This window comes from Xenia sp. Carnegie-2017, unplaced genomic scaffold (genome assembly GCF_021976095.1).
Source record: "Xenia sp. Carnegie-2017 unplaced genomic scaffold, XeniaSp_v1 HiC_scaffold_16, whole genome shotgun sequence".
Taxonomy (NCBI): domain Eukaryota; kingdom Metazoa; phylum Cnidaria; class Anthozoa; order Malacalcyonacea; family Xeniidae; genus Xenia; species Xenia sp. Carnegie-2017.
The window spans coordinates 14,419,819-14,563,997 of NW_025813469.1; the positions used below are offsets into that span (position 1 = coordinate 14,419,819).

Consider the following 144,179-nt stretch of genomic DNA (forward strand, 5'->3'; position numbering starts at 1 on the left):
TTAGACTCATTAATAGAGATAGACAAGGAGTTTGTTAAAAAAAACTCAAAGATAGCTTTTATGTCACTGATCTAATGTCAGGTGAAAAGTCCAAGAAGAAAGTAATGAGGTTTTATGAGTCAACAAGTGAGTGATTGGCTGCGGGAGGATTTAGGCTTTGGGAGTGGCTAAGTAGTGATGAGAATGCCTTGAAAGAAACAGAAAAGAGGGAAAGAAGCATTTTAGAAGACAGAAAGGCAGAATTTAGTAATTCGAAAGTGGTTCATGAGCAAACTTATGCCAAAGCATCAGTTGGGGAAAAAAGTATCAGTGGAAGTTTTGAGAAAGTACTAGGATTGCGATGGGAATGTGTAAGTCAGATCACTTTGTATTTCGCCTCTGAAAATTGGCTGAAACAGCAAAGGCACTCATTCTAAGTAAACGAAATATACTAAGTATTCTTGCAGGATTATTCAATCCCTTAGGTATTATAAGTCCAGTTGTAGTTTGTGCCAAGTTATTGTTTCAGGAGCTGTGTATTGAGAAAGCTGAATGGGATAATGAGCTGGAAAGTGACAAGAAAGAACGTAGGAAGAGGTGAAAAGAAGTGGATGGAAGATTTAGAGAGTCAAGCGTAGGGTTAGATATTTAGCGAGGTTGAGAAAGCATTTTTGTTCCAGATTGGGGAAGGAATACTAAACAAGTTTAAGGGCGTGTCATAAGGTTAGCAAAGTAAAGGGTAGTTTGTGTTTGAAAGTGGGTTATGTAGTTCTTGTGTCTGAGGAAAGTTTGAAAAGAATCGAGAGATTGATCAAGGGAAAAGATAATATATTCAGAGGAGCGGAAGTCAAAGCTGTTAGCAAGGGAAGGCTAATGCACATAGGCGGGCCTCTTTAGAAACTGTACCCGCTGGAGATGGATGCAAGGGTAAGTAAAGACAGTTGTGCAGAAATAGAGAAACAAGAAAGTAGTGAGAGAGGAGAAGTTTCAGAAAAGGGTAGTAGTGTAGAAAGTCATAGGAGACCTAGAAGGGTGGCAGCTGTGGATGCATGTTGGCGAGCAAAAGTTTTGTTTGACCCTAAAGGCTCAAAGGGGGGAGTGTGTGTCGGAACTTATGTAAATAAGTAATGGATAATTATTCTTTAATAATAGGAACTTATGTTAATATTTTATTAGTTGTGACACGTTAAAAGTCAGGGCTCTTTTGTCGCTGTCTGTCAATGTAAAAGCTTGAAATGCTTAAGATTATACGTGATGTGAAATAGTTATATTGGAATAGTATTATTGAGTAAAATTATGAATTGTGTGTCGACTGCGCGTACAGTAGGAGACTATACAGTCCCAAAAACGAAACGGCAGAAGCCTAACTGCTTTGTGCTAACGCACAAAGGATAAATTTGCTACACACTTTTAGGGCATTTGCCTGTTGATAAGGGCATTAAACGTTTTCACGTATTATTTTTAACTGTTGGAAAAACCTTTACTATGATAATGACTCATAGAAACCAGTATTACAGCTCTTTGTACTTAAAATTTAAAATTAAGCAGCTTTAATTTATTTTGCTTGATGCTGCTCGCTGTGACTACCCCAAGATCCGCTACTACAACAAATAAAGAAAGTAAGGAGGTAAACCTTCAGAATTTTCAGCTTTAAACATTAGTTCTTTATGCTGCATAATTTATAAAATAAATTGAATATTTACTGTCTATATAAACTATGGATATACTCAAAGCTTCATTGACTTTGACCACAATGAGTTTCTATACAACATGTTTGATAATTAGAACAGCTGTTGAGAGAAAAACGTTCATGTTGACTTTATTGCTTTACGTTTACCGATAAAGAAATTTACAAAGAAGGCTCTAGCACAAAACCTTAACGCCATTAAACCATAAACATTAACCTACAGATAAAAAAAGCGTGTGACAAAAAAAGATTTCTTGAGGGAAAGTGGCGTGAACGAATATTCGCCGACAGTATCACAGTATAAAGAACATACAGTAGGGCCAGTCCATTTAATTTTTACGTGCCACGTATATCTTATTACGCATGTGATTATCAAATTGGCAGCCAGTAAAATGCATTGTGTGACCCATAGAATTGATGATACTGCAAACGGTAGCCAGTAAATTAAATAAATATACAGCAGCCAGTTGCACAGCGAAATAGCCCTACTGTATATTCCTATACTGTGACGGTATAAACGGTTAATATGGAGCTGACAATCAGGGACGCCGGAACGGCAAAAGGGCAGGAGGGGCAAGCCTTTGTGGAAGGGCACATTAGTGAAACATACTAGAAATAATCTAATAGTGATAAACAGCAAAGAGATGTGCTACATGCAATACACTGTACAGAAGCACATGTCTGCAGTGTTGGTCGATGAATATTAACGATAATATAACTATCAAACGATGTAACGTCACTAATTTACAATTTGTCATTTATTGTATTTTCCAAAATATTTAATTCTTCTTTCATTTCTCTGTGAAAACTCTTTGGCAATTACGTCTATTTCAACCATATCCATGTGTTGCTTCTGAATGTTGGAGAACATAATATCATTCAGATGATTTTCTTCAGTGTTTGACCGCAGCCATGTTTTGAGACGACGCATTACGCTGAATGTGCGTTCGCACGAGGCAGATGAGAGTGGCACTGTGTAGTATTGTATAATTAGTTTGTGGATCTCTGAGCACGTTTTTTTTGCTGACGGCATGGCATTGAATATCTCTTCTATTGTTGAAATACGCGTGACTTCTGTTATTTTTTTCTTCTGATCCGCGTTGTAAAGCCCAAGAATGGTAGGAAGATCATCAAGCTGCATTCTTAGAACATCTTTATCAATCAAAAAATTGCTTAATCCATCTAAAGATACTCCTCTTTCTTTCATAGAGTTAAGTAACAGTTCCTCGATAGATTTGATCTGGAAAAGATCGTCTTCTTCAAATCGCGATCCTAGACCTGAGATGATTGCATCAATGGCTTGGTAGTACGAGCTTTGCATTGGTGTTATATTCGCACTGTTGCAAACTGAGGCATCTGTGACGTGAAGGTTTTCTGTTATTAAAATTATTCATTATTCATCCATCTGGGAACTTTTCTTAGTCTAGTGCCAGAGCCAAAATTTTCACTAAATTCCAGTGGAAACGACATCATAACACGAAAAACTTTCTAAGCGTCATCAAGTGTACGCTCAAACTCTTCTTCGCTTCTCATCTCATGAAGACGTTGCAGGACATGTCTTATTGAAAATAGAGCGTACACAGCTGAAATATCAACCGCTTGGAGCTCTTTAGAAAGCTTCTCGAGTAAAGCCAATAGCTTTCTTGTCGCGTTTAAATTAAAGATGACGATTAAGGAAGATAGCTGTCGCCTTAATATTCCTCTAATCTTTGCTTTTGTGTCTGCCGAAATGCTAGGATCTTCCTGCAATTTTTCAAGGGTTGCATGTAGTTCAGCCGATTTCTCGAAGATGACGTCAGCAGCCTTTACTCTTGTTGTCCATCTCGTTGTAGAAAGACTTTGGAGTCGTAGAACTTTGTAATCGTTTGTTCCTGTTTCATTTCTAAAATCTGCCTGTATTTTTTCGAACAATAAAATACGTTTTGGATGGGCACCTACGCTTGCATACAGGGATTGGCATAAATCCAGTGACGTAGACAATTAGATTGCTTAGCTGCATCCTGTATAATAAGTTCATTGCAGTGACTGAAACAATGAACATAAATTGCGTTTGGTGCAACATCTTCCTTGAGCTTTCTTGCGAGGGATTTCATTGCTGAAGCCCCATCAAAGCCCATAGCTGCCATTTTGTGACCTTCCATACCACATCTGAGAAGGATATCTTTGGTGTAGTACAGTAATGCATCAGATGAAAGCCCTTGCAAACATTCATAAATTCCAACAAAATCTTCCGATACTTCGTAATTATCATCACAGGTCCTTACGGAGAAAGACAACTGTTCCTTCTTAGATACGTCTGATGATTCGTCAGCTAGAATTGAAAATGATTCTCTCACTAGAATTTTAACAATCAAATGTCTTCGAGCATTTAATACAATCATCTGTTTCTGCTCGTCCAGGATGTCGTGTGCAGTTACGTATCGGTTCTCGTCCAGTAAAAGTTTTAGTGCCTTGTCGTTGATAGCTTTATCAAGATTGAACTGATGAATATTAGATTCAAAATCCGTTCTACCTCTAATCGCTATACCTTGGCGTAAGAGTGTTTTTAATGTTTGAAGATGCGAAATTAACCCTTTCCGCCTTAACTGCTGCGTTTCAAGAGCAAGTGAACTGCAGGCTATGCTAATAGACAATTGCCCTTTGTCTGATGTGGCACAAGCTTCTTTATGAGCGTAACTGTTTTCATGTTCGTTGAATTTCTCACAGCCTTTTTTCCAGTTATCAAATCCAACTTCATAACTGCCAAACACTCCCTTTATCTTAAAGTGAGTAGAACAAATTTCGCAAAAAGCCTTATTTTTTTCTCGATTGTACACTAGCCACTCATAATTTCGTAACCACTGACCTTGGAAATATCGACCATGCTTCACACTACTTTCCTTGTCTTCGCTTGTAAAGTCTTTCTCATGTTTTACCCATGTCGTTTTCATGCATATCTTTTCTGTTTCACCAATCAGACTTTTCGGTTTGGACCATTTTTGTAACTCCCAGTCTGAGGCTTTTTCAGTATAGACAGTTATTACAGTGTCAATTCCGCTTGTTGAAGCAGAATCAAAATCATGGCCTGTGTTTCCTTTTGCAAACAGCGATGTTATTTTTGATTGACCCGGTTTAGCAGCTACTTTCGCTAATGCTTTTGCTGAATCTTTTTTATATCTTTCTGCTCTTGGCATTGCAGAAAAAGCGATAAGATGCAAAAAATATCCCTTTCAAAGTCATCAGTGTTTAGATGACTGAGCCATTTATGCCAGCAGATGTTTACCATTAAAAATATCTTTGCTATACGTCATGTTCCTGGTACTTTTTTGGATTTAATAAAAATGAAAGGAATTTACAAAGGTATTGTGATTTTTAGTTGTTTACATTTAAAAAATGACGTTTCACGGTTGTCGAGGAATTCGCTCCTCAGCTGGTTCACTAACACTCTTCGTTTTGAACCTTAAGTGAGTTCAAGCCAAACAATCTACAAGTACATCACTGGAGTATTCTTACGCTATCTATTAGAGTTAATTATTTACATGTTATTTATACTATCGGTAATTACATAAGTCGAGCTTTCCTTTACGTCATTAGCAGTACTCACTCTTTCATTCCGTTTCAAGTTCTCGCGCGTTGCAACAAAAAAGAAGAACTAACTAAACAAACAAAGAACTTACAAAACGTACTTAAAACAAAGAAAAGTTAAAGAAAAACTAACATAGTTACGACAATTTTATGGCTAAGCTAAAAAGAATGCAATATCCCACAACGGTTAAGTAGTCTTTATCTTGAATTAAAAACAATAAATTTTCAACCTGTAGGGCACTTTTGCCCCCCCTGCCCCTCTCCAGAAAAGGCAAGGGGGCCGTTGCCCCCCTTGCCCCCCAGTTCCGGCGTCCCTGCTGACAATATTCATAATAATACCTTATGTAAATAATTACAAAAGAATTTGACAGTATACAATATGTAATTTTACATAATATTATGATTTGACATCATAGTGTTTAAATAACTTGCTGAAGACCTTGAAACTAAGCGAGAGGTTATGATCAGTTGCGTATTTAGAACGTTGAACCTTGGAAGTTCTATGTTTGTAAATTCAGGCGTGCTCGACTGATTTATTTTGAAAGTGTATTTGCGGGGGAGGTACACTTCTAGGGAGTCCGCCTGTTGATAAGGACATTAAACGTTTTCACGTATTATTTTTAACTGTTGGAAAAAGTTAAAATCATTTCAGTGGATTTAAAGATCTGTTTTTCCGAATAAAAAGAAACTTGAATATCCAGTTTCATAAAAAATATTGAGTCCATAACTCGCATTTTTACTTTTTACAGAGCGATTGTATTTTTCATCGATTTTGATAGTGCTTGAAACTTGAAATACTAAATGGTTGTCATCTCGATATCAATAATTGAATATCCTTAAAGACTTTGATATGTTTTAAAGGAAAACCGCAGCGTAAGAGCAGATCGACTAAGTTGGCCTCATCTTGCTTCTCGATTTATCACTTGGATTCACTTTCTGTGAACCTTTTCATTCCAAAAATTTCGTTATTTTTATGCTCTGATCAAGATCCGAACTCTACCATTACCAAGGAACAAATGATTTAAAAAAATTAAAATGAACACGCGAGAGACTAGAGCCTGACGTGTGATGACGAATGATGACAACAAATATTTTTTTGGCTTCAATTTTTGGCTTCGGTTATCATTCCAGTTATTCAAATGTCGAGTTCACTGGAGTGGCAAGGAAATTTGCTTTGTCACCTTGGTGATGTGAGATCAGCATTGATGTTACTGTGGTAATGGCGGTAAATATCAATTGTAGTAATTTCACCGCTGACTTGAACAAACGCTTGCTGCTTTTGTCGTGACAGCCCATTCGTCTTATGAAACGTGGCTAATAGCCGGTAAAGTACGGGTACAAAACGTCGGCTGGTAGTCGTGGAAGATACATACGTTGTACTTTGGTCGTTTAACTTATGTTATTGTGTCATTGGTAATATCGATAATATTTTCTGATTTGTGATTTTCTTACTGGTAATTTTAAAAGATGCCAAGGTACACCAAATAACGGCCTTATAGCTGTTAGACTTTTCAACATTTATTATCATTTTATAAATTTTTATGATAATTTTTGTAGGACAAATAAAAGGTTTAAAGCAACTGTAGCTGTCACATATCATGATGAGGATGGCCATGTTGAGAGAGAGGAGGTGGATTTGTCAGAATTGGTTACTGAGGATCATAGAGGAAGCTGTTCTATTAACAGTCCTGATAATTGTGGTGCATTGGAAGGCCATGAACTGGGAATGGAACAAGATAACAGTGATCTTGAAAGTGATGTTCGCCATGATTGTGAAGAATCATATTACCAGAAAGTTGAAAGAAAACAAAAAGCATGGGAAAATTTGCGACATTCAGTTATAAAGAATACATTTCAGTTTGCTGGCAAAAATTGGAGCAATCGGAAGTGTATTCATTGTGATAATGAAGCAAAGTTTAGGTGCAGCGATTGTGGTCCAATGGCAAAGTATTGTGAGAACTGTATGTTAAAGATGCACACAACCGTAAATATTTGTCATCATGTTGAAATATTTAAGGTAACCTTTATGAGATAGATATTATAAAAGTCTTTACAGTTAACTCTCTCAACACTTGCAATAAAAAATGCAAAAATAAAATGAGAGTTTACATTGTGAAACATGCTACGAAGCACTAATCTAATATTTTTTATGAATGCAAGAAAGGGGATTGATTGCAATGAATTTCTACGAGGTTATTCATTGCTTTGTAGGATGGCATGTTTTGGCCATATAAACTCATGAACATGCTGGTGTATGATTGTTCATGCCAAACAGCTCGTCACAAAAGAAGTGTTTCTGTTGTTGATGTTAAAGGTATGTTATATGTAAAATGTGCTGTAAAAGTTTCTTCATTTTAGCTGGGATGGTTCAACACAATTATAATTTTGGATCTTTTTCAATTTTTAGGCACCTTTTGTACTGTTGAGGTACAGTTTTGCTCATGCTCTTCCGAGTTTGTTCAACTTCTGCAATTTGGCCTTTGGGGTGGAACACCTACAAAACCAAGAATTGCATTTGCAATTGAGTTTTTTGAATTGGTTCATTCTATGCAGATGGAATGCCAGGCATCAATAAAAAGCATTTGTCAGTCATTTGAAGAGTTTAATCATAACCACATATTTTCTTCTTATGCAACACCAAAAATGTATCCTGTCATTATAGATGCTTTTGAAGAATACAGGTAATTGCATGTAGGTCACTGATTTATTGCACTGCTGTACTACGTATGAATTGCTGGGAAAGTTGCAGTCAATTTTATAGCCTAAGAATCTCATCTTAAGAGATGTATTTAATTGGAGGAAATCAAAATGCTAAAGTTTATGATGGGAAAGGATTTTTCCTCAAGTATTACTGTATTGCACTGTATTTTGTTTATGTCATTTGTTTAAGAGTGCATAATTGCTTTCTTTGTGTCATTGTTTTTTTCAGAATTTACAGACATAAACTAAACATGTTGAGCTGTGTTATTCCTGAGCTTGATGAAGGAAATATCTGTCCTGCTTGTCCCAAAGTGAGTATATTCGTATTACTCGTTTAACAATGACAATTTAGTAAAAAGAACATTAGCAATGCTATCTTAAACACCTTTTTGACTGCATCATTTTCATCATTGAACTCAAATACATTGCATGATTTTATCCTTCACCATTTTATTGAAGACTGATGGTGTGATCTTTGAGTCTCTTGATGCTCTTTTATTGGACGAAGGAAAAAGCTGGGCAGAGTATTGGAAAACCTCTATTTGAACAGCTGATGTTCTATGATCAGACACATGTTGATCAATTTGTTGCCAATTATACCACACCTACATCAAACAAGGTCAATGTAGCTTTAATATACTTTGTTATTCTAATGAAAATTCAGGCATGGAAGTTACAGTGCTTTGAATATATTTGATTTTTTTACATTCTCTACCACATAGTATTTATTTTCAATAAATTTGTGCCGTGGGCTTTAGGAAATAAAGCTCTTGTATACTTTTTTGTTTGTTACATACTGATACTTATAGGAGTGTCATGGTTTTCTTGCTGGGAATGCTGTTCGATCAATGAATCGCTACAGAGCTCTTGATGAAACAGCAATCTTTGGGCGAGGCTGTCGACATGAGTTTCCTAAAAAATTCTTAAATTTGAAACATGGAGAGAGGTCTGTTACACACATTCTTCTCTATTTTTACCTAAATGTTCTTGGTTTGAATGAGGTGGTTAAGATGCTTGCATTTGATGGTGTAAATTTATTTTTTTCAGTTGGTTTGCTACTTTCATTGCTTTGTGCAAGTGCTGAAGCTTTTTCCATACATGTGGTTGCATTATTTAAAAAAATATTCTACATATTTTATAGATTGAGCTATGCAGTTTATGTTCTCCAAGAATTAGAGAAAGATAATGCTGATAAACCTGCACTCAAAATAAACATATTGTATGATGTTGCATGCATGTTGGTGAAACACTTACAGGTAATATTCAATTGACAATAGTTGCTTTGTTACCTGTTTCCTTTGTCAATAACTTTCCCTCAACACTTTTTTCTTTGAAAAGGTAGTCTTTCACATGTTTTTCTTTATTTTGTTTTTTACAAAAAGAATTTGGAGGATCCAATTATTGACATTTTTCAATTTTCAATTCCAATTTTTCACTGCTATGGCCATGTTGGACGATGCCAAGTTAGTTGTTATTGTTTTTATTTTTCATACGTATTAACAGATGGTGATACCTGGGTTTTTATGCTGTCATAACTAATGGTATTGTAGATGATAAAATTATAAAAAATCAATAATTTTTTGCTAAATCTTTCTTGTAAAAGGTTAAATTTAGTCCCCGTCGTAAAGAAGGATTTGGCCTAACTGACGGTGAGATGTTGGAGAGATTGTGGGCTTACATTCGCAAATTTAGCAGAATGACTAAAGAAATGCGTCCAAGTCACAGAGTTGATGTACTCAGTGATGCTCTTTTACATTATGGAAAGAAAACGAAGATTAATTTAGGTATAACTAGTTTTTGTTTCTTTGTTTGAACATATACATAGCTAACATGTCATCAGTAGTATAGTACATGGGGGTTCTAGCGCACGAAAAGTGCGCTATAATCCCCATATACTATATAACCGGTAAAACTATTTTTATAACAGCTTAAAATAAGACCATGGTTCAAAGACGTCCCTCTGGTAAAAAGGTCATGTAAAAAAGCTGTGTAAAAAATTGTTTGTTTCAATATAGTAGTAAAAACTTTCTTTATAACAGCATAAAATAAGACCATGGTTCAAAAGGCGTCCCTCAGTAAAAGGTCATGTAAGAAAGCTGTATGAAAAAAGTCATTGTTTCAAAGGGTAAAAATTTGAATCTATATGTTTTTAAAAACGGTCTTTACAAACAAATGTTAACAAGCATCGTTTCGGAGAGGGCTCGGCAGCGCAAATTTTAGCGTAGCTAAAATTGAGCAGGGGAATGGAGCCCTCGAGAATTCTAAGCGACGGTGGGGAAAATTTTCACGAAGTGAAAATTCGGAGCGTCCCCTTACATTCGAAGAATATTCGAAGAATATTCGAGAATAACAGAGGCTTAAGAAATGCTCTTCAAAAAACCGTCTTTAATAATCAAGTGTTAATAATCAAGTGTTAACAAGACCCTGTCAGGCGCGTGTCTTAGTGCATGTTTTCAACAATGGTTGTTTAATGTAATAGCACATTTCATCAGCGCATGTATAATAATCAAGTGTTAATAATCAAGTGTTAATAATCAAGTGTTAACAAGACCCTGTCAGGCGCGTGTCTTAGTGCATGTTTTCAACAATGGTTGTTTAATGTAATAGCACATTTCATCAGCGCATGTATAATAATCAAGTGTTAATAATCAAGTGTTAATAATCAAGTGTTAATAATCAAGTGTTAACAAGACCCTGTCAGGCGCGTGTCTTAGTGCATGTTTTCAACAATGGTTGTTTAATGTAATAGCACATTTCATCAGCGCATGTATAATAATCAAGTGTTAATAATCAAGTGTTAATAATCAAGTGTTAACAAGACCCTGTCAGGCGCGTGTCTTAGTGCATGTTTTTAACAATGGTTGTTTAATGTAAGCAGCACATTTCATCAGCGCATGTATAATAATACAATGTTGTACAAAATATGGAATCTATATGTTTTTTTAATTTGTCTGTCAAGCGAGTGTCATATAATTTTTGTTAAAAGTGTTTTTAATAATTGTTTCAGGATTTTGAATTCTTTTGTATATCGCTTTTTATAAACAGTTATGTGATATGTAGTCAAACATGAGGATTATTCTTCATCTTAAGTTTTAGCTTGATAGTTATTTTTAATAAATTTTTTTAATTTTTCGATTTCATCATTTACAAATTTTTTAGTTGATAGAATATTATTTTCTATATTAGCCCTAAAATTTTGTGAAAAACCATTATATGACATAGATAATGTAGATTGATGTTGTGAATAAATTTGAATTTTGGTTAATCCATTAAATGCTGCCAGCCATTTTCTTTTCCATTCGTCATAATCTAGTGAAACTGAAGATTTTGTTGGTTCAATAATTAATAAAATATTATTATCTTTATCATCAACACAGTATACGTGATATAAATCTAGTAATGCATTAACTATCTTTTTTTCATTATCATTTGTTACTTTAATGATAAATTTTTTTTTAATCTTATCTACCATCATATCTAATTTAATTGTTTTAGTGTTATCAGATGGATTTATTAATAAAAGTGTAAATTCAATAAATTTAACATTTTTAAAATAAATTCTGATAATATCTTGTCGGGTATTAAAATTTTTATAATTTAATTGATTGCTATGGTGTACTACTTTACCATTTACTCTGCTATCAATTTCATTCTTTGTATAATAGTTAGTTAAATTAGAAGTTAAAGCATACTTACCATCTGTTTCATTCTTTGTATAATAGTTATTTAAATTAGAAGTCAAAGCATACTTACCATCAGATTGTGTTTTATTATAATAGTTATTTAAATTAGAAATCAAAGCATACTTACCATCTGTTTCAATCTTTGTATAATATTTATTTAAATTAGAAGTCAAAGCATACTTACCATCAGATTGTGTTTTATTATAATAGTTATTTAAATTAGAAGTCAAAGCATACTTACCATCTGTTTCAGTCTTTGTGTAATATTTGTTTAAATTAGAACTTAAAGCATACTTACCATTTGTTTCATTCTTTGTATAATAGTTGGCTAATCTTGAAACAAAAACATATTTATTATCAGCTTGTATTTTAGTATAATATTTTAGTAAATTAGAAATCAAAGCATACTTGGAATCTGAGGCACTTTTGGTATAATAGTTATTATCACTTTGTGATTTGGTATAATAATGGTCATTAAATTTATTATCAACTTGAGATTTGTTATAGTGGTTATTAAATTTATTATTAATTTGTGTTTTAGTATAATAATTATCTGATAGATGTGTTTTATCTACAGACCCTTGTATATTTACATTAATATCTGTTTTATCATGCCCATAAAATAAGCTCATTTATATTATTCCTCAGATTTTATATCTGGTTTATTATTTTTATGTTCGTAAACATGTCTACCTATTATTATAAAACCACTTAAAAAACCTAAAAAAGGTAAGATTGGTGATATTTTTTCTACTAAACTGTACACATCTCGTTTTAAAAGGTCGTCTGATTTAAGCTGTTTTGTTAATTCTTTGGAGTCTTCAATAGCATCAAACCCTTTTAATATATCTGAAAATTTTGATATAACTAAATCAGTTAAAAACTCATTAGCTTTTTGTAATCGTTTTTTCTCGTATTCAGTGTATAATTTATCAATAATTTTTTGACTAGCTTTTTTAATGTAAGCAACTGACTTGTCTAAATCACCATCTTCAGCTAGTTTAAGTAGTTGATCTCTTTTATTAAAATTTTCTTGCGGTTTATCTTGTATATTATCATCACATACTGCATCTTTGATAGTATCATTTGCGGAATCAATCTCATTAATTATATCATCAATTGTTTCAGGCTCTTTACGCTTTGGCATATATATATTAACACATGTTTTATTGCGGAATAACAATTTTCCATTGGTATGGATATATTAGTTGAATAAATAGATGAGCAAATTTATTATTTTTCAATTTTTTTGTTATTTCTTCTATATCATCTTTATCAAAACCATAAAGATAATCATCAAATATTGTTTTCATATTATTGCGGTTTGTATTATAAAATGCAACTAAATAACTTATATTTTCACGATAAGGTTTGGCAATACTTGTCAATTGTTGTGTAACCACAATAGTAGAAAGTCCATAATGACGAGCACTGAATGCTAAACGAACTAATTCAGATGTCCTATTTTTAATGTCTAATCCACTTGCGCAATCATCAAGAATAATAAGACTATTTGTACCTTTATATACATCACTCACATATTTTAAAACAATATCTACCTGATCTTGGTCACATTCTACCTTAATTAAATCAGAATCATTTATATATTTCCATTCTTGATAGGTTTTATTATATGATAATGTGGGGCATACTAAAATAATATAATCAAAATGGTTACTAAAGTTTTTTTCTAGCATTCTTAAAAGAATGAATGATTTACCACAATTTGTCATACCTACAATAATCATATTAAAAGGTGTATTCATTTATATATTACTGGTTATTTAGTATTGAATACTTTGTAGATCATTATTAACAAATTGAACAAGAGCATCACTAATAACATATATGTAACAATTTAGATCTTTTGTATATGCTCTCTTTTTAATTTCAAGCAGAATGCCGTTTTGAGTATTAATAATTTTTTTACCGTTACCAGCAATATTTTTTTCTTGAAAGGTGCGTAGATCGATAACTAATGAAAATTTATCCATATAAAATTTTTCAATTGTCATGAAGCAATCTATTGGAATAGTTCTATCAAAAAATTTTCTTGCTTCTTCATAAAAATGTTTTTTATTCATACCTTGGGCGAAAATACAATTTGGCACACCCTCTATTGTCACAGAAATTTTATCGATTAATGGAAATAGAAATTTTTCACTATCACTAACTGAATCTTCTGTAAATAATAGTACAATGCCTTTCATACTTTTACGAGGGACATTTACGTTTATATTCTGTAATGTACTTGACTTATCCCATTTTTCCTTTTTTAAGAGGGTTATATGTTCATAAAATAGGCTTCTTCCTATAGAATATAAATTTGTCACCTCATTTGCAATTTCTTGGTTTTCAATAGTTTCATATTCAAGTTGAATATTTTCTAATTCATAATCACCTATATTTTGACCACTTTGGGGGATAAGGACTTGATCACTTGATGGTAATGTTATTATGTATTGAAAGTTATTATTCATATTGAAAGGGCAATACAGACCATGGTCTTTAAGAATATTATCAATATTAATTTTTTGTCTTATACCATAAATATCATACATTAATTTGTCTGATACTTTTCTGAACTTCCACTTGTTGCAGCACTATCATCTTTCGAAATGAGTTTTCGTAAATTTTCGCTACAAATACCATATTCAATAAGGCCTTGTCGATCACTTTTAGGTAACCACAAGTCTTTGTATACACTTATAACATTATGTTCACTACAATCGTAAAGGGTTTCCCAGCCACTTTAATTTGTAGTCTATGTTGTAAAATCTGACTGAGATTATTTATAAAGTGACTTTTTGTATTACTGATTTTAAGATCAAACGATAGATTAAGTGAACCAGGCACTAAGCAACTATTTGCTTTCAATTTCGGAATATTAATATAAACTTGTTCATTCGGTTTAAGACTATTAGGTTAAAGGTTATACTATAAAAGTACGGTTACCTTTAATTTTGTCATAGCAGTTTTTTATAACCAGGTAAAAGCTCTTCTTGTAATAATCTATTCATATATATTAAAACATATTTTATTTTCTTCTTTGTTTATACTGATCATATATTAACAAAGCAGCAGCAATAGCTAAAATCCATAGATTAGAAGCTAGCCATGCTAAACCTTTAGCTCCCCAAGATATAGCCTGAGCGATAATATTCAATAATGGTCCTAACACTGGCCATAATTTCTTACCTATATTTGCTAAAGCCTTAGAAAATTTACTAGTAGTTTGAGCACCTTGAAGGATTGCTTTTCTAGCTCCTATGACAATGGTTGTAATTATCCCAGCCACAGATATAGCTAAAGCTGATAATCCTGGTATATTTTCCTTAACCCATTCTTTAAATCGTTGTAATCTAGTAATGTCTTCTTCCTGTTCCTCTAGTACATCTTCTTTCTCTAATTGTTCTTCTTCTTCTCTAATTATAGTTTCTAATTCTGAAGCCCTTTCGTGCAAATTAGTTAATTCATCAATATTGTTGTCAATACCATTTTCATTTTCATTTTCTTCTATTTCATTTATTCTAAATTGAGTTTTGTTTAGCTCTTCAGTAAAGTGGTTTATTTGTGCTTCTATGAATTGTGGGCGTTCTTTTATCAATAGTTCCAGAGGGGTCATTACACCTTTATGTTCTCTAAGTTCTTGATTAGTTATTTGATTGAAATTTTCTGTATATTGAGTATTTAAATCAATCATAGGCATACTCTCTTCAGTTTTTAAAAATTCTTTTTGCAAATTAATAATTTTTGTAATTTCTTTTTTAAATTTTTAACAGCTTCTTTAGCACTTTTGATTTATTGTATTGTAATTTTCCATTATTATTACGTGTTAAAATAATTACATCTTTTTTGCTTCGTTTATTTCTTGTATTTAATGGTTTGTAAGTAATATTATTTATATCAGTTTTACCTAAATTGAATCTAAGTTTTATACCTTCATCATATGCCATACCTTTTAGTTGATTAAATCTAAACTCTTTCTATAATTTTTGTAATAAAATCTTCAACAGCAAAAGAAACTTCATTTTCAGGTCTAATAATATTTGTATAAATAGGAGTGGAAGTAGGAACATCAGGAAGAGTATTAGTTTTATTTGTCTTTTTTCTTATTGTTACACCAAAATTATCATCAGTAAATGATGTATCATAAATAAATTGAAAATTTTGCCAATCTTCATTATCATCGTTATTATCTTCATTATCATCGTTATCATCTTCTTGCTTCTTATCTTCTAATTCAATATAATCAAAACCTCCTTCTGCCATTATATAGATTACTCTATATTTTGTATTTCACTTTCAGGAATCCAACTGTTATGTTTATTATCATAACCTAACCATTTAACTAAAACCATCTTTTACCTTTAACCTTCTTACGTTTTAATATCTTTTCAACTCTATAAACATCATCTTTCTTATTAACAACTGATAGTTCCTCTTCATAAAATTTACCAATTATAGGCTCTCCTTCTAAATCTTCTATCTCATATAAATTCGGGTCTCCTCTAATAACTTTAGTCACTTTAAACAGCTCTTCTGTAAAATTTGCTTCATAGCCTTTCGTAAATATAGATTTATACTTTGATATTCTAACCATATCACCAATTTTAATCTTAGGTAATGGTAAATAAGCAACTTCATAACCGTATAATGTATTCCATACTTCATCTTCATTATTTTTATTAACATCTTTAGGCTTCATCAAAATTGTACTGTGTTTTGTATTGTTATAATTATATACTAAATCATCCAATATATCAACCCATTTATATGTTCCTTTACTGTAAAAATATTTCCACATAGATGTTTTAAGCGTTCTGTTAAATCGTTCGACAATCGCAGCTTTTTTATCATTTTTAGTAGAGAAGTACTTAATTTCATGTTTCTCTAATAATGATTTGACACCTACATTAAAAAATTCTCTACCATCATCAAATTGCGCTAGTTTCGGGTAATCATTAAATCTATCTTTAAATTGACTTAATAGTTTTGCAACAGCTTTTGTCATATTATTTGTGTCTTTCCTATAAACAGGGATAGCAAATGCATATCTACTTAATATTTCAACAGCTGTTAATATCCAATAATAACCATTGTTTTTATACTTATAAGAACCCATATCAACTAAATCCATTTGTATTTGTTCACCAAGATAGTTTACTCTTGTTTGCCTAAATTTATGTCTCCTAATAATAGGTTTATATCTAGTGTATGTATCTTGAGATATTAACCATTCTTTAACTTGTTTTCTACTAACATCTATACCTTCTTCTAATGCCTTCTGATACAGCCGTTCTGCTGATTGATATCCTGTTTTCGGATCATAATAAATATCTCTTAAACTTTGCTCAATTTTAATGTCTTCATCCATTTAAATTAACTTACTCAAGATAACATTCAAGTAGAATACTACCTACATTCAAAGGGGTTCCATACTGATCTAATATATTAAATATTAGCTCGTTAAAGGCTCCTTTTATAATTGTAATTTTACTTTCAATATCATTGTATTCGTATACAGTGCCAAATAACGACTGAATTGTTATTACTGGTAAAGTTAAAGCTATATTACTTTTTTTCCCTTCAGGGTTATAATTATAACTTGAATTTACAATATTAGAAGAAATTTGAATATAGTTTAATCCTCTGTTTATATCCACTTTAGAAACACCATTTTGTACGATACCTTTTTTCATAGTTTTTATGGTATCATTAAAACCTAACATTTTAATAATAGTATCAGACAATACTAATACCTCGTCATTATTATTAGTTATTTTACAAGTTCCGTTATTTTCTACCATCTCAAGCTTTACATTAACAGACTCAAAAAACGTTTTAAGCATTTTAAAAGTCCAGTAACCAGCATCTATATTATATTTTGTTGTGCCTATTGTAAAAGCTAAAGTATTATTTAATTTCACATTTTTATATTCCCAATACACATAAGCTTTTTTGATATATAAATATGAATAGTTAGATGTTACTATACTTTCTTGTAAGTCAATTTTTTTACGATCTCCGTCTATAAAAACAGTGAACTTCATATATAACATAGCTTATATTATATGTCAGATAAACAAATAAAAGAAAATGCTATAAAATTAGGTGATGATGATTCAAAAAATGTACAAGCATGGCCAAAAATATATTTAGAAACAACTAAAACGCCTTCATTTTCAAATCTCATAGCAGCAATAAATGGAGATGAAGGTCATTCTGAGGATTATTTCGATCATATGTTGCATCGCTGGAGTAGCAAATTTATTGTAAAACCTACATTTCAAAGGCCGGTAAATGTCGATATCTGTAACTTCAGATTATATGTAACTGAAAATGATTATTTTATGAGTAGTTTACCACCTATAACAGCTATATGGTCAAGTGAAATTAAAAGTAAAAAAGAACAACCTACTAGTATAAGATACAATATTAAAAGTCATTTAAATTATAAACAAGAAGCGTACTACGCTATGATTTGTGGAGCATATGTGGCTTCGTTTCTATCTGGTATTGGGCTTAATCATTTAAATTTTGATAAAAGCAGAATTATACAAAGCCTTGTTAAATACCATTTATATTATCAGATTAAAAAATTTATGAAGCATCCATCGTTATTAGACAAATATGACTTTACGGAATTGAAAAAGCATATACCTTATAAAGGTATTTTAAAATTTGATAAAAACAATGATGGTTATTATATTAATTTTCAATATTCGACTACTGATTATCGTAGCTTCATTGCATATCATTCGGAAGGTATTACATTAATTGGAAAAATTCTTTTGCAAGAGAGCATTGAAAGTTTTGTTTATACAGTTCTTGGAGCTCAAGCAAATACAAGATGGTCAATAGTTAATCATGGAGCTAAGAGCATGCAAACACAAAAAGTTTTTAGGAAATTATTAGAGGATACTATAGTACAGAATGATACAACTGTATTTATATCTAACATGAGGAAAGCTATAAAAGACACGAATGTTATTTTAAATATGGCAATCAGCCCTGGTATGATTTTAATACCCAGCCGTATGATAATATTAGATAAAAAGATTGATGGGTATAATAATATTTTAACATTAGCTAATAAAACTATGAAATTCGGTATTAATTCTAAAATAAATTATTATGGAGTTAAAAAGGAAGAACCTAAAAAAGTACATCAAGATAATACACCATCACAACACCTAGATACTCTAGATGAAGTTCATAAAAAACCAGTAGTACATAAACATACAAAAATGATAGTAAATAATCCTCATCAAACAGATATGATTGCTTTACTTGGTATATCAACGCTATCATCGTTCATATTAGTTAAATATGTTTTATAATATAATATGAAAAAAGTTCTAGATTTTAATCATATTTCGAGTAAGTTGAGTCAAGAGGAATTTGAAAAGCTAAAAAAGTTGTATTTGTACTATCATAAAATGTATACCTGTTATAAATGGAAGTATAATAAATTAAAGAAAATTAGACTATCATTAAACATGGGAAGTATTTTTCTAGTCTCAACTTGTGGTATTGTTGGTAGCGTAACCCTTAACCCGATAGTTATAGCCACACTGAGTGGCTTAGGTGCTTTAATTCAAGGTTATATGGTTAAGAGTAAGATTAATAATAACTTAGAAATTTGTAAATTTGCATATACATCATATGAAAAATACTTATGAATATAAGATCATATTTAAGGGATTACCTTATGATGAAGTGATATTTCTATCAGACATAAAAGTTATCGATGATATTATAATAGACAATTGCACTACTATAGATAGTATGGTGAGTAAATATAACAAAAAATATAAATAATCTATAAGATTATCTGTGAGTTATCTATAAGATTATCTATGAGTTATCTGTGAACAAAATCTACAGTATTATATAACATGTCTGAAGAAAACGTAAAGATAACTACAGTCAAGAGAGAAAAAGACCCTATTAGAGTTGAAGCTGGTAAACGCTTAGCTGCTATATCGAAAGTTGCTAAAGAACAAAAAATGAGAAATAAGATTGAATTAGAAAATAAAAAGAAAATTGAGGATAATAGTTGGAATATTAATTACGGATTTTTATTTGGAGCAGTTGGAGTAATAACCGCTATTGTTAGTCTCTATTATACAAGGAAAAATGATAAAAGGCAGGAAAAATTAACAAACGATAAAGCGAAAGAAGAAACAACTAGCGAAAAACATGTTTTGATACAAAAAAATAAACAATATAATTTAGACTCATTTGAATAAAATATTTCCTATTATATATGAATAAGAAACAATTTATGAATGAAGCTTTTGATGCAGTGCTTGTGACAACAACTGCTGTAGGTCTTTCTATGGTGTCTAAAAAACTACTAGGTCAAAAATTAACAGATACTGATAATATTAAAGATTTTACAAAATTAGCTATTGCTATTACAACATCAACAATGCTAGTTAAATATGCTCAGGATAAAAAATGGGTCCCTGAGAATCCGTTTAAATCTGTATAAATATATATGACAAGTTTTATTACTAGTGGATTTGGAACAGCTTTTGGGGCAGTTGTTAATGGATTAGGTTTTTCCCTAGCAGGCTGGCTATTTCATAAACTTGATAAAAACGGTTACGTTGAGGAAATGAAAAGATACCACGAGTCTTTAGAAAAACTACAAAGAGCTAAAGAGGCATTCTATGAAAATGAAGTAAAGCAAAGAGATAAAATACAACAGCTAAGACAAGAAATTGAGTATGCTGATGATGATATAGAATTGACAAACAAAGCTCTAGATACACTTAGAAAAGTACAAACAATACATTACAATGGGTTAACATTTCATAGAGAACCACAATTAAATGACTTTTACAAACCATCTAAGAATATGAAAAATTATCAATCTGGTACAATGGTTGTGATTGGTATTATATCTGGATATTTATTATATAAAATTACTTAAAAATAAAATATATAGTATTAGTATATGTATTGTAATAAATTATTCATAAAGAGTTAGAAGAGTTTTTGGTTATGTAAATTGTTGCTTTTGTGATAAAAGATATGTGATAGTTATATTAATAGATCTGTAAGACATACTTATGTTGCGAAAATCAAGAAATTATTTCAGATAACAATAAAATGGTTTGTAAAACTGTGGTTCTGTTCATTCATATAAGATTGTTAATGAATGGATACCAGATATTTGGAAATGTCAAAAATCAGTTCATTCAAGGAGAAAATGGTTTTATAATAAAATTAAATTGTGTGTAACTTTTGAATATGTTGAGATGATTACAAATGATTTTATAAAAGTTGTTAGTACTATGATTAAACATAAGTTGATACAGAAAAAGAATATTAGCATGTATAACTATTATATAATACGTTTAGCTAGTAGGATGGGTATACCATTAAAACACCCTATTAGAGATATGAAAAATAGTAAGACAAAAAGAGTTTTTGATGATAGATTATTCGGTGAAGTATATAAAATCCTTGAGTGGGATAAAAATATCGACTGTACTTATTATAAAATTGATAGAGTCAAAGAAATAAAAAATTTACTATTATATATGAATCTTAAAAATCTATTAAAAAAGATTAGAAATTTTATTCTATGTTGTAAAAAAACTAGTTCTAATATAGAAGTTGTTTTGAAGGATTTTGAAAAAACATTGTATAAATCAAAAGATAATTTAAACGCACCTTAAAAAAATAAAATATATAGTAATTATATAGAATGGTAAAAGTTATAAAAAACAAAGATGTATATAAATTTAAAGGACATGAAATTAATTTAGATTTATTAGATGAAATTATGAAAGATAAAAACATGTATATTAAATCATTAACGTACGAACTTTATTATAAAGACGATATTGATAGATATATAACTAAATATTATGAATTGAATACAAATGAGTGGTTATCTTTTCAAAATATATAATGTTGAAAATATAAAAAATATTACATGTGATGTGTAGTATGAATATTGATTATGAACCTGTTATATTGAATACATTTAAACCATCTAATATTTATACTTTAGTAGTGATTTTTATACCTAATATATATAATATTAGTAGTGATTTTATATACCACAGTTTACACATATCACTGAAGATTTGTTTAATAAAGATCATGGATGGGATGATTGTTATTTTAAGTATGAAATCAACAATATAGATACAGATGTTTATGTTATAAAATTTGATTTATATGAATATGGTCCTTATATAACTGCTTCTGGTATTATTAGAATCTATCTTAAACGCATTAAATAACTATTTAAAAATAAAATATATAGTATTAGTATATATATGTGTTCAAATAAACTAATAAGAGGAAGACCAAAAATTTATACTAAAGAACAAATCAAACAACATAGGACATTATATATGCTATCAAAACCATGGCATTGTGATTTATGTAATAAAACATATAGTTTAGCATATAAAACTTTACATCTTAAAACTAGAAAACATTTAAGAAATTCAAAAAATTAGGTGCGTTTAAAAATACTTAAAGAAATATATAGTAATTATATATGATAGAAAATAGAAAAAACTTAAAAGACTTAAAGACAAAAGATGATATTAATAACATTGAAATGAGTAATAATAAAATATCATTATGTCATTTCGGGCCTGGGTGGGTTTTTGACTTTTTAGACCATTATTTATTATCTAAATTTGATGTATATATATTAATTGATGGTTTACCAACAAAAATAAAACATTATGATTCTGATCAAGAAGGATATAAAAAATGTAAAGATTTTGAAACATTTAAACATACCTTAATATCTGAATTAATAGAATATGATTTTAAATTAGTTGAACATAATAAAAAATTAAAATTATTAAGATTTAAACCTGATAATCATAAACAAGAACTATTGTATTATTATGATACTACTGTACAAGAAAGTTTAGATGATCCTGTTATTCGTGCACAATTAAATCAGTGTATATGGTTACATATGAAAGGGTTCAATCCTTATTATGAATATGGTTTAATGCCAAATATGTTACCAAATTTATTACATAAAAATCTGAATTAAAAGAATATTTAAAAAAATAAAACTAAAAATGTTAAATAGATTAATTTAATTATTTTTATAAAAGTTTTAAATATAGATTTATTTCTATAATTAAAATTAGTGCGTTTAAAAAATAAAATAAAATATATAGTATATATATATGAATAGAGATTAAATCGAAAGATACTTAAAGACAAACCTATATTATATAATATGCATAAGATGAATAAAGATAAAACAAAACATAAAGTACTTAAAGACATGAGTATTTTATATAGTATGCCTAATATGAAAAAAGATGAACTTCAAAAGTTGACTAAAGACGATTTAATTAATTTAATATTAAATCAAAAGCCGTGGGTTGAAGGTAATAATACTTCAATTTCCAAACCAGTACAAAAAGTACTATCACAATCAAATATCAAACAAATGACTGTAACTCAGTTAAAAATATTGCTAAGGAAAAAAGGTTAAAGGTTATTATAAACTTAGAAAAACGAATTAATCAAAGTATTAACACCAGTCCCAAAACCAAGAACGAGTGTAAAAGAGATGGTTAAAGAGTATGAGAATAATACACAGATGCTATCAGATAAAAATAAAAAACCAATACCAACACCAAGAGTTAAAATAAGAGAAACAAACAATGCTATAAAAGGATACACTAAATCATATGAAATAAGCATTATTAACAATAAAGCACCATTAATACAAATGCAAAGCACAAGAAAGTATCTTACATATTATATTAAAGAAATATTAACAACAATGAAAGGATTAAAATTTGTTGAGACGCTTAAGGTAATATTTGAAAAATTTGAAATAAAAGATGGTGGTACAGCTGGTTTTTTAACAAAAGTTGCTTATTTTAACAGTCAAGCTTTAACAATTACAAATAATGAAAATATTACTGAATCACTACAAATTTCAAAACAAAATATATTAAACAAGATTGATAAATTTACACAAGAAGGTTCTGGATGGGTTATTCGCTCTATAGATAATCATTATCTTAATGTTGTTAAATACAAACCATTAGAAGGGTCTTCATACATTAATTTACCTCAAGAACTTAAAAACCCTAATAAAGGTTTGATAAATATCAAAAACCATGATAATGAATGTTTTAGGTGGTGCCATATTAGGCATATTAACCCACAAAATAAAGACCCACAAAGAATAAAAAAATCTGATAAGCAATATATTGAAAAGCTTAATTATGAAGGGGTTGATTTTCCTGTGACTGTTAAACATTATAATAAAATCGAAAAGCAAAACAGAATTAACATTAATGTCTTCGGTTATGAAGATAAACAACCATATCCATTATTCATATCAAAAGAACAATTTGAAGACCATATAGAACTACTATTGATAACTGATAATGAAAACAAACATTATATATTAATAAAAGATTTTAATAAATTTATGTACAATCAAACAAAGCATAAAGAAAGAAAACACTTTTGTATGCGCTGTCTTCAATGTTTTAGTTCTGAAAAAATATTAAACAACCATATAGAAAATTGTATATTAGTAAATGGTATACAAACAGTGAAAATGCCTGATAAAAATAATAACATATTGAAATTCAACAACTATCATAAGCAACAACCAGTACCATTTGTCATATATGCTGACTTTGAGGCTATTACAGAAAAGATATCTGGTTGTAATCAGAATAATGGTAAATCATATACAGAAGCCTATCAGAAACATACAGACTGTGGTTATGGATATAAAGTTGTTTGTTGTTATGATGATAAATTCACAAAACCAATACAACTGTATAGAGGTAAAAAGGCTGTTTACAAATTTATGGAAGCTATGTTAAAAGAAGTTAAATATTGTAAAAATATTATGAAAACCCACTTTAATAAACCATTAAAAATGACCTCTGATGATGAAAAAGAATTTGAAAAAGCTGATGAATGTCATATCTGTAACAAAAAATATACTAACAAAGATATTCGAGTTCGAGATCATTGTCATATCACTGGAAGATACAGAGGGTCGGCTCATCAAGATTGTAATTTAAAACTTAGAATAGACCCTGATAAATTAAAGATCCCAGTAATATTTCACAATCTACGTGGGTATGACAGCCATTTTATTATGCAAGAAATCGGAGCTATTGTTAATAAGCATACATACAAAAACAAAAAAGGTGAGGAAACGCAGATGAATATAAATTGTATACCTAATAACATGGAAAAATATATGGCTTTCATGTTAGGTAACCATTTAACATTTCTTGATAGTTTTCAATTTATGAGCTCTAGTCTTGATAAGCTTGTTAATAACCTACCTAAAGAATCATTTAAATATACCTCTAATCAGTTTAAAGATGAAAAACTTAATTTAATGACAAAAAAAGGTATATACCCATATGATTATATGGATAGCTTTGAAAAGTTTGATGAGGGGTTGCCTTCAAAAGAAGACTTTTATAGTATTCTTACTAATGAAAATATCTCAGATGATTCTTATAACCATGCACAAAAAGTGTGGAATACATTCAATCTCAAAAACATGGGTGATTATCACGACCTGTATCTAAAATCTGATGTTTTGTTATTATCTGATGTATTTGAAAACTTTAGGAAAACATGCTTAGAATACTATAATTTAGACCCATGCCACTATTTTACTAGTCCTGGTCTTTCATGGGATGCTATGTTGAAGATGACAGATATTAAATTAGAACTAATGACTGATATTGACATGTTTCAATTCATCGAAAAGGGTATGAGAGGAGGTGTTTCTTATATTTCTAACCGATATGGTAAGGCAAATAACAAGTATATGAAAACATTTGATAAGAATAAACCCTCAAAATATATAATGTATCTTGACGCTAATAATTTATATGGATGGGCTATGTCACAATACTTACCTACTGGTGGTTTCAAATGGTTAACTGAGAAACAGATTAACAACATAAACCTTGCTAAATATCAAGTAGATAATAAAAAAGGTTTAATTTTAGAAGTTGATTTAGAATACCCTGAAGAACTACATGATTTACATAACGATTATCCTGTTGCACCAGAAAAAGTTAAAGTAACTAGTGATATGTTGTCAAAATATTGTAAGACAATTGCTTCTAATTATAATATATCAATAGGATTAGTAAGCAAACTTATTCCCACTTTAGGAAATAAAGATAAGTATGTGCTACATTATAGAAATCTTCAATTATACTTAGATCTCGGGTTAAAGTTAACTAAAGTCCACCGAGTACTTGAATTTAATCAATCTCCATGGTTGAAAAAATACATAGACTTTAATACTCAAAAAAGAACTAATGCAAAAAATCCTTTTGAAAAAGACTTCTTCAAACTTATGAATAATTCAGTATTCGGTAAAACGATGGAGAACCTTCGTAAACGAGTAGATGTTAGACTAGTAACTAATAAAGATAAATTATTAAAATTAGCTTCAAAACCTACTTATGTAAGTAGTAAAATCTTCAATGAGAACCTTGTGGCTGTACATAAGATCAAAGAAACACTAACCCTTAACAGGCCGGCATATGTGGGAATGTGTATCTTAGATTTATCTAAAGTATTAATGTATGATTTTCATTACAATTATATCAAGAATAAATATGGTGATAAAGCTAAACTTCTTTTCACAGACACAGATAGTCTAACATATGAAATCGAAACTGAAGATGTCTATAAAGATTTTTGGGTTGATAAAGATAAATTTGATACTAGTGATTACCCAGAATACCATAAATATCATGATAAAACTAATAAAAAAGTTATTGGTAAAATGAAAGATGAAGCTGCTGGAATAGTAGTTAAAGAATTTGTTGGTTTAAGAAGTAAGATGTATAGTTATATTAAAGACAATAATAAAGGAGATAAAAAAGCTAAAGGAATTAAGAAAATTATTATTAAAAATAAAATAAAACATGAAGACTATAAACAAACACTATTTGAAAATAAACAAATACATCATACAATGAAAACTATTAGAAGTGTAAACCATCAACTTAGTAGTTATGAAATTAATAAAGTATCACTTAGCGCTTATGATGACAAACGATATATATTAGATGATGGTATAACTACTAGAGCTTATGGTCATTATTTAAATGATAATTAAAACTTATTTTAATATACAGTTATAATGTGTAGTAAGCATGTAGCGTGGGCCTCTGTTAGAGTAAAATCATACATACCTGCTCCTTATGTTTGACTACATATCACATAACTGTTTGTAATAAGTAATTAATACAAAAGCGATATACAAAAGAATTCAAAATCCTGAAACAATTATTAAAAACACTTTTAACAAAAATTATATGACACTCGCTTGACAGACAAATTAAAAAAACATATAGATTCCATATTTTGTACAACATTGTATTATTATACATGCGCTGATGAAATGTGCTGCTTACATTAAACAACCATTGTTAAAAACATGCACTAAGACACGCGCCTGACAGGGTCTTGTTAACACTTGATTATTAACACTTGATTATTAACACTTGATTATTATACATGCGCTGATGAAATGTGCTATTACATTAAACAACCATTGTTGAAAACATGCACTAAGACACGCGATGACAGGGTCTTGTTAACACTTGATTATTAACACTTGATTATTAACACTTGATTATTAACACTTGATTATTATACATGCGCTGATGAAATGTGCTATTACATTAAACAACCATTGTTGAAAACATGCACTAAGACACGCCTGACAGGGTCTTGTTAACACTTGATTATCAACACTTGATTATTAACACTTGATTATTATACATGCGCTGATGAAATGTGCTATTACATTAAACAACCATTGTTGAAAACATGCACTAAGACACGCGCCTGACAGGGTCTTGTTAACACTTGATTATTAACACTTGATTATTAAAGACGGTTTTTTGAAGAGCATTTCTTAAGCCTCTGTTATTCTCGAATATTCTTCGAATATTCTTCGAATGTAAGGATGCTCCGAATTTTCACTTCGTGAAAATTTTCCCACTGTCTTAGAATTCTCGAGGGCTCCATTCCCCTGCTCAATTTTAGCTACGCTAAAATTTGCGCTGCCGAGCCCTCTCCGAAACGATGCTTGTTAACATTTGTTTGTAAAGACCGTTTTTAAAAACATATAGATTCCAAATTTTTACCCCTTTGAAACAATGACTTTTTTCATACAGCTTTCTTACATGACCTTTTACTGAGGGACGCCTTTTGAACCATGGTCTTATTTTATGCTGTTATAAAGAAAGTTTTTACTACTATATTGAAACAAACAATTTTTTACACAGCTTTTTTACATGACCTTTTTACCAGAGGGACGTCTTTGAACCATGGTCTTATTTTAAGCTGTTATAAAAATAGTTTTTACCCAAGGTTATACGTAGTATAGTACATGGGGGATTATAGCGCACTTTTCGTGCGCTAGAACCCCCATGTACTATACTACTGTCATCATATTATGTAATAGCAAGTATGAATTAAATTTTGTTTTTTGAGGCAATTTGCTGATGGCAAGGATGAAGCGAGCTGTTGACGTGGAAGAAACTGCAAAATCAGATATTGAAAAGTTATGCAGGTGCTTTCCGTGTGAGTATATGTTTGTATTTGCTGTGTGGTTATATTTGACTCCGATTTTGGATATGAACTATTTACGACTCACATGAAAGCAGTAAATTTTCTTTTTTTCATTATCTAAAGCTCACAGGATTTCAATAGATAATATTCGTGAGTGGATGAAGGACGAATCGACTTTTTTTGGTCGTGAAGTTGAGACTGGTTAGTAATTGAGAAACAATGGCTTGTAGCTATGGAACAGATTTGACACATAATTATTGATGCTCATTATGTGGAATGTTTTGCCCACAGAAAACTTTTTAACAAATATACGTAAATCTTCAACAACTTACAGAAGAAGAAGATTGGAAATGCAAGTACGTTATATACCTGGACTTGTACGCTGATCTTTACCATCGATGGAATGGTTGCACTGATCCAAGTGAACTGACTGTTCGATTTAATCAGATGAAAAGTATGTTCGAAAAGTTGAACTTGTTCCTAGAGATATTAAAGTCTTAAACAGTGTGCATTTAGAAAAATGAACTGGGAAAATTTTGAAGCTATTAATGTACGTCGTAACATTGTGAATAATAAGTTGGAATATCGAATAAAAATTATTTCTTGTTTTATACGTACGTACAAGTAGAGATGTATATGCAACTTGCAGGTGCTTATCTGACCGTGTCTTATATTTGTAATGATTTGGTATTTACTGTTTAGAATTGACGAGCAGTTGAAGATCATGGAAAGGGAAAACTCAATTTCTGCACGCTGGCAAAATACTGACTCAGAGTACGAAAATGCAAAACGCGAGGTTGCGTCTAGGAAAGAAAAACGTGTTTTGTCTCGAATGAGGAAAAATGTTGTTGAAAGATGGTTTCTCCTAAATCTTAAGTCTAAATACTGTGGTAACTCTACCTATCTCATAAATGTTCCATACCACTTGCAATGTTTGTAAATTACTTTACATGTTGCCTTCTTTGTAATGTTCTCTGTATGTTTGTTCTGTTTTCAGATGGTCAAGCGTTGGCATCCAGACTTTCGAAGCAAATTACTCGAGTAACAAAGGATGTCAATAAAGATATCGCAGCTTATAACAAGGCAAAAGAATCACATTCTAATCATTCACATACCGCATTAACATTTGATGCTGTCAAAGATCCTGACTATGATTTTTGGTGTGAATATCTAGCTGCACCTACTGATGAAGATTGTTCAGTTCCATTTACTGTTAAACGGAAGGCTATAGATTTATGCCATTTGCTTGACCGATCCAAGGAAGAGCAAATCCTGTTGAAGTCAGAAATGGAAAATACGTGGAGTCACTACTTTCAACAGCACAGCAAGATTACTGACTTTTTGAATAGTTTTATTAACCATGAAAACGTACTTGATGTTGAATACGGTGAAGCGATATTTTTACACAGGAAGATCTTTCAAATTGAAAGCATGTTGATAGATCTAGAAAAAAGGTTTTCTTTGTACATCAACAAAGACAAACCACAGTATTTATTTCATGGGAATGTTGACATGCTTCAAAGTGATCTGGTGTCGGCTCTGGATGACGAAGAAAAAGTGGTTGTATATGAACAAGTGGATTCTGAAGACGATCAAACAAGTGAAGACGACTATGAAAGCACCAGCGATGATGTATAACGGGGATTGTGCAGGCACTTTAAGCTCTTGAAAATCCTTTAATTAGAAAATCAATTTACGTAATGGGCACTTGAAAAGTTGTTACGAAGTCATGTGTAATAGCCGCCCAACGTACGTACGCTGGATAATAAATGCGTTGAAAAAAACTTTTTGTTAAATAAATACTTGTTGAACAGTCATATGTAACTTTTTGGTAGTTATACAATGCAGTATATGGTGAAAATGGATGTTATATAGACATGGGTAATAGCCGTCCAACGTACGTACGCTGGATAATAAATGCGTTGCAAAAAAAATTTTGTTAAATAAATACTTGTTGAACTGTCATATGTAACTTTTTGGTAGTTATACATGTAGTATATGGTGAAAATGGATGTTATATATACATGGGTAATAGCCGCCCAACGTACGTACGCTGGATAATAAATGCGTTGAAAAAAACTTTTTGTTGAATAAATACTTGTTGAACTGTTGTATGTAACTTTTTGGTAGTTATACAATGTAGTATATGGTGAAAATGGATGTTTTATACACATGGGTAATAGCCGCCCAACGTACGTACGCTGGATAATAAATGCGTTGCAAAAAAAATTTTTGTTGAATAAATTCTTGTTGAACTGTCGTATGTAACTTTTTGGAAGTTATACAATGTAGTATATGGTGAAAATGGATGTTATATAGACATGGGTAATAGCCGTCCAACGTACGTACGCTGGATAATAAAGGTGTTTAAAAAAGTTTTTGTTAAATAAATACTTGTTGAACTGTCGTATGTAACTTTTTGGTAGTTATACAATGCAGTATATGTTGAAAATGGATGTTTTATATACATGGGTAATAGCCGTCCAACGTACGTACGCTGGATAATAAAGGTGTTTAAAAAAGTTTTTGTTAAATAAATACTTGTTGAACTGTCGTATGTAACTTTTTGGTAGTTATACAATGTAGTATATGGTGAAAATGGATGTTTTATATACATGGGTAATAGCCGCCCAACGTACGTACGCTGGATAATAAATGCGTTGAAAAAAACTTTTTGTTAAATAAATACTTGTTGAACTGTTGTATGTAACTTTTTGGTAGTTATACAATGTAGTATATGGTGAAAATGGATGTTTTATATACATGGGTAATAGCCGTCCAACGTACGTACGCTGGATAATAAATGCGTTGAAAAAAACTTTTTGTTAAATAAATACTTGTTGAACTGTTGTATGTAACTTTTTGGTAGTTATACAATGTAGTATATGGTGAAAATGGATGTTTTATATACATGGGTAATAGCCGCCCAACGTACGTACGCTGGATAATAAATGCGTTGAAAAAAACTTGTTGTTGAATAAATACTTGTTGAACTGTTGTAACTTTTGGAAGTTATACAATGTAGTATATAGGAAAATGGATGTTATATATACCGCCCAACGTACGTACGCTGGATAATAAATGCGTTGAAAAAACTTTTGTTGAATAAATACTTGTTGAACTGTATGTAACTTTTGGTAGTTATACAATGTAATGGTGAAAATGGATGATATAATGCCGCCCAACGTACGTACGCTGGATAATAAATGCGTTGAAAAAATTTTTGTTAAATAAATACTTGTTGGTCGTATGTAACTTTTGTAGTATATGAATGTATATTGGAATACATATATATGGTAATAGCGTACGTACGCTGGATAATAAATGCGTTGAAAAACTTTGTTAAATAAAAGCATCTTTTATTTTAATTGTAGACAAAATTGAAGTATAATTGTTTCCTGTACAAGAATTCATTAGTTTTGATAAAGTGATAGAACTTAGCTAAAAAGAAAATCTTATTCAGTAAACCTAAACTATAAAACAGCGCTAGTTCATCGTCAATAGTGTATATTTAGACGACATTGAGTCATAAGAGTATCCACTACAAGATCCACTACAGCTTTCAGGTACTTCGGTAGATAACAAGGTTAGTCACTTTCAGAGTCTGCACCGTCTTGAACTCCACTCGCACAATTATAAATTTTTTCAGCGTTATTTCGGAGACAACGCTCAGTTTTTCGTATACAATATATGCAGGCCTATATAAAATATCATAGTTTCACTGTCACATAGCTTTCACAACAAAAAAACGTCTTGGAATTTGGCGTTAGATGAACAACAAACCTCAGGAAATAAAACGTTATACACGTAGTTGATGTTCATTGAATTTGTTTCATCAAAGGATCGAAAAATATCTGTGACTATTTCTTTAACTACATTCAACAGATCGTTTGCCTATATATACAAAAATGACGAGTTAAGACACTAGTGGGGCTCCATTTCTAACAGAGAATGTGTTTTTATACTTGAGTTCGAGTTAAAGGACACGTCATGTAGAGATCGGTGAGTTCAGTCTGAGCTTGATTTTGCCCACGGATCATTTGCTTAAATAACCTGTGGCGTTTACTGGGTATCGCACCGTTGACGATTTTGTTAAATGTGCCTAAAATTCAATGTTAAAATATTATAGGTATGTTTATCTGCAACTGATATTAAATAATTTAAATTCTAAGAGAACCTTTAATCCTCTGAATGAGCGATTTCCTTTATATTTATGTCAAATGTTTTCGCAGATCTGTCAAGGAAAAGATAAAAGAAATAAATATATTTATTCGTGTGTGTTCAAGAAACTCACATTTTAGAAATAAAACATTTAAGAGGAACGTATTAATAACTATTATGAATACGTATGCAAATAAATCGGTGATGCGCAAAATGAACAGACTAACAGTTCGTAGTTTAGAAAAGTGGATGTATAATTTACCCATGAGTAAAGTAAGATACATTGCATCCGCAATCAAATTTTCCTTTCGGCTTCGTCGTAATGCCAACGCAATCCCAATGGTACCATTGTTGACAAACATCACACAACACCCAATCCACCATTCCATTATCTTTGAAGATGGTTCTTGACAAAGAAAGGCTTTACATTTGTCATAGGATGTCAAATGACTAGCTCTTTCTTTGCACAAGACACACTTTCTCTGTCACTGGACTTTGCCTCTTTTTCTTTTGTTGTTACTTCTTCCCTTCCTGTGCTCTTTATCAACTTTTTTAGGCACGGCGTTTTCTGTTACAAGGTTTCCGTCACCTTCATTAACTGTTCCGTCTCGTCCACAAAATACATTCCCAGAATTACCATCATCATCGCCACCATTATTTACAACATCTTCTCTATCACCGGAACATCACCATTTTCACAACCATTATTAACATTATCAGTTCTTTGTCCATGGCCAACATCATATTCGTCGGAAACGTTGTTAACAAGTTCGCCATGACTATTATTATCATTCTCACCACTAACTTCAACAACTTCTTGGATGTGGCCGCCATTGTCTTGCTCTTTGTCACATTCCTCAACATTTTCTGCATGAAGAACATTATTTCCTTCCACTATCTCCCTTTCCACAAACGTAATCTCATTTGATTTTTCAATAAATAAATCCAATGCTGCTTCTCCCATAGTCGATGGATCCCGTAATGATGCGTGTTCTGGAATTCCGCATACTACATATTTGAAATCCCCTTTCAAAAGAGAAGTGTATGGCACTTTTGCTTTGTCCATTCCAGTTGCTTCACCTAGAATGTTTTTTTGAAACTAGTATAAGCTATTGTTACTGAAATTGCTGCAGTATTGTGTGCAACCTCTTTTACTAATCATTGCTTCAAATATTACAAAATTTCCTGCATATGTAATTGTACTTATTTCAAGAAATATTGACCAAGAACAACCTTTTCATATTCCATCTAAAAAGTTTTACAATTAGTTATATGTTCATACTTACAGTATTTCTGATTTAAAATATCACGCAAAGATTTCCTCTTCTGTTTCAACCTTGCCATGCGATTATCGGTAACAGTTTCAACGTTGTCGTTTGACTCAATTGCTACAACCAAAAAGTTTGTATTGGATTAAAATATTAAATAAGAAACAAAAATCACAAGTTCTCGGTTGTCCTGAGAAGAAAAATGTATTTCCTCACGGGCATGATGTAAAGTAAGGACCACAAACCTCCAGAGCTGTTTACAAAAGCATAAAATGAAGCGGGGATGCTCTTTCTTTTGCAGTATTGTAAGGCAGACTTTGAGCCATGCACTTCAACACCAGATTCCATGGCAGCCACGAAAAAGTAATCAATGTTCATTCCTTTCAAAGCATCCAACTAAACAATGGCACCGATAGCATTAATAAAAATTGGAACTGATCACAAAAATAATTTTGTGCGTTTATTTTGACCCAATCAACATACCTTCTTCAAAATTTTTTTCAACTCTCGTTTCTTGCGTTTCGTGTCTGAGCTTGTCTTTGCCCTATATAGCCTTCTCGTTGGCTTTCATCCAGGCAGCGCCATCGTTGTCCCAATTCAACATTTCTAACGTGAAATGTCAAAGACTTTAAGGAGTCTAAAAAAAGAATAAAAATGTGCATAATTTTAATAGAGACAACTTTGTGTACGTAGCTATTCTCACCATCGTTAGAAGCTTCTTCTTTACAAAATAATTGGTATCCATTCATTCCACTAAAAAAGTAAATGAATTTTATTTTTTATTTCAAAATTTTGTAAAACTTGCAGTCTTTTGAAATGATTTCCTTTGGCTGACTATTGATGGACAATTCTACCGTTTTGAAAAGCTGAAAAGTGAGTGAAGAGTCAAGAAAATTTTTAATTCGTTATTGCAACCATGTGGAACTATCTTTTTCTTGAGTATTGAAATACTCAGGGAAAGCCCCGCATAATTTCCCGCGATTTAGGGAAAATCCGTATGCGAACAAACCACAATATTTACAACATTACTGGTTTGTAGGTCTAAATTTGGCACAAATTATAGCACAGAGATATGCATGCTCACCATAAGGTGAGATTAACGAGCAGATATGGAAAAGTTATAAAACAGCGATGTAGACAAATAAGAAGCTTTATAAAATAGATTTATATAGAAGTAGAATACATCTTGGAATGAAAATGAGCTTGTTAATAAATTATCACAATGGATAGCATTATTTTATCTTGACATGATTCCTATCCTGCTTAAAATGAACCAGAAGAGTCTATTTGGTGTGCAATATAGTCTAGTTTGTTTGAAACAACGCGAAGAGAAAAGATTATGTTTATTAATCACCAGACCCCTGTCGAAGGCCGTGCTCGGTAACCATCAAAGGAGCCTGGCGCGAACGTACAGCGTACGTGTACTTTGACGGCTATCAGCCAGTACTTTTTAGCACTAAAATACGGCTATTAGCCATATGCCTAAGACGAAGCGGGTGGTCGTGAGCAGTTTGTCATGAATATTCTTCAAAATTTGTCAAAATTTAGCGTTTTGATAAAACTTGTATTCGCGGTTTTGTAATTTAAGCTTTTCTTATGGGCTCAAGAGGGCAATACAAACGATATGCAGTTGATTCCACTGTTGATCTTCCAAGAAGAACAAAATATAGACGACGAAAGCAGTTGCGTGCTACGATGGAGATAGATCAAGCAACTTCATCTGATATGGTATGGAAAATTTCATTTAGATATTATTTCTGGTAATATTGTTTTGTTAGTGCTTGAAAATTTTATCCCATACTTTATCCACACTATACAATTAAATGTGTCTCCATTCGCATATGTTCAGACATTTTTGTAACATACCTCTTGCCTTTCCTAACATAATTGGCATCAATACATTGTAATTGAAGTTTTAATTTTAATTGTATTTCATGATACACTTATATCTGTGCTTCAAAAAATAATAATGGAACGTTTGTCGGTAATTTTGCAGTAGACATTGTGCTTTGTAATTTTACTTTAGTGTAAACTTGTAGCAAGAATCAGGAGCTCCTTTAATGTCCAGTTATAATTATGTCTATTAATGAATTCATACAATCAAAAATGATGCGAAAGTACTTGTCAAATAAAATTTGCATGTTGAAATTGCATTTTTACACTTTTAGCAATTGAGTGCATTTAAAATGAAGTTTCCCTGCCAATTAACCAAAACCAAATTCAACCAAGCTAAAACTAAACAGAGGGTTTTCCATGTGTTGTATCATATGCTTGAGAATGATTGTATTCTATTTAATTCCCAGTGGTGGAAAATTTAATTTTAACATGAAGTTGTTATTTGAGGAGTTCATTAACTGGAAAGGTAAAGGGCCTTGCTATCTTGCTGTATTCAAATATAATCTTAAAACACAATGTGTCAAATGCATGATTGTCTATAAAATTTTGATTTAAATTTTTTGATACTCATTGTTTGTAATGGCGAGTCATGCAATTTTGTTTGTTGTACAAATTGTAATATTGAATTTGGATGCAAATAGATTTAAAATAAGTATACATAGATAACGATATTAGATTGGACATTTCTTTGCATTGACACTATTCAGTTTTGTTGAGCTTTCAACTTGGTGCTTCAAGTCGACTTGCGTGTATTACAGTGTGCTCAATTCATGTAAATAAAAAAGATATTATTATTATTGCTATTGTCCAAGTCAGTTTATCAATGGTGTATAAGCCTATAAGTGCATGTGTTCTTACACATACATTATATCTTTCATTATATACATTATATCTGATAAATATACATTATCTCTTTCAACAATCTATGAGGTCACATAACATTACAGACAATGATCAAAGTGTTTATAAAGCATTGCAAACTGCATTTCATTGACCTCTTAAAATGTCTAAATTTTCATGTTAGCTAGCTTGTGAATGGTATAAAAGATGTTTCCGCCTTCCTTTTCTATGCAAATACCTATATCATCTTGTGACATTACATTGCATAGTCATATTTAGACTGCATCAGTTCTCAACACAATTAAAAGATTTATTGACTAGTACAAGAAAATAATCAATACATGGCAGATAGGAGTGTGAAAATTTGATGCACTTCAAAATATTTGCAAATCAAACGTTAGTTATGCAAAGTGTTTCATTACCAGAAAATTTGCATAATGAAAAAATTTCAATATCAGTGTAACAAAGATAATTATAAAATAAACATAATGAAACGTGTCTGCTGATTGGTCCAGAGCTGCATTGCATTAGCCTTTGAAAAACAATCTGCGCTCAGCCAATCAAATCAATCAATCAATCTAAAAGATTTTGCAAGTCCATCATGAATACATGTTAAAAGAATATTAGAACGTTTTCTGTTTCGCATTATTGTTATTTTATAAAGAAATAAAGATGTTTTCATGTTTGCACTGGCTTATGCAAACCTCGGAGACGTTTGTGAGAACTTTCGAGCAGGTGCAACCCTCAACGTTCAGTCTCGGGCTTGCACTGATCTGCACCCGAGTTCTCCCAAAGGTCTCCTTGATTGGATAAGACTATGCAAACACAGTAAACATCTTTTATTTCTTAACAAAAATAGTTTGTAAGATGCTAGATGAGCTTGAATAGTTATTGTAATGTATTTAGAAAACAGTCTGGCAAAATTTTGTTTCATTAACGCTTTAATCAATGGAACATATATTTTAAAAATTAGATTCAATTTCATCAAAATGATCAAGAGACACAGGCACAGGCATGTCAGGAGAATGGAAAAATTGATGTTGATTTCCAGCTTAGTAATAATGGCCTTGGACATGAAGCACTGCAGGTGAATGTGAAACATCATACAGTACGTAGAACCAGGGTAGGCAGAAGATCAAGGATTGGGAAAGAGGGCTAATATTCACTTTTTTGTGTGTGTTCTATTTTATCAATTTCTTTTGAAATCCATTTTAATTATTGATTATGGTACATGAATATATTAACATGAACTTCCTCCCCCCCCCCCACCATATAATAGCTACTACATTCCGATTTACACTCAGAATTTGTATTTAGGTTTTAAACATCGAAAATGGTGATGAAGAAATATATCCTGGTGCTCTTATAACAAAGTCTCAAAGTGTTCTCCTGCTCGTCGCATTTTTATTAAAGAACAATTTAACAGATGCAGCTTTGACTGATCTACTCGACATTTTGAGTTTGATTTTGCCGAGCACGTTTCCATCCAGCAAGTATAAGTTCTACAAAGCAATTCAAGTGGAGGAATCTCAGGTAAAAAGAAAACTATCTTGAATTTTTTCTAATATGGTTTTCTTTATAACGACTTTCGACTGGAATACGTAGTTAGCTTCGTGCATTTAATATCTTAAAATTCAACTTTATTTTGTGCAATTTAAAGAAGAAAAGTGGTGAAACGATTCGAATTCTGCATATTTAGGGCTTGTATTCTTGATGAAAATGATCGAACTGGATTAGAACTAGCGGCAAATAACGTTACGGATTTACAGTTTATATCCCTCCCTGAAAAATTAATTGTTATACTTTGCAGGCTCATTTTTATTGCGAGTCATGTTTGTCGTACATTGGAACAAGCGCAGAAAGCACAAAGTGTGATGAATGTGATACACCTTTCAATCGCGAAAACAGCATGAAGAACGGCACCTTTTTTTCTTCATATTCCACTAAAAGAACAACTTAAGCAGCTCCTGTCTGATCCCATTCTTTATGAATATTTAACCAACAGGAATTTGGAAGTTTTGACTGAATCAACTGTTATATCAGACGTAACTACGGGTAAACTATATAAGAGCCTGATAAGGGATAAAGCTATGGCGAAAAATGACATTTCTTTAACTTGGAATGCAGATGGCATTCCTGTTTTAAGTCATCACAATACTCTATTTGGCCTATCCAATGTATGATAAACGAGCTACCTCCTCACCTTCGTTCCAAGAATATTCTACTTACAGGTTTGTGGTTTGGTGCGACAAAACCACAGATGAACACTTTTCTTGAAGCATTTGTGAACGAATGCCATGATTTGGAAAAAAAGGGATTTCTTTTACGTGAAGAAATTATACCTCGCAAAGTTTTCGCATTAGTATGTTCCAGCGACAGCCCAGCTCGTGCAATGTTGAGAAACTGCAAGCAGTTTAATGGTAAGTACGGGTGCGATTGGTGTGAACATGAAGGTGTGTCTGTTCTCCGTAATAGAGGTCCCCCAACTCGATACTATCCACAGCGTGGTCATCAAAGCTCAAGAACGTCACAGAATCAAGCAGATTATGCTTTCGAAGCTGAAATGAGAAAAGAAGCAGTTAATGGGGTAAAAGGGCTTTCGCGTATCGACATTCTTCCCACATTTGATACAGTGAGAGGCTTTACACCGGAGTATATGCATTCTGTGTGTCAAGGAGTAGTCCGTCAACTGTGCAATCTTTGGCTTGATTCGAGAAACCACGAAAAGAACTTTTATTTGGGAAGAAACGTCGAGCTATTAGATGAACGCTTGTCTGTAATATGCCCGCCTTCTGAAATAACTAGAGCCCCTAGATCAATAAAAGAGCGAAAATTTTGGAAAGCGTCGGAGTGGCGAGCATTTCTTTTTTATGGTCTTGTGGTTCTAAATGGCTTGCTTCCTCGTGAATATTTAGAGCATTTGTTTTTTGCTAGTACATGGTGTACATACATTACTTGGTAATAGAATTAGTGATGAAATGTTATCACGAGCCAACGCATGCCTTGTTAAATTTGCAACTGATATGGAAAAGTTGTACGGTTTGACTAACTGTACATTCAATGTACACGTTATGACGCATTTAGCGGAAGGCGTAAGGAACTGCGGGCCACTTTGGGCTACTTCTGCCTTTGCATTCGAAGCCAACAACCACTTTTTGCTGAAAATGTTTAATGGTACCCAATATGTTCCACAACAGATTTGCGATACTTTTATACTGTCGCAGAAACTACCAGGTATTGGGAAAGAGTGTATTCGTGATGACGCATGTCCAAGAGTAAGGCACTTGTTCAATAAACTTTCCAAAGACAAAATTCCTACAAATAGTGAACGGGCCCTTACTAGAGCTGTTACTGGACTTGGAAATGGACAAGCTGTTCGTCTTACACCATCTGAGACCATTTCCGTGGCAAAAATGATTAACAGAGACGTTGCCAATCGATCAGCTACTTTATATAACAGATTTATTGTAAATCATGTGCTATACACTTCGGAAAGTTATACAAGATCCCAAAGACACCATGATTATTATGTGCAAATCGACAGCTCAACTACCAAGTATGGTATCGTTGTTGGGCTTTACCGTGTACAGCCAGACTGTCAATGCAGCACTGCTGAATTACAGGCATGCCAGTGCGAAGTATATTATGTTGTGATTGTGAAAAAACTTGATTTGTGTGGAGGAAGACCGCTGTTTTCCAACAAAGAATGTGGTGTTACTTCACATTTCGTAAGAGAGTGTACAAACAGAGACCAAATTGTGGCTCTCAAACCTGACCAAATTAAAGACAAAGGCGTACACTTAAAACTACGAAATCGAGACTTTTTTTTTGAATTGCCATGTAAGTTTTACGGCGATTAACTCAAAATAGAAAGGATTGCTGTTGTCTTTCATTTTTTGTAAGTTTGAGAATACTCGACTGGACAGATATTTTAGATACACAGTATTTGTTGCATGTTGTATATATGACGCGTAACTCAAAACAGATAACTTCTTGTATATCGTACAAAGCTTTGCTTATAATGCATGCCACTACATATGTTTTAAATTGTTTATAATCATTAATTTGTACTATAGCTCTTTTGGAATGTGTTGTTTTATTCATATCATACAGAAAAATATGTAAATTGCATTTCACTGTCGTAACAGTCAACAAGACATTCCCAAAACGATTTTTATTACAAATGAAAAATCCAACTTCATCTCACAATAATTTTTTAGCTAATTCAAGGATGATTTGAGTTTGTTATTTTACATTTTTCCCATAGCTTTTGTAAGAATTTGAAAATATATTTTTCTATAAGTTTGCAAATTCCTGTGAATTTTCTAAAGCACTTCTTATAAGAATTCTCTTTTCTATGAGATTTCACATTGTAATAGGAATCCCTGAAGGAATCGCATACCAACTATAACAAAGCAAACAACTTAATTCAATGGTGGCGAAATCGAAAATCAATTCCTCTTCAATTGCATGCTGTTGGTGTTCGTAATGGTTGTAAAACTCATTATCTAATGACTAAATTTCGACATGTTTTGTTGCTCTGCTTTGAGGAGTTTAATCAATGTCAGCTTAAAGCTGTTGTTTAAATTCTGGTAAAGAATTCAAACATCAGCAGCCTTTGATTCAAGAGATGACATTATCATTGTCTTTACACAACCACCAACTCCATACCCTATATATTTCGATTGCTATATATGTTTTCCAATAACATTTCCAGGAGAATTCCTATAGGAATTTTAATACTCGTAAAGGTTTTTAATTCCCACTATTTTTTTAAAGGATTTCCAGTCGGAATTGCAAAACAAATCACCATTATGGATTCCTATAGGATTTCCTACAAGAATTCAAATATTCTTATAGGCTTTAAAATTGCCGCCATTTTTTTAATATATTTCCTATCGGATTCGGAATAAAAATGAATTCCACTCTGCCTTCCTATAGGATTTCCTACAGGAATTTAAATATTCCTATAGGCTTTAAAATTGCCGCCATTTTCTTAATATATTTCCTATCGGAATCGGAATAAAAATGAATTCACTCTGCCTTCCTATAGGATTTCCTACAGGAATCTTATATTCCTATTGGAATTCTAATAAGATCCTATTGATAATTTTCGTAAGGGAAGTTCTATATTTGTAAATTCAGGCGTGCCGACTGATTTATTTTGAAAGTGTATTTGCGGGGGAGGTACACTTCTAGGGCATTTACCTGTTGATAAGGGCATTAAACGTTTTCACGTATTATTTTTAACTGTGGGAAAAATCTTTACTATGATAATGACTCATAGAAACCAGTATTACAGCTCTTTGTACTTAAAATTTAAAATTAAGCAGCTTTAATTTATTTTGCTTGATGCTGCTCGCTGGACTACCCCTAGATCCACTACTGAAACAAATAAAGAAAGTAAGGAGGTAAACCTTCAGAATTTTCAGCTTTAAGTACTAGTTTTTTAAGCTGCATACTTCATAAAATAAATTGAATGTTTACTGTCTATATAAACTATGAATATACTCAAAGCTTCATTGACTTTGATCACAATGAGTTTCTATACACCATGTTTGATACTTAGAACGGCTGCTGAGAGAAAAACGTTCATGCTGACTTTATTGCTTTACGTTTGCCGATAAGAAATTTACAAAGAAGGCTCTAGCACAAAACCTTAACGTCATTAAACCATACACTTTAACCTACACATTAAAAGAGCGTGTGACAAAAAAAGATTTCTTGAGGGAAAGTGGCGTGAACGAGCATTCATCGACAGTATCACAGTATAGAGAACATACAGTAGGGCCAGTCCATTTAATTTTTACGTGCCACGTATATCTTATTACGCATGTGATTACCATATTGGCATCCAGTCAATTGCATTGTGTGACTAATACGATTGACGATATGGCAAACGGCAGCAAGTAAACTAAATAAATATACAGCAGCCAGTTGCACAGCGAAGTGGCCCTACTGTTTAGTCCTATAATGTGACAGTATAAACGATTAATATGGAGCTGACAATATTCATAACAATATCTTATGTAAATAATTACAAAAGAATTTGACAGTATACAATATGTAATTTTACATAATATCATGATTTAATTATAATGAATCACGATATGTTCACATGATGAATAATTTGTATATCTACATGTATTGTTAAAATTTTGAAAATCCTGTCACAACTTTAATGATAGTGTTTTGTTAACTTTGTCGTCATTGCTTAAGTATTTATTATACGCAGAGTTAATGAATCGCTAATTATTTGCATAGTTTGATATAACAGTACAAATGAAAATACACAAGAATATAGACCACATTAGTTTTGAAATTACCATATATGCAATACTATCATTTGTGTGACGCAGTAGTTACATAATCACGTATTATATTATTACGTGCGCACGCGCGAGAAAACGTAATAGCAAGTATTTTATTGGTTTTTGGACTTGGAGTTGCCCACACGCGTGGAATTTTCTGATGATAGAGTTTAACAAGATCCTGTTTTCTTTGCTTTTTATCATTTCCGTTACATAGTGAGATGTAAAAGAAGCCTGTATTTGGTAAAGAATTTCAAGTCCCACCTATTCTATAACGTACAGACAAAAAGGATCGGACGTAAGTGAGAGAAATTGTTTCTTATTTTCTTGATTTGTACTTGTGCTTTTATGAAATTTACTAAATAAAACAAAAATATTTACCAAATATTGGGAAATACTATAAATACCGGGCAAATGTAGCTAATAAATAAACCAAGAAACGAAAGCCAAATGTGATTTTGTTTAAGTTGAGAGTGTGAACCTTGGACGTAATTCAATAAATATTTCCATACATGTTGTCAGCGTAAACTCTTGTTTCACATCTTCACATTTTCATGGTGACGTTGCTTTGCCATGACTTTATTCAAATCACATTTTGAATTGACACGTGGCGTAATAAGTATAGGTGAAAGCTCATATCCTGATTACATCTAATATCACAATGTTTACAACTATTTTGTGAAGGATATCAGATCATTTAACAGTAAGATTCTTTTCATAGTAATTTAAGAGTAGCATAGATATTTGTTGTATCTTCACTTTTAATTGCTGAAACTAATACATTTTGGTGGATGATGAATAATTATAGCTAATTAAACACATGATTCTGAAGACAAATTTTATATCAGAACTTCTTGCATTCTGTACACTACTTCTAATGTTGCTGAAAAGTTATGAAAGTTTAATAATTCTACGGCATTTCATGTAATTTTCAATTTGTGAATTTAAGATTTATAAAATTATACGCAGTGGGAGTCTGTTCAAAATCATTCAAGAATAGCGTAGATATTTGTAATATGCTCCCATCACCTTGGCAAGCGAAGCTGTCAACAAAGACCCTTTGGTACAATTCTTCAGGGAATTTTTTGAGAAAAGTTAGCAGTTCAGTCGCTTAAAATCGGCTCTCTTGTAGATAAAGAGTATGTTGAATCTGCACAAAGTGTAGATTTGTGTGATAATCTACACATATGCACAGTAATTACGCAGTACATGTTTCATCCTCATTATCAGCCAGTCAGAAAGAGGTGGCAACATCAAGGTAAATGATGTTAATAAACAATGAAGGCATGGACTCATATGAACATTCAGACAATTAAGTTGTGAGCTTTTCACTCTCATGAACATGGTGTGCATCATCGTGAGGTTTCTCGGGTAAATCCACAGGTACACGAGGTCATCATCAGGAGTACAAACGAATTGACCATCTGCCTTGTTCAAAGTGTTTGATCGCCTCTTTTTTTCTCTGTAACTAAAAATCCACAGTGCTTGATTTAATTTGATATATAAATAAATATTTTCAGTTCGCTAAAAGTTAGTTAATTTTATTGCTGAATACGGACCTAATGTGCAAACGTTTCAAGTGGCCATGTTAGTAACTTGTGACGTCATCAGTAAAACACGTTTTCACAGAATGAAAATTATACAGAAGGGCCACTCAAGTGAGCACTGCATCCTCACGGCCGCCATCATTCCAGCAAGATACTTCGGGTTTTCACTTGTCTTCAACCACTGTAATTACATGACGTCATTTTTTTACAATGAAATGGAAATAATTTCAATATAAGAAATGACGTCGTGTCATTTAAGTGGTTGGGAACAAGTGAAAACTCCTAAATATCTTACTGGAATAATGGCTGCCAATATGTGCGGCACAACATACGCGAGGACAAAAACATCAAAGGGTCCGACACGAGTGACCTTTTGTATATTCCATATTCAGTGACGTTTGGTTTGCAAGCTACAGATTTTTTATAACTGACGCTCCATTTGTCTTCGTTATTTTTTAATTATTTGCTTAAATTCACAATATTCTAAAATAGGTATTTTAGAAAGAAATGATAGGTATTTTAGAATATCGTATAACTAAATCAATGTACATTATGTGACTTAAGCTTTTCAAGATTTTTTTAAGCTTTTACAAAATTTGTTAAAAATCGTGCTATGGAAAACAAAACCCATTAGTTACCCTGATCGAACTGATTTTGAAAATTCTTCAAAATAATCCTAATATCTTCGGGAACATTTATATTGCGAAACTGCTAAAGTAATTAACTTCCATACAGCTATAGAAGAGAAATACCTTTACATACCTTTACTAAGATTCAAGGACGAGCGTAAATTATTTTTAAGTATGATTTATATTATAATCTAAACTAATTTGTAATTTTTTAGTGTATACTATCGTATTTTTTATCTTTTAACCTTTTGGACATCCTAAATGTTTTTTATTATGGAACTCTATCGCATAAATTCTAGTAATTTTTTTATTTTACTGAAATAATTTGCATGCAGGTGTCCTAATGAAAACAGCTGTACGTTTTAAACTTACAAGATTGACCTGCTAAAATTTAAAATTATTATTATTATAGTATTATTACTATTTTTGTTATTGCATGTACTGGATTTTTTTCATAGCTACTAAATATTGCAACCAAATTATACATTTTTGCTACAATATAGGCTGAAATTGTTCATATATACAATCTGGAAGACAAACTGTGTGGAGCTAACTGAAGCCACAAATAATGGTGTGTATTATTTTATACTGCAGTTTATGCTCTTACAAATGTGGTCTATGTCTATACGGGGATTGTTTAAACTAAATTAGTCATGTCTATTTCATTATTTTTTAAAGGATACGAAAATGGATGCTATTTTCAGAGCCATACCACTGAATTGTTTTCCCTTGTTTGAAAAATACTGCTGTCTATCTATTTGACATTTACAATCATCGCTCCTGGAATTTCAAAAACATTTGATCGTCAAACTTCTTTTACTTGTAATGACAAGATGATTTCAAAATTCCAAGAAACTTCTCTTATAAAGAACATTGAATCAAGTTGTTTGAGACAATACCAAAATGAAACTTGGGATAATATATATGTGGTGTCCTTCAATTTCTTTTTTCTCTTTTTTTGGGGTATGATCTATGGACAGTCTGTGAGCAATCGACTTAAAAACTTTGATAAGTTCTTGTCAGAAAGAAGCAGTGAAGTCAGAAAGGTTGCATCTAGTTCTTCGGCGTTCTATTATTACATCATTTATTTGACTGTACGCGTGATCGGGTTGTCTATATTTGTTACAGTACTGTTTCCATGCATGTTTCCCATTGAATATTCTTGTTCGTGGCGTCCAACAAAAAAAGAAAACTCTTCGTTCAACAGTATAATTCTTCCTTCATATAACAAAACTTTCCTTAATTGTGAAATTCGCGATGGTAACAGTGAATGGTGGATTAAATTTGTTGTAGCTGTTGATGTTTTATCGATAATAATGACGATATGTCAACTAGTACACCTATTAAATAAGGCCAGTAATGACAATTTTTTCACATCAGATAAGGAGTTTTTCACGGTATACATACTCCAAAAACGTGCAGAATTTCGAAAATGGATAAAAGAAATAAAAAATAAACTTCACTTGAACAAATTATTTAATATCCACGATAACGTAGGCAATGCACAAATGTCTCAGCAAAATCTTGAAGATATTTATGTCAACGTCATAATGCAAGCAGAAAGACAATTAAGTAAAGCTTACCCAGAAACGCATGAAAGACACGAGATCCTTCATTGTCATTTCAAACTTAATGAAAGTGCGAAAAAACTCACAAGAGCAACTGACATTTTTAAGTCAATTCCAAATAGCAAGTCGTATCCTAGCTCCATTTTAGTCATTGGAAGGCCAGGAATTGGTAAAACTATGTTGACGAAAAAACTTATTCATGAATGGAAGACAAATGAAGACGACTTTTGGCGCGATAAGCTGGTCATTTTATTGCAATGTCGTGCGATTAAAGAGAAGTACATTACTTTTGAAAAATGTTAAAGAGTTGCGTTGGATTTTCATTTGAACAGTTTTCAGATATTTACGAATTTATAATGTTAAATCCTGAAAGAACTGTTCTTATCGTCGACGGTCTTGATGAATTGCCTTTAGATAATGGAGATCTTCGAACTGACGACTCAGGGTCCCCTAATGAAAAAAGGCACGTCATTACACACTTAAGTATGCTAGTTGAAGGTAAACTATTGCCTGATGTTACTGTTCTTATTACATCACGACCCACAGCTGAACATAAATTTCGAGATATGGAATTCGCGAGGACAGTTGAAATCTTGGGCTTTTTTGAGGATGAGATAAAAGAATTCGTGGAAAAGTTTTGTCATGAAGATAGGAATATCGCTGACCGTATTCTAAATAAGATTGAAATTTCTCTTGAACTTCGCAGCTTTTGTTACATCCCTATTAACACTAAAATTGTTTGTATGACCTTAAAAGAATGTTTTGCAGATGATGAAAACTATAGTCCAAAGACTATGACTGAATTGTACGATAGAGCAATTAAAGTTTTACTATGGCAAAGCCATCCCTTCTCAGGGGCAAGACTACAGAAAAGGATTACTTGAGAATTCCTTTACCATCCGAGCTTGATAAAGATCTACAAGAAATAAAATATGTTGCCATGGAAGGGCTTAAAGACGGACGCCTGATTTTTGAAAGAAAAAGTAACAGTAACTTTAAAATCTGGAAAACTGTGGCATTTTCAATAAGATTTATGATGATGAACGCCATCTTTACTGTTTTCTTCATTTGACTCTTCAAGAGTTTTTTGCAGCGTGGTATATTGTTGACGATTGGCAAAACATTGGAAAGTTTTTGGATGATCATGTTGAAGATCCTAAATGGCATTTGGTAATCGAATTTGCTGCTGGTTTGGTTGGAAATGAAAAGAAAGAGAAGGGAAAAGATATCAGCGTTATTCTAGAGAGGTATTAAATTTATGATCAATGAGCATTTGTATCATTGAAAATGTTTGATTGTATCTTCATATTGTATGTGACTAGATGTATTTTTCTAAGTTAATTCATCATCACCAAATTCTTAACATTAATTTTGCGAGGCAGATGAGCAAATATTAAAGTAACGCCTCCTCGATAAGTTTTAAACTAGACTGTCGCGTAGAGTTTGGAAGAAATTATTTCTTTTGATCGTTTGTTGTATACTTCAGAACATGGTTTTTGCATGTTTGCGGATGTAGACCACTGTAGATCCCTGAGTTGTTGCACTTCATTAGAGTATTTGGATGCACTGGGAAGTTATTTAATCAGCAAATAAAAGACTTCAGCATAATGCACACTAAGATACATACATATAAAGCCCATAAAATAAACCTTACGTTAAAACATTAAGTGAAAAAATCTGCTAATGAGAAAACAAATCTAGTGGATTCTCCAAGCATTACGTTCCAAAAGTGTAGGACTATTTTTGAAATAGTTTCAAAATGAGCAACAGCAACAAGCAAACAGCTGTAAGCTATAACTTAAAACACAAATTTTGAATTTAAGGTTTTACCTTGATTTTCATCAAAAAATTGCTTGCCGAATCCGAAATACAAATATACATTTTGTGTATTTGGGAGTGGAAAATTGCGAAACTTTCAAAAAAGCTGTCAATTTCGGTAAATCTCAGCGGCAAAGGACAAAATCCTCCATTTTGTTGGCGTCATACAATAATTAAAGCCGCTCTTGAGATAGCCGCTTCAGTTATTATAGAACTCAATGGAGTTAGCATTCCAGATATATTTACCTCAATGGGCTTAGTTAAAGTTTACCTGTGCCTTCAACTTACTCAAAATTTGCAAGCAACGACCATTGAGTTCTATAAGACCTGGAGGGGAAAAGAGGCCTGGACACCGTGGTCAAAAACATGGCGGTAATGGCGGATTTTGTTGGTCAAAACTTCCACTTTAAAATTTTTTTTCAATATTCACTCCCTCCTGATTTCCAATACTGTTTATATGAACGAAAACAAGTGAGAAAAAAAAACAATTACGATACCGACAGCATACCATTTGAAAATAATGCTTCAGCTTTGCGTGAAAAACACAGTACACACACACATCAAAATAAAAAAAATCGACGCTAGAGAAACGCATATTTTGGCTGTAACATTTAAATTATTTTATGACATTTTAACCTTTAAAAGTGAAAATCAAACGGCATTCATTAGTAGACCTGTCAATCTCGTCAAACTTATACTTTATTTCATGCTTCTGTGCATGCGTTTGACTGTTTGTAAACAGTTTGGTGCAACTATTTTTCTTGCTCAAATGGATAAATCTGTGTTAAAATGCTCCTAAGGAAGCAAGAAAATGTTTGCTTCTGTCCTACGACATAAGTCAACTGAAATTTACCATGGATAAGTATCATAAGTGTATTGTCATTACCTGATAAATCTACTGAAAACTCATAAAGAAAGTATGTTGAACTAGAAGAGCTACAAAAAAGAAAAAAATTCAAAACACCATTATATGTTGGTTGGAAATTTGTATTTTGTAAACTGCTTGGCAGAACCTTGGGTCTATTACTGAACAGAACTACATTAATTTTCCATTGAAATTACAAATTTGGAAACTGAAGTGCATTGGTTTCTTTGACAAAAACACTCTGTCTATTGCTGCATGAAGGCAAAATAATTAATTGACAGTGTAGGGAAAGAAATTTATCAAGTTCTATAGATATTATTGTGTATTACTTACAGTCTTTTGGAATTGAGTAATGTATGTCAAAAACAAGATATAATTTTTCAAAAATGCTAACCCTTTTAAGCACTACTACTCTTCTGTTTGCTTGAACAACTTACAGCTACGAATACTAATTATTTATATGTACAAACTAACAATTGAGAATAAAATGACAAACAACTTGATAAATCTTTGTATTTTCCATCACGCCTTTGAATTTGTTTCTTTTATCTCTTGCTAAAAAAATATTAATGAAAACTTACAAATCAAGTTTCTCAAAAAAAAGTATTTTGTACAAAGTACTAAACATAATTGGAAAGGTCACATGTTGAAGACAGACTTTGCTTCTCTGACTATGTTGCTTGACCATGAGCAATTTAAATATGTTTAGAGAATTCTTTTATTGATTTGTACTAATTCTTCATAAGACACAAAGAATTTCTAAGCCAACTATTTTTGCTTCCACTACATTCAACTTCATTGTAACCAATGTATCCGATGTGAATTTGTGGATCACCTGGAATCATACCAAGTATGGATTTGGTGAGATAAGACAACAATATGTTTAATTTTCATGCATATTAATGATATAATCATAAGCTATTGTTGAACAAAAATTTCAAGGTAGGAGCAAATCTTAGCACATTGTTCAACACACTTCTTTTATCTTGCTTTTGAAGTAGTAACCTGTTTTTTATAACAATAAATAGTTCACTTACAGAAACGCGAAGTAATACTTTACAACTGTTTGCATAAATCCAACTTTCCAAACCCATTATAATTGTCTACACTATACAGTCAGTCAAATTGAGCAGGCAAGCAGTTTAATAGTTACTTATATTATACGGCATATACCATAGTTCTCATTAACTTTGCATGGCACTGCATTCAATTTTAACACAACTCTGTTGTAAACTTTCCCTTCATCTTTAAAAAATAAATAAGAACAAATTCTGCCCAACTTTTGGGAGGTAAACTCAATTCAAATGAGGAGAGTTTAGCTTGATCATGATACAAGATGGTTGCAAAACTCGATAAAAATTGGCAGCTTCACCACGTCTGACGAGTGATAAAGTGAAGAACAAACAAGACTGGGCCAAAATAACTTTAAATTAAAACTTAGTTGTAGAAATACTCTTCAAGTATTGTGTTAAAAACAAAATAGTAAAACTACTACTGTGCTACTTACCGGAGTCATGAAATGTTTCCTTTTCTGTCGCTATTTCATCATCCGCAAACCACGGAAGCTTGCAAATTGTTTAATAAATATAACTTTAAAAAGTGTTTATGCTAGGAAAATAGTTTTGATATTTTCTATACACCCAATCGTGGTTGTCAAATCAGCGTGGGCGACAAAATTTTTATTTCATGAGCCCGCGTCTCTCCGCTGATTTTGACCACCAAAATCCGCCCCATGTTTTTGACCACGCGGCCGCGCGCTAATAATTTATAGTAATTTTGTTGACGTTTCCCCTCCAGGTCTTATAGAACTCAATGGCAACGACGTAGTTGTTCATGCAACGTACTTGACATAGTCTGGATCCGCCCCTGATTAAATCAAACTAAAGTAGATGTTTTGAACCCGGGAGTGTCGTCACTGTATAGGGATATACAGTAGGTGCACATCGTGTGCAATTAGCTGCTGTTTATTTAATTAGATTACTTGCTCCCGTTAGCCATGTTATTATTTCTATTGGTCAAAAAAAGCAATTTACTAGCTGCCACTATGGTAATCACATGCGTAAGAAGATATGCGCGGCACGAAAAATTCAATGGAGTGGCTCTACTGTATATTAACTATACTGTGGTATCGTTACATGTTTATGGCTAAAGATAGTCCAGGTCAGTAGAGTCATGAGAAAGAATGCTGGTATTGATATTACGGTCGTCAAGTGAGGAGTAAACGTCAGGTTAGGCGTATTTATTATCTGGTTTTTACAGCGTCGTAATTTGTGCACAGGAAATGTGTGGGTGTGTGGGTTTCAATTGTGTTCTGTTTTTGTGGATTAGTCTGAAGTAATGAGTTAGTTGCTTGTTTGTTTGTTTTGTGAATGAGTCATTTCTAAGGTGCCGGTAATTGTTGTGATCTAAATGTATTACTTACAGCACTGACTATAGACAATGGCTTACATTAGAAAGTTGGTAGACCAACTTAAAACAAAAACCCCTGAAGAGATCACAATAACTACCGGCTCCTTACAAACGGCTCATTCACAATACAAAAACAAAAAACTAACTCATAACTTTAGACTTATCCACGTTAACAATACACAATTGAATACCACACTGCAACACAATTTCTGTACACACAATACGATGACGTAAGAACAAGATAACAAAAACGGCTATCCTGACGTTTACTCCTCACTTGACTCTGAAGATGACTACCACTAAGGTTGTCGAAACGTCGGTCTACAGCAACACCAACAGTCCTTCTCAGAACTCTACTAACCTGGACAATTTTAATTCACAAACGTTTTACTCAAACCTCGTATATTAATGAGTATGTTAATAACTCTTTCTTTAAACCTAGCATGTTATTGAGCATCTCATATATATTCACAAAAAAACACCGGTTTTTCTGTTTGTAAAGCGTTGTTCCCATAAAGTTGTAATTGTAAGTTAATCGCAGAAAAAGCAATCACTGACGTGAAACCATTGATATGGGAACGCTAATCGGCGATAGCAATCGACAACAAATTTAAATATTCTAATCAACAGATAGAAATTACTTGCTACGCAGCAGGGACTGAACTAGGACTTTTGGAACGTAATTCAAGAAACGCCAGAAGCTTTAGCCATCTTGTAGGTTCTGGGAACATACAGGGAAAATTTTGATTTTCAACGTCTCGGAAGTTCAATTTCCGGCAAAGCAATTGCTAATCATATTTTGTAAGCGTTGTATGTGCATAAAACTAACAGTTTAGTAGCATTTTAATTGAAATGGTGAACGATACTTAGTTAATTGGCTGTTTTTCTTAAATTTGGGGCTACGCAGCATGCCTAAAACACATATTGCTAAAACCTGGCAATATGGAGTTATGAAACTTAAGCTTTAAAAAAGGAAAAAATTATCAGAATTTTTAGTCAACAAAATCATTATGTTAGTAGTGGATAATTGTATTTTAAAACAAATAATGATCTAAATAATAGACAAATTGAGCAATTTTTAAAAAGTTGCTTGTAGGCTCAGAATTTTCACCATTATGCCCATTGGCTGCCTTGGGGCTCATGTTATTTTGTTAAGTTTGAGTTGATAGTCAAGGTAGAAGCATGCACAAAATTTTCGAAAAAAATTCACTGAACAAAATTTTCGCACACTTAAAAAATTAGCCGGACCCAAAGCTCATTCTCCCTTTTTATTTCAATCGATATTATACGCGTTTGCACCAAAGCATAATAGGCCGTCTTTGTGCATGAAGAAAAGTCGTCGACTAAATATTGCCATTAAACACACTAAGGTAGGCTAACGCATGTATGTTTTTTTGAAATATCGGCGTTGAGAACAGGGAAGTTTCTTTGTACTTATGGGTAAATATCACATTTAATTACAACAATTACAACTTTATGCAAACTATGGATAAAGTAAATATCTACTTATGGGTAAATATCTACTTATGGGTAAATATCACATTTAATTACAACTATTACAACTTTATGCATTATGGTAGCATTTATCTTTTGTGAAAAGATATTGGGCATGCTGCCAATATGCTGAACATTCAACATCGTAATTGCAATTTACAAACTTCCGGATCAACAATACCATGACATCAACAATATGGCTGCTATTATGTTATCATGTTATTGCTCTTTCAGTTTAGTTTGAATGTGAGATTAAGCTTATCGTTCACGATTGTTAACAGTACGTTTTTGTTCATATATTCGTCATCATTTCTCTAAGAATAAAGAGGCCCAAACACAAACCTAAAACGATAATTTCATATACGCAAGCGTGTGTCAACAGAGAAGATGTTTATAACTTATATATTCCGTGCCTATATCCCTTTTTTGGAGATAGGTTTTCTTGTCAATGGCTGAAGGGACGTAAGAAACATTAAATTGCTGGTGTATTTGTCCTCACAAACAGAAAATATTGTTGGATCTTTTGAGTCATTTTATGGAAGATAAATACAACATAAAGACATGTATACAATATAAATGATATGTTCCAACAAAAAAATTTAATTATATATTTTATTATGGGGTGTACCTACTTAACCTGACCGTTTAATACAAGTGCAAAAAAAACAAAAAATTAAGCTTAGCACATTGAAAATGGTGACCGCGTCCGTTTAATAGAGATGACCGTTTAATAAAGGTCACTTTAATAGTATTTGGACCAGGAAACTTTGCCATATAACCGCTTAACACAGGGTGACAGCTTAATGCGGTGCCGCTTAATACAGGTTCTACTGTGAAAGTAAAATTACATATATTTTGCTTCTTATAAACTTGCTCCGTGGCGCTGTAAGGCCCATTTTAGTTCATACATGACATACAGATATAATTTGTTTTTTTAATGAAAGTTTTTGGCGAATTAACTAATTAAAACATGCCTAAATGAATTTTGGCCTATCTAACCTCTTCCAGTCAACTATCACGCTGCCAACGCTACTGAACTGTTGTTCTGACAAGCAGCAAGGAGTTTTCACTTTCATGTAATATTAATTTGCACTTGGCTTTGGTAAACGTTGTGTGCATTGTCTGACTTATTTTAATTTGCTACCAAAAGATTGTAGCTGGCTATTGTTATCATAGTTGTTTTACAAGAACTTCTTATTTTAAGATGCTTTTCTGAAAGACTTTATCATTTTGAATAAATTAAACCAAACTTTTAAAAGTTTCACAATACGATATTTTTATAATTACAGGTTAGAAAGTTGGATGGCACATTTATTTTTCTCAGAGGGTAATAAAGCACTTGGTTTTCTTGGAATGAAGTGTTTATACGAATTACAAGACGACGATGAGATGAGATCAATTTGCGAGTCAAATAATTTTTCTGAAACAATATCCATTGATAAAGTTTCTTTCACGCCTCTTGACTCAAACGCCTTCTTTGAATTTCTCTCTGAATGCCGACAATTAAGAGAACTCGCGTTTTTTTCATGCCAATTTCCTAATAATCATAGCGTCATTACATTGTCAAAATATTTGACAAATGCAACAGCATGCAATGTATTTTCTTTAAAAATCAACTCCTGTTCTGTTAAAAATATATCAAAGCACCTTAGTAAAGCTTTAAAAAGTGAAAATTGTAAACTTAGTGAATTGGAAATTAGAAAAAACAATATAGGTGAAGAAGGTGCTAAATATCTTAGTAAAGCTTTAAAAAGTAAGAATTCTAAACTTATTAATTTGATTATTAATAGCAACAACATGGGAGATAAATGTGCAAAATATTTTAGCGAAGCTTTGACAAGTGAGAATTGTAAACTTACTAAATTGTCTCTTAGTCTTAACGAAATAGCAGCTGGAGGTGCAAAGTATCTTAGTGAAGCTTTAAAAAGTGAGACTTGTAAACTTACTAAATTGTCTCTTTCTCATAACAAGATAGGTGATGGAGGTGCAAAATCTCTTAGTGAAGCTTTAAATTGTGAGAAATGTAAACTTACTAAATTAATTATCAATGGTAACAAGATAGATGATGAGGGTACAAACTATCTTAGTGACGCTTTAAAAAGTGAGAATTGTAAACTTACTGAATTGTCTCTTGACAATAACAAGATAGGTGATAAAGGTGCAAAATCTCTTAGTGAAGCTTTGAAAAGTGAGAATTGTAAACTTACTGAATTGGATCTTTCTCATAACAATATAGGTGATGAAGGTGCAAAATATCTCAGTGAAGCTTTGAAAAGTGAGAATTGTAAACTTACTGAATTGTCTCTTGACAATAACAAGATAGGTGATAAAGGTGCAAAATCTCTTAGTGAAGCTTTGAAAAGTGAGAATTGTAAACTTACAGAATTGGATCTTTCACATAACAATATAGGTAATGGAGGTGCAAAATCTCTTAGTAAAGCTTTGAAAAGTGAGAATTGTATGCTTACTGAATTGGATCTTTCTCATAACAAGATAGGTGATGGAGGTGCAAAATCTCTTAGTAAAATTTTGAAAAGTGAGAGTTGTAAGCTTACTGAATTGTCTCTTTCTCATAACAAGATAGGTGATGGATGTGCAAAATCTCTTAGTGAAGCTTTGAAATGTGAGAATTGTAAACTCACTGATTTGTCTCTTTATATTAACAAGATAGGTGATGAAGGTGCAAAATCTCTTAGTGAAGCTTTGAAAAGTAAGAATTGTAAACTTACTGAATTAGATCTTTCTTATCACACGATAGGTGATAAAGGTGCAAAATATCTTACTGAAGCTTTGAAAAGTGAGAATTGTAAAATTACTGAATTGTCTCTTTCTCAAAACAAGATTGGTGATGGAGGTGCAAAATCTCTTAGTGAACCTTTGAAAAGTAAGAATTGTAAACTTACTGAATTGTCTCTTGATAGTAACAAGATAGGTGATGAAGGTGCAAAATCTCTTAGTGAAGCTTTGAAAAGTGAGAATTGTAAAATTACTGAATTGTCTCTTTCTCATAACAAGATAGGTGATGGAGGTGCAAAATCTCTTAGTGAAGCTTTGAAAAGTGAGAATTGTAAACTTACTGAATTGTCTCTTGATAGTAACAAGATAGGTGATGAAGGTGCAAAATCTCTTAGTGAAGCTTTGAAAAGTGAGAATTGTAAACTTACTGAATTGTCTCTTGATAGTAACAAGATAGGTGATGGAGGTGCAAAATCTCTTAGTGAAGCTTTGAAAAGTGAGAATTGTAAACTTACTGAATTGGATCTTTCTCATAACAAGATAGGTGATGAAGGTGCAAAATCTCTTAGTGAAGCTTTGAAAAGTGAGAATTGTAAACTTACTGAATTAACTCTTAAATATAACAAGATAGGTGATGGAGGTGCAAAATCTCTTAGTGAAGCTTTGAAAAGTGAGAATTGTAAACTTACTGAATTGTCTCTTAAATATAACAATATAGGTGACGAAGGTGCAAAATCTCTTAGTAAAGTTTTGAAAATTGAGAAATGTAAACTTACTGAATTGTCTCTTAGTTGTAACAATATAGGTGACGAAGGTGCAAAATATCTTAGTGAAGCTTTGAAAAGTAAGAATTGTAAACTCACTGAATTGTCTCTTAATAGAAACAAAATAGGTGATGGAGGTGCAAAATCTCTTAGTGAAGCTTTGAAAAGTGAGAATTGTAAACTCACTGAATTGTCTCTTAATAGAAACAAAATAGGTGATGGAGGTGCAAAATCTCTTAGTGAAGCTTTTAAAAGTGAGAATTGTAAACTTACTGAATTGGATCTTTCTCATAACAGTATAGGTGATGAAGGTGCAAAATCTCTTAGTGAAGCTTTGAAAAGTGAGAATTGTAAACTTACTGAATTGTCTCTTGATAGTAACAATATAGGTGATGGAGGTGCAAAATCTCTTAGTGAAGCTTTGAAAAGTGAGAATTGTAAACTTACTGAATTGTCTCTTAAAAATAACTATATTGGTGACGAAGGTGCAAAATATCTTAGTGAAGCTTTGAAAAGTGAGAATTGTAAACTTACTGAATTGTCTCTTTCTCATAACAAGATAGGTGATGGAGGTGCAAAATCTCTTAGTGAAGCTTTGAAAAGTGAGAATTGTAAACTTACTGAATTGTCTCTTGATAGTAACAAGATAGGTGATGGAGGTGCAAAATCTCTTAGTGAAGCTTTGAAAAGTGAGAATTGTAAACTTACTGAATTGTCTCTTAATAGTAACAAGATAGGTGATGGAGGTGCAAAATCTCTTAGTAATGCTTTAAAAAGTGAGAATTGTAAACTTAGGGAATTGTCTCTTAATAGTAACAAGGTAGGTGATAAAGGTGCAAAATCTCTTAGAGAAGCTTTGAAAAGTGAAAATTGTAAGCTTTCTGAATTGTCTCTTAATAGTAACAAGGTAGGTGATAAAGGTGCAAAATCTCTTAGTGAAGCTTTGAAAAGTGAGAATTGTAAATTTTCTGAATTGTCTCTTCATAGTAACAAGATAGGTGATGGAGGTGTAAATTCTCTTAGTGAAGCTTTGAAAAGTGAGAACTGTAAACTTACTGAATTGTCTCTTAGTTGTAACAATATAGGTGACGAAGGTGCAAAATATCTTAGTGAAGCTTTGAAAAGTGAGAATTGTAAACTTACTGAATTGTCTCTTTATAGTAACAAGATAGGTGATGAAGGTGCAAAATCTCTTAGTGAAGCTTTGAAAAGTGAGAAATGTAAACTTACTGAATTGTATCTTTCTTATAACAAGATAGGTGATAAAGGTACAAAATATCTTAGTGAAGCTTTGAAAAGTGAGAATTGTAAACTTACTGAATTGTCTCTTCATCGTAACAAGATAGGTGATGAAGGTGCAAAATCTCTTAGTGAAGCTTTGAAAAGTAAGAATTGTAAACTTACTGAATTGTCTCTTTATAGTAACAAGATAGGTGATGAAGGTGCAAAATCTCTTTGTGATGCTTTGCAAAGTGAGAACTGTAGGTTTACTGAATTGGATCTTTCTTATTACAACATAGGTGATGGAGGTGCAAAATCTCTTAGTGAAGCTTTGAAAAGTGAGAATTGTAAACTTACTGAATTGTCTCTTGATGGTAACAAGATAGGTGATGGAGGTGCAAATTCTCTTAGTGAAGCTTTGAAAAGTGAGAACTGTAAACTTACTGAATTGTCTCTTAAATATAACAATATAGGTGACGAAGGTGCAAAACATCTTAGTGAAGCTTTGAAAAGTGAGAGTTGTAAACTTACTGAATTGTCTCTTTATCATAACAATATAGGTGATGAAGGTGCAAAATCTCTTACTGAAGCTTTGAAAAGTGAGAAATGTAAACTTACTGAATTGGATTTTCTCATAACAATATAGGTGATGGAGGTGCAAAATCTTTTAGTGAAGCTTTGAAAAGTGAGAATTGTAAACTTACTGAATTGGATCTTTCTCATAACAGTATAGGTGATGAAGGTGCAAAATCTCTTAGTGAAGCTTTGAAAAGTGAGAATTGTAAACTTACGGAATTGTCTCTTGATAGTAACAATATAGGTGATGGATGTGCAAATTCTCTTAGTGAAGCTTTGAAAAGTGAGAATTGTAAACTTACTGAATTGTCTCTTAAAATAACAATATAGGTGATGAAGGTGCAAAATCTCTTAGTGAAGCTTTGAAAAGTGAGAATTGTAAGCTTACTAAATTGTCTCTTTCTCATAACAAGATAGGTGATGAAGGTGCAAAATCTCTTAGTGAAGCTTTGAAAAGTGAGAATTGTAAACTTACTGAATTGTCTCTTGATAGTAACAAGATAGGTGATGGAGGTGCAAAATCTCTTAGTGAAGCTTTGAAAAGTGAGAATTGTAAACTTACTGAATTGTCTCTTAATATAACAAGATAGGTGATGAGGTGCAAAATCTCTTAGTGAAGCTTTGAAAAGTGAGAATTGTAAACTTACTGAATTGTCTCTTTAACAAGGTAGGTGATAAAGGTGCAAAATCTCTTAGAGAAGCTTTGAAAAGTGAAAATTGTAAGCTTTCTGAATTGTCTCTTAATAGTAACAAGGTAGGTGATAAAGGTGCAAAATCTCTTAGTGAAGCTTTGAAAAGTGAGAATTGTAAACTTACTGAATTGTCTCTTAATAGTAACAAGATAGGTGATGGAGGTGCAAAATCTCTTAGTGAAGCTTTGAAAAGTGAGAACTGTAAACTTACTGAATTGTCTCTTAGTTGTAACAATATAGGTGACGAAGGTGCAAAATATCTTAGTGAAGCTTTGAAAAGTGAGAATTGTAAACTTACTGAATTGTCTCTTTATAGTAACAAGATAGGTGATGAAGGTGCAAAATCTCTTAGTGAAGCTTTGAAAAGTGAGAATTGTAAACTTACTGAATTGTCTCTTTCTTATAACAATATAGGTGATGAAGGTGCAAAATCTCTTAGTGAAGCTTTGAAAAGTGAGAATTGTAAACTTACTGAATTGTCTCTTCATCGTAACAAGATAGGTGATGAAGGTGCAAAATCTCTTAGTGAAGCTTTGAAAAGTGAGAATTGTAAACTTATTGAATTGTCTCTTAATAGTAACAAGATAGGTGATGAAGGTGCAAAATCTCTTTGTGATGCTTTGAAAAGTGAGAATTGTAAGCTTACTGAATTGGATCTTTCTTATTACAATATAGGTAATGGAGGTGCAAAATCTCTTAGTGAAGCTTTGAAAAGTGAGAATTGTAAACTTACTGAATTGTCTCTTGATGGTAACAAGATAGGTGATGGAGGTGCAAATTCTCTTAGTGAAGCTTTGAAAAGTGAGAACTGTAAACTTACTGAATTGTCTCTTAAATATAACAATATAGGTGACGAAGGTGCAAAACATCTTAGTGAAGCTTTGAAAAGTGAGAGTTGTAAACTTACTGAATTGTCTCTTTATCATAACAATATAGGTGATGAAGGTGCAAAATCTCTTACTGAAGCTTTGAAAAGTGAGAAATGTAAACTTACTGAATTGGATCTTTCTCATAACAATATAGGTGATGGAGGTGCAAAATCTTTTAGTGAAGCTTTGAAAAGTGAGAATTGTAAACTTACGGAATTGTCTCTTGATAGTAACAAGATAGGTGATGGAGGTGTAAAATCTTTTAGTGAAGCTTTGAAAAGTGAGAATTGTAAACTTACTGAATTGTCTCTTAGATATAACAATATAGGTGACGAAGGTGCAAAATATCTTAGTGAAGCTTTGAAAAGTGAGAATTGTAAACTTACTGAATTGTTTCTTTATCATAACAATATAGGTGATGGAGGTGCAAAATTTCTTAGTGAAGCTTTGAAAAGTGAGAATTGTAAACTTGCTGACATTAGATATAAACTTTAACCATATATAATATAAATTAATTTGCTAATTACATTAAACATGTTTAAAGAATATTTATTTGACCTTACAGTGTAAACAGCCAGTAGTCATCTTTTCATAAAGTTAATTGAATTTTCCTGTTTTTTTGCGTGTAAAAAGCACCTTTCTTCTTATCAATTTATGGTCTTTTGCTAGCATGCTTTCAATACTGAATCATAGTACTACCTAAAGAACCTTTTAATCAAATTATTTGACACATTGTTACAGCGACGGAAATGCGTTCTTTTTTGTTTGTTTGTATCAATTTGCTGTCTTTTGGCCGGCATGCTGTCCTTGCAGAATAGTGCTCTACAACAGGGGTCTCCAAACTTTACAGCCACATGAACTTTCATCCAGCATGTTGAGGGCCGAAGAATATGAAAAATTTCCACGTTATCCTTCAACTTTTTAAATCTCGCAATGTGCTTGGAACGTATGTAGGAAGTTGGGAGAAAAATTCTCGTAAGCCACTCTTGCTAGTTGGCTTCCGACATAACGTAAACTTTCTGCACAAAGTTTATTTTTTTTAATAATATAATTTTTCTTAAGTGCCTCTGCGGGCCGGATTGAAAGGCCCAACCAGCCGCATCTGTCCCGTGGGCCTTAGGTTGGAGACCCCTGCTCTACAAGTATGAAAACAAATTTAAAAACTACTGATAATGTTTCTGAAGTTTCTTTTTAAGATTTTTTGCAGAAGCAAATGTCCACCAGGACATATAGATACATGTTAAATAAATAGATGTTTTCAATCATATTTAACTCAATATCATACCGAACGTGTTTGCCTCAGAGACGTGGCTAGCATGCAAGTTTATTTTTGCAATGTTGATTTTAAAATCTGTTCACTTTGGAAATCTTCTGGTTGGCAGGATGTTTAAAAGAACGTTTTTTTTGGCAAAACTAAATAATCATGCTGGTTATGCCAATGTGACATCAGGTTTTATTTTTCCTGAAGATTGGCAAGCGACAATCGGTAACATAGTAATCCCTGAAAAGGCAGTAAAAACATTATATGCGTTGACCTTTGTGTTACGTTTTTGCCAGTAAACATTGATCATAAAAAAACTCATTTCAATATACTATTTAAATGATTAACAGAATTAAAGCATTATGAAGTGTATGTAGCAATGTATTTTATTGCAAATCTCAAGTATTTGCAGTGTTAAAAAATAGTAAATTTCTATAAGTTGTCAAAACTACGATAGTTGCTGCAAACCACGGGAAGTCAACAAACAATTAATAATGTTCATAAATAAAGTTATAAATAAAATTTCATAATTATTGAGTACAGGTCTCATCTTTTCTTCACATTACTTATGATCACATGCCATATCAACCACACAAACTTCTTGACACTTTTCAGCCTTTGTCACTAAAGAAGCTTGTTTTTTCTAAAAGTATTATGAGGCAGAGTCATACGGCATAGGTGAGTAAAACTGTTTCTTAAATTTATTGATTATAACAGTTGAGATATTTTGCGTGCGCAAAAAGTGTTCCTGAAGTGTTTTTTATTCTTAAATATCTCGCAATTAACTTCAGAAATTAAAATAAAGTAATAACCCCATTGAATAATTTAATAAAATATAACATATTTTTAATGGCACATAAATTTCATTGCTTGGACGTTTTTTTGTTTGTAAACGAAGACAAAGACAATTATTATGCGACCCTACAGCATCTGCATATCAATTTTATTAACAAGATTTGTATTGTTTTAGTTATCATAAAACAAAGTCTTTACTAAAATCATTCGATTTTCTTTTTTCTGTTTGCAGTCCAAACTTCGACGTTTTACAAAAATTATCAGTACAGTTTTTAAAATTCAAACGACTCACTCTATGTACAAACATATTTTTCAACTTGGTCACGTGCCAGTTTGCTTGTTGTAACTCATATTGAATATTTAATAATCTGAATGGACAGACTCATCACGCAAGATTTACAGCGTTTAACCTATATTTCTGGAGTTCTTATTTCCACCAAATCAGCATGTGCTCAATTTTGACAAAGAACTACAAGATATATGTGGCACATTCAACGAGTTTTTCAGTATTTCAACAAGAGTACTTTAGCATTGTAATCATGACTTCATCTGTTTACTTCATGCTTAAATCACTATAAATTTTGTGGTAAAATCAGGCAAAGTTCAATTGTGTTTATTTCTCCTTAAAGAACGTGCTGGTTTATAATAGCATTTGAGATACTAATTTTTTTTGCACATAAATGGTTTGAAAAATATAATTATAATTTTTTCCGATCGACAAAACCTTTGATGTGTTACAAAAGTCTTTGTATTAAGAGTTATTTATTTTAAATAATTTCACATAAATTTGTATCGTATAAAAATCTGCTGTGCAGAACCGATTAACATTAGTTTCATAATCATTGGTATGTATAGCAACAAAGTTGGCCGTCCCCTAGGCTTTATAAACATGTGTCTTTGTCTCGTCCAAACACTAACCGATATCATGCCCACATATAAGGTCAACAGTTCGTTGTAAGGACGCACTGGTCTGCGTATTGGTCAAAGATTGCGGAATGATAAGCTTGTTTTGAAAACATATCGCCCTTAATAAAATATAGTAATTTTGAAGCTTAGCTATAACTATCATTCGTTCGAAATCCATGCTTTGAGAAAATGAAAAAAAACGTTGCGTAATTAGAATTTGATTCTGCAATTGTTGAATTCAATGCATTCCGCAGGAATGACCGAATTTTAGAGATACAGAATGTCTCCAGAAGACAAGAAACGGTTGGTCGGTTCGAAAACAAGTGCACCACTATTTAACTGTCACTGATTTGCAAGCAACTTGATGTTTGTGAGAATGTAAATGAATTTAACGTTAACATTTGCAAAGGCTATCGGCAAATGCAGGTAATTGACTTTATATTGTGATCATATAATTACCAGTCTAACCTCATATACGCAATAGGTCATATTTTGCAATGAGATGCAACGTCCAGTCTATGTCAGAGCAGTGCTTATGATGTATTGGTGCTTAGGTCGTATTTTTTCTTGCTTTGAGATGCCAATGTAAGAAACTATCCCGAGAGTTTATTAGTCCACAAACTGGCTGTTGCCTACCCACGTGACCTCTACATAGTCACAAAATTATTTTACCGTTCTTTTAGTTACATTTCGTCCATTTCGTCCGTATATCTGCGTAAAGTAAAAGTTTCAGACGACAGCAACATTACATAAAGACCAGAAAATACTAAAGTTGGTGAAATTTTTTTTCTTTAATGACAATGCAGGTCGTTATAGCATTTAAGAAAAAGCTTGTGTACATTCATATCGATGATTTTACAGTCTGTATTAATATTGCCAAAAACAACACAGGCGTTCTGATTCCTGATGTGTCGTATACACGTATACTACCATGTTTATAACAAGCTTTCAAAAATGTTTTTCAAAAATTTCTGCCATTTCTACACATCCAAACCTTCCTAAGATTTATTTTTATCCTTATCGAACACATTAGAGGCTAAGCCAGCAAGAAAGGTGAGAAAGTATTTCATATTAACTATGTCTTACTCACTCAGTGTGACTCACAATTTTTCCTCTGTGTGTGTGTGTTTAATTAACACAAATGAATGACCATTGTATTTTTGACTATTGTGTTTCGCTTTCATCAGGCAATAAAAAGAAGATCATGGCCGTATCATTTGACAGCAATGTTGCTGAAGGCATTGTTGATGTTGAAAAACTATCGTCTAGCATGGAGACAGAGTTAGATAAATTACGTCATGCATTTACGAGTTCCATAACAACGAGAATTACAACAGGTATGGACATTAAATTATTTAGATGTTTCTCTTGTAAAATATCTTATCACTCAAGTCTTATCGCCTTACTCGCCTTCCCATGATCTCATTTACACACAGCCACTCAAAAACCAACATCCTTGCTCACTTACTCCTCTCCCTTGCTCATTCCAATATCTCCCTGTTTATTACTGATTTTCATGCTAATCATTTCTTTTCTCATCCATTCTTTCCTTTTGTCTCTTCCACTTTCATCATTTCTCCCCTTCAATTCCTCATTCACTCTCATTCACTTCATTCATTTCCATCCACTTTCATTCACTCATTCCATTTTCCATTCCATTCACTCTGCTTCATTCACTTCCACTCCATTCACTTCCCTCATTCTTCCTTCATCATCACTCCCTCATTCACTCATACATTCCCTCATTCACTCATACACTCCCTCATTCACTCATACACTCAAAGCATTATTAAAATCATCGCATGTCATTTATAATGCAGTGTTGACTCATGATATTCATTTTCTTGAAGTTATGAATCCTCCCTCTCTCCTTCAATTTCTTCTTCTATTCTTTCCCTTGTTCAATAACAAACTCCAACTTTCTTTAGCATAATCCCTTGTTCACTCACACACTTTTCTCTTCCTCCCTTCGTATTCCTTTGTTAACTTTTACATTTCCTTGATCATTCAAAAGTTTGATCTCAGGCAAATTTTGATCGTACCACAAAAAAAATCTGTCGAATTCCGAACCATTATGAATAGACTGTGTTGCATGTCGGACATGCAGTCTTCCATAATCAGGTGAATTTCGTTTGTTTTTCATAGTGGGATATACACTTGGTTAACGTTGTAGATTATAAATTATACAGATGGACTAAATTTAGTTACTACACGATTTTCTATAAAGATACTGCCCTTGTTCATAATATAATGCAGTGTTGACTCATGATACTCAATTTCTTGAAGTTATGAATCCTCACTCCCTCCTTCATTCCCTTGTTCAATAACAAACTCCCACTTTCTTTAACATAATCTCTTGTTCATTCACACAATTTTTTCTTCCTCTCTTCTCATTCCTTTGTTCATTTACACATTCCCTTGATCATTCATTTGCTAACTCACTATCTCCGAAACCTTAAGACAATAGTTTGTTTTTCTCAGTTCTCACTTTCTCAAGAAAAATCTTCTATTTTCAGCATTTTTTGACAGTATGAACATCTCGTTGAATATCTGACGTCATTTAAACTAAAGACAAAAAGTATGTTTTGAAAACTCACTACATCACAAAATCTAAAGTGTTATGGGTCATGATTGAACTGGTTTGAATGAAATGATTATTTATTAAAGAGCTTTTGTTTATTTTTTGTAGTTGACTCTTTGATTAGGGAAGACTTTGAATGACAAATCTATCTTCAGCCCAATACTAAATGAAAATGAAATTGCATTTTACATACCCATGTAAGTACTTTTTGGAATGAGTCTTGACAACATTTTACTCCATGTTTATTCAATTACCTCCACTCCAGTGGCGTAGGTGGCCTGCAGCATCGTAACCAGGCGCTTGGCTTGTTTTGCTTTGAGGTACTTCATATTTTATAAATTGAATGATTGAATGTAACACGGCGTGCGTGCTTGCGCGGGACGACACGCACGAACAAAAAATGGGAAAATCGCGTGGGAGCTTCCACACGTAATCGGTTTGTTACAGCCACGCTAATGCGCGATGCCCACGCACGCCATGTGAAGCGCCTGGGTACGAGGCTGGCTGGCCTGCATGTTTGGTCTTGCAATGTAAATTTTTCGATGTTAACCGACTGTGTTAACAACAGTTATTTAATCACGGTTAGCACTAACTATCGTAGTTTACTTTTTTACTGTACGTACGTAAGTCCTAAATTAAACTGCGTTGCACGAAACGTAGTCAGTCAAATAATTAACTAACTGCGTAGGTAACTTGCGTCGAAACTGCATGGAGAGTTTTTTTACATAAAATTGCATAACGTTTAATGAATTTTTTGTAATGACGTTGAGTGAATGCAAATAACAACGAAAAAACGACGATGAAATAAAAAAACGCTCACCTTCTGCAGTAACCTTAAAATATTGCAGATTATTGTCGTGTTTACGATGCAAACGAAAATTTAAGAAAAAGATTCAAAGAAAACATTCTGACTATTGAATTCGGATTTCTTCAGAAACTTTATTTTATCACCTGTACAACCAATTTTAAATGAACGTGCTGTGCAGAATGAAACAACCGTATATTTGTCCAAATATTCATATTATGTTGTACGTGCTATAGCATCATAGTGTTTGAATAACCTGCTGTAGACCTTGAAACTAAGCGAGAGGTTATGATCAGTTGCGTAACTAAAACCACAGAATAGATATCTTAAACAGAAGGTCCACTCTTATCGGAACCTTTGATGTTTGTGTTCCCCACTTTTCTGAAGCAAATTTCAAGCAGACACGCCTTCCAGCAAGATACTTCCGCTAGATCACAATAGAAAATATAGATGTTTTAGTATTTATGTCTACCTTTATGTTTATCTTTATGCCTACTTTTATGTCTACGTTTATGTCTACCTTTATGTCTGCCTTTATGTCTACGTTAATGTATACCTTCATGTCTATCTTTATGTCTACCTTTATGTCTACCTTTATGTCTATCTTTATGTCTACCTTTATGTCTACTTTTATGTTCACCTTTACGTCTACCTTTACGTCTACATTTATGTCTACATTTATGTCTACCTTTGTGTCTGCCTTTATGTGCACCTTTATGTCTACCTTTATGTTACCTTTATGTTTACAATTATGTCTACATTTATGTCTACCTTGGGTCTATTTTTATGTCTACCTTTATGTCTACCTTTGTGTCTATCTTTATGTCTACCTTTATGTCTACATTTATGTTTACCTTAAAATTTATGCATTTATCGTATTATAATTTTTAGTAACAGAATACATATTCCTTTATTTGCTGTATTAAAATGCACTATAGTAAATACAATATATTTTGGTTAAGTCTCCGTCGATCAGCGTGGTCGAGTGGTGTGATACAGGTTTCTCAGGTTGAGGTGTGAGGTTCGAGTCCTTCGAGGTTCAGTTGATGATGGGCATGGTGTGTTAAACGTTAGGCTTGCAACGAACGAGAGACGAAAGTGTGAGGGTGATGAAAGTGGATAAGTTGAGGAATGTAATGTTGTGCACAAAGTACGCAAATGGTATTTCTCTTGTTGAATTTTTCGAGAATGGAATGCGACACTTAGAAAAAGATCAAAAAAATAGGGGATACCCACACAATTTTTTGGCCTAAAAAAGCTAAGTCTTTTGATCAAATTTTTCTGTGACTCCCTAGAAGTTAGGGAGTCATATTTTTAATAGTCAAGAACCTCAGAGCAAACAGATCGCCCTTTAACTCTCTACTAACCTCAACCTTGCACTCAATCCTTAAGCTACAACCCATACCAGCACCGACACAGGGACGAACCAAGAACCTCGTGCATTGGAGGTCAGACAAAGCCCGTTGAGCCAGAAGCTCAACAACGAATACAACAGAGTTTTTGGAACATTTGCCACTTTTCCTTAATAGAAAGACATATAAAAACTTGTCGATAGCATATATCAATTAAAACTTTCAAATAGAACAGCATTTAATAGCCTTTATTATTTATGGCTTTAAAAATGTTTGGCAAATGCCTTCGCTGGCATCATAGTGATAATAGAACTATAATTTTCCGTATTTTTAGTGGAAAGACATGTAAACCATACAAAAACATATCAATTAAATCTTTGAAATGGAAAAGCATTTATTAACCTTCTTTGCACTTACGTCTTTCAGTTTAAAAATGTTTGAAAAATGCCTTCATGCTTCGCTGTCTTATGTTAACATTTCATTCGAAGCAATTCATGTTTCTTACACGACGAAAGAAGATGAATAAAGCATGTGCAATATCATCCGCTGTCACGTGATGAATCTGGACAATCACACGCAAGACCTTATGGTCAATAGTTTCCATTTAAAAGCGTCCATATTGATTCTTGGTTCGAATTTTCTATGAACGATCTTTGAACTCGTGGAATGAGTAACGAAGCAAGCGACAAAGATAATGCTTGCTTTATTCAATATAGGCTGAATACATTTTATTGTTTAATGATTTTTGTAATACCATAGAACAATGATAATTTTCGTTTGCACTTAAGGGAGAACATAGTTTTTTGTTTGGTAACACTACCTATGAGGATTATTTTCGAGAGATATCAGGCAATTAGTTCAAATACAAAGAATGAAGATTGAACAATGGTGTACAATCAATGCATCATGATTGGCGTAAAACATGTGATGAATAATATCTTTAGGCATTCGTGACATGATGTTTATAATATTCATTGTTAGCATTAGAAAAATTTAAGCGATGTTTAATAAATTTAATTCGGAAAACAATAGTTTTTCTTAAACAAAAGAGCTATGTTTCCTCATTATTCTATGGTATTATGCAAATCATTAAATGAAATTTATTCACCCTATCAAATAAAGCATGTGTTATCTTTATCGTTTAGCCATGCATTCAATGAGTTTGAAGCATTAAGATGTGGGCGACTTCAAGTTTTGGCACTTTTTATTAGCGTTGAGTCGTGTTAGAAACGATTGTTTATCATTATGACCTTGAAGATGTTTATTAAAAGTTAGAAATGGTAAAATAGTACGAACAGTGGCGGCTTCGTGAGAGTAGATACAAATGATCCTGTGCGTTTAGTGAACAACGGGCAACATAAATTCATTGATCATTTGTAAATGATGTTTGTGGTGTAAGCAGACGATCAGATGCGAAGGTCAATTATGACATACCTCACCATGGATTTCTATAAATACACTTTTGTATACAGAAATTTATGGTAAGAGAAAGTAAAATAAAAGAGATCTATTTTACTTGCTGACCGCGTTATTAGTAGAATAAAATAAAATCTCGGGATATTTTTATATTGCAATAGACTTATACCTTATGTGTACATGGTTTATGTTTCTTACATTAAATTTCTGAGAACTTTTGTACTGTGACGTGACAAAAAATATGTAAAAACTCCTAATTTTTGTTATGCATCATCAACCAGCAGCAAAAGTATGGTGGCTACCGTCCATGCCTTCTTGACATCCCAGTTCGAAGCCTGCCTGTTACCTTGAAAGTTGCATCGCCTAACAAGATCTACAAATGTCAGTGTGCAAGTTAGATAGAAGTCTAAACGATAGTTCAAGATGGTGGATGAACGAGAGATGTGAAGAGAGATAAACGAAAGATGATCAGACGAGAGATAAAGATAACATGTGAAGAAACCATATAATTTAAATTCTTTTAACTTTTTCTTCATAAATTTTCACGAAAATTTAGGCAGTGCACTTTGAACCTGCAATCAAGTGCGCCGAAGGCGAGCATTTCGCTTGTGTTAAATCTTCCCGACACTAAAAAGTTTTGGAACTTCTATTTAATCATTTTGTTTTATACATTTTAATAAAGAGAAATTGCTGATACACAATAATACCATGTAGGTCTTGAACCCGTTTACATGTGCGCCGATGTAGAGTGTGTCTTGTTGGCGCCATACTTTTCAGATACTAAAGCGTCTTTAAAACTTGTATTTAAACTTTTTCTTCCGTGCTTGTTACGAAAAATGCGTTTGACGATATGCTACTTACTATATGTTTGATAAATGTTTTCCACCAAAGCAATGCGATGAAAGAACTATAAAGGCAAATGTTTTCTCTTTTTGAAGTTTTCATGTCGAAACTTCGCATTACAAGACATTAATGCCTTCGAGGTAGATGAAAGAAGACGAATAAAGTAGGAACAACGTCATGCATTGCTTGTGGTAAACCAGGGCAATGATGCGCATGTCCTTAGTCAATTTTTCTTATTTAATGGCGTCCGGATTATTTGACTAAACAATTGAACTGATTTATATTTTTTTCATCAACTTCTTACTGCAATGGCTTCTACCAAACCAAATTGTTTTTGCCAACTTTTTGAATTCCCTTGCTTACTTTTTTACTCTGGTTTCTACTAAATGATAAGAGCCTCATTTTTTCACCATACATTTCACCAAAACACGCTGGTTTTGCTGAATTTTGCTTTGCCCTTTACTATTTTTTTACTTTGTATAAACTAATATTGTAGTAGCTTTTGACATTCGCAGTGTTCTGAAACCGTGTGGTTGAATAATTGTACAATGCAAAATTATGAATTTGTATTTTATAGTTCATATACTACCAGTGTTCAAAGGTGTCTTTTTCGATTAAAACCTAAATTAACTCACCCCTCGACTATAGCAAATATGCTGTACTCTTTTCATTACATTACGTAAAGGAAATACAGATAAGGTTAGACCGTTGTTTGACATTGCAATCATTTTCATTTGCAAAGTGATATATTTAATTTGTTATTTGGTAAATCACATATTACTCAAGTTATAAAAGGACATTATGGAGTGACGCTGAAAATACGCTTTATCATCTGAATATACTTTGTACTTGAAACTTCGTTATTTTTCACAGTTTCATTCACAGTTTTACTGACAAACTTTTGAAGTAACGACTGCAAGGATATGGCGATTGTTTAAACTGTCTACTTCTATCAAGTGTCAAATGACGATTTTTTTAAATGTCGTATATGAAATAAGGAGTTCTCTAACTAAAAATAACGACTGTTTGAATACACATGATTACATTCGAGTATGGTGTGACAGCTTTTAAAGATGTCATATCCCATGAAATGAAGACTTTTACAAATTTCGTCTCCTATAGAATGAGAACTTTATGAAATTTTGATTCTTTTTTTGTTCCGGGGAACTAGAGAAAATTACAGATTAAGAAACGTGAGAATCCGGCAATTTAAAAAATGGAGAAAACCTTGTGCTTGGCGTGTATTTGGATGAAGTGGTTGGAAGACATTGGAAGTACAATACTTGGACAATACACCAAAAAAGATTTTACCAGAGGCAAAATTATCTAGAAATTCGAAAGGCGATGGACAAAGCTATTTCCTTTGCCAAATCTGGCTTTGGAAACATGTGCAAAAGTCCAAACTTTGACCTACGTATCTGTTTTGTTTTAGTTTTGTTGACCAGTTTTAATTTTTCTGTTGCAGACTAAAATTAAAAAATTACATTTTTAGTATCTATAGAAGCAAATAGCAGTTACGATACACTCTACAAGGTAATAAAATGTTCAAAAGCAATGATAGCTTGCATTTATTGATTATAAATTCATTTTCGTGATAAAAATTAGCTACTACAGAAATATAAGTCAAAGAGGTAATACATAAATTTGTTACAAACATATTGTTGCGGCAAAATATTCATTAAATGCTCTTGAATTGCGAAATTCGCTTCAATTCCATTGCAATAAATTTGGACAGCATGTCTAATGTTATCAACAATTTCACTTTGTTGCTCATTTAATTCATAAGGGCATGTTGGTACAACAACTCTTTGAGCTTCTTCATTTACATAAACTTCTTCCTCAACAACAAAAAAGTATAATTCGTTCTGTCCCATTAGTATGTCTTGAACAGCACAACTTGGAGAATCTACATCATGAGCCATTCCTAAAAACCAGAGTTGCCGAGGTCTAGTTCTTGTGTCTGAGGAAAGTTTGAAAAGAATCGAGAGATTGATCAAGGGAAACGATAATATAATCAGAGGAGCGGAAGTCAAAGCTGTTAGCAAGGGAAGGCTAATGCACATAAGCAGGCCTCTTTAGAAACTGTACCCGCTGGAGATGGATGCAAGGGTAAGTAAAGACAGTTGTTCAGAAATAGAGAAACAAGAAAGTAGTGAGAGAGCAGAAGTTTCAGAAAAGGGTAGTAGTGTAGAAAGTCATAGGAGACCTAGAAGGGTGGCAGCTGTGGATGCTTGCTGGCGAACAAAAGTTTTGTTTGACCCTAAAGGCTCAAAGGGGGGAGTGTGTCGGAACTTGTGTAAATAAGTAATGGATAATTATTCTTTAATACCAGGAACTTATGTTAATATTTTATTAGTTGTGACACGTTAAAAGTCAGGGCTCTTTTGTCGCTGTCTGTAAATGTAAAAGCTTGAAATGCTTAAGATTATACGTGATGTGAAATAGTTATATTGGAACAGTATTATTGAGTAAAATTATGAATTGTGTGTCGACTGCGCGTACAGTAGGAGACTATACAGTCCCAAAAACGAAACGGCAGAAGCCTAACTGCTTTGTGCTAACGCACAAAGGATAAATTTGCTACACACTTTTAGGGCATTTGCCTGTTGATAAGGGCATTAAACGTTTTCACGTATTATTTTTAACTGTTGGAAAAATCTTTACTATGATAATGACTCATAGAAACCAGTATTACAGTTCTTTGTACTTAAAATTTAAATTTAAGCAGCTTTAATTTATTTTGCTTGATGCTGCTTGCTGTGACTACCCCAAGATCCGCTACTACAACAAATAATGAAAGTAAGAAGGTAAACCTTCAGAATTTTCAGCTTTAAACAATAGTTTTTTAAGCTGCATACTTCATAAAATAAATTGAATGTTTACTGTCTATATAGACTATGGATATACTCAAAGCTTTATTGACTTTGACCACAATGAGTTTCTATACAACATGTTTGATAATTAGAACGGCTGCTGAGAGAAAAACGTTCATGCTGACTTTATTGCTTTACGTTTGCCGATAAGAAATTTACAAAGAAGGCTCTAGCACAAAACCTTAACGCCATCAAACCATACACTTTAACCTACAGATTAAAAGAGCGTGTGACAAAAAAAGATTTCTTGAGGGAAAGTGGCATGAACGAACATTCATCGATAGTATCACAGTATAGAGAACATACAGTAGAGCCAGTTCATTTAATTTTTACGTGCCACGTATATCTTATTACGCATGTGATTACCATATTGGCATCCAGTAAATTGCATTGTGTGACAAATACGATTGACGAAATGGCAAACGGCAGCCAGTAAACTAATTAAATATACAGCAGCCAGTTGCACAGCGAAGTGGCCCTACTATATATTCCTATAATGTGACAGTATTAAAGATTAATGTGGAGCTGAAAATATTCATAACAATACCTTATGTAAATAATTTCAAAAGAACTTGACAGTATACAATATGTAATTTTACATAATATTATGATTTAATTATAATGAATCACGATATGTTCACATGATGAATAATTTGTATATCTACTTGTATTGTTAAAATTTTGAAAGTTCTTTCACAACTTTAATGATAGTGTTTTGTTCACTTTGTCGTCATTGCTTAAGATTTATTATACGCAGAGTTAATAAATCGCTAGTTATTTGCATAGTTTGATATAACAGTACAAATGAAATTACACAAGAATATAGACCACATTAGTTTTGAAAATACCATATGCAATACTATCATTTGTGTGACGCAGTAGTTACATAATCACGCATTTCATTATTTCGTGACGCACGCGCGAGAAACCATAATAGCAAGTATTTTATTGGTTTTTGGACTTGGCGTTGCCAACACGCGTGGAATTTTCTGATGATAGAGTATAACAAGATCCTGTTTTCTTTGCTTTTTATCATTTCCGTTACATAGTGAGATGTAAAAGAAGCCTGTGTTTGGTAAAGAATTTCAAGTCCCACCTATTCCTAAACGTACAGACAAAAAGGATCGGACGTAAGTGAGAGAAATTGTTTCTTATTTTCTTGATTTGTACTTGTGCTTTTATGAAATTTATTAGATAAAACAACAATATTTACCAAATATTGAGAAATACTATAAATACTGGCCAAATGTAGCTAATAAATAAACCAAGAAACGAAAGCAAAAGGTGATTTTGTTTAAGTTGAGAGTGTGAACCTTGCACGTAATTCGAAAGATATTTCCATACATGTTGTCAGCGTAAACTCTTATTTCACATCTTCACATTTTCATGGTGACTTTGCTTTGCCACGACTTTATTTAAATCGCATATTGAATTTACACGTAGCGTAATAAATATAGGTGAAAGCTCATATCCTGAATACATCTAATATCACGGTGTTTGCAACTATTTTATGAAGGATATCAAATCATTTTACAGTAAGATTCTTTTCATAGTAATTCAAGAATAGCATAGATATTTGTTGTATGTTCACTTTAAATTGCTAAAACTAATACATTTTGGTGGATGATGAATAATTATAAGTAATTAAACACATGATTCTGAAGACAAATTTTATATCAGAACTTCTTGCATTCTGTACACTACTTCTAATGTTGCTGAAAAGTTATGAAAGTTTAATAATTCTACGGCATTTCATGTAATTTTCAATTTGTGAATTTAAGATTTATAAAATTATACGCAGTGGGAGTCTGTTCAAAATCATTCAAGAATAGCGTAGATATTTGTAATATGCTCCCATCACCTCGGCAAGCGAAGCTGTCAATAAAGACCCTTTGGTACAATTCTTCAGGGATTTTATTGAGAAATGTTAGCAGTTCAGTTGCTTAAAATCGGTCCTCTTCTAGATAAACAGTATATTAAATCTGCACAAAGTGTAGATTTGTGTGATAATCTACACATATGCACAGTAATTACGTATTCAGTACTTGTTTCCTCCTCATTATCAGCCAGTCAGAAAGAGGTGGCCACATCAAGGTAAATGATGTCAATAAACAATGAAGGCATGGACTCATATGAACATTCAGACAATTGAGTTGTGAGCTTTTCACTCTCATGAACATGGTGTGCATCATCGTGACGTTTCTCGGGTAAATCCACAGGTACACGAGGTCATCATCAGGAGTACAAACGGATTGACCATCTGCCTTGTTTAAAGTTTTTGATCGCCTCTTTTTTTCTCTGTAACTAAAAATCCACAGTGCTTGATTTAATTTGATATATAAATAAATATTTTCAGTTCGCTAAAAGTTAGTTAATTTTATTGCTGAATACGGACCTAATGTGCAAACGTTTCAAGTGGCCATGTTAGTAACTTGTAACGTCATCAGTAAAACACGTTTTCACAGAATAAAAATTATACAGAAGGGCCACTCAAGTGAGCACTGCATCCTCACGGCCGCCATCATTCCAGCAAGATACTTCGGGTTTTCACTTGTTTTCAACCACTGTAATTACATGACGTCATTTTTTTACAATGAAATGGAAATAATTTCAATATAAGAAATGACGTCGTGTCATTTAAGTGGTTGGGAACAAGTGAAAACTCCTAAATATCTTACTGGAATAATGGCTGCCAATATATGCGGCACAACATACGCGAGGACAAAAACATCAAAGGGTCCGACACGAGTGACCTTTTGTATATTCCATATTCAGTGACGTTTGGTTTGCAAGCTACAGATTTTTTATAACTGACGCCCCATTTGTCTTCGTTATTTTTTAATTATTTGCTTGAATTCACAATATTCTAAAATAGGTATTTTAGAAAGAAATGATAGGTATTTTAGGATATCGTATAACTAAATCAATGCACGTTATGTGACTTAAGCTTTTCAAGATTTTTTTAAGCTTTTACAAAATTTGTTAAAAATCGTGCTATGGAAAACAAAACCCATTAGTTACCCTGATCGAACTGATTTTGAAAATTCTTCAAAATAATCCTAATATCTTCCGGAACATTTATATTGCGAAATTGCTAAAGTAATTAACTTCCATACAGCTATAGAAGAGAAATGCCTTTACTAAGATTCAAGGACGAGCGTAAATTATATTTTAAGTATCATTTATATTATAATCTAAACTAATTTGTAATTTTTTAGTGTATACTATCGTATTTTTTATCTTTTAACCTTTTGGACATTTTAAATGTTTTTTATTATGGAACTCTATCGCATAAATTCTAGTAATTTTTTTATTTTACTGAAATAATTTGCATGCAGGTATCCTAATGAAAACAGCTATACTTTTTAAACTTACAAGATTGACCTGCTAAAATTTAAAATTATTTTTATTATAGTATTATTACTGTTGTTGTTACTGGATTTTTTCATAGCTACTACATATTGCAACCAAATTATACATTTTTGCTACAATATAGGCTGAAATTGTTCATATATACAATCTGGAAGCCAAACTGTGTGGAGCTAACTGAAGCCACAAATAATGGTCTGTATTATTTTATACCGCATTTTATGCTCTTACAAATGTGGTCTATGTCTATACGGGGATTGTTGAAACTAAGTTAGTCATGTCTATTTCATTATTTTTTAAAGGATCCGAAAATGGATGCTATTTTCAGAGCCATACCACTGAATTGTTTTCCCTTGTTTGAAAAAATACTGCTGTCTATCTATTTGACATTTACAATCATCGCTCCTGGAATTTCAAAAACATTCGATCGTCAAACTTCTTTTACTTGTAATGACAAGATGATTTCAAAATTCCAAGAAACTTCTCTTATAAAGAACATTGAATCAAGTTGTTTGAGACAATACCAAAATGAAACTTGGGATAATATATATGTGGTGTCCTTCAATTTCTTTTTTCTCTTTTTTTGGGGTATGATCTATGGACAGTCTGTGAGCAATCGACTTAAAAACTTTGATAAGTTCTTGTCAGAAAGAAGCAGTGAAGTCAGAAAGGTTGCATCTAGTTCTTGGGCATTCTATTATTACATCATTTATTTGACTGTACGCGTGATCGGGTTGTCTAGATTTGTTACAGTACTGCTTCCATCCATGTTTCCCATTGAATATTCTTGTTCGTGGCGTCCAACAACAAACGAAAACTCTTCGTTCAACAGTATAATTCTTCCTCCATATAACGAAACTTTCCTTAATTGTGAAATTCGCGATGGTAACAGTGAATGGTGGATTAAATTTGTTGTAGCTGTTGATGTTTTATCGATAATAATGACGATATGTCAGCTAATATACCTATTAAATAAGGCCAGTAGTGACAATTTTTTCACATCAGATAAGGAGTTTTTCACGGTATACATACTCCAAAAACGTGCAGAATTTCGAAAATGGATAAAAGAAATAAAAAATAAACTTCACTTGAACAAACTATTTAATATCCACGATAACGTAGGCAATGCACAAATGTCTGTCCAAAATCTTAAAGATATTTATGTCAACGTCATAATGCAAGCAGAAAGACAATTAAGTAAAGCTTACCCAGAAACGCATGAAAGACACGAGATCCTTCATTGTCATTTCAAACCTAATGAAAGTGCGAAAAAACTCACAAGAGCAACTGACATTTTTAAGTCAATTCCAAATAGCAAGTCGTATCCTAGCTCCATTTTAGTCATTGGAAGGCCAGGAATTGGTAAAACTATGTTGACGAAAAAACTTATTCATGAATGGAAGACAAATGAAGACGACTTTTGGCGCGATAAGCTGGTCATTTTATTGCAATGTCGTGCGATTAAAGAGAAGTACATTACTTTTGAAAAAATGTTAAAGAGTTGCGTTGGATTTTCATTTGAACTGTTTTCAGATATTTACGAATTTATAATGTTAAATCCTGAAAGAACTGTTCTTGTCGTCGACGGTCTTGATGAATTGCCTTTAGATAATGGAGATCTTCGAACTGACGACTCAGGGTCCCCTAATGAAAAAAGGCACGTCATTACACACTTAAGTATGCTACTTGAAGGTAAACTATTGCCTGATGTTACTGTTCTTATTACATCACGACCCACAGCTGAACATAAATTTCGAGATATGGAATTCGCGAGGACAGTTGAAATCTTGGGCTTTTTTGAGGATGAGATAAAAGAATTCGTGGAAAAGTTTTGTCATGAAGATAGGAATATTGCTGACCGTATTCTAAATAAGATTGAAATTTCTCTTGAACTTCGCAGCTTTTGTTACATCCCTATTAACACTAAAATTGTTTGTATGACCTTAAAGGAATGTTTTGCAGATGATGAAAACTATAGTCCAAAGACTATCACTGAATTGTACGATAGAGCAATTAAAGTATTACTATGGCAAAGCCATCCCCTTCTCAGGGACAAGACTACAGAAAAGGATTACTTGAGTATTCCTTTACCATCCAAGCTTGACAAAGATCTACAAGAAATAAAATATGTTGCCATGGAAGGGCTTAAAGACGGACGCCTGATTTTTGAAAGAAAAAGTAACAGTAACTTTAAAAATCTGGAAAACTGTGGCATTTTCAATAAGATTTATGATGATGAACACCATCTTTACTGTTTTCTTCATTTGACTCTTCAAGAGTTTTTTGCAGCGTGGTATATTGTTGACAATTGGCAAAACATTGGAAAGTTTTTGGATGATCATGTTGAAGATCCTAAATGGCATTTGGTAGTCGAATTTGCTGCTGGTTTGGTTGGAAATGAAAAGAAAGAGAAGAGAAAAGATATCAGCGTTATTCTAGAGAGGTATTAAACTTATGATCAATGAGCATTTGTATCATTGAAAATGTTTGATTGTATCTTCATATTGTATGTGACTAGATGTATTTTTTCTAAGTTAATTCATCATCACCAAATTCTTAACATTAATTTTGCCAGGCAGATGAGCAAATATTAAAGTAACGCCTCCTCGATAAGTTTTAAACTAGACTGTCGCGTAGAGTTTGGAAGAAATTATTTCTTTTGAGCGTTTGTTGTATACTTCAGAACATGGTTTTTACATGTTTGCGGATGTAGACCACTGTAGATCCCTGAGTTGTTGCACTTCATTAGAGTATTTGGATGCACTGGGAAGTTATTTAATCAGCAAATAAAAGACTTCAGCATAATGCACACTAAGATACATACATATAAAGCCCATAAAATAAACCTTACGTTCAAACATTAAGTGAAAAAATCTGCTAATGAGAAAACAAATCTAGTGGATTCTCCAAACACTACTTTCTAAAAGTGTAGGACTATTTTTGAAATAGTTTCAAAATGAGCAACAACAACAAGCAAACAGCTGTAAGCTATAACTTAAAACACAAATTTTGAATTTAAGGTTTTTACCTTGATTTTCATCAAAAAATTGCTTGCCGAATCCGAAATACAAATATACATTTTGTGTATCTGGGAGTGGAAAATTGCGGAATTTTCAAAAAAGCTGTAAATTTCGGTAAATCTCAGCGGCATAGTACAAAATCCTCCATTTTGTTGGCGTCATACAATATTCAAAGCCGATCTTGAGATAGCCGCTCCAGTTATTTTAGAACTCAATGGAGTTAGCATTCCAGATATATTTACCTCAATGGGCTGAGTTAAAGCTTACCCGTGCCTTCAACTTACTCAAAATTTGCAAGCAACGACCATTGAGTTCTATAAGACCTGGAGGGGAAAAGAGGCCTGGACCCCGTGGTCAAAAACATGGCGGTAATGGCGGATTTTGTTGGTCAAAACTTCCACTTTAAAATATTTTTTCAATATTCACTCCCTCCTGATTTCCAATACTGTTTATATGAACGAAAACAAGTGAGAAAAAAAAACAATTACGATACCGACAGCATACCATTTGAAAATAATGCTTCAGCATTGCGTGAAAAACACAGTACACACACACATCAAAATAAAGAAAATCGACGGTAGAGAAACGCATATTTTGGCTGTAACATTTAAGTTATTTTATGACATTTTAACCTTTTAAAAGTGAAAATCAAACGGCATTCATTAGTAGACCTGTCAATCTCGTCAAACTTATACTTTATTTCATGCTTCTGTGCATGCGTTTGACTGTTTGTAAACAGTTTGGTGCAACTATTTTTCTTGCTCAAATGGATAAATCTGTGTTAAAATGCTCCTAAGGAAGCAAGAAAATGTTTGCTTCTGTCCTACGACATAAGTCAACTGAAATTTACCATGGATAAGTATCATAAGTTTATTGTCATTACCTGATAAATCTACTGAAAACTCATAAAGAAAGTATGTTGAACTAGAAGAGCTACAAAAAAGAAAAAAATTCAAAACACCATTATGTGTTGGTTGGAAATTTGTATTTTGTAAACTGCTTGGCAGAACCTTGGGTCTATTACTGAACAGAACTACATTAATTTTCCATTGAAATTACAAATTTGGAAACTGAAGTGCATTGGTTTCTCTGACAAAAACACTCTGTCTATTGCTGCATGAAGGCAAAATAATTAATTGACAGTGTAGGCGAAGAAATTTATCAAGTTCTAAAGATATTATTGTGTATTACTTACAGTCTTTTGGAATTGTGTAATGTATGTCAAAAACAAGATATAATTTTTCAAAAATGCTAACCCTTTTAAGCACTACTACTCTTCTGTTTGCTTGAACAGGGGCGGACCAGCTTCGTATATGAACTTAGGCACAATGTCGCACCGTCAGCGCGATTTTTCTAGGGGGGGTCCAGGAACATGTCCCCCCCGGTAAAATTTTAAAATTGGATTGCGAAAAACGCTATTTCCTGCGTTTTTGCAGTTGGTCTTCTAAAATATTTATTACTGGAATGAGCTAACATTCTTGCTCATAAATTATCGATTTTTGACCGTTTCGCTCAATATCAGAGCTCATCAGCATGCCTAGGAAACTCGCCAAAAAATATGCTTTGAGGGTTTCCGACATGGACGGCCTGGTTCATTACAAACTTAGCCTAAAAAAATTCTTTACGCTTCATCAATATGGAATTTCATTTTATAATGGTCTAGTCATACCTATATGCTGATTATTATGCAAACGATTTTATGTCAATTTATCAAATGAAGTTGTCAATAAAAAAAAAGCAAAAAAATGTTTGTAGATTTCGATCGTCCAGGTAAGTAAAGTCCTGAGAACGATTGTTTGTGTTTATATTGACTGAGGTTAGCGGCAGTCATCTTTACAGTCAAGAGTTTAAAAAAGGCATGAAGAACTTTCACTCCGAACTAGAAAGCTAGTTCAATTCTTCTTTGTCTTTGCAAAAGATCTATAATTTTTCTATATCTAGATTAATGTCCTGATGAATATACAATAAAGCAAGACCATTTAACCTGTCAGCAGCCATAGTACTTCTTGTATAGTTCTTTAGTCTTCGAAAGCAGAGAACGACCTCTCACACTCACAAGAAGTGACTGGAATAGTACCTAAGATCTTTAACAATACTTTTATGTTCTCAAAACCTGGAAAATTTACCGACTTTAAAGTAGAAGAGACATTTTCAGGAAGACAAGTTGTAGAAGACGATTCCCAGTATTTCTGCCAGAGATCAAGTTCACCATCTAAAGCCTTTGGATTTGGAAGATCATCCAAGAACAAAGAAGAAAATGAATAAAATTTTTCCTTCCAAGAAACGCCACAAGAAAGACACAAAAGTAACTTGGATGGAATTAAAAACAAGCCATAATATATGCTAGTTGCTGATGAATCAAACCGTTTTTCTAACTCAGAACACAAGTGATCAGCTAAAGGAATGGTTATTGTTTTCTTAAAGTAATCAGATACAGATTCAGACGGAACATTACTTCTAATTGCCTGACGAACACAAGTTCTAAGTTTTTCTCTTCAACACCTACCTTTTCTGCCATCGTTAATGCAATACTGTACCAGTTAGCATGATAAACATCGACTTCATTTCTTACAGTTCTCGACAATTTTTTTAATGCCTCAATCAAGTTCAAACCGTCAGCAATATCATTACTAGAAGACTGAAGTAACTGAGTAACTGGAAGAGTAAGATCAAAAATACATCTAGTTATTACGAATGCTGCAATAAAATCAAAAGATGTCAAAAGATGTAACAGAGGGGAAGCTTTACTAGAGGTCTCACGATTACACTTGCCTTCGACGTTAAAACTCATTTCTTCCAAGGAAAACACAATAGCAACATACAGTTCTTCAAAAGTATCTAAGCTAGTAATACGCTCGACCCATCTTGTCTTACAAGCACTTTTCAATCTCTTTTTTGCAGAATCTGGACAGCGTTCTCCAATGCATTTCTCCAAAATTAGTTGTCTGCATTGGGAAGAGTTGAAAAGTTAGCAACTTCCTTCACATGTTCCAAAACATTTCTTACATACTGAACTGCACAAGTCCCACAAATACTAAGATTTAATCTGTGACTGAAACAATGTGTAAATGGCTTTCTCATTCAAATTCTTAATCCTTGCAGCAAGACCATTAATGCATCCAGCAACAGCACCTGCGCCATCATACCCCTGAAGAATGATGGTATCAACTACTGGAACTAATTTTTTCCTATTCTCTGAAATCTTTTTCTTTAAGTTACTGTCAATGATGACATTTATTGGCTGGCTTTTACGAACTCTGATCCAAGATATCCTTAAGAAGAGCCGTGTGAACATGAAGACCTGATGATGTACTTATATGCTTTTTATTGCACTTTTAGCATCAGGCCAATGTTTAATGGCTCTGAAAAAATATTTTAATTCGACTGTTTTTGGAGGGAAACCTATCACCAAACAAAACACATGGTAAGCAAAAAGCACCATTAAGACTTGGAGAATGAAAGCCAAAGATAATCCTTCAGCCAATCATGTGAAAGGACCTACTGACCATTTGCATCAACAGTTTTAGGAAATTCATAGCATTCATCAGGTACAAATACATTCTTCACAAGTTTTTCAATTTCATGAATTTCCATACCTCTCACCTTTTCTCTATAAAAACCAACATCATATGGATTTCTAGGCAAATCAGCATTTGCAGTTTTATTATCTGGTAATTGCAAGGTAGAAGATGAAATAAAAGAAGCATCACAAGAACCCAAAGCGCTACTGTGAGATATACCATATGGATGAGCCTTAGTTGTCATGGTTGTCTCAGTAGGACCAGAAGGTGTAAACCTCAACTTTGTTTGTATACTGGGCTTTTTAGCTTATGACAAGTGACTACTTCCCTTTCTTTTAGTTCCCTTCCCACCAAGTATCAAAGGCACATAGTGATTGTGTTTGAATGCAGTTGCTTGAGGAGCTGAACCTTCAAAGCAAAACAAAACTCGCAAATAATTACTAGTGGAAGCACAAGCTCTAGATCGAATTCGAGGTTCAATTCTTTGGTTAAATAATAAATTCCACCTATAAGCACTAGAGTATATGTCAGGATAGTAAGAAAAAATGCTACAGGATGTAACTGAAGAGAGTGCCAACAAACAAACAAACCCAGTCCATGCCATATCTTTTGCATTTAACACAGCTTCTGCCCTGACCAGTTCAGCAACAGAACAACCACTTCCAGCACTATCAATTGCTTCAAAAGACTGACATGGCCACCATGCTTGAGATGGAATCAAAGTGTTTGTTATGCTGAGTTTCAAAAAGATTTGAAAAACATGGATGTTTCGCATAATAATCAGCATATAAAAATAATTCTATAGAGGTCATGAGCCTCAAAATAGTCACCACAGAGTTGTCACCAACAAGCAGAATTGAGAATGAACTATAGAGGCAGTTGCCATTTGTAGCAGATCTGAAATAATGTTATGTAAATTTCAAATATTATGCTTCAGTTCATTTTTGTATATCTTATCTTAAGTACACTATTAAACACATCAAGAAATAAATCAATAGAAACGTTGTAAATATGATCGAAATTCGAAAATTTGTTTTGTTTTGAATCACATAAATAAAACACAAATAACAAATCCATCGGGCATCACATCAAGTCAATTTATATTTGCTTATATATTCTTGTGTAAGCATGCATGCATAACATGTCATAAGTTTTCTAACCTTAAGGCAACCAAATTTGTGTTCTTTGTCTTGGCACTCTGCGGTATGTAAACTTCGGCATTGATATTTCGGAAAATATCAACACCGAGACGATCCAATAAATTATCGTTGGTAACAATGCTGTTGACTTTCAGGCAATCCAACATCTCTCCGTAGAGTTGAGCCATAACAGTCCCATCTTTCCTCGTAAAAGCATCTTCGACTCGATCAGTGAAAGATGCCATGCTTCTCATTAAAATCGTTGGTTTTGAAGCTCAAAGATAAAACCTCAGCTATCAACAATCTCAATCTGTGCTGAATTTCGCACAACACCGCTTGAACATTTCAGCAAAAACGGCGGCTCGTTAATCAGCACAACGGCAATAAACCAATCAAGAGACAGATTTTAGTCTCCAAATTCAGCACAATTTAAGGCGTGCTGACTCTGTGTGGGTTAGCTATGGGTATTTCTCCCGCAAGTGAAATATAATTTATTTTAGCCACTTGATCCCTTAATCCCAATCTTAATCCAGGTCTTGGAAACAATAACATTGCTCAGTGAATGCACGTTGTTGCACAATTTTCTCATAATACTATCCCTAACCCTGACAATATGTTTATTTTTCTAATGCTTTCGTTGTGAGGACAGAAAAAATTTAATTAATTTTCGGATAAAGAATTCATGATCATTATTCACACAACGAAACAAACTACACCATACCGAGACGAGACTCGAACCTGCAAAAGACGAATAGAAAAATGCTCTTGGTCCTTTCGACAAAACGGTTTCCACTCCACAGGCGCAAATTGTTTTTATTTTTAAATAGGGGCATTTAAAATTTGATTAATTTTTTCCGCTGCTGTGAAGAATTTAACTACGTCGCGTGCTGAATGTGACGTAGTTTCAATCCGCCCCTGTGCAGCTTGAACAACTTACAGCTACGAATACTAATTATTTATATGTACAAACTAACAATTGGGAATAAAATGATAAACAACTTGATAAATCTTTGTATTTTCCATCACGCCTTTGAATTTGTTTCTTTTATCTCTTGCTAAAAATATATTAATGAAAGACTTACAAATCAAGTTTCTCAAAAATAGTATTTTGTACAAAGAACTAAACATAATTGGAAAGGTCACATGTTGAAGACAGACTTTGCTTCTCTGACTAGGTTGCTTGACCATGAGCAATTTAAATTTGTTTAGAGAATTCTTTTATTGATTTGTACTAATTCTTCATAAGACACAAAGAATTTCTAAGCCAACTATTTTTGCTTCCACTACATTCAACTTCATTGTAACCAATGTATCCGATGTGAATTTGTGGATCACCTGGAATCATACTAAGTATGGATTTGGTGAGATAAGACAAGAATTTGTTTAATTTTTCATGCATATTAATGATATAATCATAAGCTATTGTTGAACAAAAATTTCAAGGTAGGAGCAAATCTTAGCACATTGTTCAACACACTTCTTTTATCTTGCTTTTGAAGTAGTAACCTGTTTTTCATAACAATAAATACTTCACTTACAGAAACGCGAAGTAATACTTTACAACTGTTTGCATAAATCCAACTTTCCAAACCCATTATAATTGTCTACACTATACAGTCAGTCAAATTGAGCAGGCAAGCAGTTTAATAGTTACTTATATTATACGGCATATACCATAGTTCTCATTAACTTTGCATGGCAATGCATTCAATTTTAACACAACTCTGTTGTAAACTTTCCCTTCATCTTTAAAAAATAAATAAGAACAAATTCTGCCCAACTTTTGGGAGGTAAACTCAATTCAAATGAGGAGAGTTTAGCTTGATCATGATACAAGATGGTTGCAAAACTCGATAAAAATTGGCAGCTTTACCACACGTCTGACGAGTGATAAAGTGAAGAACAAACAAGACTGGAGAAAAATAACCTTAAATTAAAACTTAGTTGTAGAAATACTCTTCAAGTATCGTGTTAAAAACAAAATAGTAAAACTACTACTGTGCTACTTACCGGAGTCATGAAATGTTTCCTTTTCTGTCGCTATTTCATCATCCGCAAACAACGGAAGCTTGCAAATTGTTTAATAAATATAATTTTAAAAAGTGTTTATGTTAGGAAAATAGTTTTGATACTTTCTATACACCCAATCGTGGTGGTCAAATCAGGGTGGGCGACAAAATTTTTATTTCATGAGCCCGCGTCTCTCCGCTGATTTTGACCACCAAAATCCGCCCCATGTTTTTGACCACGCGGCCGCGCGCTAATAATTTATAGTAATTTTGTTGACGTTTACCCTCCAGGTCTTATAGAACTCAATGGCAACGACGTAGTTGTTCCATTGAGCTCTAAAAGACCTGGAGGGGCAAAGGGGCCTGGACCCCGTGGTCAAAAACATGGCGGTAATGGCGGATTTTGGTTGTCAAAACTTCCACTTTGAGAAAAATATTTAACATTCGCTCCCTCCCGAAACGGATCTCTATTACTGCTCATAGTAGTGACAACCAGCGAAAACAACCACGATACCGTAAGCATAAAATATTGAAAATAATGCTTCAGGTTTTGTGAAATAGACACACACATTTAAATGAGGTAAATCTACTGTAAAATAACGTATATTTTTCAAGTAATGCTTTAGCTATATTAGAAATAAATATCAAACGGCATTCTTTACACTGTCAATGTGTTGTTGCTTTAATGCATAATCACATGCGCAATACTTGTGTTTTTGACTGTTTGTGAACAGCTTGGTGCAACTGTCTTTCTTGAATAGATGGGTAAATCTTAGTTAAAATGTCCAAAAAGGAGTTAGAAAAGTTAGCTTACCCCTACGACTTAAGTCGACTGGAAATATATTATAAATAGGTATGTAATTTTTTTGAGTTTTTTTAGGTAGGATTGATTCTGGGTGTCTTATAAAGTATTATGATATTCTGATAAATCTACTGAGAACTTATGAGGAAAATATCTTGAACTAGGAGAGCAAAAGAACGAAATTCAGAAATTCTAATCATGTTGCTGGTTCTGTTTTGAGCCAAGATATTAGAAACTGGATTGTTATTGACAACCATGGATCTACTACTGAACAGAACTACATTAATTTCCCATTGAAAATACGATTTCATAAATTAGAGTGCATTGGTTTCTCTGACATAACACTTTTCTTATTGCTGCATGAAGGCAAATCTGTTTAAATAATTATAATGTAGGTGAAGATATTTAGCATGTTGTATAATTGTTATTATACAGACATTATTTATAATATTATGGCTTTGTGTAATGTATGTCAAGAACTTATTAATTCTCAAAAATGCTAACCTTCTTGCACTTCTTTTCTTTTGTGTCCTTACAAATTACAGTTACCTATACTAATTTTTTCTAGGTTCAAACAACTTGACAAATTTTTGAATTTTACATTATGTCTTTGAATTTTTCTTTTGTCTTTTAGTAAAAATATCAGTGAATGACTTAAAATCAAGTTTATCTAAAATAGTATTTTGTACAAAGTAACTATACATAATTGGAAAAGTCTCATGTTGAAGGCAGATGTGGCTTCTTTTACTAGATTGCTACTCTTATTCTTTTAAATGATATCGTATTTTTTCAAAAGACATAAAAAGTTCTTTGCCATCAATTTTCGCTTCTTCCACATTCAACTTCATTGCAACCAATGCATCTTATGTGAATTTTTAATCACCTGGAATTGAAAAACGTATGGATTTTGTCAGATGATGCAGTACTATATTTAATGTTTCATGCATGTCATGATAAGCTTTTCTTGAGCAAATATTTCAAGGTAGGAGCAAAATTTGGCACATTGAACAAAGTAGTTTTTATCTTGATTTTGATGTACTAACCTGTTTACTACACTGTTTACTACACTGTGTAACAAACAATTCATTTACAGAAACACCAGATGGCATTTATAAAACTTTTAGCATAAAGCAAACCTTTACACACCATCATGCTTGTCCAAATCTGTCAAATTGTCCAGGCTAGCTGTTTAATACAGGTATTTTTTAACGACATGTACCAAAGAGCTCATTAATTAATCCTGCACTGCATTTGATTTCAATACAGCTCTGTCCTTATTATTTGCTTCATATTTTCAGAAAATATCATGAAAAATCCTCCATTTCAACTCAGTTGAAACAAGGAGTTTTAAGATATGCATATCTCGATAAGAACTGGTTGCTTTGCCTCGTCTAGCAAGCGATTAAGTAAAGAACAAATAAGACTGGATAAACATAACTTAAAACTTAGGAGTAAAACATTCACAAAATATATACCATCACACTTCAAGTATTGACTTAAAACATAACACTGAACACTTTAAATGGTAAACAATCTTACGTTGCTTACCGGTGTCATGAAATGTTTCCTTTTCTGGCATTTCTTCAGCATCCGTATACCAAACAAGTTTGCAGCATGTTTTAAAAATAAAATTTCTAAAAGTTTTTGTGCTTGGCATTGAAATTTTATATAATCGCAATTGTGGTTGTCAAATCCGGGTGGGCGAAAAAAATTTTATTGTATGAGCCCGCGTCTTTCCGCTGACTTTGACAACCAAAATCCGCCATGTTTTTGACCACGCGGCCGCGCGCTGATAATTTATAGTAATTTTGTTGACGTTTCCCCTCCAGGTCTTATAGAACTCAATGAGTTGTTCATGCAACGTACTTGACATAGTCTGGATCCGCCCCTGATTAAATCAAACTAAAGTAGATGTTTTGAACCCGGGAGTGTCGTCACTGTATAGGGATATACAGTAGGTGCACTTCGTGTGCAATTGGCTGCTGTAATTTAATTAGATTACTTGCTGCCGTTAGCCATTTCATCATTCCTATTGGTCAAAAAAGCAATTTACTAGCTGCCACTATGGTAATCACATGCGTAAGAAGATATGCGCGGCACGAAAAAATTCAATGGAGTGGCTCTACCGTATATTAACTATACTGTGGTATCGTTACATGTTTGTGGCTAAAGATAGTCCAGGTCAGTAGAGTCATGAGAAGGAATGCTGGTATTGATATTACGGTCGTCAAGTGAGGAGTAAACGTCAGGTTAGGCGTATTTATTATCTGGTTTTTACAGCGTCGTAATTTGTGCACAGGAAATGTGTGGGTGTGTGGGTTTCAATTGTGTTCTGTTTTTGTGGATTAGTCTGAAGTAATGAGTTAGTTGCTTGTTTGTTTGTTTTGTGAATGAGTCATTTCTAAGGTGCCGGTAATTGTTGTGATCTAAATGTATTACTTACAGCACTGACTATAGACAATGGCTTACATTAGAAAGTTGGTAGACCAACTTAAAACAAAAACCCCTGAAGAGATCACAATAACTACCGGCTCCTTACAAACGGCTCATTCACAATACAAAAACAAAAAACTAACTCATAACTTTAGACTAATCCACGTTAACAATACACAATTGAATACCACACTGCAACACAATTTCTGTACACACAATACGATGACGTAAGAACAAGATAACAAAAACGGCTATCCTGACGTTTACTCCTTTAATTGACTCTGAAGATGACTACCACTAAGGTTGTCGAAACGTCGGTCTACAGCAACACCAACAGTCCTTCTCAGAACTCTACTAACCTGGAAAATTTTAATTCACAAACGTTTTACTCAAACCTCGTATATTAATGAGTATGTCAATAACTCTTTCTTAAAACCTAGCATGTTATTGAGCATCTCATATATATTCACAAAAAAACACCGGTTTTTCTGTTTGTAAAGCGTTGTTCCCATACAGTTGTAATTGTAAGTTAATCACAGAAAAAGCAATCAGTGACGTGAAACCACTGATATGGGAACGCTAATCGGCGATAGCAATTGACAACAAATTTAAATATTCTACTCAACAGATAGAAATTACTTGCTACGCAGCAGGGACTGATCTAGAACTTCTGGAACGTAATTCAAGAAACGCCAGAAGCTTTAGCCATCTTGTAGGTTCTGGGAACATACTCACAGGGAAAATTTTGATTTTCAACGTCTCGGAAGTTCAATTTCCGGCATTTTAAAGCAAGTGCTAATCATATTTTGTAAGCGTTGTATGTGCATAAAACTAACAGTTTAGTAGCATTTTTAATTGAAATGGTGAACGATACTTAGTTAATTGGCTGTTTTTCTTAAATTTGGGGCTATGCAGCATGCCTAGGAAACACATATTGCTAAAACCCTGGCAATATGGAGTTATGAAACTTAAGCTTTAAAAAAGGAAAAAATTATCAGAATTTTTAGTCAACAAAATCATTATGTTAGTAGTGGATAGTTGTATTTTAAAAAAAATAATGATCTAAATAATAGATAAATTGAGCAATTTTTAAAAAGTTGCTTGTAGGCTCAGAATTTTCACCATTATGCTCATTGGCTGCCTTGGGGCTCATGTTATTTTGTTAAGTTTGAGTTGATAGTCAAGGTAGAAGCATGCACAAAATTTTCGAAAAAAATTCACTGAACAAAATTTTCGCACACTTAAAAAATTAGCCGAACCCAAAGCTCATTCTCCCTTTTTATTTCAATCGATATTATACGCGTTTGCACCAAAGCATAAGAAGCCTTCATTGTGCATGAAGAAAAGTCGTCAACTAAATATTGCCATTATGTACTTATGTGTAAATATCACATTTAATTACAACAATTACAACTATATGCAAACTAGGCGTATGCATTATGGTAGCATTTATCTTTTGTGAAAAGATATTGGGCATGCTGCCAATATGCTGAACATTCAACATCGTAATTGCAATTTACAAACTTCCGGATCAACAATACCATGACATCAACAATATGGTTGCTATTATGTTATCATGTTATTGCACTTTCAGTTTAGTTTGAATGTGAGATTAAGCTTATTGTTCACGATTGTTAACAGTACGTTTTTGTTCATATATTCGTCATCATTTCTCTAAGAATAAATAGGCCCAAACACAAACCTAAAACGATAATTTCATATACAGGGGGTGGGGTACTTTTGCCAAATCTGTAGGTAAAAGGCACATATTTCGAGAATGAGTTTTAAACAAAAAAAGGCTTTTGAAAGAGAGACAAACGTCGTAAAAAGTTTTGTGTGTATAGAGATTCCTGCAAAAACGATCCAGATAAAAAGTAGCTATAATTTTACATGAAAAATAATCTCTTTTACATCTATATACACTAGAACCTGTTTTAAGCAGTCACAAATGGGGATTTCTCGTGTGACCGTTTAATACAGGTTGACCACTTATTACAAGTTAACCGTTTAGTAATATTTAACAAACTAAAGTTGACCAATCGGTATTGTTCGTTAACATGCCAAATAACAACACTATATAAAGCACTTTTTTCTTAGTTTTAACTAGAAATTAAAAATAGTATACACAAAATGTCACGGCTCAAACTGCTAAAAATATAATCATTGGCAAGCGCGTCAACAGAGAAGGTGTTTATAACTTATATATTCCGTGCATATCCCTTTGTGGAGATAGGTTTTCTTGTCAATGGCTGAAGGGACGTAAGAAGCATTAAATTGCTGGTGTATTTGTCCGCACAAACAGAAAATATTTTTGGATCTTTTGAGTCATTTTATGGAAGATAAATACAATATAAAGACATGTATACAATATAAGTGATACGCTCCAACAAAAATATTGAATAATGTATTTTATTATGGGGTGTACCTACTTAACCTGACTGTATAATACAAGTGCAAAAGAACAAAAAATTAAGCTTAGCACATTGGAAAAGGTGACCGCGTCCGTTTAATAGAGATGAACGTTTAATAAAGGTCACTTTAATAGTATTTGGACCAGGAAACTTTGCCATATAACAGCTTAACACAGGGTGAAAGCTTAATACGGTGCCGCTTAATACAGGTTCTACTGTGAAAGTAAAATTACATATATTTTGCTTCTTATAAACTTGCTCCGTGGCGCTGTAAGGCCCATTTTAGTTCATACATGACATACAGATATAATTTGTTTTTTTAATGAAAGTTTTTGGCGAATTAACTAATTAAAACATGCCTAAATGAATTTTGGCCTATCTAACCTCTTCCAGTCAACTATCACGCTGCCAACGCTACTGAAATGTTGTTCTGACAAGCAGCAAGGAGTTTTTACTTTCATGTAATATTAATTTGCACTCGGCTTTGGTAAACGTTGCGTGCATTGTCTGACTTATTTTAATTTGCTACCAAAAGATTGTAGCTAGCTATTGTTACCATAATTGTTTTACAAAAACTTCTTTTTTCAAGATGCTTTTCTGAAGGGCTTTATCATTTTGAATAAATTAAACCAAACTTTTAAAAGTTTCACAATACGATATTTTTATAATTACAGGTTAGAAAGTTGGATGGCACATTTATTTTTCTCAGAGGGTAATAAAGCACTTGGTTTTCTTGGAATGAAGTGCTTACACGAATTACAAGACGACGATGAGATGAGATCAATTTGCGAGTCAAATAATTTTTCTGAAACAATATCCGTTGATAAAGTTTCTTTCACGCCTCTTGACTCAAACGCCTTCTTTGAATTTCTCTCTGAATGCCGACAAATAAGAAAACTCACGTTTTTTTCATGCCAATTTCCTGATAATCATAGCGTCATTAGATTGTCAGAATATTTGACAAATGCAACAGCATGCAATGTATTTTCTTTAAAAATCAACTCCTGTTCTGTTAAAAATATATCACAGCATCTTAGTAAAGCTTTAAAAAGTGAAAATTGTAAACTTAGTGAATTGGAAATTAGAAAAAACTATATAGGTGAAGAAGGTGCAAAATATCTTAGTAAAGCCTTAAAAAGTGAGAATTCTAAACTTACTAATTTGATTATTAATGACAACAACATGGGAGATAAATGTGTAAAATATTTTAGCGAAGCTTTGACAAGTGAGAATTGTAAACTTACTGAATTGTCTCTTAGTCGTAACGAAATAGCAGCTGGAGGTGCAAAGTATCTTAGTGAAGCTTTAAAAAGTGACACTTGTAAACTTACTGAATTGGATCTTTCTCATAACAATATAGGTGAAGAAGGTGCAAAATCTCTTAGTGAAGCTTTAAATTGTAAGAATTGTAAACTTACTAAATTAATTATCAATGGTAACAAGATAGATGATGAGGGTGCAAACTATCTTAGTGACGCTTTAAAAAGTGAGAATTGTAAACTTACTGAATTGTCTCTTGATAGTAACAAGATAGGTGATGGAGGTGCAAAATCTCTTAGTGAAGCTTTGAAAAGTGAGAATTGTAAACTTACTGAATTGGATCTTGATAGTAACAATATAGGTGATGAAGGTGCAAAATCTCTTAGTGAAGCTTTGAAAAGTGAGAATTGTAAACTTACAGAATTGGATCTTTCTCATAACAATATAGGTGATGGAGGTGCAAAGTCTCTTAGTGAAGCTTTGAAAAGTGAGAATTGTAAACTTACTGAATTGTCTCTTGATAGTAACAAGATAGGTGATGGAGGTGCAAAATCTCTTAGTGAAGCTTTGAAAAGTGAGAATTGTAAACTTACTGAATTGGATCTTTCTTATAACAAGATAGGTGATGGAGGTGCAAAATCTCTTAGTGAAGCTTTGAAAAGTAAGAATTGTAAACTTACTGAATTGTCTCTTGATAGTAACAAAATAGGTGATGAAGGTGCAAAATCTCTTAGTGAAGCTTTGAAAAGTGAGAATTGTCAACTTACTGAAGTGGATCTTTCTTATAACAACGTAGGTGATAAAGGTGCAAAATATCTTAGTGAAGCTTTGAAAAGTGAGAATTGTAAAGTTACTGAATTGAATCTTAGAGGTAACAATATAGGTGACGAAGGTGCAAAATCTCTTAGTAAAGCTTTGAAAAGTGAGAATTGTATACTTACTGAATTGTCTCTTAATAGTAACAAGATAGGTGATGGATGTGCAAATTCTCTTAGTGAAGCTTTGAAAAGTAAGAATTGTAAACTTACGGAATTGTCTCTTGATAGTAACAAGATAGGTGATGGAGGTGCAAAATCTCTTAGTGAAGCTTTGAAAAGTAAGAATTGTAAACTTACTGAATTGTCTCTTTCTCATAACAAGATAGGTGATGGAGGTGCAAAATCTCTTAGTGAAGCTTTGAAAAGTAAGAATTGTAAACTTACTGAATTGGATCTTTATAGTAACAAGATAGGTGATGAAGGTGCAAAATCTCTTTGTGATGCTTTGAAAAGTGAGAACTGTAAGCTTACTGAATTGGATCTTTCTTATTACAACATAGGTGATGGAGGTGCAAAATCTCTTAGTGAAGCTTTGAAAAGTAAGAATTGTAAACTTACTGAATTGGATCTTTCTCATAACAATATAGGTGATGAAGGTGCAAAATCTCTTAGTGAAGCTTTGAAAAGTGAGAATTGTAAACTTACTTAATTGTCTCTTTCTATAACAATATAGGTGATGAAGGTGCAAAATCTCTTAGTGAAGCTTTAAAAAGTAAGAATTGTAAACTTAGTAAATTGTCTCTTGATTGTAACAAGATAGGTGATGAAGGTGCAAAATCTCTTAGTGAAGCTTTGAAAAGTAAGAATTGTAAACTTACTGAATTGTCTCTTGATCATAACAAGATAGGTGATGAAGGTGCAAAATCTCTTAGTGAAGATTTGAAAAGTGAGAATTGTAATTTTACGGAATTGTCTCTTTATCATAACAAGATAGGTGATGGAGGTGCAAAATCGCTTAGTGAAGCTTTGAATAGTGAGAATTGTAAGCTTACTGAATTGGATCTTTCTCATAACAAGATAGGTGATGGAGGCTCAAATTCTCTTAGTGAATCTTTGAAAATTGAGAATTGTAAACTTACTGAATTGGATCTTTCTCATAACAATATAGGTGATGGAGGTGCAAAATCTTTTAGTGAAGTTTTGAAAAGTGAGAATTGTAAACTTACTGAATTGTCTTTCTCATAACAATATAGGTGATGTAGGTGCAAAATCTCTTAGTGAAGCTTTGAAAAGTGAGAATTGTAAACTTACTGAATTGCTTCTTTCATATAGCAATATAGGTGACGAAGGTGCAAAATCTCTTAGTGAAGCTTTGAAAAGTGAGAATTGTAAACTTACTGAATTGTCTCTTTATATAACAATAGGTGATGAAGGTGCAAAATCTCTTAGTGAAGCTTTGAAAAGTGAGAATTGTAAACTTACTGAATTGTCTCTTATAGTAACAAGATAGGTGATGAGGTGCAAAATCTCTTAGTGAAGCTTTGAAAAGTGAGAATTGTAAACTTAGTAAATTGTCTCTTTCTGATAACAATATAGGTGTTGGAGGTGCAAAATCTCTTAGAGAAGCTTTGAAAAATGAGAATTGTAAGCTTACTGAATTGAATCTTTCAAGTAACAATATAGGTGATGAAGGTGCAAAATCTCTTAGTGAATCTTTGAAAATTGAGAATTGTAAGCTTACTGAATTGAATCTTTCAAGTAACAATATAGGTGATGAAGGTGCAAAATCTTTTAGTGAAGTTTTGAAAAGTGAGAATTGTAAACTTACTGAATTGTTTCTTTCATATAGCAATATAGGTGACGAAGGTGCAAAATCTCTTAGTGAAGCTTTGAAAAGTAAGAATTGTAAACTTACTGAATTGCTTCTTTCATATAGCAATATAGGTGACGAAGGTGCAAAATCTCTTAGTGAAGCTTTGAAAAGTGAGAATTGTAAGCTTACTAAATTGTATCTTTATATTAACAATATTGGTGATGAAGGTGCAAAATCTCTTAGTGAAGCTTTGAAAAGTGAGAATTGTAAACTTACTGAATTGAATCTTAGAGGTAACAATATAGGTGACGAAGGTGCAAAATCTCTTAGTGAAGCTTTGAAAAGTGAGAATTGTAAACTTAGTAAATTGTCTCTTTCTGATAACAATATAGGTGATGGAGGTGCAAAATCTCTTAGTGAAGCTTTGAAAAGTGAGAATTGTAAACTTACTGAATTGGATCTTTCTTCTAACAAGATAGGTGATGGAGGTGCAAAATCTCTTAGTGAAGCTTTGAAAAGTGAGAATTGTAAACTTACTGAATTGGGTCTTTCTCATAACAATATAGGTGATGGAGGTGCAAAATCTCTTAGTGAAGCTTTGAAAAGTGAGAATTGTAAACTTACTGAATTGTCTCTTTCTCTTAACAAGATAGGTGATGGAGGTGCAAAATCTCTTAGTGAAGCTTTGAAAAGTGAGAATTGTAAACTTACTGAATTGGATCTTTCTCATAACAATATAGGTGATGGAGGTGCAAAATCTCTTAGTGAAGCTTTGAAAAGTGAGAATTGTAAACTTACTGAATTGTCTCTTTCTCATAACAATATAGGTGATGGAGGTGCAAAATCTCTTAGTGAAGCTTTGAAAAGTGAGAATTGTAAACTTACTGAATTGGATCTTTCTTCTAACAAGATAGGTGATGGAGGTGCAAAATCTCTTAGTGAAGCTTTGAAAAGTGAGAATTGTAAACTTACTGAATTGGATCTTTCTCATAACAATATAGGTGATGAAGGTGCAAAATCTCTTAGTGAAGCTTTGAAAAGTGAGAATTGTAAACTTACTGAATTGTCTCTTTATAGTAACAAGATAGGTGATGAAGGTGCAAAATATCTTAGTGAAGCTTTGAAAAGTGAGAATTGTAAACTTACTGAATTGTGTCTTTATCATAACAATATAGGTGACGAAGGTGCAAAATATCTTAGTGAAGCTTTGCAAAGTGAGAATTGTAAACTTACTGACATTATATATATGCTTTAACCATATATAATATAAATTAATTTTCTAATTACATTAAACATGTTTAAAGAATATATATTTGACCTCACAGTGTAAACAGCCAGTAGTCATGTTTTGATAAAGTTAATTGAATTTTCCTGTTTTTTTGCGTGTAAAAAGCACCTTTCTTCTTATCAATTTATGGTCTTTTGCTAGCATGCTTTTAATACTGAATCATAGTACTGCCTAAATAACATTTTAATCAAATTATTTGACACATTGTTACAGCGACGGAAATGTGTTCTTTTTTTTTGTTTGTTTGTATCAATTTGCTGTCTTTTGGCCGGCATGCTGTCCTTGCAGAATTAGTGCTCTACAACAGGGGTCTCCAAACTTTACATCCAGAGGGCCACATGTACTTTCATCCAGCATGTTGAGGGCCGAAGAATATGAAAAATTTCCACGTTATCCTTCAACTTTTTAAATTTCGCAATGTGCTTGGAACGTATGTAGGAAGTTGGGAGAAAAATTGACGTAAGCCACTCTTGCTAGTTGGCTTCCGACATAACGTAAACTTTCTGCACAAAGTTTATTTTGTTTAATAATATTATTATTTTCTTAAGTGTCTCTCCTGGCCGGATTGAGAGGCCCAACCAGCTGCATCTGTCCCGTGGGCCTTAGGTTGGAGACCCCTGCTCTACAAGTATGAAAACAAATTTAAAAACTACTGATAATGTTTCTGAAGTTTCTTTTTAAGATTTTTTGCAGAAGCAAATGTCCACCAGGACATATAGATACATGTTAAATAAATAGATGTTTTCAATCAGAATTAACTGAATATCATACCGAACGTGTTTGTCTCAGAGACGTGGCTAGCATGCAAGTTTATTTTTGCAATGTTCATTCTAAAATCTGTTCACTTTGGAAATCTTCTGGTTAGCAGGATGTTTAAAAGAACGTGTTTTTTGGCAAAACTAAATAATCATGCTGGTTATGTCAATGTGACATCAGGTTTTATTTACCTGAAGATTGGCAAGCGACAATCGGTAACATAGTAATCCCTGAAAAGGCAGTAAAAACATTATATGCATTGACCTTTGTGTTACGTTTTTGCCAGTAAATGATTAACAGAATTAAAGCATAATGAAGTGTATGTAGCAATGTATTTTATTGCAAATCTCAAGTATTTGCAGTGTTAAAAAATAGTAAATTTCTATAAGTTGTCAAAACTACGATAGTTGCTGCAAACCACGGGAAGTCAACAAACAATTAATAATGTTCATAAATAAAGTTATAAATAAAATTTCATAATTATTGAGTACAGGTCTCATCTTTTCTTCACATTACTTATGATCACATGCCATATCAACCACTCAATCGTCTTGACACTTTTCAGCCTTTGTCACTAAAGAAGCTTATTTTTTCTAAAAGTATTGAGGCAGATTCGTACGGCATAGGTGAGTAAAACTGTTTCTTAAATTTATTGATTATAACAGTGGAGATATTTTGCGTGCGCAAAAAGTGTTCCTGAAGTGTTTTTTATTCTTAAATATCTCGCAATTAACTTCAGAAATTAAATTAAAGTAATAACGCCATTGAATAATTTAATAAAATCTAACATATTTTTAATGGTACATAAATTTCATTGCTTGGACGTTTTTTTGTTTGTAAACGAAGACAAAGACAATTATTATGCGATCCTACAGCATCTGCATATCAATTTTATTAACTAGATTTGTATTGTTTTAGTTATCATGAAACAAAGTCTTTACTAAAGTCATTCGATTTTCTTTTTTCTGTTTGCAGACCAAACTTCGACCTTTCACAAAAATTATCAGTACAGTTTTTAAAATTCAAACGACTCACTCTATGTACAAACATATTTTGCAACTTGGTCACGTGCCAGTTTGCTTGTTGTAACTCATATTGAATATTTATTAATCTGAATGGACAGACTCATCACCCAAGATTTACAGCGTTTAACTTATATTTCTGGAATTCTTATTTCCACCAAATCAGCATGTGCTTAATTTTGACAAAGAACTACAAGATATATGTGGCACATTCAACGAGTTTTTCAGTATTTCAACAAGAGTACTTTAGCATTGTAATCATGACTTCATCTGTTTACTTCATGCTTAAATCACTATAAATTTTGTGGTAAAATCAGGCAAAGTTCAATTATGTTTATTTCTCCTTAAAGAACGTGTTGGTTTATAATAGCATTTGAGATACTAATTTTTTTTGCACATAAACGGTTTGAAAAATATAATTATAATTTTTTCCGATCGACAAAACCTTTGATGTATTACAAAAGTCTTTGTATTAAGAGTTATTTATATTAAAAAATTTCACATAAATTTGTGTCGTATAAAAACCTGCTGCGCAGAACCGATTAACATTAGTTTGATAATCATTGGATATGTATAGCAACAAAGTTGGCCGTCCCCTAGGCTTTATAAACATGTGTCTTTGTCTCGTCCAAACACTAACCGATATCATGCCCACATATAAGGTCAACAATTCGTTGTAAGGACGCACTGGTCTGCGTATTGGTCAAAGATTGCGGAATGATAAGCTTGTTTTGAAAACATGTCGCCCTTAATAAAATATAGTAATTTTGAAGCTTAGCTATAACTATCATTTGTTCGAAATCCATGCTTTGAGTAAAATGAAAAAAACCAAAAGTTGCGTAATTAGAATTTGATTCTGCAATTGTTGAATTCAATGCATTTCGCCGGAATGACCGAATTTTAGAGAAGCAGAATGTCTTCAAAAGACAAGAAACGGTTGGTCGGTTCGAAAAACAAGTGCACCACTATTTAACTGTCACTGATTTGCAAGCAACTTGATGTTTGTGAGAATGTAAATGAATTTAACGTTAACATTTGCAAAGGCTATCGGCAATGCAGGTAATTGACTTTATATTGTGATCATATAATTACCAGTCTAACCTCATATACGCAATAGGTCATATTTTGCAATGAGATGCAACGTCCAGTCTATGTCAGAGCAGTGCTTATGATGTATTGGTGCTTAGGTCATATTTTTTCTTGCTTTGAGATGCCAATGTAAGAAACTATCCCGAGAGTTTATTAGTCTACAAACTGGCTGTTGCCTACCCACATGACCTCTACATAGTCACAAAATTATTTTACCGTTCTTTTAGTTACATTTCGTCCATTTCGTCCTTATATCTGCGTAAAGTAAAAGTTTCAGACGACAGCAACATTACATAAAGACCAGAAAATACTAAAGTTGGTGAAATTTTTTTTCTTTGATGAGAATGCATGTCGTTATAGCATTTAAGAAAAAACTTGTATACATTCATATCGATGATTTTACAGTCTGTATTAATATTGCCAAAAACAACACAGGCGTTCTGATTCCTGATGTGTCGTATACACGTATACTACCATGTTTATAACAAGCTTTCAAAAATGTTTTCAAAATTTCTGCCATTTCTACACATCCAAACCTTCCTAAGATTTATTTTTATCCTTATCGAAACACATTAGAGGCTAAGCCAGAAAGGTGAGAAAGTATTTCATATTAACTTTCTTACTCACTCAGTGTGACTCACAATTTTTTTCCGTGTGTGTGTGTTTAATTAACACAAATGAATGACCATTGCATTTTGACTATTGTGTTTCGCTTTCATCAGGCAATAAAAGAAGATCATGGCCGTATCATTTGACAGCAATGTGCTGAAGTGCATTGTTGATGTTCCTTCATTTCCATTCCATTTCTTCCATCCTCACATCCTTATCACATCATTCTCCTTGTCTCATTTCTTCCCTAAAACATCTTACTCACACTCCTCTCCCTTACTCATTCCAATATCTATTTAAATTTTCCTTACTCAATCATTTCTTTTCATCTCTCCATTCTTTCCTTTTTATCTCACAATCGTCCACACCTTCATCTATTTCTCCTAATCCACTCCACCTCCCTTCATTCCACATCATGCCTCCCTCATTCCTCCATGCCTCTTTCATTCCTCAGCCTCCCTCATTCAAAACATCCTTCAGTTCATGTGCGCAATCATTCATCACTTGATCTGGTTCATGCGCATCACTCGTTCATGTCTTCACCATGTTTTCTGCATCCGTACATCATCTTCATCGTGCATCATTCATCTAGCATCTTCACTTTATCGCATCATGTTCATCGTGCGCTCATCGTTCACGCATCGTGCATACTTCATCGCATCATCTTCATCGTTCATCATTGTAATACCATATTATCCGAGATTGTGTTCATCATCCTCTTTCATCTACTTTTCATGTACATCACATTTCATCATGCATCGCATCTTTTATCATCGTTATCATTGCTCATCGTTTCATCATCATCGTTCATCTCATCAGTTTTCAAATCATACATGCTTTTCTGCATCGTAATCCTCTTTCCATTTCGCATCATGTTCATCTACATCATGTTCATGGTCATCGTTCATGTGCATCTTCCATTACATCATCGTTCCATTGCGCATCCTCGTTCATCATATCCTGTTTCATTGCATCATCTTCATCCATCCCTCGTTCATCATTACATCATGTTCATCATCATCTTCACATCATTCCATCCTCTTTCATCTCATCACTCCATCATCTCATCTTCATCACATCATGTTCCATCGTACATCCCATGTTCATCGATCATCTTCCATCATTCCTATCTTCATCACATCCATCGTTCATCTAGATTCTTTCATCCGTCATAAATAAATTCATCTTCAATCCTCATGTTCATCTATCATGTTCATTACATCACATCGTTCCATCATCATCACTTCCATTACATTTTCACATCAGCATCCTCCTTTATTACATCATCTTCATCATGCCATCATCTTTCATCGATCATTTTCATCATGATCCTCGTTCATCGATTTATCATGTCCATCATCCTGTTTCATCATGCATCTTTGTTCATCTGCATCACACTCTTCCATCATGCATCATCCTTCATCTACATCATCTTTCCATCGTACCTTCATTTCACTCATCACTATTCATCCCATCATGTTCACCATGCATCACTCGTTTCATCATCATCATCTTCATACTCCTTTTTCATTTACCTCCTCATTCACTCGCTCCCTCATTCTCCACACTCCCTCCATTCACTCATACACTCCCTCATTCACTCATACACTCCCTCATTCCTCCAAACACTCTCATTCCTCCACCTCAAAGCATTATAAAATCATTGCATGTCATTTATAATGCATGTTGTCATTCATTTTCTTGAAGTTATGAATCCTCCCTCTCTCCTTCAATTTCTTCCTTTATTCTTTCTTTTGTTCAATAACAAACTCCAACTTTCTTTAGCATAATCCCTTGTTCACTCACCCACTTTTCTCTTCCTCTCTTCTTATTCCTTTGTTAACTTTTACATTTCATTGATCATTCAAAAGTTTGATCTCGGGCAAATTTTGATCGTACCACGAAAAAAATCTGTCGAATTCCGAACCATTATGAATAGACTGTGTTGCATGTTGGGCATGCAGTCTTCCATAATCACGTGAATTTCGTTTGTTTTTCATAGTGGGATATACACTTGGTTAACGTTGTAGATTATAAATTATACAGATGGACTAAATATAGTTACTACACGATTTTCTATAAAGATACTGCCCTTGTTCATAATATAATGCAGTGTTGACTCATGATACTCAATTTCTTGAAGTTATGAATCCTCACTCCCTCCTTCATTCCCTTGTTCAATAACAAACTCCCACTTTCTTTAACATAGTCCCTTGTTGATTCACAAAATTTTTTCTTCCTCTCTTCTCATTCCTTTGTTCATTTACACATTCCCGTGATCATTCATTTGCTAACTCACTACGTCCGAAACCTTAAAACAATAGTTTGTTTTTCTCAGTTCTCACTTTCTCAAGAAAAATCTTCTATTTTCAGCATTTTTCGACAGTATGAACATCTCCTTGAATATTTGACGTCATTTAAACTAAAGACGAAAAGTATGTTTTGAAAACTCACTACATCACAAAATCTAAAGTGTTATGGGTCATGATTGAACTGGTATGAATGAAATGATTAGTTATTAAAGAGCTTTTGTTTATTTTTTGTAGTTGACTCTTTGATTAGGGAAGACTTTGAATGACAAATCTATCTTCAGCCCAATACTGAATGAAAATGAAATTGCATCTTACATACCCATATAAGTACTTTTTGGAATGAGCCTTGACAATATTTTAATCCATGTTTATTCAATTACCTCCACTCCAGTGGCGTAGCTGGCCTGAAGCCTCGTAACCAGGCGCTTGGCTTGTTTTGCTTTGAGGTATTTCATATTTTATAAATTGGAATGATTGAATGTAACTCGGCGTGCGCGCTTGCGTGGGACGACACGCGCGAACAAAAAATGGGAGAATCGCGTGGGAGCTTCCACACGTAATCGGCTTGTTACAGCCATGCAAATGCGCGATGCCCACGCACGCCATGTGAAGCGCCTGCGTATGAGGCTGGCTGGCCTGCATGTTCGGTCTTTCAATGTAAATTTTTCCGATGTTAACCGACTGTATTAACAACAGATATTTAATCACGGTTAGTACTTTTTTACTGTACGTACATAACTCCTAAATTCAACTGCGTTGCACGAAACGTAGTCAGTCAAATAATTAACTAACTGCGTAGGTAACTTGCGTCGAAATTGCGTGGAGATTTGTTTTTTTTACATAAAATTGCATAACGTTTAATGAATTTTTTGTAATGACGGCAAGTGAATGCAAATAACAACGAAAAAACGACGATGAAATATAAAAACGTTCACCTTCTGTAGTAACTTTAAAATATTGCAGACTATTGTCGTGTTTACGATGCAAACGAAAATTTAAGAAAAAGATTCAAAGTAACATTCTGACTATTGAATTCGGATTTCTTTAGAAACTTTATTTTATCACCTGTACAACCAATTTTAAATGAACGTGCTGTGCAGAATGAAACAACCGTATATTTGTACAAATACTCATATTATGTTGTACGTGCTATAGCATCATAGTGTTTGAATAACCTGCTGTAGACCTTGAATCTAAGCGAGAGGTTATGATCAGTTGCGTAACTAAAACCACAGAATAGATATCTTAAACAGAAGGTCCACTCGTATCGGAACCTTTGATGTTTGTGTTCCCCACCTTTCTGAGGCAAATTTCAAGCAGACACGCCTTCCAGCAAGATACTTCCGCTAGATCACAATACAAAATATAGATGTTTTAGTATTTATGTCTACCTTTATGTCACCTTTATGTTTTTATCTTTATGCCTCACTTTTATGTCTACGTTTATGTCTACCTTTGTCTTCCACCCTTTATATCTATGTTTATCTTTATGTCTATCACTATATCCTGCTATGTCCACTATTATATCCATGTCTACCTTTATGTCTATCTTTATGTTCCATCTTTATGTCTACTTTATTTTATCTTTATATCTACTATGTATCTATCTTTATATCTTTCACCTTTATGTTTTATCTTTATGTCTACCTTTGGCTATCTTCTATCTTTTATATTTCTTTATGTCTATCTTTATGTCCATCTTTATGTCTACCTTTATGTTTATCTTTATGTCTACCTTTGTGTCTTCATACAATGTCTATTTTTTATGTTCTGTATGTCTATCTTTTGTGTCCATCCATTTTATGTCCTCTTATTTATATTTATCTTCCATTCCTTCCTTCCTTCCATATTTATCTTCCTTCCTTATGTTTATCTTCCTTCTATTTATCTTTATCTGTATTTATCCTTCCTTTATCCTTCCTTATTTATCCATTATCCTTTCTATCTTTATCTTCCACCTTATGTTTATCTTTATGTCTATTTATCTCCTTCCATCTATTCATGTCCATATCTCTGTATGTTTTTATCTTTAATCTGTCCCATGTTTATCTTTATGTCTTTCTTTATGTCTACTTATTTATGTTTATCTTTATGTTTACCTTTATGTCTACCTTTATGTCTACCTTTATGTTTATCTTTATGTCTACCTTTATGTCTACCTTTGTGTCTATCTTTATGTCTACCTTTATGTCTACCTTTATGTTTACCTTAAAATTTATGCATTTATCGTATTATAATTTTTAGGAACAGAATACATATTCCTTTATTTGCTGTATTAAAATGCACTATAGTAAATACAATAAATTTTGGTTAAGTCTCCGTCGATCAGCGTGTTCGAGTGGTGTGATACAGGTTTCTCAGGTTGAGGTGTGAGGTTCGAGTCCTTCGAGGTTCAGTTGATGATGGGCGTGGTGTGTTAAACGTTAGGCTTGCAACGAACGAGAGACGAAAGTGTGAGGGTGATGAAAGTGGATAAGTTGAGGAATGTAATGTTGTGCACAAAGTGCGCAAATGGTATTTCTCTTGTTGAATTTTTCGCGAATGGAATGTGACACTTAGAAAAAAAATCGAAAAAATAGGGGATACCCACACAATTTTTTGGCCTAAAAAAACTAAGTCTTTTGATCAAATTTTTCTATGTCTCCATAGAAGTTAGGGAGTCATATTTTTAATAGTCAAGAACCTCAGAGCAAACAGATCTCACTTTAACTCTCTCCTAACCTCAACCTTGCACTCAATCCTTAAGCTACAACCCATACCAGCACCGACACAGGGACGAACCAAGAACCTCGTGCATTGGAGGTCAGACAAAGCCCGTTGAGCCAGAAGCTCAACAACGAATACTACAGAGTTTTTGGAACATTTGCCCTTTTCCTTAATAGAAAGACATATAAAAACTTGTCGATAGCATATATCAATTAAAACTTTCAAATAGAACAGCATTTAATAGCCTTTATTATTTATGGCTTTAAAAATGTTTGGCAAATGCCTTCGCTGGCATCATAGTGATAATAGAACTATAATTTTCCATATTTTTAGTGGAAAGACATGTAAACCATACAAAAACATATCAATTAAATCTTTGAAATGGAAAAGCATTTATTAACCTTCTTTGCACTTACGTCTTTCAGTTTAAAAATGTTTGAAAAATGCCTTCATGCTTCGCTGTCTTATGTTAACATTTCATTCGAAGCAATTCATGTTTCTTACACGACGAAAGAAGATGAATAAAGCATGTACAATATCATCCGCTGTCATGTGATGGGCAATCACACGCAAGATCCTATGGTCAATAGTTTCCATGTAAAAGCGTCCATATTGATTCTTGGTTCGAATTTTCTATGAACGATCTTCGAACTCGTGGAATGAGTAACTAAGCAAGCGACAAAGATAATGCTTGCTTTATTCGATATAGGCTGAATAAATTTTATTGTTTAATGATTTTTGTAATACCATAGAACAATGATAATTTTCGTTTGCATTTAAGTATATCTACTTAAGGGAGAACATAGTTTTTTGTTTGGTAACACTACCTATGAGGATTATTTTCCATAGATTTCAGGCAATTAGTTCAAGTACGAAGAATAAAAATCGAACAATGGTGTACAATCAATACATAATGATTGGCGTAAAACCTGTGATGAATAATATCTTTATGCAAGTAAGGCATTCGTGACATGATTGTTTATAATATTCATTGTTAGCATTAGAACAATTTACGCGATGTTTAATAAATTTAATTCTGAAAACAATAGTTTTTCTTAAACAAAAGAGCTATGTTTCCTCCATTATTCTATGGTATTATGCAAATCATTAAATGAAATTTATTCACACTATCAAATAAAGCATGTTTTATCTTAATTGTTTAGCCATTAACCGTATTCTATGAGTTTGATGCATTAAGATGTTGGTGACTTAAAGTTTTGACACTTTTTATTTGCGTTGAGTCGTGTTGGAAACGATTGTTTATCATTATGAACTTGAAGATGGTTATTGAAAGTTAGAAATGGTGAATTAGTACGGACACTGGCGGCTTCGTGAGAATAGCTACAAATGACCCTGTGCGTTTAGTGATCAACTGGCAACAAAACTCATTGATCATTTGTAAATGATGTTTGTGGTGTAAGCAGACAATCAGATGCGAAGGTCAATTATGACATATCTTACCATGGATTTCTATAAATACACTTTTGTATATAGAAATTCATGGTAAGAGAAAGTAAAATAAAAGAGATCTATTTTACTTGCTGACCGTGTTGTTAGTAGAATAAAATAAAATCTCGGGATTTTTTTATATTGCAATAGACTTATACCTTATGTGTACATGGTTTATGTTTCTTACACGAAGTATCTGAGAACTTTTGTACTGTGACGTGACAAAAAATATGTAAAAAGTCCTAATTTTTGTTATGCATCATCAACCAGCAGCAAAAGTATGGTGGCTACCGTCCATGCCTTCTCCGCATGACATCCCAGTTCGAAACCTGCCTGTTACCTTGACAGTTGCATCGCCTAACAAGATCTACAAATGTCAGTGTGCAAGTTAGATAGAAGTCTAAACGATAGTTCAAGATGGTGGATGAACGAGAGATGTGAAGAGAGATAAACGAAAGATGATCAGACGAGAGATAAAGATAACATGTGAAGAAACCATATAATTTAAATTCTTTTTAACTTTTTCGTCATAAATTTTCACGAAAAATTTAGGCAGTGCACTTTGAACCTGCAGTCAAGTGCGCCGAAGGCGAGAGCATTTCGCTTATGTTAAATCTTCCCGACACTAAAAAGTTTTGGAACTTCTATTTGATCGTTTTGTTTTATACATTTTAATAAAGAGAAATTGCTGATACACAAAAATACCATGTAGGTCTTGAACCCGTTTACATGTGCGCCGATGAAGAGTGTGTCTTGCTGGCGCCATACTTTTCAGATACTAAAGCGTCTTTAAAACTTGTATTTAAACTTTTTCTTCCGTGCTTGTTTCGAAAAAGGCGTTTAACGTTATGCTACTTACTAAATGTTTGATAAATGTTTTCCACCAAAACATTGCGATGAAAGAACTAAAAAGGCAAAGGTTTTGTCTTTTTGAAGTTTTCATGTCGAAACTTCGCATTACAAGACATTAATGCCTTCAAGGTAGATGAAAGAAGACGAATAAAGTAGACACAACGTCACGCATTGCATGTGGTAAATCAGGGCAATGATGCGCATGTCCTTAATCAATTTTTTTTATTAATGGCGTTCGGATTATTTGACTAAACAATTGAGCTGATTTATATTTTTTTATCAACTTCTTACTGCAATGGCTTCTACCAAACCAAGTTGTTTTTGCCAACTTTTTGCCTTCCCTTGCTTACTTTTTTACTCTGGTTTCTACTAAATGGTAAGAGCTTCATTTTTTCACCATACATTTCACCAAAACAAGCTGGTTTTGCCGACTTTTGCTTTGCCCTGTACTTATTTTTTTTACTTTTTAAAAACTAATATTGTGGTAGCTTTTGACATTCGCAGTGTTCTGAAACCGTGTGGTTGAATAATTGTACAATGAAAAATTATGAATTTGTATTTTAGAGTTCATATACTACCAGTGTTCAAAGGTGTCTTTTTCGATTAAAACCTAAATTAACTCACCCCTCGACTATAGCAAATATGCTGTGCTCTTTTCATTACATTACGTCTAGGAAATACAGACCATTGTTAGACCGTTGTTTGACATTGCAATCATTTTCATTTGCAAAGTGATATATTTAATTTGTTATTTGGTAAATCACATATTACGCAAGTTATAAAAGGACATTATGGAGTGACACTGAAAATACGCTTTATCATCTGAATATACTTTGTACTTGAAACTTCGTTATTTTTCACAGTTTCATTCACAGTTTTACTGACAAACTTTTGAAGTAATGACTGCAAGGATATGGCGATTGTTTAAACTGTCTACTTCTATCAAGTGTCAAATGACGATTTTTTTAAATGTCGTATATGAAATAAGGAGTTCTCTAACTAAAAATAACGACTGTTTGAATACACATGATTACATTCGAGTATGGTGTGACAGCTTTTAAAGATGTCATACCCATGAAATGAAGACTTTACAAATTTCGTCTCCTATAGAATGAGAACTTTATGAAATTTTGATTCTTTTTGTTCGGGGAACTAGAGAAATTACAGATTAAGAAACGTGAGAATCCGGCAATTTAAAAAATGGAGAAAACCTTGTGCTTGGCGTGTATTTGGATGAAGTGGTTGGAAGACATTGGAAGTACAATACTTGGACAATACACCAAAAAAGATTTTACCAGAGGCAAAATTATCTAGAATTTCGAAAGGCGATGGACAAAGCTATTTCCTTTGCCAAATCTGGCTTTGGAAACATGTGCAAAAGTCCAAACTTTGACCTACGTATCTGTTTTGTTTTAGTTTTGTTGACCAGTTTTAATTTTTCTGTTGCAGACTAAAATTAAAAAATTACATTTTTAGTATCTATAGAAGCAAATAGCAGTTATGATACACTCAAGAACTTCTTCCTCAACAACAAAAAAGTATAATTCGTTCTGTCCCATTAATATGTCTTGAACAGCACAACTTGGAGAATCTACATCATGAGCCATTCCTAAAAACCAGAGTTGCCGAGGGCTGTAGTTTGATTGTGTGAATATTGGATGATTGTTCCATTCCCTACAAACTACCCTAGTACTTCATTTATGATTGGAATGTATGTTAAATGAAGAGCCATTATGTCTATTTCATTGTCAACATCAAGTAAATGCACATGCTCCAAGTAAAGAAAAATGTTCAGAATGCGACTGACAATTACTCTATTGATATCTCTCCATAACAGCTCTATTTGCTGATTATGCACTGATGCACCCGTTATAATACTTCCTCGATTCAATCCACATACATTTAGCATAAGCCTTGCAACTTGAATATTTTCCAAACCAAGGTCACTACGTACTGGAGATGGTACATTATATTTGTGAATTGCTTCAAGAAAAGGTTTCAAAATTGTGTCTTCTTTGTTATCTCCAGCAACTCCAAGATAAACAGTCATTCTGGAATATCCATCAATACCACCATGTATTACCAAGATGTATGGCTGTATCAACTTGTGGTCGCCATCAATGTGCCTTAGTAAATTGCAGAGAAATAATTAAAAATAATATAATCAAGATGGAGATAATCAAGCTGTCATTCCTTTACTTATACCCCAATTTTTTAAAGTGTTACATATTAATTGCTTAGCAATAAGACAAAAAATATCTAACTTAGCAGTTTTACCCTTAAATAATATTATGCTAAAAAATAATAAAGTCAAACTATACAAAAGTGAATTAGGAGATCGAACATTATAAACTTTTCGTGTAATAAAGTTACTGTGATGCACAGTCCTGGACAAAGGATCAGCTCTATTCGTGGCTTCTCTCATTCGTTCCCTTTGAACATTCAATCCTCTGGCTCTCAATGCTCCTCTTGCCAAACTTAAGCCAACATTTGGGGTGTTCTGCAGAATATTTCGAATATTTGAATCTAGTTTCTCATTGCTCAAATTTGAAAAAATTCTGTTGACAGTGAGCTACTCTCTTAAAGTTCTCTCACAGATGCCGAAGCATCGTGCAATATCTACCCAGCGGAAACCTACATCTTCATGCAGGAACCTTAGCTCTGATTGTCTTGCAATGAGCTGTAAATTAGGTCGTCCGATCTCACTGGTATGCAACAATGGAACTCTCCGCGGATACAACATATCACGACTTTCTTGCTCTCCTTCTTCCACCGTTTGTAGACTTCACGGAATGGTCAATGAAAGACGCTTTGAACTCAATTCTTGAAGAGTTAGAGCTTCGAGAAGCTCACACATCGATCGGCGAGAAAACCAAGAGAGAAAATGGGGAGAAACAACGAGAAACGTCACAACAAAGACATATAGAGTCAGCATCAGCACTGCACGCGAAGCACAATAGTTGCGAAGAGGAGTCAACGAACGGTAAAGCAAAAAGAAAATTCGTTTATTGTCTCGGGGAACACAATCTAGAGGAATGTAAGAAAATAACCAATGTAACTGAGAAAAAACAACTCATTCGTAAGTACGGAAGATGTTGTATTTGTTTGAAGAAAGGACATGTCAGTAAGAATTGTAATAGTAATGATAAATTTAATGCATGTGGGAACAGGGGCGGATCTAGGATTTTTCAAACATCAGTCATAAAACGTCGGAGGCGCTCCGCACCTGGGGGGGGTCTGTGGCATTCTCCCCTGAGAAATTTTGAATTTCAGAGCCTTGAAAATGCCATTTTCAGCGTTTTAGAGCAATACAAAATGTATTTTGTGTGCATCGTTTTTTGCGTAAAAACAACACATTTTGCTTACGTTTTTTCAAAAAAAATTGAAGTGAACAATACTTGAATGTTTTGCCAAATATTTCGGTTCATCATCATGCCAAATATATGGCTCATTAGCTTGTCTAGGAACATAAAATTTATTTTACATTAATGCTATTCAAAAACAGATATAGTCTTTAAAAATTTCTACCAAGTTGTCAGGCATAGACCCCCTAGAGACCCCATTCAAACCTCTATGTAATGAATTAAGTTAGAAATTTGGTACTACAAGTGACAGTTCATAGATATAGAAAAGCCAGACTTCAAACTATGCAAGTTTATTGTAGCCCTTTACCCATCTCCACATCAGTACCAGCAAATTCACTTTTGAGAAAAACTCAAAATTTTTTCTGCAAAGATTAAGCTAAAATTTTCAGAGTGAAAATTAGCAGTTAAGGACAGCAATGCCATCAATGTTTATTAGGCATTTCACTTGACTATTATCTCGTATAAGTATATGCAAGGTGTGCTATATAGCAATCACTTGTAGCATTGTATTTGCAAATACAAACAGAATGTAACCAACATGTCTTTAATTATATAGTTACATGAATGTTAAAATTGGTTCATGTGTCATGCTTACTGGTTATGATAAATATCTTTTCATATGATCAAAGCTTGTTTAAATGTAAATCTAAAATAATTTAATTTAGAAATTATAATGATCATCAGAAAAATAACCTAGTGATCATGAAAAATACTTTGCTGTTTTGCCAAATTTCAAGGTTTATCTGCATACATAGAAAGACATTTTTACTTTATAAAATGCTTTTCATACATCAATAGCCCTTAATTTATGGCAAACAATCTGGTATGAGCCGTAGATTAACACACCTTTACATGTCTACATGAGGTGTTCAGTTAGAAAAGGGGACAATATGTGACATGGGACAACATTTCATGTATGTGAAGTACTAAGGTTTAATACCATTCCAGTCAAATTGTCAAAATAAAAAGCTTCATGGATCAGAAGACTCAAAATCACAGGTTATAGTAAACAGCTTCTCATGTAATCAATGTTAGTTTTTCTCAAATCTTAAACAATATGTAGTATAACTGTCTAATGATTGAATGATCAATGATAACAAACTGAAAAGCCCCAAACATTTGTTTATGATAAAGTAAATAATAGTATGGGGCCTTATGGCTACAGATTTTTGTCCATTGAAATATAATTGCAGGAATGTAGGATTTCGCTGCCATATAACGGTCACGATTCCCCAAGCACTAAAGAAATCATAGCTAAAAGTCCTTCGGCAACAACAATTTTAGAATCATCAATCTGCTTACCATACGGCATATTAACATAAATCGCATCACACACTCGCATAAATTGACTTTGATATATTACATTCATGCATACACTTCCAGTTGTCCTACTTACGATTTTAGATGTAATTTCTGCTGATAAAACTCAAAACAATGTTGGATTTCTTTTGAACATCAATGAGTGAAATGTCGCTCACTGAGATAGTCTTTGCCAAGCATTTACAATTCATCCATAATTTTCGCCCTCTTGAAAAATTCACAGTTTGGAAAGCAGCATTCATGTCAATATATGAACTTGTAAAAGATTTCCATAAATTCCATCTGATTGTAGTTTAGTTTCTATCATGCTGAAAAGTACTATAAGAACGATCAAACATTCAATTCAGACAGTGAGCTTGACTATGTTAGTTCACACACTACAATAAAACGTGTTTAAATCAAAATCACATTTAAAATAAAAGATGTTTATGCACAGTCCTGGCCCACAAATGATACACATTTCCTGCACATTTCACCCTTGCACAGTACAATTTGCAAGAACCAGACCCAATAAGTACAGCTAACTAAGAAAGCATTTTACTCCTCATTGACTCACTGAAGATGACTACCGCTGGGTTCCGAGCAATCCAGTCAACAACATCAAAACAGTCTTCACACAGGACTTTATTAACCTGGACGATCATCATTTTACAAACATACTCTTGTCTCGGGTTCAAATATTTTACTTTATATTTGGATTCAGTTGGCTATCAGTCAAATCCGAAATCAAACCAATCACAATAAGAACAAAAATTTCAAATGACCAATTATGGAATGTAATTGGACTCCTTTATAAATCCAGCCACCCCTATTATCAGTCAAGAGATTACTTCCAGACTATCACTGAGATCTGGCCGAATGACCAATAAAATATGCGTTTTGGCGTTCACTTAGACTCCTTTATCCGTTAGACCAGTCAAAGCCACCCGCTTATCAGTCAGTTATTCAAAGGTCACCAACTGATCTGATTACCAACAGATATTCATTGGATTAGTCATTGATTTTCAATAAAGCTGGATTTTTATTAAGGAAATAAAATGCGATAATAACGTAAGAATAATTAATGAATTTTTAATTTATATGATAGAGTCATTTTGAATTTCAAACATCAGTCGCGCATCGGATTTGACATACTCTAGATCCGCTGTGGAAGACACACACCATAGATCAATTGTAGAAGCCAATGGGATTCTCACAGGCGACGTTCAAACCAACCATTCTATTCTGGGATCTCATTGTAAGATAGAATTAAAGAGACAGCACAGGCTTTTATTTAGGAAGATAAGAGACATGTCAGGTCAGAGTGTTGTTTGATTCAGAAGAATTCACAAGTCATGTGTGAATAGAAAGATTATACAGAGGGCAGGTATTCAGGTTAGTAAAAGAATGGACAGAAATCAAGTTGTTTGGTTAAGAGAAGGCTAAGGTAAGTTGCAAGAGGTATTTCAATTAAAATACGGCAGGAGGGAAAGTGTAAGCATCAAGGCATACAGTGTAGACTGTATATTTTCAAATTAGGAATGAACATGTAAATTAAGAAAGATGGAGTATTCACATTTAATGGTCTGTGGTTTTCAGATGTTTGCATGGATAAGGAAGTTTTAAATATTGAAGTTTGGAATGGAGCAGATTATCTTTGGTGTTTTCAGGAAGGCAATGTTGTTGAGGGATAGGTAGATGAACCAGTTGCTCTGTCTACTAAGTTAGATTGGGTGTTGTCCGGCCACATGAAAGCGAGAAATGATTTGGATAACATGCACACTCAAGTAAACTTCATTGCACATGAACGTTCAGAAAATTCAAGTTTAGATAAGAATGCCAACCGTTTGTGGGATTTTGAGACTTTAGGAATAGCAGAGGAAGATGAAGTTCATGAATTGTTAAGGGATTCTATTGTGTTTAATGGTAACAGATACAGTGTCAAATGGCCTTGGAAGGAAGGACATAGTTTAGACCATACAAATTACAGCATAAGCTTGAGAAGATTAAAGTGTCAGTTAGTACGGCTGAAAAGGGAACCAGAAATTTTTGAAGAGTATGATAAGACAATCAAAGGTCAATTGAGGAGGGGTATTAAAGAACCAGTGATAAAACTAGAGAAAGCTGACAAAATACATTATTTACCACATCATGCGGTTATTCGCAGGGAAGCAAAACAATGGCTATAGTTGATTGCTTATAATACGTCGTGTAAAGAGTCACGCAAGGCTTCCTCACTCAATGACTGCTTGTGGGACCCAAATTAACCATTGCTTTTTCAAATTTGATAAGGTCGCTTTAGTGGCAGATATTGAAGAGTCGCTTTAGTGGCAGATATTGAAAAGTCGCTTTAGTATGAATATGAAAGATATTTTTGAATATACAATTGATACTTTGGACGAGTTGCAAAGATTTTTTATGAGATAAACCGGAGTGAGAGCTTAAGAATGTTGATTTTCTAGAGTAGTGTTTGGGGTTAACTGCTCTCCATTTTGTTGAATGCAACACTGCAGTATCATTTAGACTCATTAATAGAGATAGACAAGGAGTTTGTTAAAAAACTCAAAGATAGCTTTTATGTCACTGATCTAATGTCAGGTGAAAGTCAAGAAGAAAGAAATGAGGTTTTATGAGTCAACAAATGAGTGATTGGCTGCGGAAGGATTTAGGCTTTGGGAGTGGCTAAGTAGTGATGAGATAATTGAAAAGAAATAGAAAAGAGGGAAAGAAGCATTTTAGAAGAAAGAAAGGCAGAATTTAGATTCGAAAGTGGTTCATGAGCAAACTTATGCAAAGCATCAGTTGGGGAAAAGGTATCAGTGGAATTATGAGAAAGTACTAGGATTGCGATGGAGATGTGTAAGTCAGATCGCTTTGTATTTCGCCTCTGGAAATTGGCTGAAACAGCAAAGGCACTCATTCTAAGTAAACGAAATATACTAAGTATACTTGCGGGATTATTCAATCCCTTAGGTATTATAAGTCCAGTTGTAGTTTATGCCAAGTTATTGTTTCAGGAGCTGTGTATTGAGAAAGCTGAATGGGATAATGAGCTGGAAAGTGACAAGAAAGAACGTGGAAGAGGTGAAAGAAGTGGATAGAAGATTTAGAGAGTCAAGTGTAGGTTTAGATATTTAGGATTGAAAGCATTTTTGGTCCAGATTGGGAAGGAATACTAAACAAGTTTAAGGGCGTGTCATAAGGTTAGCAAAGTAAAAGGGTAGTTTGTGTCCGAAAGTGGGTTATGTAGTTCTTGTGTCTGAAAAGTTTGAGAATCGAGAGATTGATCAAGGAAAAGATAATATAATCAGAGGAGCAGAAGTCAAAGCTGTTAGCAAAGGAAGGCTAATGCACATAGGCAGGCCTCTTTAGAAACTGTACCCGCTGGAGATGGATGCAAGGGTACGTAAAGACAGATGTGCAGAAATAGAGAACAGAAGTAGTGAGAGGAGGTTCAGAAAGGGAGTAGTGTAGAAAGTCATAGGAGACCTAGAAGGGTGACAGCTGTGGATGCATGCTGGCGAACAAAAGTTTTGTTTGACCCTAAAGGCTCAAAGGGGGAGTGTGTCGGAACTTATGTAAATAAGTAATGGATAATTATTCTTTAATACCAGGAACTTATGTTAATATTTTATTAGTTGTGACACGTTAAAAGTCAGGGTTCTTTTGTCGCTGGCAATGAAGGTGAAAGCTTGAAATGTTTAAGGTTATCTGTGATGCGGAATAGTTATATTGGAATAGTATTATTGAGTAAAATTATGAATTGTGTGTCGACTGCGCGTACAGTAGGAGACTATACAGTCAAAACAGACGGCAGAAGCCTAACTGCTTTGTGCTAGCACAAGGATAAATTTACTACACTTTGGGGCATTTGCCTGTGATAAGGGCATTAAACGTTTTCACGTATTTTAAACTGTTGGAAAAACCTTTACTATGATAATGACTCATAGAAACCAGTATTACAGCTCTTTGTACTTAAAATTTAAAATTAAGCAGCTTTAATTTATTTTGGCTCGCTGCTGCTCGCTGTGACTACCCCTAGATCCACTACTGAAACAAATAAAGAAAGTAAGGAGGTAAACCTTCAGAATTATCAGCTTTAAACATTAGTTTTTTAAGCTGCATACTTCATAAAATAAATTAAATATTTACTGTCTATATAAACTATGAATATACTCAAAGCTTCATTGACTTTGACCACAATGAGTTTCTATACAACCTGTTTGATAATTAGAACGGCTGCTGAGAGAAAACGTTCATGTTGACTTTATTGCTTTACGTTTGCCGATAAGAAATTTACAAAGAAGGCTCTAGCACAAGACCTTAACGCCATTAAACCATACACTTTAATCTACAGATTAAAAGAGCGTGTGACAAAAAAAGATTTCTTGAGGCAAAGCGGCGTGAACGAACATTCGTCGACAGTATCACAGTATAGAGAACATACAGTAGGGCCAGTCCATTTAATTTTTACGTGCCACGTATATCTTATTACGCATGTGATTATGAAATTGGCAGCCAGTAAATGCATTGTGTGACCCATAGAATTGATGATACTGCAAACGGTAGCCAGTAAATTAAATAAATATACAGCAGCCAGTTGCACAGCGAAATAGCCCTACTGTATATTCCTATACTGTGACAGTATAAACGGTTAATATGGAGCTGACAATATTCATAATAATACCTTATGTAAATAATTACAAAAGAATTTGACAGTATACAATATGTAATTCTACATAATATTATGATTTGACATCATAGTATGTAAATAACCTGCTGCAGACCTTGAAACTAAGCGAGAGGTTATGATCAGTGGCATATTTAGAACGTTGAACCTTGGAAGTTCTATGTTCGTAAATTCAGGCGTGCCCGAACGATTTATTTTGAAAGTGTATTTGCGGGGGAGGTACACTTCTAGGGAATTCGCCTGTTGATAAGGGCATTAAACGTTTTCACGTATTATTTTTAACTGTTGGAAAAATCTTTACTATGATAATGACTCATAGAAACCAGTATTACAGTTCTTTGTACTTAAAATTTTGAAAAATGACATAATCTGCGTTCTTAGAATTTAAAATTATTAAGCTTTATTTTATTTTGCTCGCTGCTGCTCGCTGTGACTATCCCTAGATCCGCTACTACAACAAATAAAGAAAGTAAGGAGGTAAACTTTCAGAATTTTTTCAGCTTTAAACATTAGTTTTTTAAGCTGCATACTTCATAAAATAAATTAAATATTTACTGTCTATATAAACTATGAATATACTCAAAGCTTCATTGACTTTAACCACAATGAGTTTCTATACAACATGTTTGGTAATTAGAACAGCTGCTGAGAGAAAAACGTTCATGCTGACTTTATTGCTTTACGTTTGCCGATAAGAAATTATAAAGAAGGCTGTAGCACAAAACCCTAACGCCATTTACTTTAATCTACAGATTGAAAGAACGTGTGACAAAAGAAGATTTCTTGAGGGAAAGTGGCGTGAACGAACATTCATCGACAGTATCACAGTATAGAGAACATACAGTAGGACCAGTCCATTTAATTTTTACGTGCCACGTATATCTTATTACGCATGTGATTACCATATTGGCAGCCAGTATATTGCATTGTGTGACCAATACCATCGACGATATGAAAAACGGCAGCCTGTAAACGAATTAAATATACAGCAGCCAGTTGCACAGCGAAGTGGCCCTACTGTATATTCCTATAATGTGACAGTATTAAAGATTAATATGGAGCTGACAATATTCATAACAATACCTTATGTAAATAATTACAAAAGAATTTGACAGTATACAATATGTAATTTTACATAATATCATGATTTAATTATAATGAATCACGATATGTTCACATGATGAATAATTTGTATATCTACATGTATTGTTAAAATTTTGAAAGTCCTGTCACAACTTTAATGATAGTGTTGTTCACTTTGTCGTCATTGCTTAAGTATTTATTATACGCAGATTTAATGAATCGCTAATTATTTGCATAGTTTGATATAACAGTACAAATGAAATTACACAAGAATGTAGACCACATTAGTTTTGAAATTACCGTATGCAATACTATCATTTGTGTGACGCAGTAGTTACATAATCACGTATTTCATTATTTCGTGACGCACGCGCGAGAAACCGTAATAGCAAGTATTTTATTGGTTTTTGGACTTGGCGTTGCCAACACGCGTGGAATTTTCTGATGATAGAGTATAACAAGATCCTGTTTTCTTTGCTTTTTATCATTTCCGTTACATAGTGAGATGTAAAAGAAGCCTGTGTTTGGTAAAGAATTTCAAGTCCCACCTATTCCTAAACGTACAGACAAAAAGGATCGGACGTAAGTGAGAGAAATTGTTTCTTATTTTCTTGATTTGTACTTGTGCTTTTATGAAATTTACTAAATAAAACAAAAATATTTACCAAATATTGGGAAATACTATAAATACCGGCCAAATGTAGCCAATAAATAAACCAAGAAACGAAAGCAAAAGGTGATTTTGTTTAAGTTGAGAGTGTGAACCTTGCACGTAATTCGATAGATATTTCCATACATGTTGTCAGCGTAAACTCTTGTTTCACATCTTCACATTTTCATGGTGACGTTGCTTTGCCACGACTTTATTTAAATCACATTTTGAATTTACACGTGGCGCAATAAATATAGCTGAAAGCTCATAACCTGAATACATCTAAAATCACGATGTTTGCAACTATTTTATGAAGGATATCAAATCATTTAACAGTTAGATTCTTTTCATAGTAATTTAAAAGTAGCATAGATATTTGTTGTATGTTCACTTTTAATTGCTGAAACTAATACATTTTGGTGGATGATGAATAATTATAGCTAATTAAATACATGATTCTGAAGACAAATTTTATATCAAAACTTCTTGCATTCTGTACACTACTTCTAATGTTGCTGAAAAGTTATAAAAGTTTAATAATTCTATGGCATTTCATGTAATTTTCAATTTGTGAATTTAAGATTTATAAAATTATACGCAGTGGGAGTCTGTTCAAAATCATTCAAGAATAGCGTAGATATTTGTAGCATGCTCCTTCCACTTGGGGTAGCGAAGCTGTCAACAAAGACCCTTTGTTAGAATTCTTCAGGAAATTAATTGAGAAATGTTAGCAGTTCAGTTGCTTAAAATCGGTCCTCTTCTAGATAAACAGTATATTAAATCTGCACAAAGTGTAGATTTGTGTGATAATCTACACATATGCACAGTAATTACGCATTCAGTACTTGTTTCATCCTCATTATCAGCCAGTCAGAAGAGGTGGTAACATCAAGGTAAATGATGTTAACAAACAATGAAAGCATGGACTCATATGAACATTCAGACAATTGAGTTGTGAGCTTTTTACTCTCATGAACATGGTGTGCATCATCGTGACGTTTCTCGGGTAAATCCACAGGTACACGAGGTCATCATTAAGAGTACAAACGGATTGACCATCTGCCTTGTTCAAAGTGTTTGATCGCCTCTTTTTTTCTCTGTAACTAAAAATCCACAGTGCTTGATTTAATTTGATATATAAATAAATATTTTCAGTTCGCTAAAAGTTAGTTAATTTTATTGCTGAATACGGACCTAATGTGCGAACTTTTCAAGTGGCCATGATAATAACTTGTGACGTCATCAGTAAAACACGTTTTCACAGAATAAAAATTATACAGAAGGGCCACTCAAGTGAGCACTGCATCCTCACGGCCGCCGTCATTCCAGCAAGATACTTCGGGTTTTCACTTGTCTTCAACCACTGTAATTACATGACGTCATTTTTTCACAATGAAATGGAAATAATTTCAATATAAGAAATGACGTCGTGTCATTTAAGTGGTTTGGAACAAGTGAAAACTCCTAAATATCTTACTGGAATAATGGCTGCCGAAATGCGCGGCCTAACATACGCGAGGACAAAAAAAACATCAAAGGGTCCGACACGAGTAACCTTTTGTATATTCCATATTCAGTGACGTTTGGTTTGCAAGCTACAGATTTTTTATAACTGACGCCCCATTTGTCTTCGTTTTTTTTTTAATTATTTGCTTGAATTTACAATATTCTAAAATAAGTGTTTTAGAAACAGATCATAGGTATTTTAGGATATCGTATAACTAAATCAATGTACGTTATGTGACTTAAGCTTTTCAAGATTTTTTTAAGCTTTTAATAAATTTATTAAAAGTCGTGCTATGGAAAACAAAACCCATTAGTTACCCTTATCGAACTGATTTTGAAAATTCTTCAAAATAATCCTAATATCTTCCGGAACATTTATATTGCGAAACTGCTAAAGTAATTAACTTCCATACAGCTATAGAAGAGAAATACCTTTACTAAGATTCAAGGACGAGCGTAAATTATATTTTAAGTATGATTTACATTATAATCTAAACTAATTTGTAATTTTTTAGTGTATACTATCGTATTTTTTATCTTTTAACCTTTTGGACATCTTAAATGTTTTTTATTATGGAACTCTATCGCATAAATTCTAGTAATTTTTTTATTTTACTGAAATAATTTGCATGCAGATGTCCTAATGAAAACAGCTGTACGTTTTAAACTTACAAGATTGACCTGCTAAAATTTAAAATTATTATTATTATAGTATTATTACTATTTTTTTTATTGCATGTACTGGATTTTTTTCATAGCTACTAAATATTGCAACCAAATTATACATTTTTGCTACAATATAGGCTGAAATTGTTCATATATACAATCTGGAAGCCAAACTGTGTGGAGCTAACTGAAGCCACAAATAATGGTCTGTATTATTTTATACTGCAGTTTATGCTCTTACAAATGTGGTCCATGTCTATACGGGGATTGTTCAAACTAAATTAGTCATGTCTATTTCATTATTTTTTAAAGGATACGAAAATGGATGCTATTTTCAGAGTCATACCACTGAATTGTTTTCCCTTGTTTGAAAAAATACTGCTGTCTATCTATTTGACATTTACAATCATCGCTCCTGGAATTTCAAAAACATTCGATCGTCAAACTTCTTTTACTTGTAATGACAAGATGATTTCAAAATTCCAAGAAACTTCTCTTATAAAGAACATTGAATCAAGTTGTTTGAGACAATACCAAAATGAAACTTGGGATAATATATATGTGGTGTCCTTCAATTTCTTTTTTCTCTTTTTTTGGGGTATGATCTATGGACAGTCTGTGAGCAATCGACTTAAAAACTTTGATAAGTTCTTGTCAGAAAGAAGCAGTGAAGTCAGAAAGGTTGCATCTAGTTCTTGGGCATTCTATTATTACATCATTTATTTGACTGTACGCGTGATCGGTTTGTCTATATTTGTTACAGTACTGTTTCCATGCATGTTTCCCATTGAATATTCTTGTTCGTGGCGTCCAACAACAAACGAAAACTCTTCGTTCAACAGTATAATTCTTCCTCCATATAACGAAACTTTCCTTAATTGTGAAATTCGCGATGGTAACAGTGAATGGTGGATTAAATTTGTTGTAGCTGTTGATGTTTTATCGATAATAATGACGATATGTCAGCTAATATACCTATTAAATAAGGCCAGTAATGACAATTTTTTCACATCAGATAAGGAGTTTTTCACGGTATACATACTCCAAAAACGTGCAGAATTTCGAAAATGGATAAAAGAAATAAAAAATAAACTTCACTTGAACAAATTATTTAATATCCACGATAACGTAGGCAATGCACAAATGTCTGTCCAAAATCTTGAAGATATTTATGTCAACGTCATAATGCAAGCAGACAGACAATTAAGTAAAGCTTACCCAGAAACGCATGAAAGGCACGAGATCCTTCATTGTCATTTCAAACCTAATGAAAATGCGAAAAAACTCACAATAGCAACTGACATTTTTAAGTCAATTCCAAATAGCAAGTCGTATCCTAGCTCCATTTTAGTCATTGGAAGGCCAGGAATTGGTAAAACTATGTTGACGAAAAAACTTATTCATGAATGGAAGACAAATGAAGACGACTTTTGGCGCGATAAGCTGGTCATTTTAATGCAATGTCGTGCGATTAAAGAGAAGTACATTACTTTTGAAAAAATGTTAAAGAGTTGCGTTGGATTTTCATTTGAACAGTTTTCAGATATTTACGAATTTATAATGTTAAATCCTGAAAGAACTGTTCTTGTCGTCGACGGTCTTGATGAATTGCCTTTAGATAATGAAGATATTCAAACTGACGACTCAGGGTCCCCTAATGATAAAAGGCACGTCATTACACACTTAAGTATGCTAGTTGAAGGTAAACTATTGCCCAATGTTACTGTTCTTATTACATCACGACCCACAGCTGAACATAAATTTCGAGATATGGAATTCGCGAGGACAGTTGAAATCTTGGGCTTTTTTGAGGATGAGATAAAAGAATACGTGGAAAAGTTTTGTCATGAAGATAGAAATATTGCTGACCGTATTCTCAATAAGATTGAAATTTCTCTTGAACTTCGCAGCTTTTGTTATATCCCTATTAACACTAAAATTGTTTGTATGACCTTAAAGGAATGTTTTGCAGATGATGAAAACTACAGTCCAAAGACTATGACTGAATTGTACGATAGAGCAATTAAAGTTTTACTATGGAAAAGCCATCCCCTTCTCAGGGGCAAGACTACAGAAAAGGATTACTTGAGTATTCCTTTACCATCCGAGCTTGATAAAGATCTACAAGAAATAAAATATGTTGCCATGGAAGGGCTTAAAGACGGACGCCTGATTTTTGAAAGAAAAAGTAACAGTAACTTTAAAAATCTGGAAAACTGTGGCATTTTCAATAAGATTTATGATGATAAACGCCATCTTTACTGTTTTCTTCATTTGACTCTTCAAGAGTTTTTTGCAGCGTGGTATATTGTTGACGATTGGCAAAACATTGGAAAGTTTTTGGATGATCATGTTCAAGATCCTAAATGGCATTTGGTAATCGAATTTGCTGCTGGTTTGGTTGGAAATGAAAAGAAAGAGAAAAAGATATCAGCGTTATTCTAGAGAGGTATTAAATTTATGATCAATGAGCATTTGTATCATTGAAAATGTTTGATTGTATCTTCATATTGTATGTGACTAGATATATTTTTCTAAGTTAATTTATCATCACCAAATTCTTAACATTAATTTTGCCAGCCAGATGAGCAAATATCAAAGTAATGCCTCCTCGATAAGTTTTAAACTAAAGTGTCGCGTAGAGTTTCGAAGAAATAATTTGGTGATCGATTTCTTTTGATCGTTTGCTATATACTTCAGAACATGGTTTTTACATGTTTGCGGATGTAGACCACTGTAGATCACTGAGTTGTTGCTTTTCATTAGAGTATTTGGATGCACTGGGAAGTTATTTAAACAGCAAATAAAAGACTTCAGCATAATGCACACTAAGATACATACATATAAAGCCCATAAAATAAACCTTATGTTCAAGCATTAAGTGAAAAAATCTGCTAATGAGAAAACAAATCTAGTGGATTCTCCAAACACTACGTTCCAAAAGTGTAGGACTATTTTCGAAATCGTTTTAAAACGAACAACAGCAACAAGCAAACAGCTGTAAGCTATAACTTAAAACACAAATTTTGAATTTAAGGTTTTTACCTTGATTTTCATCAAAAAATTGCTTGCCGAATCCGAAATACAAATATACATTTTGTGTATTTGGGAGTGGAAAATTGCGGAATTTTCAAAAAAGCTGTCAATTTCGGTAAATCTCAGCGGCATAGTACAAAATCCTCCATTTTGTTAGCGTCATACAATAATTAAAGCCGCTCTTGAGATAGCCGCTCCAGTTATTATAGAACTCAATGGAGTTAGCATTCCAGATATATTTACTTCAATGGGCTGAGTTAAAGCTTACCCGTGCCTTCAACTTACTCAAAATTTGCAAGCAACGACCATTGAGTTCTATAAGACCTGGAGGGGAAAAGAGGCCTGGACCCCGTGGTCAAAAACATGGCGGTAATGGCGGATTTTGTTGGTCACTTTAAAATTTTTTTTCAATATTCACTCCCTCCTGATTTCCAATACTGTTTATATGAACGAAAACAAGTGAGGAAAAAAAACAATTACGATACCGACAGCATACCATTTGAAAATAATGCTTCAGCATTGCGTGAAAAACACAGTACATGTAGTAAAGTAATACAAAAAGCACGAGTGATGTCGTGTAAACTTGTTTATTTAACTATCAACTAACGAATGCCCGCTTCGGGGTGTTGCCCGCTTCAGGGTGTCCCATAAGGGGCAACTATCATTACATCCCCATTCTTTCAATAGGACAAAATTATAAACATAACTTGGCTCTCAATGGAATACCAGGAAGATAAGAGATTTTTTTAACAGTCTATAAAGTTTTAATATTTGTAATCAAGACGTTACATAGTCATTGTATTTAGTAGGTATTGTTCGGGTTGTTGTGGACCTTCTAAGTGGAGGAGTGGGTGAAGATGCTCCAGGTTCGTCAACAGTGGTTTCTGCTTCAGCCTGGTTATCATCATCTGTGCTCAGTAAGGCTGTTGTGGTGAAATCGGCTGTTGCCTCAGTCTTCAAGAGATTTCGTCTGTTGCGTCGATACTTTTGGCCATTCAGTGTTGCAACTATGTAAGAGCGAGGTGTTGTTGCGGGATATAGTACTTGGGCTGGGACCCAAGTGTTGTTCTGACGTAGCCTTATACCTTCATTCTCCGTGAGTGGCGACAATGATCTAGAGTTCTGGTCATAATAGTGTTTTTGTGTCTGTTGGCATCGTTTCAATTCTTTTGTAACATCTGTTGCTAGCTTGGGTTGTAGCAATTCTTTTGATACAGGTAGTTTGGACCTGGTTGGTCTACTCATTAGTAGTTGTGATGGTGCATATGACATACCGGTGACAGGGGTGTTCCTGTACTCGAGGAGACCAATAAAGGGGTCTGAGGTTTTTTTTAGGATCCTCTTGACAGTCTGCACAGCTTTTTCACTAAGCCCATTGGATTGTGGGTATGTGGGACTAGATGTGGTGACTTTGAATCCCCAGTTTTCTGCAAACCCTCTAAATTCTCTGCTGTTGAATGGCATGTTGTCTAATATGAGTTCTTGTGGTATACCATGACGTGCAAAAATTGACTTTGTGTGTGTGATGACAGTTTTTGCAGTTTTATTTGGTAACAGACTGACTTCGATGTACTTTTAGAAATAATCTACAATCACGAGGTAGGTTTTACCTTGGTATTCGCATAGATCAGATGCTACTTTCTGCCAGGGGAGCTCAAGTATCTCATGTGGTATCATGGGTTCCTTTTGGTTCTGGCTTCTAAAGGTGGCACAAACGGTACAGTTAGATACAACAGTAATAATGTCATTATTCATACCTGGCCATTATATCACTGATCTAGCTCTATTCTTGCACTTTTCTATGCCTTGATAGGTTTCATGGATTAATTGTAGCATGTCTTTCCTCATGGATAATGGGATGATGAGTCTGTTGTCTTTAAATAGGAGTCCTTCGGCTTCACTCAGTTCATATCTTACATTCCAGTAGGGTGTGATGCATGTTGGTACTGATTGTCGGTGTTTTGGCCAACCTTGCTTGATTGTCTCTTTTAGAGTTTGAAGGGTTTCATCTTCTTTGGTAGCAGCTTTGAGTTCAGCTATTTTCTCTGATGTCGCCGGGATATTGGTGACTAAACTGTGAACCATGACTTCGATGTCATCATTGAGGTCTAGTTGTTCACCGTCGGTCTTGAGATAGGCTCTAGAGAGAGTGTCAGCTATGAACATGTATTTTCCAGGAACATATTTCACTGTTACTTGATACTTCTGTAGTCTTATTAAGAGGCGTTGAATCCGGGTGGAGCTTGGCATAGTGGCTTAGCCATTATTGCTTCCAGTGGTTTGTGGTCACTTTCTACTATGATCTCTCGTCCATAAACATATTGGTTGAAGCGTTCGCATGCAAATACTATGGCGAGAAGTTCTCTCTCGATTTGTGCATACTATGTTTCTGCATCGTTAAGAGATCTAGATGCATAGATGACAGGGTGTTCGTTTTGAATCAGACAAGCTCCAAGGCCCCCTTGTGATGCATCGACATGCAGAGTTATTGGCTGGTCGTTCTCAAAGAACTTAAGGACAAGTCTGCTGGTTAGTGCTTCCTTTATCTTGGTAACAGCTTCATCATGTTCTGCGAGCCAGATCCATGCAATATCTTTCTTAAGCAATGATCTTAATGGGGCTGTAATTTCAGACATGTTGGGTATGTATTGTGACAGGAAATTGACCATACCTAATAAACGTTGTAGATCTTGCTTGTTCTGTGGTTTGGGCATCTCTAGGATTGCATTGATTTTTCTGGATCTGGGTGGAACCCTTTGGCGTTTATGATGTTGCCCAGATATTTTACTTCTTTGACGCGTAGTTGAATTTTCTCTTTGTTGAACTTGATGTTTCCATCTCTGGCACGATCGAGGACTTTGATGAGTGCTTTGTCAAGTTCTTCTTTGTCTTTAGCAGCGATGATGATGTCATCATAGACTGCAAGTACACCAGGGATATCTGAAAAATTATCGTCAACCATTTTCTGCGCGACGTCAGATGCTGAACAGATTCCAAATGGCATCCGGTTAAATTTATATCTCCCAAATGGAGTGTTGAATGTACAAAGGTAAGAAGATTCTTCGTCAAGTTTCTTGTGCCAGTAGCAGCTTGTCATGTCAATTACAGTGAACAACTCAGTGCCACTGAGTTTATTTGAGATTTCTTCGGCTGACGGTGGGTTGTAGTACTCTCTTTTAATGGCTTGATTTAGATGTTTGGGATCTAGGCACAGTCGTAGCATTCCATTTCTTTTTTCTACTATGACCAGGCTGTTTACCCAGTCTGTAGCTCGGTCAACTTTGCCGATAATTCCTGTCTCCGTGAGATTTTCTAGTGTTGATTTCAAGCGTGGCATTAAACTCAGTGGGACTTTTCTTGGTGGATGAATTGTAGGTTTAGCATCACTTTTAATTTCGATGTGGTATTCACCATTGACGAGGCCAATACCTTTGAAAACATCTTGATACTCTACGAAAATGTTTTGTTCGGTTTGGTGAATTTCACAGACATCATTTATGCTAATGAGGTCGAGGTCACGGCATGTTTGTAGACCAATCAGTGGCTTCGAGTTGTCGATTTCAACGACGTAGAATTCGCTATATATTTTCTTGTTGTTGTGTTCGATGTTCATGTAGCATTTACAACGAATTGGTACTTGGGTTCCTCCGTAGGCCTTTATTTTGGTGTTTGTCTGGTGAAGAGTTGGTTTGTCGTTTAGTGAGGTGAACACGCTGAGTGGCATTATATTGCACTGAGCGCCAGTGTCGATTTTGAAGCTGATGACTTTGTTGTTTACTTTAATGCTAGTGAGTAGTTCGTTTCCGTTAGGCTTGTTTATTTCACGGAGGAAAATTTCGTCGTAGTTTTCAACACCGTCTTGAGTTTCTTGAGGGGTTTCTTGAGTGATTTCGTGGAGTTTATGTTTGGAAGTGTTAGCGAAGCACATTTTGGCGTAGTGGTTTTTGCCTTGACACTTTGACCACTTTTCGCCGTAAGCTGGACATTGGTTAATCAGGTGATGTGTACCACAACGTCTACAAGGTTTTCCTTTTTGTTGAGGGCTTCGCTTTTGGTAGCTAGCTCTCGTAGTTTGGATGGCAGCTGCTTCGAGTGGTTGTGTTGCTAGGTTTTTGACTTGTGCGTGGCTTGTCTCGGCTGCTCGGACGGTGTTGATGGCTTTGTCGAGGGTTAGAGTGTTATCTCGTAGGAGTCTTTCTCTTACGGAATTATTGTCGATTCCACATACGATTCGATCCCTTATCAGACTGTTTTGCAGCTCTCCGAACTCGCAGGTTTTTGCTTTATTTCGTAGGTCCACGAGGAAGACGTCGAGCGATCGGCCATTTTGTGAGCATGTGTTGAGCTTGTACCTTTCGTATGTGACATTTTTCTTAGGGGAGCAGTGTTCTTCGAATTTCTCGATATGTGGGTCGATTTTACCTTCTTCTTCTTCGGTGAATGTGAATGTATCGTAAATCTCGAGGGCATCTTCGCCAATCATGTGGAGAAAGATTGCACACTGCGTGTCTTGATCTTTTGAAGTGGCACCGCTTGCTTTCGAGTAAAAGTTCCATCTTTGTCGCCATTTCCGCCATCTTTCTGCGGTGTTTTCATCTAAGATGAGAGGCTCTAGAGGTTTTAAGTGGTCCATGATAAATTATTTTCTGACACCATGTATTAAAGTAATACAAATAGCACGAGTGCTGTCGTGTAAACTTGTTTATTGAACTATCAACTAACGACTGCCCGCTTCGTGGTGTTGCCCGCTTCGGGTGTCCCATAAGGGAAACTATCATTACAGTACACACACATCAAAATAAAGAAAATCAACGGTAGAGAAACGCATATTTTGGCAGTAACATTTAAGTTATTTTATGACATTTTAACCTTTTAAAAGTGAAAATCAAACGGCATTCATTAGTAGACCTGTCAATCTCGTCAAACTTATACTTTATTTCATGCTTTTGTGCATGCGTTTGACTGTTTGTAAACAGTTTGGTGCAACTATTTTTCTTGCTAAAAATGGATAAATCTGTGTTAAAATGCTCCTAAGGAAGTAAGAAAATGTTTGCTTCTGTCCTACGACATAAGCCAACTAAAATTTACCATCGATAAGTATCATAAGTGTATTGTCATTACCTGATAAATCTACTGAAAACTCATAAAGAAAGTATGTTGAACTAGAAGAGCTACAAAAAAGAAAAAAATTCAAAACACCATTATATGTTGGTTGGAAATTTGTATTTTGTAAACTGCTTGGCATAATCTTGGGTCTATTACTGAACAGAACTACACTAATTTTCCATTGAAATTACAAATTTGGAAACTGAAGTGCATTAGTTTCTCTGACAAAAACACTCTGTCTATTGCTGCATGAAGGCAAAATAATTAATTGACAGTGTAGGCGAAGAAATTTATCAAGTTCTATAGATATTATTGTGTATTACTTACAGTCTTTTGGAATTGTGTAATGTATGTCAAAAACAAGATATAATTTTTCAAAAATGCTAACCCTTTTAAGCACTACTACTCTTCTGTTTGCTTGAACAACTTACAGCTACGAAGACTAATTATTTATATGTACAAACTAACAATTGGGAATTAAATGATAAACAACTTGATAAAGCTTTGTATTTTCCATCACGCCTTTGAATTTGTTTCTTTTATCTCTTGCTAAAAAAATATTAATGAAAGACTACAAATCAAGTTTTTAAAAAATAGTATTTTGTACAAAGAACTAAAATTAATTGGAAAGGTCACATGTTGAAGACAGACTTTGCTTCTCTGACTAGGTTGCTTGACCATGAGCAATTTAAATTTGTTTAGAGAATTCTTTTATTGATTTGTACTAATTCTTCATAAGACACAAAGAATTTCTAAGCCAACTATTTTTGCTTCCACTACATTCAACTTCATTGTAACCAATGTATCCGATGTGAATTTGTGGATCACCTGGAATCATACGAAGTATGGATTTGGTGAGATAAGACAACAATATGTTTAATTTTTCATGCATATTAATGATATAATCATAAGCTATTGTTGAACAAAAATTTAAAGGTAGGAGCAAATCTTAGTATATTGTTCAACACACTTGTTTTATCTTGATTTTGAAGTAGTAACCTGTTTTTTATAACAATAAATACTTCACTTACAGAAACGCGAAGTAATGCTTTACAACTGTTTGCATATACCATAGTTCTCATTAACTTTGCATGGCACAGCATTCAATTTTAACACAACTCTGTTGTAAACTTTCCCTTCATCTTTAAAAAATAAATAAGAACAAATTCTGCCCAACTTTTGGGAGGTAAACTCGATTCAAATGAGGAGAGTTTAGCTTGATCATGATACAAGATGGTTGCAAAACTCGATAAAAATTGGCAGCTTTACCACACGTCTGACGAGTGATAAAGTGAAGAACAAACAAGACTGGACAAAATAACTTTAAATTAAAATTTAGTTGTAGAAATACTCTTCAAGTATCGTGTTAAAAACAAAATAGTAAAACTACTACTGTGCTACTTACCGGAGTCATGAAATGTTTCCTTTTCTGTCGCTATTTCATCATCCGCAAATCACGGAAGCTTGCAAATTATTTGATAAATATAATTTTAAAAAGTGTTTATGTTAGGAAAATAGTTTTGATATTTTCTATACACCCAATCGTGGTGGTCAAATCAGGGTGGGCGACAAAATTTTATTTCATGAGCCCGCTTCTCTCGCTGATTTTGACCACCAAAATCCGCCCCATGTTTTGACCACGCAGCCGCGCGCAAATAATTTATAGTAATTTTGTTGACGTTTCCCCTCCAGGTCTTATAGAACTCAATGGCAACAACGTAGTTGTTCATGCAACGTACTTGACATAGTCTGGATCCGCCCCTGATTAAATTAAACTAAAGTAGGTGTTTTGAACCCGGAAGTGTCGTCAATGTATAGGGATATACAGTAGGTGCACTTCGTGTGCAATTGGCTGCTGTAATTTAATTAGATTACTTGCTGCCGTTAGCCATTTCATCATTCCTATTGGTCAAAAAAGCAATTTACTAGCTGCCACTATGGTAATCACATGCGTAAGAAGATATGCGCGGCACGAAAAAATTAAATGGAGTGGCTCTACTGTATATTAACTATACTGTGGTATCGTTACATGTTTGTGGCTAAAGATCGTCCAGGTCAGTAGAGTCATGAGAAGGAATGCTGGTATTGATATTACGGTCGTCAAGTGAGGAGTAAACGTCAGGTTAGGCGTATTTATTATCTGGTTTTTACAGCGTCGTAATTTGTGCAAAGGAAATGTGTGGGTTTGTGGGTTTCAATTGTGTTCTGTTTTTGTGGATTAGTCTGAAGTAATGAGTTAGTTGCTTATTTGCTTGTTTTGTGAATGAGTCATTTGTAGGGTGCCGGTAATTGTTGTGATCTAAATGTATTACTTACAGCACTGACTATAGACAACGGCTTACATTAGAAAGTTGGTACACCAACTTAAAACAAAAACCCCTGAACAGATCACAATAACTACCGGCTCCTTACAAACGGCTCATTTACAATACAAAAACAAAAAACTAACTCATAACTTTAGACTAATCCACGTTAACAATACACAATACCACACTGCAAGACAATTTCTGTACACACAATACGATGACGTAAGAACAAGATAACAAAAACGTTTACTCCTCACTTGACTCTGAAGATGACTACCACTAAGGTTGTCGAAACGTCGGTCTACAGCAACACCAACAGTCCTTCTCAGAACTCTACTAACCTGGACAATTTTAATTCACAAACGTTTTACTCAAACCTCGTATATTAATGAGTATGTCAATAACTCTTTCTTTAAACCTAGCATGTTATTGAGCATCTCATATATATTCACAAAAAAACACCGGTTTTTCTGTTTGTAAAGCGTTGTTCCCATATAGTTGTAATTGTAAGTTAATCGCAGAAAAGCAATCACTGACGTGAAACCATTGATATGGGAACGCTAATCGGCGATAGCAATCGACAACAAATTTAAATATTCTAATCAACAGATAGAAATTACTTGCTGCGCAGCGGGGACTGATCTGGACTTTTGGAACGTAATTCAAGAAACGCCAGAAGCTTTAGCCATCTGTAGAGTTCTGGGAACATACTCACAGGAAGATTTTGATTTTCAACGTCTCGGAAGTTCAATTTCCGGCATTTTAAAGCAAGTGCTAATCATATTTTGTAAGCGTTGTATGTGCATAAAACTAACAGTTTAGTAGCATTTTTAATTGAAATGGTGAACGATACTTAGTTAATTGGCTGTTTTTCTTAAATTTGGGGCTACGCAGCATGCCTAGGAAACACATATTGCTAAAACCCTGGCAATATGGAGTTATGAAACTTAAGCTTTAAAAAAGGAAAAAATTATCAGAATTTTTAGTCAACAAAATCATTATGTTAGTAATGGATAATTGTATTTTAAAACAAATAATGATCTAAATAATAGACAAATTGAGCAATTTTTAAAAAGTTGCTTGTAGGCTCAGAATTTTAACCATTATTCTCATTGGCTGCCTTGGGGCTCATGTTATTTTGTTAAGTTTGAGTTGATAGTCAAGGTAAAAGCATGTACAAGATTTTCGAAAAAAATTCACTGAACAAAATTTTCGCACACTTAAAAAATTAGCCGGACCCAAAGCTCATTCTCCCTTTTTATTTCAATCGATATTATACGCGCTTGCACCAAAGCATAATAGGCCGTCTTTGTGCATGAAGAAAAGTCGTCGACTAAATATTGCCATTAAACACACTAAGGTAGGCTAACGCATGTATGTTTATTTTAAATATCAGCGTTGAGAATAGGGAAGGTTCTTTGTACTTATGTGTAAATATCACATTTAATTACAACAATTACAACTATATGCAAACTAGGTTTATGCATTATGGTAGCATTTATCTTTTGTGAAAAGATATTGGGCATGCTGCCAATATGCTGAACATTCAACATCGTAATTGCAGTTTACAAACTTCCGGATCAACAATACCATGACATCAACAATATGGTTGCTATTATGTTATTATGTTATTGCTCTTTCAGTTGAGTTTGAATGTGAGATTAAAGTTATTATTCACGATTGTTAACAGTACGTTTTTGTTTCGTATATTCGTCATCATTTCTCTGAGAATAAAGAGGCCCAAACACAAACCTAAAACGATAATTTCATATACAGCGGGTGGGGTACTTTTGCCAAATCTGTAGGTAAAAGGCACATATTTCGAAAATGAGTTTTAAACAAAAAAAGGCTTTTAAAAGAGAGGCAAACGTCGTAAAAAGTTTTGTGTGTATAGTGATTCCTGCAAAAACGATCCCGATAAAAAGTAGCTATAATTTTACAGGACAAATAATCTCTTTTACATCTATATACAGTAGAACCTGTTTTAAGCAGTCACAAATGGGGATTTCTCGTGTGACCGTTTAATACAGGTTGACCACTTATTACAAGTTGACCGTTTAGTAATATTTAACAAACTAAAGTTGACCAATCTGTATTGTTCGTCAACATGCCAAAGAACAACGCTATATAAAGCACCTTTTTTTTTCTTTGTTTTAACTAGAAGTTAAATATAGTATACACAAAAATGTCACGGCTCAAACTGCTAAAAAATATTAATCATTGGCAAGCGCGTCAACAGAGAAGGTGTTTATAACTTATATATTCCGTGCGCATATCCCTTTTGTGGAGATAGGTTTTCTTGTCAATGGCTGAAGGGACGTAAGAAGCATTAAATTGCTGGTGTATTTGTCCGCACAAACAGAAAATATTGTTGGATCTTTTGAGTCATTTTATGGAAGATAAATACAATATAAAGACATGTATACAATATAAGTGATACGCTCCAACAAAAATATTTAATAATGTATTTTATTATGGGGTGTACCTACTTAACCTGACCGTTTAATACAAGTGCAAAAGAACAAAAAATTAAGCTTAGCACATTGGAAAAGGTGACCGCGTCCGTTTAATAGAGATGACCGTTTAATAAAGGTCACTTTAATAGTATTTGCACCAGGAAACTTTGCCATATAACCGCTTAACACAGGGTGACAGCTTAATACGGTGCCGCTTAATACAGGTTCTACTGTTAAAGTAAAATTACAAATATTTTGCTTCTTATAAACTTGCTCCGTGGCGCTGTAAGGCCCATTTTAGTTCATACATGACATACAGATATAATTTGTTTTTTTAATGAAAGTTTTTGGCGAATTAACTAATTAAAACATGCCTAAATGAATTTTGGCCTGTCTAACCTCTTCCAGTCAACTATCACGCTGCCAACGCTACTGAACTGTTGTTCTGACAAGCAGCAAGGAGGTTTCACTTTCATGTAATATTAATTTGCACTTGGCTTTGGTAAACGTTGTGTGCATTGTCTGACTTATTTTAATTTGCCACCAAAAGATTGTAGCTGGCTATTGTTATCATAGTTGTTTTACAAGAACTTCTTATTTTAAGATGCTTTTCTGAAAGACTTTATCATTTTGAATAAATTAAACCAAACTTTTAAAAGTTTCACAATACGATATTTTTATAATTACAGGTTAGAAAGTTGGATGTCACATTTATTTTTCTCAGAGGGTAATAAAGCACTTGGTTTTCTTGGAATGAAGTGCTTATACGAATTACAAGACGACGATGAGATGAGATCAATTTGCGAGTCAAATAATTTTTCTGAAACAATATCCGTTGATAAAGTTTCTTTCACGCCTCTTGACTCAAACGTCTTCTTTGAATTTCTCTCTATATACTTACAATTAAGAAAACTCGCGTTTTTTTCATGCCAATTTCCTGATAATCATAGCGTCGTTAGATTGTCAAAATATTTGACAAATGCAACAGCATGCAATGTATTTTCTTTAAAAATCAACTCCTGTTCTGTTAAAAATATATCAAAGCATCTTAGTAAAGCTTTAAAAAGTGAAAATTGTAAACTTAGTGAATTGGAAATTAGAAAAAACAATATAGGTGAAGAAGGTGCTAAATATCTTAGTAAAGCTTTAAAAAGTAAGAATTCTAAACTTACTAATTTGATTATTAATAGCAACAACATGGGAGATAAATGTGCAAAATATTTTAGCGAAGCTTTGACAAGTGAGAATTGTAAACTTACTGAATTGTCTCTTAGTCGTAACAAAATAGCAGCTGGAGGTGCAAAGTATCTTAGTGAAGCTTTAAAAAGTGAGACTTGTAAACTTACTAAATTGTCTCTTTCTCATAACAATATAGGTGATGGAGGTGCAAAATCTCTTAGTAAAGCTTTGAAAAGTGAGAATTGTAAGCTTACTGAATTGGATCTTTCTCATAACAAGATAGGTGATGGAGGTGCAAAATCTCTTAGTAAAGCTTTGAAAAGTGAGAATTGTAAGCTTACTGAATTGTCTCTTTCTCATAACAAGATAGGTGATAAAGGTGCAAAATCTCTTAGTGAAGCTTTGAAAAGTGAGAATTGTAAACTTACTGAATTGTCTCTTTATATTAACAAGATAGGTGATGAAGGTGCAAAATCTCTTAGTAAAGCTTTGAAAAGTGAGAACTGTAAACTTACTGAATTGGATCTTTCTCAAAAAAACATAGGTGATGGAGTTGCAAAATCTCTTAGTGAAGCTTTGAAAAGTAAGAATTGTAAGCTTACTGAATTAGATCTTTCTTATCACACGATAGGTGATAAAGGTGCAAAATATCTTAATGAAGCTTTGAAAAGTGAGAATTGTAAACTTACTAAATTGTCTCTTTCTCAAAACAAGATTGGTGATGGAGGTGCAAAATCTCTTAGTGAAGCTTTGAAAAGTGAGAATTGTAAAATTATTGAAGTGTCTCTTTCTCATAACAAGATAGGTGATGAAGGTGCAAAATCTCTTAGTGAAGCTTTGAAAAGTAAGAATTGTAAACTCACTGAATTGTCTCTTGATAGTAACAAGATAGGTGATGAAGGTGCAAAATCTCTTAGTGAAGCTTTGAAAAGTGAGAATTGTAAACTTACTGAATTGTCTCTTGATAGTAACAAGATAGGTGATGGAGGTGCAAAATCTCTTAGTGAAGCTTTGAAAAGTGAGAATTGTAAACTTACTGAATTGTCTCTTGATAGTAACAAGATAGGTGATGAAGGTGCAAAATCTCTTAGTGAAGCTTTGAAAAGTGAGAATTGTAAACTTACGGAATTGTCTCTTGATAGTAACAAGATAGGTGATGGAGGTGCAAAATCTCTTAGTGAAGCTTTGAAAAGTGAGAATTGTAAGCTTACTGAATTGGGTCTTTCTTCTAACAAGATAGGTGATGGAGGTGCAAAATCTCTTAATGAAGCTTTAAAAAGTAGGAATTGTAAGCTTACTGAATTGGATCTCTCTCATAACAAGATAGGTGATGAAGGTGCAAAATCTCTTAGTGAAGCTTTGAAAAGTGAGAATTGTAAACTTACTGAATTGTCTCTTAATATAACAATATAGGTGATGAAGGTGCAAAATCTCTTAGTGAAGCTTTGAAAAGTGAGAATTGTAAACTTACTGAATTGTCTCTTGATAATAACAAGATAGGTGATGGAGGTGCAAAATCTCTTAGTGAAGCTTTGAAAAGTGAGAATTGTAAACTTACTGAATTGTCTCTTGATAGTAACAAGATAGATGATGAAGGTGCAAAATCTCTTAGTGAAGCTTTGAAAAGTGAGAATTGTAAACTTACTGAATTGTCTCTTTTAGTAACAAGATAGGTGATGAAGGTGCAAAATCTCTTTGTGATGCTTTGAAAAGTGAGAATTGTAAACTTACTGAATTGGATCTTTCTTATAACAAGATAGGTGATGAAGGTGCAAAATCTCTTAGTGAAGCTTTGAAAAGTGAGAATTGTAAACTTACTGAATTGTCTCTTGATAGTAACAAGATAGGTGATGAAGGTGCAAAATCTCTTAGTGAAGCTTTGAAAAGTAAGAATTGTAAACTCACTGAATTGTGTCTTGATAGTAACAAAATAGGTGATGAAGGTACAAAATCTCTTAGTGAAGCTTTAAAAAGTGAGAGTTGTAAACTTACGGAATTGTCTCTTGATAGTAATAAGATAGGTGATGGAAGTGCAAATTCTCTTAGTGAAGCTTTGAAAAGTGAGAATTGTAAACTTACTGAATTGTCTCTTTCTCATAACAAGATAGGTGATGGAGGTGCAAAATCTCTTAGTGAAGCTTTGAAAAGTAAAAATTGTAAGCTTACTGAATTGGATCTTTCTCAAAACAATATAGGTGATAAAGGTGCAAAATCTCTTACTGATGTTTTGAAAAGTAAGAATTGTAAACTCACTGAATTGTCTCTTGATAGTAACAAAATAGGTGATGAAGGTGCAAAATCTCTTAGTGAAGCTTTGAAAAGTGAGAATTGTATACTTACTGAATTGTCTCTTGATAATAACAAGATAGGTGATGGAGGTGCAAAATCTCTTAGTGAAGCTTTGAAAAGTGAGAATTGTAAACTTACTGAATTGTCTCTTTCTCATAACAAGATAGGTGATGGAGGTGCAAAATCTCTTAGTGAAGCTTTGAAAAGTGAGAATTGTAAACTTACTGAATTGTCTCTTTCTAATAACAAGATAGGTGATGAAGGTGCAAAATCTCTTAGTGAAGCTTTGAAAAGTGAGAATTGTAAACTTACTGAATTGTCTCTTGATAGTAACAAGATAGATGATGAAGGTGCAAAATCTCTTAGTGAAGCTTTGAAAAGTAAGAATTGTAAACTTACTGAATTGTCTCTTGTTAGTAACAAGATAGGTGATGAAGGTGCAAAATCTCTTTGTGATGCTTTGAAAAGTGAGAATTGTAAACTTACTGAATTGGATCTTTCTTATAACAAGATAGGTGATAAAGGTGCAAAATATCTTAGTGAAGCTTTGAAAATTGAGAATTTTAAACTTACTGAATTGTCTCTTGATAGTAACAAGATAGGTGATGAAGGTGCAAAATCTCTTAGTGAAGCTTTGAAAAGTAAGAATTGTAAACTTACTGAATTAACTCTTAAATATAACAATATAGGTGATGAAGGTGCAAAATCTTTTAGTGAAGCTCTGAAAAGTGAGAATTGTAAACTTACTGAATTGTGTCTTTCTTGTAACAAGTTAGGTGATGGAGGTGCAAAATATCTTAGTGAAGCTTTGAAAAGTGAGAATTGTAAACTTACTGAATTGTCTCTTTATCATAACAATATAGGTGATGGAGGTGCAAAATTTCTTAGTGAAGCTTTGAAAAGTGAGAATTGTAAACACACTTACATTAGATATAAACTTTAACCATTTATTATATAAATTAATTTGCTAATTACATTAAACATGTTTAAAGAATATATATTTGACCTTACAGTGTAAACAGCCAGTAGTCATGTTTTTATAAAGTTAATTGAATTTTCCTGTTTTTTTGCGTGTAAAAAGCACCTTTCTTCTTATCAATTTATGGTCTTTTGCTAGCATGCTTTTAATACTGAATCATAGTACTACCTAAAGAACATTTTAATCAAATTATTTGACACATTGTTACAGCGACGGAAATGTGTTCTTTTTTTTTGTTTGTTTGTATCAATTTGCTGTCTTTTGGCCGGCATGCTGTACTTGCCGAATTAGTGCTCTACAACAGGGGTCTCCAACCTTTACAGCCAGAGGGCCACATGAACTTTCATCCAGCATGTTGAGGGCCGAAGAATATGAAAAATTTCCACGTTATCCTTCAACTTTTTAAATTTCGGAACATATGTAGGAAGTTGGGAGAAAAATTCTCGAAGCCACTCTTGCTAGTTGGCTTCCGACATAACGTAAACTTTCTGCACAAACTTTATTTTGTTTAATAATATTATTATTTTTCTTAAGTGCCTCTCCTGGCCGGATTGAGAGGCCCAACCAGCCGCATCTCTCCCGTGGGGTTGGAGACCCCTGCTCTACAAGTATTAAAACAAATTTAAAAACTACTGATAATGTTTCTGAAAATTCTTTTTAAGATTTTTTGCAGAAGCAAATGTCCACCAGGACATATAGATACATGTTAAATAAATAGATGTTTTCAATCATAATTAACTCAATATCATACCGAACGTGTTTGCCTCAGAGACGTGGCTAGCATGCAAGTTTATTTTTGCAATGTTGATTCTAAAATCTGTTCACTTTGGAAATCTTCTGATTAGCAGAATGTTTAAAAGAACGTGTTTTTTGGCAAAAATAAATAATCATGCTGGTTATGCCAATGTGACATCAGGTTTTATTTTACCTGAAGATTGGCAAGCGACAATCGGTAACATAGTAATCCCTGAAAAGGCAGTAAAAACATTATATGCGTTGACCTTTGTGTTACGTTTTTGCCAGTAAACATTGATCATAAAAAACTCATTTCAATATACTATATAAATGATTAACTAAATTAAAGCATTTTGAAATGTATGTAGCATTGTATTTCATTGCAAATCTCGAGTATTTGCAGTGTTAAGAAATAGTAAATTTCTATAAGTTGTCAAAACTACGATAGTTGCTGCAAACCACGGGAAGTCAACAAACAATTAATAATGTTCATAAATAAAGTTATGAATAAAATTTCATAATTATTGAGTACAGGTTTCATCTTTTCTTCACATTACTTATGATCACATGCCATATCAACCACTCAATCGTCTTGACATTTTTCAGCCTTTGTCACTAAAGAAGCTTGTTTTTTCTAAAAGTATTATGAGGCAGAGACATACGACATAGGTGAGTAAAACTGTTTCTTAAATTTATTGATTATAACAGTGGAGATATTTTGCGTGCGCAAAAAGTGTTCCTGAAGTGTTTTTTATTCTTAAATATCTCGCAATTAACTTCAGAAATTAAAATAAAGTAATAACCCCATTGAATAATTTAATAAAATATAACATATTTTTAATGGCACGTAAATTTCATCGCTTGTACGTTTTTTTGTTTGTAAACGAAGACAAAGACAATTATTATGCGACTCTACAGCATCTGCATATCAATTTTATTAAGAATATTTGTATTGTTTTAGTTATCATAAAACGAAGTCTTTACTAAAGTCATTCAATTTTCTTTGTTCTGTTTTCAGACCAAACTTCGACCTTTCGCAAAAATTATCAGTACAGATTTTAAAATTCAAACGACCCACTCGATGTACAAACAAATTTCGCCTACTTGGTCACGTGCCAGTTTGCTTGTTGTCATTTGCGTTGAATATTTATTAGTCTTAATGAACAGACTCATCACCCAAGATTTACAGCGTTTAACCTATATTTCTGGAATTCTTATTTCCACCAATACAACATGTGCTCAATTTTGACAAAGAGCTACAAGATTATAATGTGGCACATTCAAAGAGTTTTTCAGTATTTCAAGCAGAGTACTTTAGCATTGTAATCATGACTTCATCTGTTTACTTCATGCTTAAATCACTATAAATTTTGTGGTAAAATCAGGCAAAGTTCAATTATGTTTATTTTTCCTTAAAGAACGTGCTGGTTTATAATAGCAATTGAGATACTAATTTTTTTTGCACATAAATGGTTTGAAAAATATAATTATAATTTTTTCCGATCGACAAAACCTTTGATGTATTACAAAAAGTCTTTTTATTAAGAGTTATTTATTTTAAATAATTTCACATAAATTTGTATCGTATAAAAATCTGCTGCGCAGAACCGATTAACATTGATTTGATAATCGTTGGATATGTATAGCAACAAAGTTGGCCGTCCCCTAGGCTTTATAAACATGTGTCTTTGTCTCGTCCAAACACTAACCGATATCATGCCCACATATTAGGATATGTATAGCAACAAAGTTGGCCGTCCCCTAGGCTTTATAAACATGTGTCTTTGTCTCGTCCAAACACTAACCGATATCATGCCCACGTATTAGGATATGTATAGCAACAAAGTTGGCCGTCCCCTAGGCTTTATAAACATGTGTCTTTGTCTCGTCCAAACACTAACCGATATCATGCCCACATATTAGGATATGTATAACAACAAAGTTGGCCGTCCCCTAGGCTTTATAAACATGTGTCTTTGTCTCGTCCAAACACTAACCGATATCATGCCCACATATTAGGATATGTATAACAACAAAGTTGGCCGTCCCCTAGGCTTTATAAACATGTGTCTTTGTCTCGTCAAACACTAACCGATATCATGCCCACATATTGGGATATGTATAACAACAAAGTTGGCCGTCCCCTAGGCTTTATAAACATGTGTCTTTGTCTCGTCCAAACACTAACCGATATCATGCCCACATATTAGGATATGTATAGCAACAAAGTTGGCCGTCCCCTAGGCTTTATAAACATGTGTCTTTGTCTCGTCCAAACACTAACCGATATCATGCCCACATATCAGGATATGTATAACAACAAAGTTGGCCGTCCCCTAGGCTTTATAAACATGTGTCTTTGTCTCGTCCAAACACTAACCGATATCATGCCCACATATTAGGATATGTATAGCAACAAAGTTGGCCGTCCCCTAGGCTTTATAAACATGTGTCTTTGTCTCGTCCAAACACTAACCGATATCATGACCACATATAAAGTCAACAGCTCGTTGTAAGGACGCACTGGTCTGCGTATTGGTCAAAGATTGCGGAATGATAAGCTTGTTTTGAAAACATGTCGCCCTTAAATAAAATATAGTAATTTTGAAGCTTAGCTATAACTATCATTTGTTCGAAATCCATGCTTTCAGAAAAATGAAAAAACCAAACGTTGCGAAGTTAGAATTTGATTCTGCAATTGTTGAATTCAATGCATTCCGCTGGAATGACCGAATTTTAGAGATACAGAATGTCTCCAGAAGACAAGAAACGGTTGGTCGGTTCGAAAAACATGTGCACCACTATTTAACTGTCACTGATTTGCAAGCAACTTGATGTTTGTGAGAATGTAAATGAATTTAACGTTAACATTTGCAAAGGCTATCGGCAAATGCAGGTAATTGACTTTATATTGTGATCATATAATTACCAGTCTAACCTCATATACGCAATAGGTCATATTTTGCAATGACGGTTAAGTTTTCGTCGATCAGCGTGGTCGAGTGGTGTGATACAGGTTTCTCAGGTTGAGGTGTGAGGTTCGAGTCCTTCGAGGTTCAGTTGGTGATGGGCATGGTGTGTTAAACGTTAGGCTTGCAACGAACGAGAGACGAAAGTGTGAGTGTGATGAAAGTTGATAAGTTGAGGAATGTAATGTTGTGCACAAAGTGCGCAAATGGTATTTCTCTTGTTGAATTTTTCGACAATGGAATGCGACACTTAGAAAAAAATCGAATAAATAGGGAATACCCACACAATTTTTTGGCCTAAAAAAACTAAGTCTTTTGATCAAATTTTTCTATGACTCTCTAGAAGTTAGGGAGTCATATTTTTAATAGTCAAGAACCTCAGAGCAAACAGATCGCCCTTTAACTCTCTCTTAACCTCAACCTTGCACTCAATCCTTAAGCTACAACCCATACCAGCACCGACACAGGGACGAACCAAGAACCTCGTGCATTGGAGGTCAGACAAAGCCCGTTGAGCCAGAAGCTCAACTAATACTACAGACTTTTTGGAACATTTGCCCCTTTTCCTTTATAGAAAGACATATAAAAACCTGTCGATAGCATATATTAATTAAAACTTTCAAATAGAACAGCATTTAATAGCTATTATTATTTATGGCTTTAAAAATGTTTGGCAAATGCCTTCGCTGGCATCATAGTGATAATAGAACTATAATTTTCCATATTTTTAGTGGAAAGACATGTAAACCATACGAAAACATATCAATTAAGTCTTTGAAATGGAAAAGCATTTATTAACCTTCTTTACACTTACGGCTTTCAGTTTAAAAATGTTTGGAAAATGCGTTCGAGGGCATCGTAGTGATAATAAAACTATAGTTTCATAGACTTCATGCTTCGCTGTCATATGTTAACATTTCATTCGAAGCAATTCATGTTTCTTACACGACGAAAGAAGATGAATAAAGCATGTACAATATCATCCGCTGTCATGTGATGAATCTGGGCAATCACACGCAAGACCCTATGGTCGATAGTTTCCATTTAAAAGCGTCCATATTGATTCTTGGTTCGAATTTTCTATGAACGATCTTCGAACTCGTGGAATGAGTAACGAAGCAAGCGACAAAGATAATGCTTGCTTGATTCGATATAGGATGAATAAATTTTATTGTTTAATGATTTTTGTAATACCATAGAACAATAATAATTTTCGTTTGCATTTAAGTATATCTACTTAAGGAAGAACATAGTTTTTTGTTTGGTAACACTACCTATGAGGATTATTTTCGATAGATATCAGGCAATTAGTTCAACTACAAAGAATGAAAATCGAACAATGGTGTACAAACAATGCATCATGATTGGCGTAAAACCTGTGATGAATAATATCTTTATGCAAGTAAGGCATTCGTGACATGATTGTTTATAATATTCATTGTTAGTAATAGAACAATTTACGCGATGTTTAATAAATTTAATTCTGAAAACAATAGTTTTTCTTAAACAAAAGAGCTATGTTTCCTCATTATTCTATGGTATTATGCAAATCATTAAATGAAATTTATTCACCCTATTAAATAAAGCATGTGTTATCTTAGTCGTTCAGCCATGCATTCTATGAGTTTGAAGCATTAAGATGTTGGTGACTTAAAGTTTTAGCACTTTTTATTAGCGTTGAGTCGTGTTGGAAACGATTGTTTATCATTATGAACTTGAAGATGGTTATTGAAAGTTAGATATGGTAAAATAGTACGAACAATGGCGGCTTCGTGAAAGTAGCTACAAATGATCCTGTGCGTTTAGTGATCAACTGGCAACATAAATTCATTGATCATTTGTAAATGATGTTTGTGGTGTAAGCAGACGATCAGATGCGAAGGTCAATTATGACATCCCTCACCATGGATTTCTATAAATACACTTCTGTAAATAGAAATTCATGGTAAGAGAAAGTAAAATAAAAGAGATTTATTTTAATTGCTGACCGTGTTGTTAGTAGAATAAAATAAAATCTAGGGATTTCTTTGTATTGCAATAGACTTATAATATATGTGTACATGTTTTATGTTTCTTACATGAAGTATTTCCGAGCTTTTGCATTGAGACTTAACAAAAAATATGTAAAAAGTTCCAAATTTTGTTATGCATCGTTGACCAGCAGCAAAAGTATGTTGGCCTCCATCTGTGTCTTCTGCGTCACACATCCCCGTTCGAAGTCTGCCTGTTACCTTGAAAGATGCAACGCTTAACCAATTCCACAAATATCAGTGTGCAAGTCTTAACGATAGTTGATGATGGTGAATGATAGAGAGAAGTAAAGGAGAGATATGAAGTGAGATAAACGAAAGATGTTCAGACGAGAGATAAAGATAACATGTGAAGAATATCATGAAATTCAAAATTCTTTCTAACTTTTTCTCCATAATTTTTCACGAAAAAGTTAGGCAGTGCACTTTGAACCTGCAGTCAAGTGCACCGAAGGCGAGGGTATTTTTCTTGAGCTAAAATTTTTCCGATACAAAATACTT

At 33.3% G+C, this 144,179-nt stretch overlaps 7 protein-coding genes and 2 long non-coding RNA genes across 14 annotated transcripts; 8 read left to right on the forward strand and 1 right to left on the reverse strand.

Annotated features, from left to right (window-relative positions):
* Positions 1–3,154: 3,154 nt before the first annotated feature.
* On the reverse strand, positions 3,155–4,839 carry LOC124436148 (zinc finger MYM-type protein 1-like). The gene is made up of 2 exons (XM_046986071.1): positions 3,706–4,839; positions 3,155–3,559 (listed from the first exon to the last, which is right to left on the reverse strand). Exons 1-2 carry the CDS (start codon positions 4,837–4,839, stop codon positions 3,155–3,157), a joined length of 1,539 nt encoding a protein of 512 aa, XP_046842027.1.
* Positions 4,840–6,517: 1,678 nt separating this feature from the next.
* Positions 6,518–29,072, forward strand: LOC124436496. 4 transcript variants are annotated; one of them, XM_046986427.1, is made up of 11 exons: positions 7,919–8,075; positions 8,160–8,241; positions 8,390–8,549; positions 8,740–8,876; positions 9,072–9,186; positions 9,313–9,393; positions 9,534–9,714; positions 28,141–28,230; positions 28,342–28,419; positions 28,553–28,672; positions 28,921–29,072. In XM_046986427.1, exons 3-11 carry the CDS (start codon positions 8,418–8,420, stop codon positions 28,935–28,937), a joined length of 951 nt encoding a protein of 316 aa, XP_046842383.1. In that variant the 5' UTR covers positions 7,919–8,075; positions 8,160–8,241; positions 8,390–8,417; the 3' UTR covers positions 28,938–29,072. The 4 variants fall into 4 exon arrangements, 3 of the variants coding, with proteins under 3 accessions (XP_046842382.1, XP_046842383.1, XP_046842384.1); XM_046986428.1 differs by lacking the exons at positions 7,919–8,075; positions 9,313–9,393 and having other exon boundaries at positions 8,090–8,241; XR_006945370.1 differs by lacking the exons at positions 7,919–8,075; positions 9,072–9,186; positions 9,313–9,393; ... (3 more) ...; positions 28,553–28,672; positions 28,921–29,072 and adding exons at positions 6,518–6,705; positions 6,788–7,247; positions 7,442–7,544; positions 7,638–7,911.
* Positions 29,073–35,152: 6,080 nt separating this feature from the next.
* Positions 35,153–38,343, forward strand: LOC124436149. The gene is made up of 4 exons (XM_046986072.1): positions 35,153–35,375; positions 37,357–37,470; positions 37,701–37,916; positions 38,194–38,343. The coding sequence occupies exons 1-4, from the start codon at positions 35,244–35,246 to the stop codon at positions 38,341–38,343; spliced, it is 612 nt and encodes a 203-aa protein (XP_046842028.1). The 5' UTR covers positions 35,153–35,243.
* A 981-nt stretch (positions 38,344–39,324) lies between these two features.
* On the forward strand, positions 39,325–40,503 carry LOC124436497. The gene has a single exon (XM_046986429.1). The coding sequence runs from the start codon at positions 39,362–39,364 to the stop codon at positions 40,241–40,243; it is 882 nt and encodes a 293-aa protein (XP_046842385.1). The 5' UTR covers positions 39,325–39,361; the 3' UTR covers positions 40,244–40,503.
* A 2,341-nt stretch (positions 40,504–42,844) lies between these two features.
* LOC124436495 lies at positions 42,845–47,360 on the forward strand. 2 transcript variants are annotated; one of them, XM_046986425.1, is made up of 3 exons: positions 42,845–42,996; positions 45,374–45,441; positions 45,549–47,360. In XM_046986425.1, the coding sequence occupies exon 3, from the start codon at positions 45,704–45,706 to the stop codon at positions 46,739–46,741; it is 1,038 nt and encodes a 345-aa protein (XP_046842381.1). In that variant the 5' UTR covers positions 42,845–42,996; positions 45,374–45,441; positions 45,549–45,703; the 3' UTR covers positions 46,742–47,360. The 2 variants fall into 2 exon arrangements, with proteins under 2 accessions (XP_046842381.1, XP_046842380.1); XM_046986424.1 differs by having other exon boundaries at positions 42,845–42,992.
* An 8,259-nt stretch (positions 47,361–55,619) lies between these two features.
* LOC124436150 (NLR family CARD domain-containing protein 3-like) lies at positions 55,620–58,395 on the forward strand (the record flags this gene model as incomplete). Its single annotated transcript, XM_046986074.1, has 3 exons — positions 55,620–55,956; positions 58,045–58,069; positions 58,392–58,395. Coding segments are annotated over 3 exons (366 nt in total), but the record flags the coding sequence as incomplete, so codon positions are not given.
* A 4,772-nt stretch (positions 58,396–63,167) lies between these two features.
* On the forward strand, positions 63,168–65,452 carry LOC124436499. Its single transcript, XR_006945372.1, has 3 exons — positions 63,168–63,270; positions 64,032–64,181; positions 65,361–65,452. It is a non-coding gene; the product is annotated as an uncharacterized LOC124436499 (long non-coding RNA).
* An 8,185-nt stretch (positions 65,453–73,637) lies between these two features.
* LOC124436151 (protein NLRC3-like) lies at positions 73,638–137,338 on the forward strand (the record flags this gene model as incomplete). The annotated part of the gene is made up of 7 exons (XM_046986075.1): positions 73,638–73,844; positions 74,781–74,933; positions 76,211–76,278; positions 76,386–78,526; positions 134,187–135,492; positions 135,547–135,600; positions 137,072–137,338. Coding segments are annotated over exons 3-7 (3,771 nt in total), but the record flags the coding sequence as incomplete, so codon positions are not given.
* Positions 84,862–97,780, forward strand: LOC124436500. 2 transcript variants are annotated; one of them, XR_006945374.1, is made up of 2 exons: positions 84,862–84,873; positions 97,580–97,780. It is a non-coding gene; the product is annotated as an uncharacterized LOC124436500 (long non-coding RNA). The 2 variants fall into 2 exon arrangements; XR_006945373.1 differs by lacking the exon at positions 84,862–84,873 and adding an exon at positions 87,248–87,259.
* Positions 137,339–144,179: the final 6,841 nt, after the last annotated feature.

Bases quoted from the DNA above. Each gene is read 5' to 3' on its own strand.
- LOC124436148 (XM_046986071.1), bottom strand. From the start codon at position 4,839: ATGCCAAGAGCAGAAAGATATAAAAAAGATTCAGCAAAAGCATTAGCG. The intron at 3,560-3,705 runs GTTCATTGTTTC...GAAAAAATACAG, and splicing joins TTGCACCAAACGCAATTTAT to GCAGATTTTAGAAATGAAAC.
- LOC124436496 (XM_046986426.1), top strand. The intron at 7,248-7,441 runs GTAACCTTTATG...ATTGCTTTGTAG, and splicing joins ATCATGTTGAAATATTTAAG to GATGGCATGTTTTGGCCATA. The intron at 7,912-8,159 runs GTAATTGCATGT...TGTTTTTTTCAG, and splicing joins GATGCTTTTGAAGAATACAG to AATTTACAGACATAAACTAA.
- LOC124436149 (XM_046986072.1), top strand. From the start codon at position 35,244: ATGGGCTCAAGAGGGCAATACAAACGATATGCAGTTGATTCCACTGTT. The intron at 35,376-37,356 runs GTATGGAAAATT...TTTAAAAATTAG, and splicing joins AAGCAACTTCATCTGATATG to ATTCAATTTCATCAAAATGA. The intron at 37,917-38,193 runs GTAAAAAGAAAA...TATACTTTGCAG, and splicing joins TTCAAGTGGAGGAATCTCAG to GCTCATTTTTATTGCGAGTC.
- LOC124436497 (XM_046986429.1), top strand. From the start codon at position 39,362: ATGTTATCACGAGCCAACGCATGCCTTGTTAAATTTGCAACTGATATG.
- LOC124436495 (XM_046986425.1), top strand. From the start codon at position 45,704: ATGATTTCAAAATTCCAAGAAACTTCTCTTATAAAGAACATTGAATCA.